Genomic DNA, 144179 nt, shown 5'->3' with positions numbered 1-144179 from the left:
TTCTTCAACAGACTCATCTGTGCTGCTGCTACGACGGCGATGTTCTCGTTCACAAATAAAATCTGGGTCTCTGTCCACATTGTCCATACCCTCCTCTTCCATCTCCTCAAACTCGTCATATGTCATTGTGGGGGGCCGCCGCCGTGGAGTAGAGCTCCCCAGAACAACCTCTGCGCAGCTCACTCCAACGTCGTCTTCCAGATCTTGTCGGCCGACCTCCTGCAATTGCAACCCCTCCTGCCCAACTTGCTCTGGGATTTGGGTTTCCGAGTCCTCCTCGGACTCGCCTTGTATTTCAGTGCGCGGTGCATTTCCCACAGTTAATGGTTGTGAATCCGGGCACAACATTTCTGGCTGTTCCTCCATTGACCTTTCATAGGTGGAAGTTTGTTGGGCTGGGAATAGCTCCTGCGAATACCCCATTGTGTCCTGAGGTAATTCATAGGACTGGTTATCTGGCAGTTGTGTGCGTGGTGTCGCTGCCGGTTGTGTCAGCTTTGTGCCCACTGGCTCCTTGTAACTGGCTGAGGACTCGGACCTCGTGCGTGATGTGCTGGTGCTGCTTAACCCACTGCTGGACGCTTGAGAGGTCATCCAAGTAATTATCTGGTCCTGTTCTTTTGGATTTGTGAGGGTTGTTGTCCTGGACAACATGGGCGGTATTGAGTGGGTTTTCTTGGGTGCTCCCCTGTGGCCTGTACGTGAACCGTCAGGGGAAACACCTCTTCCCTTGCCCCTTCCTCTTTCACCGGATTTCTTCCTCATTTCACTTATCCTTACAGTACACGCTGACTGGCAGCAGTACAGTGGCAGTACAGAAATGCTATACAGTACCACTATTCCCAGCAGCGACACAGAGCACAATGCTATACAGTGGCGGGTGAGCGGTGTACTACTGTTCCCAGGCCCAGCAGACACAGAGTGGAAGTAAACACAATGCTATATAGTCTGGCTGAGCGGTGTACACAGAGTGGCAGTACACACAATGCTATATAGTCTGGCTAAGCCGTGTACACAGAGTGTCAGAAAACACAATGCTATATATAGCGTGGCTGAGCGAGGTGCACAGTGGCAGTACACACAATGCTATATTAGTCAGGCTAAGCCGTGTACACAGAGTGTCAGTAAACAATGGTATATAGTCTGGCTGAGCGGTGTACACAGAGTGTCAGTAAACAACGGTATATAGTCTGGCTGAGCGGTGTACACAGAGTGGCAGTAAACACAATGCTATATATAGCGTGGCTGAGCGAGGTGCACAGTGGCAGTACACACAATGCTATATATAGCGTGGCTGAGCGAGGTGCACAGTGGCAGTACACACAATGCTATATATAGCGTGGCTGAGCGGTGTACACAGAGTGGCAGTAAACACAATGCTACATATAGCGTGGCTGAGCGAGGTGCACAGTGGCAGTACACACAATGCTATATATAGCGTGGCTGAGCGAGGTGCACAGTGGCAGTACACACAATGCTATATATAGCGTGGCTGAGCGGTGTACACAGAGTGGCAGTAAACACAATGCTACATATAGCGTGGCTGAGCGAGGTGCACAGTGGCAGTACACACAATGCTATATATAGCGTGGCTGAGCGAGGTGCACAGTGGCAGTACACACAATGCTATATATAGCGTGGCTGAGCGAGGTGCACAGTGGCAGTACACACAATGCTATATATAGCGTGGCTGAGCGAGGTGCACAGTGGCAGTACACACAATGCTATATTAGTCAGGCTAAGCCGTGTACACAGAGTGTCAGAAAACACAATGCTATATATATAGCGTGGCTGAGCGAGGTGCACAGTGGCAGTACACACAATGCTATATATAGCGTGGCTGAGCGAGGCGCACAGTGGCAGTACACACAATGCTATATATAGCGTGGCTGAGCGAGGTGCACAGTGGCAGTACACACAATGCTATATATAGCGTGGCTGAGCGAGGTGCACAGTGGCAGTACACACAATGCTATATTAGTCAGGCTAAGCCGTGTACACAGAGTGTCAGAAAACACAATGCTATATATATAGCGTGGCTGAGCGAGGTGCACAGTGGCAGTACACACAATGCTATATATAGCGTGGCTGAGCGAGGTGCACAGTGGCAGTACACACAATGCTATATATAGCGTGGCTGAGCGAGGTGCACAGTGGCAGTACACACAATGCTATATATAGCGTGGCTGAGCGAGGTGCACAGTGGCAGTACACACAATGCTATATTAGTCAGGCTAAGCCGTGTACACAGAGTGTCAGAAAACACAATGCTATATATATAGCGTGGCTGAGCGAGGTGCACAGTGGCAGTACACACAATGCTATATATAGCGTGGCTGAGCGAGGTGCACAGTGGCAGTACACACAATGCTATATATAGCGTGGCTGAGCGAGGTGCACAGTGGCAGTACACACAATGCTATATATAGCGTGGCTGAGCGAGGTGCACAGTGGCAGTACACACAATGCTATATTAGTCAGGCTAAGCCGTGTACACAGAATGTCAGAAAACACAATGCTATATATATAGCGTGGCTGAGCGAGGTGCACAGTGGCAGTACACACAATGCTATATATAGCGTGGCTGAGCGAGGTGCACAGTGGCAGTACACACAATGCTATATATAGCGTGGCTGAGCGAGGTGCACAGTGGCAGTACACACAATGCTATATATAGCGTGGCTGAGCGAGGTGCACAGTGGCAGTACACACAATGCTATATTAGTCAGGCTAAGCCGTGTACACAGAGTGTCAGAAAACACAATGCTATATATATAGCGTGGCTGAGCGAGGTGCACAGTGGCAGTACACACAATGCTATATATAGCGTGGCTGAGCGAGGTGCACAGTGGCAGTACACACAATGCTATATATAGCGTGGCTGAGCGAGGTGCACAGTGGCAGTACACACAATGCTATATATAGCGTGGCTGAGCGAGGTGCACAGTGGCAGTACACACAATGCTATATTAGTCAGGCTAAGCCGTGTACACAGAGTGTCAGAAAACACAATGCTATATATATAGCGTGGCTGAGCGAGGTGCACAGTGGCAGTACACACAATGCTATATATAGCGTGGCTGAGCGAGGTGCACAGTGGCAGTACACACAATGCTATATATAGCGTGGCTGAGCGAGGTGCACAGTGGCAGTACACACAATGCTATATTAGTCAGGCTAAGCCGTGTACACAGAGTGTCAGAAAACACAATGCTATATATATAGCGTGGCTGAGCGAGGTGCACAGTGGCAGTACACACAATGCTATATATAGCGTGGCTGAGCGAGGTGCACAGTGGCAGTACACACAATGCTATATATAGCGTGGCTGAGCGAGGTGCACAGTGGCAGTACACACAATGCTATATATAGCGTGGCTGAGCGAGGTGCACAGTGGCAGTACACACAATGCTATATTAGTCAGGCTAAGCCGTGTACACAGAGTGTCAGAAAACACAATGCTATATATATAGCGTGGCTGAGCGAGGTGCACAGTGGCAGTACACACAATGCTATATATAGCGTGGCTGAGCGAGGTGCACAGTGGCAGTACACACAATGCTATATATAGCGTGGCTGAGCGAGGTGCACAGTGGCAGTACACACAATGCTATATTAGTCAGGCTAAGCCGTGTACACAGAGTGTCAGAAAACACAATGCTATATATATAGCGTGGCTGAGCGAGGTACACAGTGGCAGTAAACAATGCTATATATAGTGTGGCTGAGCGAGCGGTGTACTACTGTTCCCAGCAGCGACACACAATGACTGGGGGGGACCCTGGCTAGCGTGGCTGGAGAGCGAACTACCCTGCCTGCCTACCCAAAGCTAAACCCACAGACAAATGGCGGAAATATGACGTGGTTCGGGTATTTATTTACCCGAACCACGTGACCGTTCGGCCAATCAGAGCGCGTTCGGGCCCGAACCACGTGACCCGTTCGGCCAATCACAGCGCTAGCCGAACGTTCGGGGAACGTTCGGCCATGCGCTCTTAGTTAGGACATGTGGCCGAACGGTTTGGCCGAGCACCGTCAGGTGTTCGGCCGAACTCGAACATCACCCGAACAGGGTGATGTTCTGCAGAACCCGAACAGTGGCGAACACTGTTCGCCCAACACTAATGGGCAGTACAGAGCGACCCGTCTTTTAGACCACTCAGCACTCAAGACTGCCAAAGCCTCGGGCAGCAGAAGAGAGAGCAGTCTCCGAGCCACCTAGCAGTGGAATGTGGTTTCCAGGCCGCACTCCCCCACAGCTTCCATGAGGTGCAAGGTCAGTCCTCCACCAGGCCGCACACAGCTTACATTTTTCACAAGGACCAGCACACTCAGATAATCTTCTGAAAATACAAACTTTCTGTATTAGAAAAACATTTCTTCAGAATCCAGTATGATAAAATCGTGACTAATCCAGGAAAAAATTCCAGCAACAAGATAACCATCATAGATGATCAAAGTTCCATCAAGTTACATGCTTAAAAACAAGAAGAGAATCGAGAGCCCAATATGGTGCAGTATTGTCAGGTAAAATGAAGAGTTCAATACAATTGTATGCGTTTATACTCACAAACACGGGTTACCCATAGGCAACCACTTTAAATGCAGGTGGGGAACATTAGAACCTGACCCCACTCAGGTTAAGAAGTCGCTCTCTGTAGATAGTAGATGGGGATGCACCCCTCCACCCAGGGTGGACTAGAAGATCAGCAAAAACTCAGTATACAGAGGCCACTGAGTTGTGCTCCAATTTTTGCCTGAAGAAGCGGGGTCACGCCCGCCAAACGCGTCGCATTTGTGGAGTTGAATAAATTATTTGTCAATTCTGACTCGAGACTCAAGTGAGTTTTCTTTTTTTGTAAGAGGGAGGTGAGTCTGCCTTAACATCCCCCTCTGCTTTTAAGCGGTTTTTAAAACGTTTTACTCTACTCTGGCGCCACAGTATACCGAGTTTTTGCTGACCATCAAGTTACATAGTTACATAGTTATTTTGGTTGAAAAAAGACATACGTCCATCGAGTTCAACCAGACAACAAAGTACAACACCAGCCTACTCCCTCACATATCCCTGTTTATCCACAGGATCAGAAAATGGCTATACAGTAGCAATGTGGAAGACACAGGTTCACACCACCAGATGTCCCCAAGTTGATGGACTTTGATCATCTATGCAGCCCTGGTCCGCCCATGAGGCGGAGTGAGGCAGGTTCCTCAGGTGGTGGAAGTCTGGGGACGGCACCAGGCAGGACCAGGACCCAGCTTACCGCCACCCGCCGTGAGGTGAACTGGAGGAGGGTAGCAGCCAGGAGAGCGGGGGGTGGGGGGGGGGGTGGGCACACCTGGGCTTCCCCTCTAGATAGCATGCCAGGCAGAGCCTTCTCCGATGCGGCGACAGTGGGTGGGGAAGTAACTCACCTCCTCTTCCGTGCGTCCCAGGCTTTGAAGCGCAGACGTCACGTCCCACAAGTCTCCTCAGTCTTTAATGCCGACCACTGTCCAACCCCCCTCCCTAACGCTGTGCTCACCCCTTTCCTTTTCTCCTCACGGCAGGCCCCCCAGTGGGCGGGGGGGGTTGAGGATGGGGGGGTGCCATTCCTCACAAGTTTGCCTCTGGCGGCAAGAAGTCTAGAACCAGCCCTGCATCTATGAGTACATATATGCGAGAATTGTCGTCCTTTCGGGGATCAGTAACGATCCCTTGGGGTTTGGGGAATGATGTTTTACAGGTACATGCTACCTGCGGAAGCAGGAGATTTGGGCGCATGAGACAAGTGGACAAGAAGGGCGCCCCATTCACTCCTATTATAAATATCGTTTAATGGGCGCCGAACAGGGATAAAACGTTTATAAAGATACTAAATCACTATTTCTAAAACATTTCTAAAACATTATTATCCACCCAAAAAAATTAATTACATTTTTTTATTTACATTTTTTATTTATTAATGTCTGTAAAACATTATTATCCATAGGGGGTCTTAGGTTTAGGCACCAACAGGGGGGTCTTAGGTTTAGGCACCAACAGGGGGGTCTTAGGTTTAGGCACCAACTGGGGGGTCTTAGGTTTAGGCACCAACAGGGGGGTCTTAGGTTTAGGCACCAACAGGGGGGTCTTAGGTTTAGGCACCAACTGGGGGGTCTTAGGTTTAGGCACCAACAGGGGGGTCTTAGGTTTAGGCACCAACAGGGGGGGTCTTAGGTTTAGGCACCAACTGGGGGGTCTTAGGTTTAGGCACCAACAGGGGGGTCTTAGGTTTAGGCACCAACAGGGGGGTCTTAGGTTTAGGCACCAACAGGGGATCTAGGGGTTAGGGATAGGTACAGGGAGGGTTTTTAACAAACGTAAATATAAGTTTCAGTTTACAAATAGGGAAGATTAACGTTTTAAGAATTGCCGATCTCATACACATTATTTAGTGATTTATAAATTCTTAAAACACTATTTGTAAACGAAATTCTACACAATATTTCAATAAACGATAATACTGTTTATCGTTTACACCACGCGCCCTTTTTTCCCGACGCCCTTTTTTGATGTACGCTACCCAGCGTACTCCTAATGCAGGAAGTGACCGTCGACATCACTTCCGCATTTGGAGTACATACACCGGGAGCAGGTAGCGTGTGCGCTCTTTCTTTCTCTGGTGTCACCGCGCTGATCTGAGGTCTGGTACTTGAACAGAGAGGCTCAGTCAGCCCTGGCAGAGGCAGCACCGAGAGGAAGAGGCAACCAGCGCAGCAGACAGCAGTGGCATGGGGACAGGCATGTAGCTCATGGTGCGGTGGCTCCCATGGCACGAGCCATTCCTGCACCCTTCTAGCCCTCCCATGACAGTGGCAGGCAGTTTCAAAAGTACCTCTTCCTCTGTGTACTCTTTACTCATACAACTTCGAATGTGGTAGGGATGGGGGTGGAAGATAATAGAGCACATTATAATAGGGGGTACAGAATAAAGAAGCACTAAATTAAAGACCAGTATAATAAGAAGCGCATTAATAAAAAAAAAATAGTATATATAGTATAAAAAGTGGCACTATAATAAGGCATAAAGTAATAAAGAGTACTGTTATAGGGGAGCAAGATAATTGTGGGGTCTGTAGCAAAAAACTAACATGCACTAGGGTAAAAGGAACACTGTAAGGAAGAAACATGGAATGGGGGCTAAACAACAAGGCTGCTACAATGAACAGTTTAAAAGACCATGCTTCCTGCAAAATAAGTTCCCACTCCCTACGCTAATGCAGGAGTTCCTTAAAGGGATACTGTAGGGGGGTCGGGGGGAAATGAGTTGAAGTCACCCGGGAGGACATGGCAACACAGGCGCAGTGGTTTTCAGACTTTAAAGTCTGAAATTCCAGACGTGAACCAGAGGCGGGGGCAGGAGCATTGGGGAGTGGCTGCGCAGGCACAGGATGTCTGTGGTGGACCATTAGAAGCCCCGGGTAACTTCAACTCATTTTCCCCCGACCCCCCTACAGTGTCCCTTTAAGATCCAAAAATCATTTGAAGCAGGGGTGTTGCTGGCCCCAAAGATCAGAGGCACGTGCCCTGGATCTATTCTGGGGTGCCCCAAAAGTTCCCCCATGCAGAGTCCGGCAGTGGGCAGTAGTACTCATCTCTGGCTTCTTGGTCTCCAGATTCTGCAGACATCTCTTCTGTTCTGGGCTTCTCTCCTTAGTGTCTGAGAAGGAATCATAAGCTAGAGCTCCTAGTGTCTGATTCTCGGATGCTAGGGGGAGAATTGCCAGCTAAAGAGGATCTCTCCAGACTTAGAGAGTGGATGGAGAAGATGAGTAGTTCCTCCTGCTGTGCTACTCTCCTGTGAAGGTAGGTTCTGGAGGAGGAACAGTGAGGACACACACAACAATGCATGCACCCTATAAATGCATTGTCGCTAATCTTCCGGGGGACTGCGTTCAACAACGGAGGACCACGGAGTAGCGAGCGAAGCTTAGGATCCTGAGGCTTTCCTTTCTTAAGGTAAGTATCTGATTTTGTGTACCCGAGCTTCAGGCTCTTGTGTACACTTTAAGTTCATGTAAATTTGGCTCCACCCGTGGCCACACTCACACTCTGGTCTGTGGCCACACCCATTTTTTGGTTGGAGCGCCCAAAAGTGCCCTGGATCCTAGGATCCTAGCAACGCCCCTGATTTGAAGGGTTCTCCCTGGGTAAAAATGTTGAGAAAGGCTGCTCTATGACATCCAGAGTCGCATATATGAAAAAATAGCCAAATGAGATTGCTGCTAGTAGAATATTGCTACAACTAGGGATATTCTACTGCTGGATTATGATAGTAAAATATCGGTAATGGTTACTAATATTTTGCTATGGCTAAACCTAACCCTATTCTCACACAGATCCCTCCCTCTAGACAAGACAAGACAAATAACATTTATATTGCGCTTTTCTCCTTGCGGACTCAAAGCGCCAGAGCAGAGCAGCAGCCACTAGGGCGCGCTCTATTGGCAGTAGCAGTGTATGGGAGACTTGCCAAAGGTCTCTACCAGTGCTTAATCCTAACCCCCTGTAGTGCCTAACCCTTAGACCCCTCTCCCAGTGCCTAACCATAAGACCCTCCCTGCTGGTGCCTAACCCAACCCCCCCCCCCCCCCCCCGTGCCTAACCCTAAACCTACCTCCCTCCTAAACCTTAACTTCCCCCTCTGCCGCAAAGCCGCCATATGCGACTTTGGAAGGTAAGTTATGCGGCTAAGGAAGGTAAATTTAGATGCCGGAGGCGCCTGATTAGCGGCAATCAAAGTAAATTTCAAAATTTACTTTGACTGCCACTAATCAGGTGCCTCCGATGGCAAAATGTACCTTCCTACCTGGATATCGAGGCCATTATAAAAATTGCGATCTGTGGCATGGAAGGTAAATTTCGCCACCGTACGCCTAAATTCCTGGCCTTTGCCACAAATCTTGGCTTTAAAAATTGGCACCATTTTTTCCGTAAGGCCTTATGTGCCCTTTTTTCCTGTTTCGTCCTGAGGCTTCCTTCTTCTTAGGTAAGTATGTCTATAATCCAAGGTGCATCTCAGTGCACATAATACACATTTTAAATGTATGTAGTGAAATGATCATAATTATGTCTGTGGCAAAAGGCAGTAAATCTATTGGCAAAACGGTTACACAGCCCACCTGACTAGTATGTGCCGGCCTGCAGGTCTCTGGTGGAAGCAGCACTCAGAGAAGATGGCTCAGATGAATGACCATATATCCATGGGTACATTCATTATGCATTGTTATCCTTTATCCAGGAAGCGGATCTTCACACTGCTCTCCAGCAGTCAGCACTTGGCCTGTTCTCTTGCAGAATGAATGAATATATGAGGATAAATGTATCCTTATTACTCACATCCTTACAGACATTTACATTGTCTCAGATGGGAACAATGATGTTTCTCGATTACTGAGCTTCCGTCTTCATTTTACAGCATTGGGAAGCCGATATAAGGATGGGATTTCTGGTGTTTTACTTTTCAGTTGTAAAGGTAACTATGAGCAAGAAATGGAAGATGACAAATCTGACAATGGGCAATAATCCTGTGTGGGTAAGTTCTCTTAAGGTGGCCACTAGCGATCCAATTTTTAGCGATAATTCTAATCGGAAGTGAAATATCGTAATACATCGTTCACTACACCATCAACGAACCAATCTTTGCTTCCTATCACAACTTACAAGGAAATCCAAATTTTGGTTCAACAAATATCCTATCGGATATAATAATTCATAATCGATTGTACCCATCAACGGAGATTATTTACAACCAGTCCCATCACATCCAATCAGAATTATCTAATTCCTCGAACGATTTTCCGCTACAATTTGGACCGTTAGCGGCCAACTTAAGGCCAGTTTTAAACCTGGCCAGTGCGTTTGCAATGCGATGCTCTGCCCCAATCACATCACACTGCAACACACAAGTCGTCATTCATGTGACCCTGCGGCAGAGCGCGCCAACAGCGTCATATGAAAAATCAAAAGAAAAAATGGTATTTAGTCGATTCACAACATTAAAGAATCCAAACTATTCCCATTACCAAAACCTGTTGTGATCATATCTCTGAAAAAAATTTGCCATGCCAATCCTTCAGTTTTTTAAGAAAACAATCGATAATGCGATTGTTCAGGATTGTTTAAACCCACCAGTTTCTCTGTTTTCATACAATATGATTTGAATAATCTGATTAAAATTACAATTCACTTAAAATTGTACTGCTAATGGGCACATTACAGCCCTGATTTCTGTGCTGGCAGCCATTGTCAGTCAGAACAGAATATTAATGTCCATAAGAAGTCTTGTTATTTATTAAAGCGGACCTCCAGCATAAAAATAAAACTCACTCTATCACTCAGCACAGACAGTAGAAACTATAACACCGTAGCAGGAAAAAACGTTTGAAAACTGACCCTCTTTCTGAAAAACTGCCATGGCAGTTTTCTGCCTTTGCAAAGAGATTGTGTCACCTGTGGGTGAGAGGAGCCTCATAGTGTGGCCTGAGAGGTACTGTGCTCCTACCTGTGCCACTGAGCCAGCCTATCACAGAAAGGTACTCTGCTTCTACCTGTGCCAGTGCCACTGAGCTAGCCTATCACAGAGATGAGAGGTGAAGAGGGTAGTGCAGTGCAAGACACAGCATGTTACATTCCGGAGCAGGCACAATGCTTCCCTGCTGCTTAACCTCCCTGGCGGTAAGCCCGAGCTCAGCTCGGGCTATGTCGCTCAGGAGGATTTCTCAGGCCCTGCTGGGCCGATTTGCATCATTTTTTTTAAAAACACGCAGCTAACACTTTGATAGCTGCGTGTTCTATACGATCGCTGCCGCTCGCCGCCGCTACCCGCCACGCTGCCACCCAGACCCCTTGCGCAGCCTGGCCAATCAGTGCCAGGCAGCGCTGAGGGGTGGATCAGGACCCCGTCTAATGTCACAACGCCGATGACGTCATCACGATCGTCGCCATATCGACAGGGGAAGCCCATACAGGAAATCCCATTCAGAACGGGATTTCCTGTTGGGATTATGTGCCGGAGGGGCTGGGCGGACGCCACAGGGAGGGGGGAAGCATGTAGCTAGCGCTAGTCTAGCTACATGCTAAAAAAAAAAAAATAAAAGGGAAAAAAAACCCTCCCGCGGCCGTGCGCCGCATGAAATCATACCGGCAGGGAGGTTAAAGAGGAACGTCAGCCTAAACAAAGATACTATCATTAAGTTACATTAGTTACGTTAATTAAAATAGATATAATCTCTTACCCAACCTGTTTTAAGGCTGCTTTCACAGTGGGACGTTACAGGCGCACGTTAGAGCAGCCTGTAGCACAGCCCAACTCACAGTAATGAAAAATCAATGGGCTGTTCACAGTGCCCACGGTGCGTTACATTGTAACGCTGCACGTTATTTAAAAGTGCAGCATGTTGTGCGTAGACTGTTTGCACATGCTCAGTATTGTGGTTTTTTTTTTTTGAGGAGAGGAGGAGGGGAGAGTCCTTGTTAGCCACATGGCTAATTAATATTCACTGCACTGCTGTGTAGTAATGGGAAGTTCGGCTCGATTCATTGAATCGATTCATTGAAAAGAGCCGGACTACCTATCTCTACTGTTCAGAATCGATTCATTGAAAAAAGCTGGACTTCCCATCACTTCTGCCGTGTTTTCTTCCTGGAGCGGCCGCTGATTGGCTGGCGGGACCACGTGATGCGGAGTGTTCCGATCACGTGGTCCCCGCAAGGTATGAGACGAAAAAGGCGCACCAACAGCCGCACAATGCGGCTCATTCTGGCGTCCACCTCCAACACCACCATGCGTTGCGTTAGGGGCACGTAATGCTACCTTAACGTCCCCTAAAACGCAACGTCTTGGTGTGAAAGAGGCCTAAAAGAACAGGCAAATGTTTGTGATTTCATGGGGGGCACCCATCTTTTTGGTTGAAAGGGAGCATGAGACACAGTTCCAACTGTCCTGATCACCCCTCCCAGCTGCACGCGCTAGGCTTCAAATCTCAAATTCAATATAAAGAAAAAAAGAATAGTAGCAGAACGAGAACAACATCAGAAATTCCATTATGCATTAGGGGAAAAATGCCCAGGCAGATTTATTTGATGGGGCAGAGCTTAGCTTCTGTGCAGCTAAAAATGAGGCTTGGGTAAGAAAAACAAAGTTCTGATGCTGTGAAACTGTTAAATAAACACCAAGCCTTTTCAGTGCTGCTGAGTAGATTTTTAGTCTGGGAGTTCACTTTAAGGTATACTTACCTGGTGCTTCTTCCAGCCCCATGAGGTTTCTTCTTAGTCCTCTCTGGCGACTCCGTTCTCTTGTAACACCTCAGGGTAAGCTGTCTGGCCTCGCTCTTCTGCACGTGTTGCCCGGCAAGCGTGTGCACCATCCGTCATGTCCTGCACCTGCGCGGTAGTACTGTGCAGTCGCAGAATGTTTCCATGCACGGGAGTGCAGTGGGGGCATGCGTGTGGCCTGGTGGTGCATGCTCGGAAGTGCATGACTGGCCACAACTTGTCGGATTACCGGGAGCTATTACAAGTGGATGGAGTGGCCGGAGACAATTGTGAGGGACCCCCCGGACCTCATGCAGCTTGAGGAAGTCCCAGGTAAGTATAAATACACCCTGTGATACCAGGTACCCTTTAATTAAGTAGTCAGCCATCGCTGCATTGGGTAAATAAAAAAAAAAGAGGGGAACAGTCAGACAGTGGCGTAACAAAGGAACTATGGGCCACAGTGCGGTCCCAACCTCTGTATCCCCTCCACTGGGAACAGTCATAGTTAATGTCATTCTAGCTCTTGTTCACTTTGGAGTTTGCAGCGGAGGTCCACTTTAAAGACTTTTTCATTCTACTGGTAATACATGACAACAGCTCAGAGAAGAACATTTAACGGATGTAAGAATCCTAACTTGTTCAGTCCAGACCAGTGCAGACCGGGGACAGTACGCATTGCCAGTGTGGAGCTGGTCACTGCAGGTTGAGCACTAAGTGTCAGCAAGCACGTTCTGTCAACACAATGTCATCCTTTCCCACGTTTCTTGCTTCCTTATCTTTTCCTCACCTTCATCCTTCCCTGTGTCCACTGTCACCTTCCTCTCATTTCCTTCTCCTTTCTTTCCCACTCCCACAAAGAGATGTTTTTGCATACCAGCTTCCTTAGTGACTCTTCCTATAGCCACAAGCTGTTTTCACCCACATGCTTTCTGTTCCTCTATACATTGCAGATATTGTATGGTAGTCCTCTGTGTGATCCTCTTATCGTCTATGTAAAGGCGGCCTTGAATGATTAAGGTCCATTCCCAAGGCAAGATTTTTCATCTGATTTTTTTCACGACAAACAATCATTTTTGAGATATTGCATAACATTGTTTAACAAAAAAAAAACGTTAAATGCTGTTTACAGGGAGCCTAAACTGAGAGGGATATGGATTTTCCTTTTAAAATAATACCAGTTGCCTGGCTCTCCTGCTGATCCTGTGTCTCTAATACTTTTAGTCACAGCCCCTGAACAAGCATGCAGATCAGGTGCTCTGACTGAGGTCAGACTGGATTAGCTGCATGCTTGTTTCAGGTGTGTGATCCAGCCACTACTGCAGCCAAAGAGATCAGCAGGACTGCCAGGCAACTGGTATTGTTTAAAAGGAAACATCTAAATCCCTCTCAGTAAGGCCTTGTTCACATTGCGTTCCGATCGCGTTTGCATTGGGCGTTTTTTTACACTTTTTTGTGAGTTTGGCGGTTTTGGTAAGCGTTTCTTGTAAACGCTTTTGCAGAGCAATTTCGTTTTTTCACTTCCTGACGTCAGCCTAGAAGTGAACTCTTTGATCCAGAAAAGAATAAATACAATGTATTTATTCTTAAAAAAAAACTCTCACGCAATTGCTGCACAAAGCGATTTTATGAGCGTTTTGCGTTTTTCCTATACCTTCCATTAAGGCAAATCGCCTCAAAAATGGTCCATGCAGCGCTTTTCTGAGCGGATCGGAAACTAACCGCTCAGATGTGAACTCTCTCATAGGGAATCATTGCACAAGCGCTTTCAGGGCGATTTGGAAAAATCGCCAACGCTTAAAAAACCCCAAAAGCGCCTCCAGTGAGAACGAGCCCTTAAGGTTCCCTTTCACAATGACACACCAGTCGTGGGACTATAGCGCAATTTAGCACGATGGTTTAAATTATTGTTTGCGTTTGCGTAAAAAGTATATGATTACTATATAAAACAGTTAAATATACATTTTATTAATGAATACAATGATATTAATTTGCGTTAATATATACCGATATCTTATTACGATAATTTACACTATTTACACTTTAAAAATAAAGAATATTGTTAGATATTAATTATAATTTTATTAACTTAAATGGGCACCCATTTTTCCTTGCACCCCTATAACATGCACGCAACCTACAGTTATAAGGCTGCAAACTTATAAACCATGCATAGAGTCAAAATAAAGGAAAAAGGACATTTAGTCAGTAAAACAGAAGAACAAGAATTCACCACCTGTCAGCTGTTCCCATCCACCGGCTGGGCACTTGCTAGTGCTCGGCGTGGGTGACAGACAGTCCTCTCCCCTTCATGAGAATTTTTTCTGCCACATGGTAACACTGCCATTCGGCTGCATTTTAATTGCACCTGATTGGCAGTCAGTGGCGTAGCTAAGGTGCTGTGGACCCCGATGCAAGTTTTACAATGGGGCCCCCTAAGCACTCTATACATAACAATTGATATGGCGCACCAAAACCTGCCAATGGCAACTACAGTGTCAGAGGTGCAAGAAGGGGATGGGGAGCAGTTTGTTAATGATTCCCACTATTCAAAGTATCTATAGAAGTTATTATTATGAGCACAGGACCAATAGAAAGCTAATACAGTGATTGAGGGAGGGCCCTTTGGGGCCCCTCTGGCCCAAGGGCCCCGATGCGGTCGCTACCTCTGCACCCCCTATTGCTTTGCCCCTGTTGGCAGTCGTGGGCAGCAGATAGGGCACTGAACTGTCTAACAAACGAACAGTTCAGACATCCATGGAAAAGAGGCCTCGGTTGCACATCAGTGTTTCTCCTATCCTTGAGAGATGTGTGGTCCTGATGCAGGGGATAGTTTAATTGCAGCTTTTACTCTGTATGTCCCAATGACTGCAGAGGACTGAGAGCTGTACCGTACACTGAGAGAATACTTTGAAGTCTGCTTTTGTTCTCGTTTGTTTTTATGTTTTCAAGTATTTATGGGAAAGGGAAGGATGAAGGATGAAAGGGAAATAGGAGACTGAAGGGCGGGTGTCCAGCAGTAACACCATTCCACACATGGTTATGTAACACGAGTTTTTTGTGTGGTTTCAAAATACCACTTGGGCCAGTTTTACACTTATTGTTTGTGTAGTGGTAAGTGGGGATATGGTTCTCCTGCTGCATCCCACCACAGCGCAAAAAGTGACATAATATGACCCTGCAGCAGAGTGACCCCGACAGGGTCATATGCATAGCACCACCCCCGCTCAGTGACGTGCTCCCTGCTGGGCAGTATGTCACTGGGATTCCCCGGGATTCATGTTGGTCCATGCATGCACTGCCAGTGGCATAGTTAAGGAGCTGCAGGCCCCGATGCAAGGTTTACAATGGGGCCCCCAAGCATAACATAACAATTGATACGGTGCACCAAAAGCTGCTAATGGCAACTACAGTATCAGAGGTGCAAAAAGGGGATGGGGAACAGTTTGTTAATGATTACCACTATAGAAGTGATTAGTCTGAGCACAGAACCAATAGAAAGCTAATACTGTAGTTGAGGGAGGGCCCTTTGGGGCCACTCTGGCCCAAGGGCCACGATACGGAAGCAGGAAATTTGGGCGCATGAGGCAGGTAAACAAAAAGGGCGCCGCCATTCACTCCTATAATAAATATCGTTTAATGGGCGCCCAACAGGAAAAAAGGGCGCCGAAGAAAAATAAGGTTTTACAAGCGGCACCCGGAGACTTTTAATGTATTATAACTGCTTCTCATGATTACACATTATTTAATGATTTATATTTTTTTAAACATTATTTTTAAACGAAAAACAGTACAATGTTTTTAAAACATTATTTTTAAACGAAAAACAGCACAATATTTTTTTAAAACGTTATTTTTAAATGAAAAACAGCACAATTTTTTTTTAAACTTTATTAATGCTTATCACAGGGGGGTCTTAGGTTTAGGCACCACCAGGGGGGTCTTAGGCTCAGGCACCACCAGGGGGGTCTTAGGTTTAGGCACCACCAGGGAGGCCTTAAGTTTAGGCACCACCAGGGGGGTCTTAGGTTTAGGCACCACCAGGGGGGTCTTAGGTTTAGGCACCACCAGGGGGGTCTTAGGTTTAGGCACCACCAGGGGGGTCTTAGGTTTAGGCACCACCAGGGAGGTCTTAGGTTTAGGCACCACAGGGGGGTCTAGGGGTTAGGGGTAGGTACAGGGAGGGTTCTGTGTGAGAGTAGGGTTAAGTATAGTTTTAGTAACATTCTTATTAATCTTTTATAAAACGTTATTATACATTTCACTTTTTAAACAGGGAAGAATAACAGCGTTTTTACAATTCCTGATTTCATACACATTATTTAATGATTTATAACTTTATAAAACATTATTTTTAAACGAAATATAGCACAATTTTTTTTAAACGTTATTCATGCTTATCGTTTAAAACCCTGCGCCTTTTTTTCCCGGCGCCCTTTTTTAACGTACGCCCCCGATGCGGTCGCTACCTCTGCAACCCCTATTGCTACGCCCCTGTGCACTGCACTCCTATCGATAAAATTCCTGCATCACCCATTGACTCAAATGACTTCTGCCGCCTCTGCATTGCCCCGGAAGATAGCCATGCTTGCCATGATCACAGGAGTCAAACAGACACTTCTGTGAATTGTCATGCCTCAGAGACAAGTGCAACAGTCACATGTGTAAGGGCCCAATCATGGCAACATACAGCATGCCCCTGGCCCCTGCATGTTCCATCTACGCTCCATTGTATCCCAACGCTATTGTTCACCATAATGGGTCATTTTGTGTTTGTGAATTTTTGGCTTCATTATGATTTTGATTATAGCTATGATTTCATGGGTAATCTTAAAAAGAACCTGAGAAGGCAGAAAATAAAAAAAATAGATACTTACCTAAAAAGAGGGAAGCCTATGGATCCTTCATGGCCTTGGGGCCCATCTCACAAGCGTCATAAAACAAGTGTGGCCATCATGATCTTCACCCATAACAAGTATAGCTACAAAAACATCTGATTTGATGTACAATCCCCTGTATCGGAGGAAGGGAAGATTAGTATTTGGGGCCCCCCACAGCTCTGGCCCCCAGGGACTGTTCCCCTCTAGTTACACCGTTGGCCTTGGGTACACTTTAATTGACTGTAATTTACTGTACTTTTCCAGGCATTTGTTTTAAAAACAAAAAGTTAACCAAGCCTTATCCTTGCGTGCGTTTGGCACTTAGTGGTTAACACATACACTTCTTAATTATCACAATCGCTGCTCAGATAACACTTTGGTTCCCATGGACTGCGCTCAGCAAATAACAGCTGTGATCCTACTGGTTGGCAGCACCTCAACTTTTCATTGCATTGCTGTCATAATTGCATGCACAATGCAGAGCGTATGATCACATGACTTTCCTTCAGGAAGAACTGAAATGAATAGATATGAACCACAGACAACAAGATGGGTGGAATTTTCGATGAATGAAGTCAGCGCAACAAGGGTTACCCTCATACCCCCCGCGATGTGTGTGAATAGCCTGATGCGTTAAGCCGATAAGGCTAAGCTTAGCCCTGGGGTCTCTCTCCCTCCTCCTCCTCCTGCCTGGTGGTGGCGTATTTCGTGTCACACAAAAGGTATCACGCATGTCACCCTCTCAGGACATCAAAAGCTTGAGCTGAAGGAAGGTGAATTTTCTCAAGGCTCTCTCCCCACCATGGAATTGTTAGCAGGACAATGGAGCTCTGTGTCCGTCTTGTTGGCACCAGATTTGTACAATACAGGAAACAGCGTTTCCTTTCTGGGCTAGAAATTAACTTGGATCGTGCTCTTCCCGTTTTATTACTAATACACACTGGGAAAGCGAGATTTAAAGACCTTCAGAAGTGACTATTGCCCGTGGCCCCACGGGGTAGTAAATGCAGCGATCAGCAGCCTCTAAAAATAAATGGCTACAGATAGTTAGGTGGGGCCCGACCCTGGGATATATATGTACATTTATTAGCTATTGTCCTGCTCCTGTGGCCACAAAGCAATGGATGGAAATTGGATGCTGACACTCAGTTCCTCAGTCATTAACCCCTATCCTGCATAGTGTCTTGGCAGGCACATGAGTCGATGCAGGGCACTGCTAGGCGAGGTCACCCAGGTCATTCATGCCTCATTGGCTTTGTATGACCCTAATGGCTATGGCTTCATTCCCTCCCTCACAGAGGCTGATGTGCATTTGAATTCTGAAACGAAGTATACGTACACACCATGTAGACACAGTGGTGATGCAATAAGGTATGAAGAGGTCGGGGCTGTACTGGGGCTCCTGGACCAGAGGGGCCCACCAGGAGCCCTGCTTCAGCTGCTGTATAAATTCTTCATTGGTGCTATGTGGTAATTATCACCTCTATATGGGCTTTTAATAATGGTAACCATTAAGAAATTGTTAAACCGAACTGTAGGACACGCCCAAAAATATATTCTAATCTAATAGATAAATCTTACCTCCAGAAAACAACAAACCACATGGGTAGATATAATGATTTAATGATGCACAATAAGAAAATGCGTTTCACGGGCACTAGCCCGCTTCCTCAGGTCAATAACAAGTACCTAAGTTTACAGCAGTCACGGGAGAGGCGCCCACACCTATGACTGCTGTAAACTTGTTATTGACCTGAGGAAGCGGGCTAGTATCCGTGAAACGTGTTGTCTTATTGTGCATCATTAAAATATCTACCCATGTGGTTTGTTCCTTTTCTGGAGGTCAGATTTATGTACTCATATACCGTATAATCCAGAGATTATCCTTGGCCATATATCCTTATGATACTACACATTTGGGCTCCTGGTCTCTCTCATTGCAGAATCTTGTGGTTGGAATCTCAACCACCAGGAGTCACCACAAACCATTAAGAAATTGCTCCCCTCCCCCTGCTCACACCTCTGACACTGCGTCTGTCCTTGGCAGGTTTTGGTGCCCCATAGAAATTGTTATGTAAACCAGAGGTGGCCCAATGTAAAATTTGCAGAGGGTCCCACAGCTATGCCACCTCTTGCAGCTCCTCTTTTCCACCTGCTGCACAAATGTTTTTTTAAACAATTTCCCCTTCAGCTAGGGCTGGAGCTACCATAGGAAAAAATGGGCAATTGCCCCAGGGCCCCAGAGCCTGTAGGGGCCCCCAAGTTGTCCCTCCCCATCTTAACTGTTGCTCCCCAGGGACTCTGCAGAGTCTGTTAAAGAGAATCTGAATTGTTAAAATCGCACAAAAGTAAACATACCAGTGCGTTAGGGGACATCTCCTATTACCCTCTGTCACAATTTCGCCGCTACTCGCCGCATTAAAAGTGGTTAAAAACAGTTTTAAAAAGTTTGTTTATAAACAAACAAAATGGCCACCAAAACAGGAAGTAGGTTGATGTACAGTATGTCTGTCCACACATAGAAAATACATTCATACACTAGCAGGCTGTATACACCCTTCCTTTTGAATCTCAAGAGATCATTTGTGTGTTTCTTTCCCCCTGCAGCTATCTTCCACTGAAGTGTCAGGCTGTTTCTTCCTGCAGAGTGCAGACAGCTCTGCCTGTATGTAATTCCTCAGTATGTGAAAGCCCAGCCAGCTCAGAGGAGGATTTATCCAGCTTGTAAAAGATAAGAGAGAAGAGAGAAGCTGCCCTAATCTAAATAATACACAGGCAGTGTGCAGAGAGGGGCCTGAAGGGGGGAGATGCATCACAGAACCACAACACTGAAGAACTTGGCAGCCTTCCAGACACAGGCCGACAAGTCTGACAAGAGAGAGATAAGTTGATTTATTACAGAGATGGTGATAGTAGAACGTGCTGCAGTAAGCCAGAACACATTAGAATAGCTTTTGGAACTTGTAGGATGATAAAAAACAGGATACAATTTTTGTTACGGAGTCTCTTTAAGTTAGGAGGTGATTGGGGGAGGGTCAGCAGCCAGCTCATGGGCCCAGGAGGGAAGTTTGGCTGCAACAAAGGGCCTCTAATGACGCTTTTTGGTCAGGGGTGTCTATTGGGGGGCCCCCAGGCTACGGTAATTTTGCCCTAGGGCCCAATTGTTACTTGAACCGGCCCTGTCTTCAGCATAGGTCTAATTTGCCCTAAAAGTAATTTGAAGATATAAATGATCTAGAATTCCTTTGCCTGAATTTATTAAAAACCCAAATTTAGACTACTGTTTTTCAATGCACATTGTGCAGAATATATCATCGTTTGCAATTTCCAACTTTTTCTGTATCACTCATAAACCATTTTTACATCAAGGTTTTTTTCATCATCAGCCACAGGAAGCAAACAGGAAGGAGCTGGATGGGAGAAGGGAGTAACTAACCTTTCCTTCTGAGCACAGAGTTGACCATACCCACCTCCTCTCTATGGTCCACAGGAGGTGGAGGTGGGAAGGTCCTGTGTAGTGATGGCTCTGCCTAAAAGAGCTCACGGAAAAGCATGTGATCAGTTTGATCAGTTGATAGATTTGTAAGGCTTTAATTTGCTGGACATGATCATGCATTAAACCAGGAAGAAATCAGGGCAAATCAGAACCTTACAAATCTATCAGCTGATCAAACTGATCACATGCTTTTCCATGAATTCTCCTAGGCAGGGCCATCTCTAGTCCTGTGTTGCTTCTCTGCAGAGGCAGAAATTCTCACAACGGGACCTGTGTTTTGTGCACAGATTTCTGGGTCATGTGACTTTGTCAAAGGGAAATTCTCTTCAACAGCTGCATCAAATATTGTGTGCGTAATAATGGCACAGTCCCCTATTCACCTTTACTATCTATGAAAAATCTGGGAGGATGAACTAGGGCTTTAAAGACCCACTACAAACACAGGATTTTTACAGAAAACCACACTTCAAGATTACATTTTACATTACAAAGCCCCTACTTTTGAAAAGTACAAGTAACAATATTACTGTATGATCTTCACCTATAGACAAACCCCACTTGAACTGTAGATTTAAAGGATACCTCTAGCCACATAAAAGAAAAGGTTACATACCTAAGAAGGGAAGGTTCTGGATCCCTTAGACCCTTCATGTTCCTCTCTGTGTCCCCGCGTTCCACCACCCCCCATTGTTGCGATCCAAAGTAATGTCAAAGAAGTCTTCAGGCTTTCTTCTGAAAGCTTTGGGAAAACTTGGGTCTTCGAGTATCTCTAAAGTCAAAGCGATTCTGTACTGTGCATTAGCGAGTGCAGACTCACATTTGCATAGTATGGAGCCACTCAGCTTCGGAAGTACTTGGCTCTTCAGAAGTACTTGGAGAGCCAAGTACTTCCGAAGCTTTCTGAGGAGACTCAACCGGCAGGAACGGAGGAAGGCAGAGCAATGAGAAGACTGAGAGAGGACAAGGAAGCCTCTATAGCATGCAAAGCCTTCTCTCTTCTTAGGCGAGTATGTAACTTTTTGGTTTTTATGTGGCTAGAGGTATCCTTTAAAATGTTTACTCGACTTCGGTTGCCCCAGGACTTAGTGCGCAAGATATAGAATCTGAGGCCGAAGAAGCCAATAAAACACCTGAAGGTCAAACAGAACTAGAGTCCAGGAACAAGGTCAAAGGTCAAACACGGAAAGGTGAGATGAATAGTAATCAAAGTCAGGAAACAGCCAGAGGTCATACACAGAGGTTAGGGAGGCCAGGTAGATAAACCAGTGATGAGACTTGAGCATGCCCACCAGGGGGCGCTCATGTTCCTGCACGTGCGCCCTTGCGGACTGGAAGAGGAAGACACCAACTGCCCAAGCTGACTCTTAGGAGAGCCAATTTGAAGGCATAAATGATCTGGAATGCCTTGCCGCTGGACTGCGGACTAGGCACTTTTTTATTATGTTATTTCTTTCCATTTTTCACATCAAAAGTGATTTTTTTCTGGTCTTTTAATGAACTTTACAAATTTCATCTTAAGTAAAGTTTTGTTCTTTAATGTATCCCACATGCATGTGTATTACACATCTTCTCTTACATTACTTCTCAAACCACAGCATGTTTGTCCGTCTGGAGGTTATTGAGGTTGTACAATGATTTGAAACAAAGAGGAAACAGAAGCTTTAAAGAGAATCTGAAGCATTTTTTTTTCTTTTTTACACTCTATACCTCATTAGCACTACAGTACCTTGCTAAGTGATCCGTGGCGTATCCGTGGCAGAAGGACCAATCCTCTGCCCAGAAATGTCCTTTACACTTTCTCCGACCCATTTGGTCGCAGAATATGCTACCACTGTAAAATGCCTTCTATCTCCACCCCCTTTTAATTAGTATGCCGCTCCTCATGCACCCCACATGCGCAAGGATGTACAGAATGAATGGCTATGACCCGGATGTTATTCCGGGGTTGCGTCCATCTTTATACAGGAGTACCGTTTTTCTGAATAGATCTGCGGACAAATAGGGGGGGCAGAGGAGCAGCAGTCTGAGGCATAATTGGGTTTGGAATATTAAGATCTTTCGACACATGTATTTTTTATTTCATTTAAAATTTGCTTCAGATTCTCTTTAAAGGAAATGTCAGCCAAAAACCCTCGAACCCCCCCCCCCCCCCCGCTCTACTGACCTGGAGCTTCCTATAGCCCCTTGCAGCTGTCATGTCCCACACCTCATCTCTGCTCTCAGCCGCCGGCCTGGGGTCCTCGCCGCTGCAGAGGCCGACCTCGAAGTTGTCCTCTACTACGCCTGCGTGAGCACCACTGTCAATCAAGTCCACGTTGTTCGGAGTGAACTGCCCAGGCACAGTACACTCTGGACAACATGGACTTGATTGGCAGCAGCACTCATTGACAGGTGCAGTAGAGGATGACCTAGAGGTCAGTCCCTGCACTGGCGGGGACCCCAGGTCGGTGGCTGAGAGCGGAGCTGCGGCGTGGGACATGTCGGCTGCGCAAGGGCCTGGAAGAAGCCCTGGGTAAGTAGAGCGGAAGGGGCGGGGGGGGAGAGGGTAGGATTTTTTGACTGACATTTCCTTTAAGAAAGTTAACAAGTACAGTATAACTGAACTCTCCACCTAGTATTTAGGTATAATATTATTATAACTGTGATTTATTGAAAGATATTTTTGAATTATAAGGTTTGGTCCACTGGTTGCTAAAAGGCTGGTTTTATGTCGTTTTAACTGGTGTTGTTTTGTGTTTAGTTTTTTCAAACACAGCATGTTGTATTCAGCTGTGTTCAGGCAAATGCGCAAAACCTCATGGCCTAAAAGCAGCCTAAGGGCCTGTACACACTGCTGCGCTTGCGTTGCGTTTTTAAAAACGCATGCGTTTTTAAAAACGCAAGGTCTTTTGAAAAAGAATGAAAATCGTGATGACTTGTACACACTGGTGCGATGCGTTTTTAAAAAAACGCAAACGCAGTGCCTGCTGCGCTTTTTTAAGCGCAACGCATGAAAAACGCATTAAAAACGCATGCGCTTGCGTTTTTGCCTGCGTTTTTCAGAAGTCAGTATCCCAGAAGACTCTGCAATGTCCTGATTCCTGTTGAAATGTAAACTAGAAAAAAAACAAAGGATTCTTTAGCCAATCAGCAATTACAAGAAAAACACAAACGCACAAAAAACGCAGGCAAAAGCGCATGCGGTTTTTAAAACTACAGGCACTTTAAAAACGCATGCGCTTGCGTTTTTGCCTGCGTTTTTCAGTGTGTACAGGCCCTAAGGGCTGGAACCCACTACAGCGATTTTGTGAGCGTTTAGGGAGAGATTCAAAACTCTAGCGATTTCCCTAAACGCTCAGCTAATGTTAATGGATGGGACAAATTCCACTGGAGCGGTTGCGATTACCAAAATGCAGGACATGCAGCATTTTTGAGCGTCAGGGATTAGTGTTAGCATTTCTGCAAAAGTACCGTATTTCGCGCCGTATAAGACGCACCGGAATATAAGACGCACCCAGGTTTAGAGGGCAAAAACCAGGGAAAAAAAAAAATACTAAACCTGGTGCATCCATATTCCAGGAGCGTCTTGTACATGTCCTTCTGTGTGTCCTCATGTGTGCTCCTGTGCCCCACATATCCCTGTGTCCTTCTGTGTGTCCCCCTGTGCCCCCATGTGTCCTCCTGTGCCCCCATGTGTCCCCATGTGTCCTCCTGTGCCCCCATGTGTCCTTCTGTGCCTCCCATGTGTCCTTCTGTGCCCCCCATGTGTTCTCCTGTGTGTCCTTCTGTGCCCCCCATGTGTCCTCCTGTGCCCCCCATGTGTCCTCCTGTGCCCCCCATGTGTTCTCCTGTGTGTCCTTCTGTGCCCCCATGTGTCCTCCTGTGCCCCCCATGTGTTCTCCTGTGTCCTCATGTGCCCTTATGTGCCCCCCATGGGTTCTCCTGTGTGTCCTCATCTGCCCCCATGTGTCCTGTGCCCCCCATGTGTCCTCCTGTGCCCCCATGTGTCCTCATGTGCCCCCCATGTGTGCTCCTGTGCCCCCCCATGTGTCCTCCTGTGCCCCCATGTGGTTTTCTGGTGCCTCCTCATGTGTGCTCCGGTGCCCCCATGTGCCCTCATTTGCCCCCCTGCCTTCCTCCCTCCCACCTGCCCAAGTCTCCTGGCCCCCGGATGGAGAGTTAATAGCGGCAACAACTTACCTTTGCCAGGCTCCCGCGCTGATCCTAGATCATTGCGCTGCCCCCCGCTAGCCTCCTCTGCCTCCCCCCTCTGTATCTGGCCCCCCCGGGCGCAGTTCAAAGCCGGCCACTAGAGCGAGAAGTGCCTGGAAGACGGACGTCTGCAGTCATCGCGGGCGCACTGCGGAGGTAAGCTGCCGATACTTATTCCTTCACCCGGGGGGGCCAGATACAGAGGGGGGAGGCAGAGGAGGCTAGCGGGGGGCAGCGCAATGATCTAGGATCAGCGCGGGAGCCTGGCAAAGGTAAGTTGCCGCCACTATTAACACTCCATCCGGGGGCCAGGAGACGCAGGCGGGCACAGAAAGGCAGGCACAGAAAGGCAGGGAATCCCCAACGTGGCGGCGGGTCGGCGGTTCGGATCGGCGGGCGTTATTAAGTTGGGGATTCCCTGCCTTTGCCGTATAAGACGCAGGGACTTTTTCTCCCCATTTTTGGGGGAGAAAAAGTGCGTCTTATACGGCGACAAATACGGTATATAAACGCTGGCATAATCGCTCGTCAAAACCTACACGGAGCAATTTTGCTAGTGTTTTTACATTACTGCACACTGTAAGAAATTTAAAATTAATTGAAAGGACCAATGAGAATTAAAAATGCTAATTGCTAATCTCTACACAACCGCTGGCAATTTGATTACACTTTTTAAAATCGCTACTGAAAAACGCTCATGAAATCGCTTACAAACCGCTCATACAAAACGCTAGCGATTGCGATTAGCGATAGCGTTTTGTAGTGGGTTCCAGCCCTAACTGCGGTACAAATGCACAATTACCAAATGCATACCGCCCACATTTTTGAGATGAGAAAGAGGGACACTTAAGCCACACCCCTGATCACGCCCCTAGTCTTGCATACCATAAAGATTTAATTAAAAAAAATGTTGTTTTATAATTCAAGCCACACTGGTCCTTTCTATCCTGGTTCATTTTCCTTCATGTTAACATTTTAAACATTTTTAAAAAAGATATATATATATATTTAAAGGGACCCTCAGCAGTGACTTAAATTAAAAGATTTCACTTACCTGGGGCTTCCTCCAGCCCACCGTAGGCGGCTAGGTCCCCCGGCGTCCTCCTGGCTCCTCTCCGTGTCCCTCCGGCGGCTCCGTTACCGGCAACACCCGGGCCGGCTCTTCCTGGATCCTGACGCTCTGTGTCATCACGCCGGCAACTATGCGTCATCACGGCGGCTGGTGTGACAGGTCTGCGCATGCGCGGTTTTCTACAGCTAAACCGCGGTCACCGGTAACGAGAGCCGCCAGAGGGACATGGAGAGAGGAGCCAGGAGGACGCTGGGGGACCTCGCGGCCTACGGTGGGCTGGAGGAAGCCCCAGGTAAGTGAGATCTTTTAATTTAAGTCACTGCTTAGGGTCCCTTTAAAGGATAGGAATAAAGTTTAGAGTCATTTAAACACATTTGTAGGTAGAAAAATACATATATTTACAAAGATCTGTACATGAGTCCTGAAAGAGGGACAGATGAGGAAGAAAGAGGGACAGAGGGACAGGGCTCCCAAACAGAGACTGTCCCTCCAAAAGAGGGACAGTTGGGAGCTATGACCGAATGGCCCTTAAAGAGAAACTGTAACCAAGAATTCAACTTCATCCCAATCAGTAGCTGATACCCCTTTTCCCATGAGAAATCTTTTCCTTTTCACAAACGGATCATCAGGGGGCTCTGTATGGCTGATATTGTGGTGAAACCCCTCCCACAGTGTGATGTCAGTTTCCTGTCTGTGAACCTTGTTGCATTGCGGGAAATAACAGCTTTTTCCAACTGCCAAAAAAACAAGCAGCGTCTCCTTCCACTGACATCACTTGCCAGCAGTAAAAATGTCACTATGTGATAAATACCAGAATGTGTATCAGGGAGAGAAAGATTTTACAATGGGCAAACATCGTCTAAATAATTTATAAATATTTATTGTAAAAATGAAGCAGTTTTTTTTTATTACATTATTATCACTGGAGTTCCTCTTTAAATTATGAAACTCCATGCAAAACACATTCAAAGTTGTCCTTTAATGGTCATCTAAGTAAACTTCCTTGACTGTTTCATACCAGAGTTGATTAGTTAAAGGGCAGCATGCAGCATTTCAGGAAGGGTTCTCATTCCCTGGACGAAAATCATAAATACAATTACAGCAAAATTCACTGCAATGATTTGCGCAGTGTAACAGCTCTTATGCTTATTTTGCTACAGGTACTCTTTAAACTGAATTATTGCCAATCTCTTCATGGTCCATAGGCTTCCTACATCCCTCCTGCACTGCGCTCGGACCTTCTAAAGCAAGGGTGTCAAAATCAATTATTTAAAGGGACTCCGAGCAGTGCAAAAACTATGGAAAGATGCATATCATTTTAAAGCTCTCTTTCTCCTCTTTCCAATGATATATAAATCGCCTCTTAGTTTTCGCTATTTTCGCGATTGAAATTGCCGCGAAAATAGAGAAAACTAAAAGGGGTAGGGCGACGATTTAGGGGTCGTCAGAAAGAGGAGAAAGAGAGCTTTAAAATTATATCCATTTTTCTATAGTTACATTGTATTATACAGGGCGACTTTTTCCTAAAGTCAGCAGCTTCATTCAGCAGAAAAAGTCGCCCTGTGTAATACAATGTAACTATGTAAAGATGGACATCATTTTAAAGCTCTATTTCTCCTCTTCCTGACGACACCTAAATCGTCACCCTACACCTTTTAGTTTTCTCTATTTTCGCGATCGAAATCGCAGCCGCGGAAACTTCAATTGCGAAAATAGCGAAAACTAAAAGGCGTAGGGCGGCGGTTTATATATCATTGGAAAGAGGAGAAAGAGAGCTTTAAAATGATATGCATCTTTCCAAAGTTTCTGCACTGCTCGGAGTCCCTTTAAGGGGCCAAAATCTACAACACAGTCTAAGTCATGGGCCAAATTATTTATTAAGATTTACCATTTTTTGAAGAATCTCTGTGAGAAAACACGGAAAGGCAGCCGCTTGCTCTCAGAGCAGAGCGGCTGCTTCCGCGTCCGGCATGGCGGCGCAGCATGGAGAAGCCGTCGCATGCCGCGAGAACTGCGGCGAACGCGGAGAAGCCGCCGCGTGCAGTGCGACGGCTCCCGCAGCTGGCAGAGACAGTGCTGGTGTGGCTGGGACTCATAGTCCCTCTAGGTGCGCGCGCACTGAGGCAGGGATTTTTTGACACCCAGAAATGAGTCAGCTGACCAGGCTGGTCAGCTGACTCTGGCTCCACTCCTGATTGGTCCAGCACTTAGGGAGGTGCTGGGATGATGCCTGTGTATATATACTGCCGGCTGTTCAGTTGCTGGTTGTCTGGCGTTGCGAACACAACGTGGTAGCACTCAGACCTTAGTCAGATCCTTAAGTGTGTCGGGACCAGCTGGAGCTGTAATCCTACACTTGGCTAGATTCTGTTGATAGCTTAAAGTACTAATTTGATTGTGATTATCTGTTATGACCTTCTGCCTGCCTCACCATTCTCCTGAACTCTGATCCTGTACTTTGTAATTCTGTTACTCTGTTGCCGAACCCCGGCTCGTCCATAGACTCTGCATCTGCCTTCTGATTTTGTACCCCGATATTTCTGATACCCTGTTGCCGAACCCTGCCTGTACTTTAGACTCCGCCTTAGCCTTCTGAATCTGTACATTGTCTGTCCATGTGGTTACGACCTGATCTGTCCGACCTCGAGAACCGACCTTACTGTTAGAGGCGGTTCCCAGTCCTGATAGTGACACTTCCTTTAGAGTGTCACTCTCGTTCTGTCACTCCTTCTCTCAGCCTGACTCCTCCCTCCGGGAGAGTCCAGAAGGAATTGGGCAGTACTCCTTACTGCTCTGAGGCCCAGTCCTCTCATTATTACTGTTTGCACCAAACACTCTACTCAGGTGTCCAGAGGTTAGCTTGTATATCTGATTATCGGTGATACTGCAGATCATCAATAATCAGGTATATATCTGTATTTCCAGTGATACTGCAGATCACCGGTAATCAGATCCTCTCTGTGTTACACTGATCGTTACAATCTCCAAGTAAGTGATGTAACTATATTGACTGTGAGTGGACTGCTCCTCCCCTTCTGCAGAGTAGCACAGTGGAGCAGTTTTATATTTACCTTCTCCAGTGCTGCTCCGAGTCTCCTCTGATCTTCCTGACAGCCAAACGGTCTATGCTGTCTGAGGCATGTCACGATCAGGAGAAGGAAGTATGGAAGTACAGAGCATGTGACTGCCAGGAAGTACCGAGTAGATAACATATCGCTGGAACAGGCAAACATCAAAATGCTCCACTGCGCTACTCTGCTAAGGGGGGGATTAGAGGGTGTGTAGTTGGCTGTGTATATCATTTACCAGTAACCAGGGGGCCCATGCTAATTTTGCGGGGGGGGGGAGGGACATGGACTATTGCTGTACCCTGGCTCAGTCTGCTAATGTTTCAGTCAGAGACACTGTCATAGTTGTGCTAATTTGGACTGGAAGGCAGTGTGCTGTCTTTTTTTTTTACCGCTGCTTACAATGGTGGACATTGGGAACTCTCGAGGGCCACATAAAATGCAATGGAGGGCTGCATTCGGCCCATGGGCCTTGTATTTGACACCTGAGTATTCTAAAGAATACTCGGCAATAACGTTAAATACAAAGCTCTGCACAAACTCATTCGCCTGTACATCTGCTCACTTGTTTCCAGATACCAACCCAAACGCAATCTCAGATCTGCACATGAGCTTCTTTTGTCTTCCTCTAGAATCACCTCCTCACATTCACGTATACAAGATTTCTCATGCGCTTCACTCGTCCTCTGGAATACTCTTCCCCAACACACCTGTCACTCTCCAACCTTTGATATCTTTAAACGCTCCCTCAAAACTCACTTTTTCCGTCAGGCATACAATCTGCCTTAGGCCATTCCTCTTTGACCTCTGGCCAAATTGTACTACTTGCTAGATAACCTAAAAACATATTACCTGTATGTATGAATATTCTATACTACCACACCTCTTGTTACCCCCATTCCTTAAAACTGTAAGCTCACAAGGGCAGGGCTCTCTCACCCTTTTGTGTCTTAGAATTTGTTATTCAGTTAATTCATCATGTTACTTTAGTCACTGTAATTACCAATTCTGTATTTTGCATATTGGTGTACACCATTTTCTGCATTATTATGTATCCCATATTTGTTTCTCACTTTGTACAGCGCCACAGAATATGTTGGTGCTTTATTATGCTGGGAATACACGGTTCGTTTTTGAGGTGATTAGATGGTTCGATAGATAATTTCCGACATGTCTGATCTCCCTTTCGATCCTTTTGCTGCTCGATTCCTGATAAGGTCCGTACACACGCCGGACTGGAGGCAACGACGGGTCCGTCGTCACCTCCCACTGGGTGGGCGTTCCAACGACAGTCCGGCGTGTGTACGCCCGGCGGATCGCTCAGAATCAGCCGTATCAGTCCGCCGACAGTGCGTACACACGCCGGACTGTCGTTGGAACGCCCACCCAGCAGGAGGTGACGACGGACCCGTCGTTGCCTCCAGTCCGGCGTGTGTACGGACCTATAGAAGTGAATGGAAAAAGATAAGAAAAACGAGCGGAAGATAAGAGAATCCAAAAACGATCGAAAGGAGAGTCGAGCGCCAGAAACGAACCGTGTATTCCCAGCATTAATCAATTATAATAATAAATATTGCTTATGGCTGATAATTTCAAACTTTTACTTTTTTCATAACTGAATTGTGTTCAACAGGTAAAAAAATGTATACATTTTGCATAGGTACAAACAAATCCTATCTGAGTGAGCCGACACAGAAGAGACTTTGAGGCCTCTTGCACACTGCAAGTGATTCCGATTCAGATTCCGCTTTTTAATCAGTTTTTACATCCGATTCAGATTCCGATTTGCAGTGTGCAGGGAGCAAACTGCAAATCTGAATCGGAATCGGAAGTAAAAACCGATTAAAAAGCGGAATCTGAATCTGAATCGCTTGCAATGTGCAAGAGGCCTAAGTCCTTGTTCACATTGCGTTCCGTCCGCGTGTCCCTCCGCGTGTCCGTCCGCGTTGGCCAGTTTTAGATGCGTTTTTTTTCGATGCCCGGCGATTACCTGCGTGCTGTATTTTTTTAAACCGCTTTTCTAAGCGGTTTTGCCGAGCGATTGCGTTTTTTTACTTCCTGACGTCAGTCAGGAAGTGAACTCTTTGATCCGCAAAAGAATAAATACAATGTATTTATTCTTAAAAACACGAACACAATCGCTGCACAAAGCAATTTTGTGAGCGTTTGCATTTTTCCTATACCTTTCATTGAGGCAAAATTGCCTCAAAAATGGCTCAGGCATCGCTTTTCTGACCGGAACGTGGACGGAAAGCTCCAATCTCAAATACACCATAGAGAAGCATGTGTTATGTATATGCGAACACGTTAAAAAAAACGCACGCAAAACACAAGAAAAACGCACATATGCGGAAAAAAATGCAAATGCACAAAAAACGCCCTAAAAACGCATTACAAATGCAAAAACGCACATGACAGGAAACATGACGTTTCATGCACTGACAAGTGTGCACCCAGCCTCTAACTTAGAATTTTAATTTTTCTAAAGTGAAAGGCATATGGAGGCTGCCATATTTATTTACTTTTAAACAATACCAGTTACCTGGCTGTCCTGCTGATCATTCCCGCATCAGTAGTGCCTGAAACAAGCATGCAGCTAATCTTGTCAGATTTTTGTCAGAAATATCTCATCTGTATGCTTGTTTAGGGCCTATGGCTAAAAGTATTAGAAACAGAGGATAAGCAAGACTTCCAGGCAACTGGTATTATTTAAAATTAAATAAACATGTCAGCCTCCATATGCCTTACACTTCAGGTTCCCTTTAAGCCTGGGTTTACATCTGGCCAGTGTGTTTGTGGTGCAATGCTCCGCCCCATCACATCGCACTGTAAAAAACCTACATTCATGTGACCCTGCCGCAAAGTGCATTTACAGGGTCATATGCAAAGCAACTCCCCAGCACGACCCTTTGTCGCAGTCACTCGCAGATCCTCCTGTCCCCCGCCGCCAGCTAGTTTCGTGTTTGCCGACAGGCTTAATGCGCCTGCGCAGGCCTGGCCACGTGTCTCCTTCTTTGCATTCCTGCCTGCGCAGGACGTTATTGTGGACGGGAACGCGAGGAAGGCTACAGGGCCGGCGCTACCATAGAGGCAAAGGGGGCAATTGCCCCAGGGCCCTAGAGCTTGTAGGGGCCCCCAGTAGCTACAAGAGGAAAAAATGTTTTTCAAATCGACCTTATAGTTTTTGAGAAAACTGATTTTAAAGTTTCAAAGGAAAAAAAATACACATTTAAAAAACTGCCGACTTTAATGGTTAATAGCAAATCCACCTTAAATGCTAGAAACCCTAAATTTGCAGGATATGTTAAGGGGATCATCGGGAATAAGAGGAAAACACAATTTTTCAAAAAGAGGTTATAGTTTTTGAGAAAATTGATTTTAAAGTTTCGAAGGAAAAAAGTATACTTTTAAATGCGGTAAATGTCACTTTTAGTAGCAAACGGTAGTGTAATTTTACATGTATCAAAAGAAAGAGCAATAAATTTCCTTGCGGAGTTTCCAGGGAGTCCATACGCAACCGCATCGCTTTGGCCAGGGATCGCTATACAGCCGCAATATGGCTGTATGAAAATCCCTGGCATTTTTTCCTATTTTCCCAATTTTTGTTTAGAGTGTGGGATTTTTTTTTAAAAAAAATTATGTGGGGTCCCCCCTCCTGAAACTTTTTAACCCCTTGTCCCCCATGCAGGCTGGGGTAGCCAGAATGTGGAGCTCCGACCGATTGGAGCTTCACACCCTGACTATACCAGCTGCAAAAAAGGTCCCTTAATGCCGATTTTTATTCCGGGGTACCTGTTGGGGGGGCCCCCCAGGTTTATTTTGCCCTGGGGCCCCATTGTTGCTTAAACCGTCCCTGGAAGGCTACACGTGGCCAGGTCTGTCGGCGAAATTAAACTAGCTGGTGGTGGAGGACTGGAGGATCTGTGAGTGACTGCGAGGGCACGGTATGGCTGCAGAGGGCTGGTAGAAGCCCCAGGTAAGTAAAACTGATTTTACACAGACTTAAGTATCCCTTTAAGGCAGGGCTGTTTCTTGGGCAGTGCGGGCAGGGTGGCCACAAGTAGAAGAAGAGTGGCACAGACATAAGGACATAAACGCTAGGGAGCTGGTGACGTGTGGTGCAGCCAAATGGAAGAAGAAAGAAGATTACCAGCGCAATCACTTGTCTTGACTCCGCCTGGGCTGCCTGCGTCCTATGTCAAGTCATCATCACGTCAGCACCACGTGATGACACCTGATGTCCTGTAGCGGTACTGAGGGCTATCAGTGTGCGGCGCCCGTGGAGGAGTCGGCTTTCTGAGCTGTCTTGGCCTGTGTGTTTTCCTGGTCCCTGCTTACTCCTGGATGAGCGGCTGGTCACTAGTAAGTAGGCAGATCTACTTGTGACCTGTGGCTGTGTGACAATTTTTAACACCCTCGCCCTGGGTGCAATTTAGCCTAGAAACTGTCCTGTTTTAAGCAATACCAATTGCCTGGCTATCCTGCTGGTCTGTTTGGCTAGTAGTGTTTGAATCACACCAGAAACAAGCATACAGCCAATCTTGTCAGATTTGACAAAAATGTCAGAAACAGCTGATCTGCTCTGTTGCATGCTTGTTCTGGGTCTATGGCTAAAAGTTTAAAGAGAACCTGTACTGAGCAAAAATATTTAAAATAAACACATGAGGTAACTTCAAATGAACGTTACAGAGTTACCTTGCCATCAGTTCCTCTCAGAAGCTCACCATTTTCTTCTGACAATAATCCCATCTAGTTCTGACAATATTTTGTCAGATCTGAAATATATCAGTTGCTGTCAGTAAAATATCAGTTGCTGTCAGTTATAGCTGAGAGGAAAACGGATGTACCAGGTAATGTCCATGTTTCCCTATGGCTGAAGTGGGCGATGTTACAGTTTAACTGTGTGCTGACCAGAAAGCTGTTATGGGTAATGGCTATTTTTTAAAATGGAGGACGGAAAATTCCCTTGATCATAGTGAACAAATAGGACGCGGGACAGGAGAAAGACACTGAGGAGTAGACTACATGGAAGGTAAGTATGACTTGTGTATGCTTATTTTGACTTTTATTTTCAGTACAGGTTTTCTTTAAGAGGCAGAGAATCAGCAGGACTGCCAGGCAACCGGTGTTGTTTAAAAGGAAATAAATATGGCAGCCTCCATATACCTTTCGCTTCAGCTGTCCTTTAAGCTTTTCTAATTACAATATCACTATGGGATTCCAGGAAACGTCCTATTTAGGATTAGGACTATATAGATAGATATAATTGTGTATCTCCTATTCAATATTCCCCATTTCATAAGCTATAGTAGCAGAGAATAGCAGTACAAATACAATATTGGTACAGTAATGTCACCAACAACATACCTCCCAACTTTTTGAGATGAGAAAGAGGAACACTTAAACCACGCCCCTGCCACACACCTGACCACGCCCCTGTCACACCCCTAGTCACGCATACCATAAAGATTACATAAGAAAAATATGTTGTTTTATAACTTCAACCACACTGGTTCTTTCTATTTTGGTTCTTTTTCTTTCATATTAACATTTTAAAATTAGCAATATATCAATTTAAAGGATGGGAATAACTGGGAATAAAGTTTAGAGTTAATCAAACACATTTTTAGTAGAGAAATATATATGTTTACATAGAAAGAGGGACAAAGTCCTGAAAGAGGGACAAATGAGGAGGAAAGAGGGACAGAGGGACAGGGCTCCCAAAGAGGGACTGTCCCTCCAAAGGAGGGACAGTTAAGAGCTATGCAACAGTGAAAATAGTACCAGTTAGAGCCCAGCTACCCTATGGGCTCATTCACACTACACAACGCATGCACGAACACGATTTTGTGCATGCGTTGCCATCGCACGGACGTCGGCAGCTGTACTCATCTAGTAGCATGTGGGTCGTGCGATAAAATGTCCCCAGATGCGTTACATCATAATGCATGGGAACGCACACCTATAGAGTGAATGGTAACATGAAAGTCTATGGACTTATATGTTGCCATATGCATCGTGCACAACGTGCTCTGCGTCAAAACTGACAGCGCAACACATAGGCCTCAATTCACTAAACTTTATCAAACATTTGATAATTCATCTCATGGGTAAAATCTAATTCTGATTTCACTAAGGTGTTATAGATTTATTGAACGTTTTATCAATAAAACATTCGATAAATATATAACATCTTAGTGAATTCAAAATTAGATTTTACCCATAAGGTAAATTATCAAATGTTTGATAAAGTGTTTGATAACGCTTAGTGAATTGAGGGCGAGGCCATAATGTGAATAAACCCTATGCTAGCTACATGAGTGCAGCCTGGAAGATGCTGGACCATCTGCAGCTGTGACCAGATAGGCACTGGATGTGCTGGGTGACACAGAGGGCGAGGTATACTGCTGATGTCACTGCCAGGGATGTGGCCACACATGCCATTAGTTACAACATGAGACTTTTGTACAATGAATGGACATATCCCAGTGGGGGTTTCAGCACTGTGTCCCTATCCTTCAGCTTATCCCGTCCCCCGCTGCAGCACAGGACACACTGCTGTGTGCACAGGCATTCAGCAGGAAGCTGGGGAAGAGACAGGACCGTACTCAGTGCTGCTGCTGGATAGTTTGCTCTAGTACAGGATACTCTTCCATCATTCCTGCCCAAGTCTGAGGACCACAAACTTCTGGAAAACTCACAAGCTGCTGGTTATTGTGGCTGCTGGTGCTGACAGTGGTGGGATCTGCTGTTGTACAGAGGGGGATTGCTCACATAGAGATGCTAAGCTGTGCCACTGTGGCAATGCTGTGCCTGCTGTTTGGATGCCTGATGCTCACAGGTAGGTGTCACTCCCACCTGGGCCTTCTCCTGCACTTTTGCTGGTCTTCAGCCCCTCCTCTTTACCTGTGGATGACTTTTGGACTTTTGGAAGCACTCAATATTCAGTCATTAGGTTGTACATGGCAGTCGGTTGTGCTCTAATGCCTAGTACACACCATACAATTTTCTGTTAGATTTTTCTGTTAGATTTTCTGTAAGATTTTCTGTAATTACATTATTTTATGTAAAGTACTGGTAGAGACTGGTCGTTATCTCTCTGGTGCATTGTCTTCTGGTTATCTCCTGCTGAGTAGAACAATGCCTAAATGCTAGACAGATAGATGGTTAGATAGACAATTTCCAACATGTTAGAAATGATCTATCTGGCAGGTAAATCTAACGGAGAATCTTACAGAGAATTGTATGGTGTGTACTAGGCACTATACATTGCATAGCTTGCACCTCTTGCGACATGTCTGATCTGTTTCTGATAGAGAAAGGTATGAAGTTTGCAAAGAAAATCGATCAGTTTATCGATCAGGAGCAGTTTGGACACGGACACACGATACAACTTACCGTCTGATCATGCATGGATCAGACAGGAAATTGGATCGTGGGTTCCCAGCATTACAGATCTATCCAACCCTTGTTCAAACCTATGGTAGCCATACACTTATAGATGGCCAATCGATGTGGCCAAAAGATTGATCCCCTCAGATCTGAATCTGATTGAATCCTCTACACACTAGAATCTTTATAGATTTCATCATTGCATAGCTCAATGCAGTGCAATGCTATGTGCTGCCAATCTGCCATCACTCCTGATCATTATCTCCTGTCCAGTATGATTAACCAATCTGATCAATTTTGACCGAACATCAATCTAATAGATGATCGTTCCGGTATGTTGGGGGCATCACTTTCTAGCAGATTCAATCAGAGTGGTCAAATCTGCCAGATATGGATGGGGAAACCCTTTAAGTGTATGGGCATCTTTACACTTTGTGAAACTGCTGGCTAAAATATACATTTATGGTTTTAAGGTATAACCAGTTTTGGTCAGGCGTAAAGACCAAGCCAAGTACCTCTGTAAATATCGGTTTCCCATATGTGGATCAAAACTGATTTGAATCTTATTTTTTTTTTCCTCGTTAAAAGACTACAAGGTGTAATATAGAGCCATATTTTTCAGTCCCGTCCCCAAATCCAGCCAGTAGCTATACTCACAGGTGGAGCTGTCTGTGCATCAGCAATGTGCTTCAACAATGCAGATACCGTATAGGCTAATTTCACACTGATGCGTTGTGCTGCATAACCTGTCAAACAGGATTGCAACAGAGGGGAAAAGTCGCATTATGTGTTAGACGTGTGATGCGACGTATACAGTGAAGCATACGGTACGTGAAAAGTATGCTTCATCCCAACTGTAAACGTGGAAATCGTCCAGTAACACGCAGCGTGTCTCACGTTATTCCATCGGATTCCGCAGCACCGCACTGCTAACACGCAGAGGTGAATGTGCCCTCCTACCTAATAATCCCCCTGTGTCGCTGCGCCCCCTGTCCCTGTGTCCGTGCGTTTGCGCTACTGCGCATGTGCAGCACGGACAGCCGATGGGACAGGAGGAGGATGGGGCCAGACGGACGTGTGCGCGCGCCTGCGCACTGACATGCGGCGGTCACAGCGGCGGGAGGGGGGTTGTGAGACCGACTTAGAAGCCGTTATAATAACAGGATTAGGTCTACTAGTTACAATATCATCGCATTTCATTTCCTATATCATTTTATGCAATGAAATGCTTCAGTGCGAAAGTAGCCTTAACTCATGTGGATACCCTAAAGGTGCCCATTAACGGTACAATTTTTCCTTCAGATTCGATCTTCTGACGCACTTTTTATGATCCAATTGTATAGAAAACTGTGCCGTTTGCGGTGCAAATCGATGTTATGCAATTGTTGGATTCGTCGATTGGCCGATTGAAAAAAGGAAAAATGATTAATCCGAAAGTTGGATTTTATGATCGAATCGGAATGTAAAACCTTCTTAAATCGTTTGAGAGCAATCGATAATTGCCTTCTGATTACCGGTAGATAGGATCATTCAAATCATGTCAAAATATTGCATCTGATGGAAAAATTGTACCGTTAACTGGCACCTTTATGCAGATTGTCAGGAATTGCGGATGGGACTTCTAGGAGACCTCTGTGAGAATTGCAGCCGTGGAATGGCATAGTCTTACATTTTCACACCATGACTTTTCAGCTTGGCTAATGTGGCTTTGTTATCAATCACCATGATACTCACCAGAGTTCCGGTGCCTTCATGCGGTAACAGTGTTTGTATGCAGTATGCAGCTTGCAGGTTCAACATTAGCAGGGTCGCTTTGTGCTTCTGCTGTCTGGTGTGGTTTATACTTGTGGTGTTATTACTGTGTGCTGAGTCCATGCTTCTGGCGGAATTGGTGCCATACACTTAGCTGTAGCAAGTGATGAATAGCCATAGTATTCATCCGGACAGCACAAGGTGTTTGTAATTGGCTGGAATTACTGTCTAGCCCGCTGCATAGAATAGTATGATATTATGATACAATCTTCTGCCTGAAAGACAGAAGATAAGTTTTCATTCATTTTCATGCAACGTAAAAACTTGCTAAGCCCCTTGTTATGGGGCCCTTGCACAATAGAGAGGGTCAATGATATGCTAATAGTTCCAGCTTTCATTCATATTTAATGTAGATTATATGCAAATTAGAATTTGGGCCAATCAAGTTCATTTCCTGTGGCTATTGATTGGGCAGATTCCAAACTGCATACACATTGCATTAAAATTGCATGCAATGCAAATATATTAGCATCTCATTGACCATCACCATTGCACAGTTTAAGATGAAATGACTCCTTCGCTATAAGGCTGGATTCACAGTAGCATTCGTAGACATCGGAACGGACACCCCGTTGACATTGCCATGGGTTGTTTCCTGGCTTTTGGTGTGGCAGTTGTGCACTGTCTGTTTTTCATGGTGATTTCTCATAGGGAAGTTTACATGAGATGTGAATAAGGTCGATCAAAAGTCACCACCAGCAGCCTCCACCGCACTTGATGCATCACGTCTAGTGCAAACACCACCATTGAACCCCCATGTCTGCATTTTGTCTGCCATCCTCCATTATTCACCCAGTGATAGGAATTATTATTCAATCTTTAGATAGCGCCAACCTCTTCTGCAGCACTGTACAGATATATTGTCTTGTCACTTGACTGTCCACCATCTAATCCCTACCATAGTCTTATGTCTATGTATGTATCATGTAATGTATGTATTGCAGTATAGGGCCAATTTAGGGGGAAGCTAATTAACTTATCTATATGCTTTTGGGATGTGGGAGGAAAACAAAATGCCCGGAGTAAACCCACGCAGACACGGGGAGAACATACAAACTCCTTGCAGATGTTGCTCTGGCTGGCAGTGAAACCAGGACCCAGCGTTGCAAGGCGAGAGTGCTAACCACTCCGCCAACATGCTGCAGGAACAACAAGAAGCAACCGGCATCTGAGCCAGCTTGAACCTCGCCATAAATCTAGCTGGAGATGACTTTCATGGTCACCAGTGGCGTAGCTAAGGAGCTATGGGCCCTGATGAAAGTTTTACATTGGGCCCCCCCAAGCACTCTATACATAACAATTGATGCGGCTCACCAAAACCTGCCAATGGCAACTACAGTGTCAGAGGTGCAAGAAGGGAATGGGGAACAGTGTGTTAAAGATTACCACTTTATAGAAGTGATTATTATGAGCACAGGACCAATAGAGAGCTAATACTGTAGTTGAGGGAGGGCCCCTCTGTCCCAAGGGCCCTGATGCGGTCACAACCTCGGCAACCCCTATTGCTACGCCCCTGATGGTCACTGATGATTTGTAACACTATAGAATAGTTTTCATATTGTACCACATAAAATATTATATGGAAAATGTTTTGCTTGAACATGTTACCATTTACTTGCACTGTTGTATATCAAACACAGAAAGAACTTGGTATCAGAGCTATTCTATCTTGGGATGTCAGGCAGTTGATTCCTATGAGTGTTGGGGGTGGGTTTGAGGAGTCTTGTATTGCCCATGAAGTCAAGCGCTGAAATAGCCGAGTTCCCGGGACACTTAACATTCCGTCACTCATATCCCCGCTGCATTCTAGGCTTCTTTTAAAGGGAACCTAAGGTGAGAGGGATATGGAGGCTGACACCAGAGCCGGGCCGAGGCAGAGGCGAGAGAGGCTCAAGCCTAGGGGCGCAGTGTAGGAGGGGGCGCACAACTCACTCAGCTATGATTCCCCTATTGTGTTTAAAGCAGAGAGAAATAAGAAAAGGGGATACATGGCAGTGACTGCAAGCCAGATAACTACAGATTAAGGTGTTGGAGGCTCTGGGCCGCCTCTTAGTCTAATAGCAATCAGTGTGTGACTGTCGGGGTGGGAGGGATGGAAGGGCGCACTTTGGTGTCTCAGCCTTGGGTGTTGGAGGACCTTGTCCCAGCTCTGGCTGACACTTATTTGCTTTTAAACAATGCACATTACCTGGCTGCCCTGCTGATTCTCTGCCTCTAATAATTCTAGCCATAGACCCTGAACAAGCATACAGATCAGTTTCTGACAAGAAAAATCTGAGAAGATTAGCTGCATGCTTGTTTCTAGTGTGATTCAAACGCTACTGCAGCCAAATAGATTAGCAGGGCTGCCAGGCAACTGGTATTGATTAAAAGGAAATAAATCTGGCAGCCTCCATATGTCTTTTTCCTCTGGCTCCTTTTAAATTATGAGTGTTGCTAAAATGTATCTGTCAGATTTGGGTGTTTGTGATACGAAGCATGGATGGGAGCCGTGGCAACTACAAATCATGTTAACCCCCCCCCCCCCCCCCCCCCCCGAAAAAATTGTATGGAGTCCCTCAATGTTTAAACATCCTCCCTTGCTTACCTCTGGTGACCCTCACAGCCTGGGGGCCCATCTTGCAAAGGTCATAAAACAAGTGTGGACATAGTAATCATCACACCGATAACAAGTGTAGCCATACAAACACCTGAGCAGAGTGAGTGAGGTAGTAGTCGGGGCTCCCTTACAGCTCCGCCCCCCCCCTGCAGTCACGGAGACTACTCCCCTCTAGTTACACCCGTGAATGGGAGCAGAGGTGTCACTAGCAGAAATCGGTTTGTGATTCCCTCACAATGAAATGAGTCATGTTCAGATATCCAGCTGTGTACATAAGTTTTTTTCCCTTCATAATTCCCCTCCATATCATTGGTTGTGAGATGTGAGCTCCGATTATCCTCACTGCTGGTCACTCGATGTCTCTTTTTAGTAATCGGCTACCATGACTTTGAAGTCTGGGGCAAGTAGGACAGAACGGGAAGATATGAAGTCAGAGACAGTGTCAAATATGCAGCAGATGATATGTTCCTGCATCAGTTGCTCATACAACGTCTTGTAGAATGGAAGAATTCATTTACAGTGCATCCCAGTGCTTGGTCAGTAGCTGTAAAGCTGATTACATCCCATGTGGCACTGGCACTATGGCCCTTATTCCTTATTCAATTCATTTTTTCTCCTGGGGGATATTTTCACACCTTATCAATAAAATGCCTTTTAAAGCAAATGTGAAGTGAGACTAAAATAAAAAGTCAGATGCTTACCTATGGAGAGGGAAGGCTCTGGATCTTATAGAGCCATCCCGTTCCCTGTTCCAATGTTGTCACCCCCGATCACATCTGCTGCCACAGGAGGCTTCGGAAGTCTTTTGGAAGACGGGCACCTCCATACTGCGCATGCACGAGTGCGGGACACAGTACGGTGACGCATGCGCAGGGTATGGAACAACCCGTCTTCAGGAGCACTCGGGCTCCTGAAGCATCAAGAGGATACGCAGAGCTGTATTCGACCAAGTGTTCGAAAAGCTCTTGGGGGGAGGGGGTGTGTGGGCGGACACAGCGCTGGAACGCGGGGACTATGAGAGAAATGGGAAGGCTATAGGACCCAGAGCCTTGGAAAGTTATTTTAAAACTAAGATGAAAAATGATCTCCTAGTAGTAAAGTTGAGAGACAAAGTGAAATGAATAAGGGTTATATACTGCAGGTTGTAGATCTCTGATAAGGAGTGGAAAATGTGTGCGCACTGCAGAATTGCGGAGAACTGTCAATATGTAAGCTAATATTGATGGTCTTACTAGTCATGCAGAATCTTATAGAACCCTATAGATCGGTGGCTGGCTTTGCAATGAGTAAAATTACCAATCAGAACCATGTAAATAAAGGAAACTGTGCTATTTTGTTTTATAGGTGTGTTTGCATGGCCACCAGTTCTGATTTATTGGGAATGTATCCATGTGCTGCAGTGATGGGAAAATACATTACTGGCAGATACAGTTTACAGTATGGAGTTTACATCTGAGTTCTGTACTGGTTTGCTTAACTGATGGAGAGTATTCCATTGCTTCTGGTTAGCTGGTCACATGTATGAGGAGGGCCTAAATCTAGAAATGGCATTGTATTAGTATTCTACCATAAAGTATGATGTTAGGTACTGTAGGTCTGTATTTGTCATATCTCACAATACTTTCTTTTTGGATGTTGTTTAATGGATTATTGTTGAAACTCATAGAAGGCAGCTCACCCAGTTCATAGAAAGTAAGGTCAGATGGCTCTTCCCTTTACTGATGAATAAACCCCTAATACTGTTAATTAACACCTGTGTGGAATGACATGTAAACACGGAGGGGACTTTGATCAGTGATCCCTTGCTGCATTCAGAGAATGGAATGTTTCCGATTCTGAGTTTGAATGATCACATGTCCAAAGAACCTTTCATTTACCAAATACTCAGCAGTTATTGTTTCATTGGGTATGAAGACAAGTTAAAGCCTATACCCACTACACAAATTTTACAGTGATTTTTTCGGCAATTTTTATGACCCCTGGCAATTTATTTGCGCAATGAGAGATTGTATCCACAATCTTGTGACGTGGGCAAGGCACGCGATTACATGAATTACATTTGGCTACACGTTGCAATAGTGACCGTCACAACGGATCGGATCTTTCAGATCCTTGACGACTCCCGCACAAAGTTCTGCGATCTTTGAACTCCCGTTTGCCCTCATCATGTGCCATTGCGTGACGTTGCATGTTCCTGCGAGTGGGAAGATGGATTGGAGAACCTCGTTCATCGGTAGACGTCAATGTGAGGTTCCCCGATCCATCTTGAGGTGACTGTTCAGCTTTAGACGTACAGTATTTGATAAATGATCACAGATCCATATACTCGTGACTTGTACTGATATTGATACAGAGGATTAGTGAGATGCAGTCTATACACTCAAGCTAGAATCTTATCATTTTGGCCAAAAACCTAGATTTTCATGCAATCTTCTTAAAATAGCTATTGTAAAATAACGATGAAAAAATGTAAGGTAATTGTTTGGTTGTTTTAAAAAGATTGATCTCAATGTGGTTAGGTCTATGTTTTCCAGCTCCACCGTTTAATAAAATATTTGCGTTTGATCATAAATTCTTGCAATTAATCAATTGTTCTTATTTGGTCAGTTTGTATTTGCAAAGATACGATTGTTTATTGGATCTGAGGTGCCTTTTGAAGAGTCGCCATTAAAACGTGTGTGGCTGGCATAAGACCCATGGTCATAGGAATGTGTTAGAGAACTCTGCATATATTGTTCTCCTGTTTTGCGAGTGAAATCACACTTAGCTGTATCCATACTTCTCACTGGTTGAACTTATTATTGTATTGTCTGTGGTGCATGTGGCTGTCAAATCCACTACTTGTTGTTAATTTGGGGATTAGCTTACTAATGTGCAGACGTTTGCAACCCTCGCCCTACCAGAAAACCAGTGGCATAGTAACAGAACCAAAGGCTCCAGTGCAAGATTCATGCTGAGCCCCCTTAGCTTAGTATGTCAAATAGCCACATAATAACACCCACAACTTTTTTTTCCTTCAGTATGAGAGAGTTGTAAGCATTGGGGTGGGGGCATTGTGCTGATGCAAAGCAGGGGCATAACTACAAATCATAGGGGCTCTCAGTAAAACCCTTGATGGGGCCCACCAATGTTCACGCCCCTGCCTTGCCTCCCCTTGGTGACCCTCACAGCCTGTGGCCCACCTTTCAAGGGTGTTAAAACCAGTGTGGCCATCATGATCTGCACATCCTTAACAAGTCTAGCCACAAAAACATCTGATCTGGAGGATGGACCATTGTATCAGTTGGAGGAGACAGTTGGAGGAGAGCAGGGCTGTGGAGTTGGTACAAAAATCATCCGACTCCAACTCCGACTTTGACTCTTCCGTTTATGAAAGCTCCAACTTCAGGTACCCAAAATTGCTCTTACTCCTCGACTCCTTAGTCTGATTCTTACCAGGGCTGTGGAGTTGGTACAAAAATTATCCGCCTCCAACTACTCTGTATTGAAACCACTGACTCCGACTCCAGGCACCCAAAATTGCTCTGACTCCTCAATTCCACAGCCCTGGAAGGAGGGCTAGTTGTTGGAGGCCCCCACAGCTCTGTTGGACTCCTGATCCGAAGCACAAATAGAAGTAATGATTTCCACTACAGCACCAATAAAGTGCTACTGAAGGAGAGCCCTAAGGTGGGCCATTGCATTGAGTCCTTCTAGTCCACAGGTCCAGGTGCAGTTGCAACATCGGCATCCCCGTTTGTTGAGCAGAAAATAGTGAGGATGCAGCAGTTATGAAATGCACAGTGAGCGTGTGGTTGATCGCCATCCAACCACTGTCGAACCCAGTTGCCCACGGGGAACCCCACATTCAGTTGCATGCACAGAAAAAAGGTGAGAGGTTGATCACCGGTTGCTGAGAAGCTGGTCCATGCAGTTACCACTGTACTCAAGTACCCATCAGAACTAGTTCTAAAGTTGTTTGAAAATAAGAACCAGAAGGGATGATAGGGTTAGACATCAAAAAGGAGTTAACATAAAGGGGGAGGTTAGGATTAGGTGTTGGGAAGGAGTTAAATGAAGGTGGAATTAGGGTCTGGGGTGCCCCTACTGACCAGGTGCTTTGTTGGTGGTCCTCCCCCTGCTTCAGAAGCTTTGGCCAGACTGCTTCCATTTAGCTTCCACAGTCATGGAGGTTAGTTTGCTTCCAGACCCATGGGTTGCATACTTGCATTATTTTGGAAGAAAGCCTCACTCCTTACCAAGCAGAAGAACTTTGTGCTAATGCAGTTTTGTAACGCAGCCAAGTCCTCATTGCTAAAGAATGGAGGTCCCCCCACTCTGTGCAACCATCCTGACTCATAAGCTGAATGAAGTCTATCATTTTGAGATAATCACCTTTTCACTTGCTAATCGGGAAGCTCAATTCAATAAGATCTGGTCCCCTTATTGAGATGATGTGTGTGTGTGTGTTACCTCCCTCTTTCCCCTATTCTTGCTATGAAGGTGCATCATGCTATGTATTTTTGGTGGCTTGCATGTATATATCATAAACGGCCCTTTGCATCCATAATACTTTCATCTGTTGGATTCTGTATGCATTGAATACTGGCAAATTTGTGTTTTTTCTTACACTTTATTTGTTCAATAAATGCCTTGTTAAAAAAATTAAGGTGAGAAGTGGAGGTCAGGAATTTGGAAGATTTGCCAATAAGGGAATCAGATAGGGTCATTTGGCCTGCAAGGGAAAAGCACCAAAATCATCAACCAAAATAGCACCACAAAGTTGATATAGTAGAGTATCTACTGGCTTTTTCATGCACTGAATCCAACAGGCACTGGAAATATTGCAGGTTGGGGCTGTCTGCTGTGGACACATGTGCTTTACCAGATCAGGTGATTTAAAGAGGAACTTTAACCAAGGATTGAACTTCAACCCAATCAGTAGCCTAAGCCTATACCCCCTTTCTCACAAGAAATCTTTACCTTTTCTCGAATAGATCATAGGGTGGGTCTGTATGGCTGATATTGTGGTGAAACCGCAATCCACAGTGTGGTGTCATGACCATGGTCCTGAGAGAAAAGATTTTAAAATGGGCAAACACTGACTAAATCATTTATAATATTTATGAATATTGTAAAAAAAAATAAGCATTTTTATTCATTATGTAATTTTCACTACCGTTCCTCCTTAACATTTCGTGTTTCTGGTACTGGGTACATGAAGAACGATTATAACTCAGTTGCAGAGTGTAATTGGGGCACCTGCTGGCTCGCTGTGGTTGGTGTGTTCCTGCAGAAAGCTGTAGGAAACGTTCTTGAGGAACGCAGGCTGCCCAGAGCTTACCGCTCCTGATTTCTGAGAGAGATGCCAGCCTCAGCCTCACTGGGACGTGTTACAGTCTGCTTAGTCGCAAGGAACACTGTGGCTCATTCCAATGCATTAGTTCATACAGTTCATTGAGCTGAAAGATGCCTGTTTGTCCAGGTCATTAGAACATCCCCATTGGTGGTTTATTCCCTCCTTCCGAAGAAGATAGCGAGCTTCTCAGTGGTGTCATGTTGATTGTGATTCTGAGGTGATATAATTTATTTACTGGCTTTGTGTTATACGAAGGTCATTTAAAGTATTGGGAAATCCTATATTTGCTTTCAGACAATTAAAGGATACACGTGTTTGTTTTTTAAAGCCTAAACTTGCCTTGATCAATAAAGCAAAATAAATAATTGATAATTTTGCACCCCATCCCCCAGAAGACCTGAGCTCAGGGGCGTAACTAAAGGGGAGCAGGGGGACCCAGAGCTGTAAGTGGGCCCCAAATACTACTTCACTTCCTCTGATAAAGGGGTCCATCCTTAAGATCATGTATTTTTGTGGCTACACTTGTGGATATGAAGATTATGATGGCCACCAGTGTCGGACTGGGAGCTGGAAAAGCTGAGGAAATATTGGGGGGCTACATCAAAGTTTCGTTGGTTTTACCTATTTTCAAAGCTTCTCCCTCCACCTCCCTACCTTATATTTGACAGCATACTTACAGTACATATCTGTGTCCTGTTATACTGTATGCACATCTTGTCTGGGTACTTTTCTCTGTAATTAATTCCCTCCCTGGTCTGTTCTCTCAGACCTAACAAGCAGAACTGCAGATACTACGGTAGATCACAGATATGGGATTTATGTTGCGGATGTGCTAGAAATTACATTACAGGCAGCATCAGCAGCATGAGCAGGTTAGGGAAACTGTTAGACCCAGGGGCTCAGCACGGCTATTGATAGGGGAAATCTTGAGATGATTTGACAGATGCAAGGGAACCTGAAGTCAGAGGGATATGGAGGCTGACATATTGATTGAATTTTAAACAATACCAGTTGCCCGGTTATCCTGCTGATCTTTCTGTCATCAGTAGTTTCTGAGTCACAAACCTCAAACAGGCATGCAGCTAATCCAGTCAGATTTCAGTCAGAAGCACCTGATCTGCTTGCGGAACAGCAGTACAGCCAGTCAATGGTCAATGTTTAAAAGGCAATAGAGATGTCAGCCTCCGTATCCCTCTCGCTTTAGGTGTACTTTAAGCTATAAATGTAATTACCCTCAAAGATTATGTATCTATGGCATTATGAGTTAAGCACATTAGGTTTATACTTTATGTTTTGTTTGGCATAAAAATTCCCGTCCTATAATGTTGTGGGCCAAAATTTAGAGGAAAAAAAGGTAATGTTGTAAACTTTTTGTTGGATTGTTGCATATTGTGATTGCACTGGCAATACTGGAATTGTATCCACTTTTTATGCCTCGAGTCACAGAAAGAAGCAGTTGGTTATGTGTGTGGACTGAATATTCTGTCAGTAATGGAATGGTTTCTGAATGATTGTCCATGGAATTTGTACGCACAGACGGACGGCATTGCTACCTTTTGTGCTGGTGCATTTGTAGACACAGAGGGCCCTTTGCAATAAACTCTTTCTCCTGAGTTTTCTCCTTGGTGATATTTTGCCACCTTGTCAATAAAATACTGTTTACACTAGCAGCAAGCAAGAAAATACTCAAAATAATTTTGATAGTACTTTTTCATCTCCTTTTTGGTACTTTTTCAATTGCAAAGTGCCGAAAAGTGATTTTAAAGAGAAATTGAAACATTATCTCTTAGGAGAAAACTAAGGAGAAAAAGTTAATGGATTAAGGATCAGAGAGCCTGATGTGATAAGAATCTCCAGGACTGGGGAGCACTAGAGGACACGGGAGAAATACAGTCATATCTCAGAAGACTTATAATATGGTTGTGACTGTTTTGGCCACACCTCTGATATTCCTCTCATGTCACAGTCTGTCCTGCCCGTAACTCTGTTCCTGTCTCTACTACGTAAATGGACATCCCTGTTTTTTGTAATGACCTTAAATAGACTTTTTCCGGATATCAAAGGAAATGACTTTCCCATATCCTTGGCTGTGTTCTTCCCAGTTCTCACCTATAAATAGCCCCATCGACTTCCTCTTACCTGAGTGCGTGGCTCCATGTCCTCTGTGTACTTCCCCTTTAATTTCCTCTAACACTCCATGGTGCCCATTACTGTCTTCTTTTTATCTAAGTGACTAAAGACTCACCTTCCTCGGAGTGAGGCAGCCAGGAAGTCAGACTTCCCAACAACTCGTCATCCCAACATGTCATTAATCTGTGCTCTGCCTCTTGTACGCAATGCAAGCGGATTATGTGCTCTCTGAACTGTTACACAGAAGCCTAGACAGTGATCAGTGGTGTTTTTAAGGCACTATGTGCCCAGTGTGAGTTTTACAGTTGGCTCCTTCAACCACTCTATATATAAAAATCAACATGAAGCACCAAAACCTGCCAAAAGCACGACCACAATATCAGAGAGGTGTGAGCAGGGGAGAGAACAGCTTATTAATGGTTACCACTATGCCAAACACATAGAAAGGTGATCATTTCTGCATTGTTAGGCCCCGTTCACACTTGCGGTTCGAGTCCGCAAGTGTCCGGGGGTCCGGGGGCCGCAAAGAGACCGTACGGGTCTCTGCGGTGGCCACAAGTTGCCACCAGTTGCGGATCCGGAATGTATCAGTTCTGGCTACAATAAAGTAGCCGGAACTAGATACATTGCAGTGCCAGAAAGGCACCGCAAGCACGGGGGATACCGGCGTGTAGTCCGGGCCCCCCAAGTGGCATAGGACCGGTGCTGGAAGCATCCGGTCCTATTGCCAGTGTGATGAGAAACATCCGTTTCTCATTGCACAGCATGGCCGCATGTTCGGGTCAGGATCCGGCCCGGGTGCGTGGGCCGGAGATCCGGACCCAAAAAATAGCGCATGTTGGAAAAGTGTACGGAGTCCGGATCCGATCCGGCTCCGTTCTGTACGGAACGGACGCGTGTGAACGTCCGCATAGACTTTACATTGCTATGCGGAACGTACGTTCCGTTTGTACAGTATACGGTCCGGATCCAATCAGGCGAATCCGGACAGTGAACGCTAATGTGAACCGGGCCTTAGTGTTATTGATTTATAAAGAGTACGAAACAAACATAGGGTGCATAATACAGGCAATGGCATACACAATATATGGTACATAATACAGGAGTGTTAGACACAATTACACGATGATCAAAATATATACAAAATTCCAAGACACAAAAGGGTGAAAGAGACCTTCCTATGCGAGTTTACAATGAATCTAACAATCTTACAGTAATAGGGAGAAAACAAGAGATGGGGTAATATACAATATGCTGACCTAGAAGAAGTGTGTAGGATATTACCGATAGTCTACTAGATAATTCCAGCAGTAAAATATCAGTAATCTTTACCAATATTTTAATATATCCTAACCTTATCCAAACATAAGCCCAATGGATCCCCCTTGTTTGTGTCTAACCTTAACCCCCCCCCCCCCCCAGGTGGTGCCTAACGCAGAGCCCTCCTGGCACTGCCTTACCTTAAAAGCACCTGCTGGCACCTAACCTTACCCCCCTCCCATGCCTAACACTTATGAACCCCCAGGTGGGCGTACGTTAAAAAGGGGCGCTGGGAAAAAAGGGTGCGGGGTTTTAAACGATAAACATGGATAACGTTTAAAAATATAATGTACTATATTTCGTTTAAAAATAATGTTTTATAAAGTTATAAATCATTAAATAATGTGCATGAAATTGGCAATTGTGAAAACGTTAATCTTCCGTTTAAAAAGTGAAACGTATAATAACGTTTAAAAAAAAAATAGTAAGTAACCCTCCCTGTACCTACCCCTAACCCCTAGACCCCCGTGTTGGTGCCTAAACCTAAGACCCCCCTGGTGGTGCCTAAACCTAAGCCTCCCCTGATGGTGCCTAAACCTAAGACTCCCCTGGTGGTGCCTAAACCTAAGACCCCCCTGTTGGTGCCTAAACCTAAGACCCCCCTGGTGGTGCCTAAACCTAAGACTCCCCTGATGGTGCCTAAACCTAAGACTCCTCTGGTGGTGCCTAAACCTAAGACCCCCCTGTTGGTGCCTAAACCTAAGACCCCCCTGGTGGTGCCTAAACCTAAGACCCCCCTGTTGGTGCCGAAACCTAAGACCCCCCTGGTGGTGCCTAAACCTAAGACCCCCCTGTGATAAGCATTAATAACGTGTGAAAAAAATATTGTACTGTTTTTCGTTTAAAAATAATGTTTTAAAAAAGATTGTACTGTTTTTCGTTTAAAAATAATGTTTAAAAAATTATAAATCATAAAATAATGTGTAATCATGAGAAGCAGTTATAAAACAGTAAAAGTCTCCGGGCGCCGCTTATAAAACGTTATTTTTCTCCGGCGCCCTTTTTTCCTGTCGGGCGCCCATTAAACGATATTTACTATGGGAGTGAATGGCGGCGCCCGATTTGTCCACTTGCCTCAGGCGCCCGAATTTACTGTTACCCCCAGGTGGTTCCTAACCTTTAAGACCCCCCTAACCTCAGCAGCCTAACCCTATCCACCAATATTTTCGGCACCATAGGCGGTAATGTTAAAAGCCATTATAATTGAGCCACAATCTGCATAGCGGGTGGCCTCCAGTGCCCAAATTGCCATTTATAGTTGTGGCTTTTATCATTGCTGTCTATGGCAGCACTGTTTTTAACAGCTTTAGAGCAGAGAGGACTCATATACAGCAATCACGAGGTTCAGATTTTCAGAATATAATGAACATATTTTTGAATGATACTAGGCTATTGGATTTCAGCTTGGCCACAGGCAAGGAAATTTTGTAATATTTATGTGCCTGGAGATACACTCATAAAATAATCCATGTGTGCGTTGTGACACATCAACAGATAGCTGGGTGGTCAGCGGCGGATGTCCCAGTATGGGCAAAGGCTACGTGCATCCATTCACGCCTTCTTGGAAAATTGAGAACGGCTGAAAATGACACATTGCTATAAACCCCACATGCTTGTGTAGGAGGACATGACACCACCAATACCTAGAACTGTGGCCAGATATGGAAAGCAAAAGCAGAAGAATGGATTGCAAAACCTCGTTAAAGTTCATCAGAACTGTTTATCGCCCAAATATATGTAATTATGGGGATATGCTTCAGGGTCAGTTCTCTGGTAAACCGGTATGAAAAACAATCTCCAAATCCAATCCAAAGATAATGCTCTGAGGTACGTTCACACACAAAATTACTGTCGCCTTAAGGGATCAGGACTCAACGTGTTCTATTGCTGTAGGGGGGGGGGGGGGGGACTGATGGCTCTGCGCACAATGAAGCAGGTCAGAGTGGATGGGTTGAGCTGGAGAACAATAGGGTCAGCCTCACCAGTTCAGGTACATCTGAGAGTTGGGGGCTACCATACGCATGCTAGGTTCTATCATGCCTGGCAGACTGAGGCTTGGATGGTGTCCTACAATCTGATAAGCTGTTTATTCATCTGGGTCCCTGTTGCAAGGGCCCTTATGTGAGTGGATGTTTTAAAATTTCTTAACTTTCAAGGCATTCTAATAAATGTGAGATCGCTATTGGTACACTTAGAAGCGATTTTTTAAGTTTTGTTTGCAAATGTTGAATCTGCTGCTTAGAGTGGCTGTGGACTTTGCACAATAGAAGAGGGATCATGCAGGAGAAGAGCCCGCTGCTGGTCCATATAAAGCCCGGATAGACCCTGTAATTTAGGTCTATAGCATCTGGTAAGCGTGTCCTACTTTACTTTCGGTGTGGTGGTGGATATGTAAGGTCAGCGCTGAAGATTGACGGATTTTACTTGGAAATGTTGTACTGAAGCACTGGACTTTAGCAGCGACCTAAATAGTGTTTGAATTCTGTCTGGAAGCGCAAATGACTTGTACACTTGTTCAAATGACTTGTATACACGCAACCAACTGCACGATATCATCCCAACAGTCGTGGGAGTAGATCCAATGGTTGGATCTGGCAAACTACCTATTATCAGTCACTAGTCTGGTCCTTTGTGTGCGTATACATGCCTGATTATCGTCCAACAGACTAAAGTCAGACGATAATCAGGCAGCAGGTTGATCTCTGTGTACGAGGCTTTAGAGTCAGTGAACCCCTAAATCAATTTCTACTGACTATTGATCCATTTGTGGCTGAATAGTGTACTGGTTAAAGAGAACTAGAGATGAAATGAAGTAAAGCTTTTATACATACCTGGGGCTTCCTCTAGCCCCATACGCTCTGATCGATCCCACGCCGCCGTCCTCCGCTGCCTGTATCCGCCGGTACCGGGTCCCGTAGTTTCGGCCAGTTGGCGGCAGCACGCGGCCAATTGTCCGCATCACAGGGGCTCCCTCCATACCCGTACGCGTGCGACTCCATACTGCTCAGCCGCATGCGTAAGGGTATGGAGGGAGCCCCTGTGCATGCGGACAATTGGCCGCGTCCGCCGGAAGTGACGGGAACCGGTACCGCCGATAGTGGAAGCGGAGGATGGTGGCGTGGGAGCGATCCAGGTTTATGGGGCTGGAAGAAGCCCCAGGTATGTATAAAAGCTTTTTTCATTTTCCCTCTCTCTCCGTCTCTGGTTCCCTTTAAGTGCTTTGCCTCTGTCACAGGAGACCTGGGTTCAAATCTCAGCTCTTCCTGTTCAGCAAGCCAGCACCTATACAGTGAGGAGACCTTGGGCGAGGCTCCCTAACACTGCTAATGCCTATAGAGAATGCCCTAGTCAGGCCTGGATTTACCTCACAGGAGCCTATAGGCACAGATATCCTGGTACATTAGACTTCACCCTCCATGAACCTACAAACCCCCGCCGAATCGCACTACAACTGTGGTGGCTGGCCCAGCTGTCACTTTTCCCTTACTTCCCTTGCCAATCATAGCTAGTGCTTCTCCTTAGCATTAGGTAGCCAGAGGTACACTCAGTATTAGGTAGCTAGAGGTGCCCCCGGCTGAAGGAAGGTCTCCTCAGTGGAATGCAGAGAGCAGGCTGAGTAACATCTCATTTATGCTCTGCTTGGGACTCTGCATCGGGAAGTAGAGAGGGAAACACTCGGGGAGGGGAGTGAGTGAGCCGACTTTTCCATCATCAGGCGCCTGTAGGCACGTGCCTATAGTGCCTTATGATAAATCGGGCCCTTGCCCTAGTGGCTGCCGCTCTGGCGCTTTGAGTCCCCCAGGAGAAAAGCGCAATATAAATGTTCTGTGTCTTGCGTTTGAAGCACAGTTTACCCTTCCCATCCCTCCCTGTATTATGCTAAGGACATTGCACATCGCTTGAGTATTGTATATTGTTCAATATTTTCTGTTCAGCTCTGTGAAGTTTGTGTTAAAGCTATATAGGTAATAGCAATCAATTCTTCCAGCTCATGTCAATCACAGAGAACTAGGAGTCCCTCCCTAATGGTTTATGGATAATTATTATTATTATTATTATTATGCAGTAAATAGCAAAAAGCCACGTGACCTGTGTAATGAGATGATCAGGCCCAGCAAGCATTCTTGATAAACATACATAAAACAATCCTTTAATAAATTGGACATTAAAGTGGACCCAAACTAAAAATACAAGATTTCAGAAATAAAATCTATTTTCTAAATTATAATAATAAATAGCAGCCTTTTTTCAGCTGCGTGATGACAAATATAAAATATTTTACATTTATTGAAGGAACCCCTCCCTTCCTTTCATATTGCCGGGACAGAATCCGGCAGACTGATGGCGTAGATGGGGTCCAGCAATGGAGGAATTGCTAATGGCTGCCACCTGTATAACCCTAGTTATGAAAAGAGAAGAGTGAAAAGCATGCACTGAAATGCTCATAGGTTTGAAGGAGTGGTGCAACTAAATATTTTAAATAAAAAAAAATGTTTGGTTTGGGTCCGCTTTAACTGCATATTTAAAGGATACCAGACGAGCGCTGTAATAACAGTGCAGAAGATTCGGGCGCAGCTGGCGCCGCCATGCACCGTAATAGGAATTACGGCTATAGCGGCGCACAGTGAGTAACTTAGCTGAGCTGAAGTTACTTTTAAAACACTGTAATTCGTCCGCCAACAATAGCTGGAAGCCGAATGATATCATTCCCCACTATCCATGTGGACCTGGAGGGGGAATAATAATAAACGCTGCCCGGACTTGTGCAGGAGCAGGATAAGCCATATATCGGCTGTATCCTGCGCCCAAGTCTCCCGGCGGCGAGTTCTCTTGTACACATACCAGAAGGACTCTGGTGAAATGGCCATAAGTCATGTGTGGGGTGTTAGTAGTAGATACTTGCTGCGTCTTCTGTTCCCCTTCTGTTCCCCTCTGTCACTCGCCGTTGTCCAGTTATAATGCTTCCCTCTCTCATGTGCCACAGTGCGTCTGCCTGGCGACTTGATTGTGCGCGGCCACAAGGGTGCAGAACAGACATACTGCATCATAGGTTATGTGAGACGATGGTCGGCTTGTTAGAACGGGGCTTGAAGCTGGACAACAGCTAGTGACGGAGGGGAGCGGAAGGCGTGGTAAGTATCTACAACACCCCCCACGTGACGTATGGCCAATTGGCCATTTCACCAGAGTCCTTCTGGTATACTTTAAGCAGCAGACACGCTGATCACAGTATGTATTCTTCTTTCGCATAATTGATTTCTGTAGCCATCTCTGCATCTGCCTTATATTATTGATTGCTCCCATTAACAGGTTGGAATACAACATTCCAATCCACTAAATTCTGTGTTCTATACAACCATAGAATTGTTTCACGTCAATTTTTTTTCCCTACTGCATGGTTTTCTGTACAATTCGCTTGTAAAAATGAAGAACGCAGGCCTGGATTTACATCACAGGAGCCTATAGGCACAGATGTCCTGGCACCTTAGACCTCGCTCTCCATGAACCTACAAACCCCCGCCGAACCGCACCACAGGTGTGCTGGCTGGCCCAGCTGTCATTTCTCCCTTACAGGTCATAGGTAGCTAAAGGTGTCCCTTAGAATTAGGTAGCCAGAGGTGCCTCCAAGTATTAGGTAGGTGCTCCCGGCTGAAGGGAGATCTCGTCAGTGCAATGCCGAGAGTAGGGTGAGTAACCTCTCATTTATGCATTACTCGGGACTCTGCATAGGGAAGGAGGGAGGGAGGCACTAGAGGGGAGTGAGCCGCCTTTCCATCATCAGGCGCCTGTAGGCACGTGCCTAGAGCGTCTTATGGTAAATCCGGCCCTATAAAGAAGCCATACAACTAGCAATCACATGATTACAGTGCATTCATTTTACTGTTTTATCAGGTGCAAGTAAACAACAGGCATGTTTTAGGCTAAGGGAAGATACATGTCGTTTTGCAATGTTCTAGGACCTTTTTATCAAAATATGCCTTTTTTACATTTAAAAAAATCTATTGTTTTCTTGCTATCATACTTATACAGTATGCAGATTGGGGCTTCTGACTTGGCTGCATACATGTTTTGGGTAATAAATTCAAATTAATGTAGGCTTTATAACAAACTGTGGCCTCAATTCACGGAGCATTATCAAACGTTTACTAAACACTTTATCAAACGTTTGATAATTTACCTCATGGGTAAAATCTCATTTTAAATTCACTAAAGTGTTATATATTTATCGAATGTTTTACCGATAAAACGTTCAACAAATATATAACACCTTAGTGAATTCAAAATGAGATTTTTTTACAACGCTTGCAGGGGGAGAACCGCATGGCTAATGAAAGTGAATGGGATGGTGCACACCAGAGAGTTTCGTTTTCCCCACAAACGCAAACTCGGGGGCTGCAGCATTTTTTAGATTTCTGAGGCGTTTCTGCCTCAATGTTAAAGTATAGGAAAGTGGAAAAACGCTCTGAAAAACGCTAGATCAGAGCGGTTTTCCAGGCGTTTTTGTTACATTAGCTGTTCAGTAACAGCTTTACTGTAACAATATATGAAATCTGCTACACAAAAACGCTCCAAAAAACGCTAGGCATGTTTAGAAAATCTATCTGCTAGAGGTTTTTGGTGTGCACTGGCCCTAAGAAAGTACTAGACACCAGGGAATTGTATAGGGGAACGAGGCGGAACCAACACACACTAGGGTACTGAATAGGGGAGGTAGTGGGGCCACTAGACGCCAGCAAACTGTAGAGGGGAAGAAGGGAGATCACTAGACACCAGAGAACTGCTTAGGTGATGTGAAAGGGGGACCACTAGACAGCAGGGAACTGTATAGGGGATAGAGTGGTGCCACTAGACACTATGGTACTGTATAGGGGAGGGAGAGGGGTCACTAGACACCAGGGAACTTTACAGGGAAGGGAATGGTACGCTAGACATTAAGTTTGGCCTGCGACTTGGTCCCAGTATTCAATTTCGTCCCACTGTGTTTTTGAGTTTGACACTCCTGTGTTAACTGGTCTGATTTTGACAGTAAACAATGGTATAAATATTTATGAATGTGGTATTGATAAATAAAGACACTGGAATTCTGGCGCCTTTAAATCAGACCAAATATTCACACAGCCATAAGAATTCAGTAAATAGTAATGGGACATCCTTGACCCCATCATCGGTTTCATCACCCAGTTAGCTAGTTCTTTTTTCAGGCCCTGTCTGCATGACTCACTACTCCATAAATATAGCTACTAATATTATTCCTGTATTACCCTGAACTGTGTGAATCATCACCCAGTTATGGCACAATGACCGTAATGCACAAAACTTATCTCTTAAAGAGGCACTGTAGTGACATATAGTAGAATGCAGTAAATTATTCAGGATCCCCACTTTTATGGTAAGTTTCCTGGTTTCAGCATCAGAAATAATTCCGATATCTATAAACAGTATTGCTGTATGTCGAAAGTAGCCCCGCCCTCCCAGAGATGCTTAGCCTGGGCTGTTTAGGTATGCGGAATTCACCTTTCAGAGCATTGTGGGAGACCAGGTATATTTTGTACAGGCTTCAGAGCTCTCAATAATGAACCATTCCGCAGAGATTACCTGACATCACCTGTGATACATTTTAGTGTGTAAATCAGAGTGAGAATAGATTTTACAATTGGCAAACACTGACTAAATAATTTATAAAGGAAAGTTGTAAAAAAAATTAAACAATTTTAATAATGTTTCTCTTTTAACTACAGGTACTCTTTAGCTTAACTCACTTTATATAATAACTTCTCACTGCAAAGCCAGTAAAAAAAGTCAAAGAGTAAAAAATAGTTGTCCTTGATTGAAGTTTGATATAACTTTTTTTTGTTTTGCTTTGTTACTTTATCTACAATTTCTTTTACGTAAAAGGTATAGGAAAGGCGCTATACAGAGGTGAGAAAATTATTCAGTGATACCAACTCATTAGAACACTTTAGATAATTTGGCTTTAGAATCCATGGGGAATATTCGGTGAACTGCGGAAAAGCATAAACGCACAAGTGTCAGATACGTTAGGCCTGGTACACACCATGCAATTTCCCATCAGATAGATGGGTCGAATAGATCATTTCCAACTGATTTCCAATCGTTTTTCTGATTGATTTACATAGAAGTGATCAGAAAATCGATCAGAAATCAGATCAGATCTGTCGGAAATTATCTGTCGACTCATTTATCTGATGGGAAATTGAACGGTGTGTAGCAGGCATTATAGTACGCACGGAATTACCCTGTGTAAAACTATATCAGTCATAACTAATTAATGTTCATTACTAATTTCTGGTGATATGTTATGCATATAAGGAACGCACAAAAACCATGACTTTTATTACATCTCAGGTGTGTTTGCACCTGTTATGCTCAATTTACATATGCATTAATTGCAATTATTTATATAGTGCCGACATCTTCTGCAGCGCTGTACAGAGTATATATTGCCTTGTCACTTATCTGTCCCTCCCACAGAGGGGCTCACAATTTAATCCCACAGAGGGGCTCACAATCTAATCCCTACCATAGTTATATATTTAAGTATGTATTGTGTAGTGTATGTGTTGTAAAGTCTAGGGCCAATTTCAGGGGAAGCCAATCAACCTATCTGTATGTTTTTGGGATGTGGGAGGAAATCGGAATACCCAGAGGAAACCCACACAGACACGGGGAGAACATACAAACTCCATGCAGATAGTGACCTGGCTGGGATTCAAACAGGGGCCCCAGTGCTGCAAGTCGAGAGCGCTAACCACTACGCCATCGTGCTGTCCACAATAGTAACATTGTATGAGTTAAACTGTACTAATGTGTAAATGCGGTATTACTGTAGTGCATTACCTCTAATTATTCTGATTACTGCCGTTTAGTGAATATACCCTTGTGCAACTAACAAGACTTTTAAAATGAATTATTAATCCACTTGAAGTGGATCTTTGGCAACTAAATATATATACCCTGTGACCCCTGCCAGGAAGGGAGGGGGGGGGGGGTAAGGGGGACTAGTCCTATGGCAAGGAAAGCAGAGCATTACCTTTATCCAGCAGAGGGACAGGTCCTCTCTTCACTTGCCTCTTTACATGCTATCTCCCTGCAGCTCCCATCTCCCAAGTTATCCAATGCTTTGTGGAATTCTTTAATCCTATTTCATTCTACAGCCATTATATCTCATTATATCTCATGAGGCACTACTTTTTCTCTGACTTTCTTGTTCCTAGAAGTTCAATCATGTGAATGTAGAATAATTATAGAAACATGGCTATAAAAAGAAGTTCAGTTATTTTTGTCCAGAGCTGCAGATAAAGGGACAAATCCCAACGTTCTTCCCACTGTGGACAAAAGCAGTTTTTTCTTTGTAAGTTTAGTAAAAGATCTGGATACAAAAAGTAACATTTTTAATCCAAACTCTAGTCCTGTTGGGGTTCTTTCACAGTATTGTGGTGCACAATAATGCAACATGTTAATGTATATGATCAGATTGTGTTATCCTAACGCACTGTCCGAAGTGAGTAGGAATGTGAGCATTCTTTAACAACTCAGTAAGTCGCAAAGGGCTTTATGACATGCTGGATAAAATCTGGTGCCCATTGATTCTGCTGTCTTTGACAAAAGCTTTCCACAATAACCTGCAAGGTTCTGTAAGATTTGATGGTGAAACATCTCAACCCTTCAATGTAAATCGTAGCATTAGGCAAGGCTGTGTGCTAGCGCCCACGCTCTTTGGAATATTATTCTCGGGCACTGCTACCGGTGGAGTCCATCTGTACTCTAGAAAAGAAGGAAAGCTCTTCAACATCACGCTCCTGAAATCTCCTATTCGAAAAAAATTCTTAAAAGTAGGTGAAAACATGCTGTTTTCTTGCTTACTGGTGGGTCAGGTGGCTTAAAAAGGAATGTTATTGATAAGTAGTGATGACTATGTCTAGGAGAAGCATTTGACTTGACTGATCAGCTGATAGATTTACAAAGCTCTGATTTGCTGTGATCATGTCCTGCTTTAGCTCATGATTGACTAGCAAATAAGAGCCTTACATATCTATCACCTGACCAAACTCATCACACACTTCTCCATGAGTTCTCCTAGACATGAGCCATCACTATTGATAAGGTGTCACCTCGGAGAAAACTTAGAAGAAAAGGTGAATTGAATAAGGCCTTTTTGCCTTAGTTTTCCCCTAGGTGATATTTTCACAACTTTTAAATAAAATGCATTCTAAATTACCAGCAAGCAACAACATACTCACATTAATTTTGATAATTTTTCACCTACTCTTTGGTACTTTAAAATTGCAAAATGCTGTAAAGTTATTTTAAATACAAGATGAGAAATTATCTCCTAGGAGAAAACTTAGGAGAAAAAATTAATTGCATATGGCCCATTGGGCTTGATTCACTAAGCTGCAGGGCACCTTAAAGTGAGGAGCGGCCGGCCAGCCGCTAATGCATGCCTTCCATCGCAGCCCTTGCTGCTATGTAAGGAGCGTGCCTTCCTTAGGAGCGTGCCTTCCTTAGATAGGAGTGTGCCTTCCTATACATACTGTAGTTACTCCTTCACATTAACCTCCCTGGCGGTAAGCCCGAGCTGAGCTCGGGCTATGCCGCGCAGGGGGATTTCTCCGGCTCTATTGGGGCGATTCGCCCCATTCAAAGTGCTGTGCGCGCAGCCAGCACTTTGCTAGCCGCGCGCACAGCTTGATCGTCGCCGCTCTGCGGCGATCGCCCGCACGCTGCAGCGAAAGAGGGCCCCCCCCGCCAGAGCCCTGCGCTGCCCGGACCAATGAGGTCCGGGCAGCGCTATGGGCTGGATCGGGTGCGCCTGACGTCAGGACGTCGGCTGACGTCCATGACGTCATCCCGATCGTCGCCATGGCGACAGGAGAAGCCAAACAGGGGAACGCGTCATATACGCGCTCCCCTGTTTGCTATTAGTGCCGGCGACGATCACACTAGAGGGACACATGCGCCCTCTAGTGGTGTTTCATGTAGCTACCACTCTGGTAGCTTTACATGAAACAAAAAAAAAACATTTAAAAAAGAATTTTTGCCCATTTGGCAAAAAAAATTAACCACCAGGGAGGTTTTAAGGTGTGCTGCTTTAGCAGTGCAGTGCAGTGTAGTGAATCAAGCCCATTGTCCCCTATTCAATTTTCTTTTTCTCCAAGATGTTATTTTTACACCTTTGTAAATAAAATGCCTTTTAAACCACCAGCAAGCAAGAAAATACACAACAGAATTTTTATAGTACTGTTTCACCTCCTTTTTTGTACTTTATTAGTTGCAAGGTACTGAAAAGTTAATTTAAGTAGAAGATGAAAAATTATCTCCGAGGAGAAAATCCAAGAGAAAAAGTTAATTGAATAAGGGCCAAAATGTATTTCTCAAAGGGAAAAAACAGTCATTATCAAAGCATCACTATCTAAGTGCTTTAACAAACTGTATTAGGTATACATGTAATTAAGGCACCGGAACATTTGGGCGCAGGGTGAAGTTGAAAAACGACTCACCCTGCTCCTGCAAAAGTCCTGGCGGTGTTAATTACTATTCCACCTCCAGGCCGCCATGGACTCAGGAGTAAGACGTAATTAGCAGGTGGCCGAATTACACTGTTTTTAAAGTAATTTGGGCACCGTCTTTTGACGGCGCCCAAAGTACTGTCTGAGAGCCACCATAGCTGTAATTCACATTACTGCCTATGGCAGCGCCTGTTGTGCCCAAATTTCCTGCGCCGTTTTTGCCTATCTCACTGGATTAGGGCTTGTTTCCATTAGGGGCGATTTGCAGCATTTCCCTCTACTTGAATTGGGATGGATAGGAACCCTCCTCCTTGTGAAATGAATGTATTGTAATAAACCCAGTGGAGCAATCTTAGCAATTTCAAGTTGCTTTGGCAAGAGGGCTACAGCCAAACTCACCTAAAATCTCTTGTGCCACAAATCTAAATTAATTTCAAGATTTTTATTTATTCATTTTTTTGGGTCGACTAACCCCTGCAGGGCAATATTTTGCCTTGTAGTTAGTTTAAGACCCTGCATATCCTGACAACGAAAGCAAATACAAATTTTTACAAGCTGTGCCCTTAATTGTGCCGATCAGGTTATGTTTTACAGCCAGCCCAGATGAGTCAGGTTCATCTTCTTGTTGGTTCACTGGTGGGTACCTTATACTGGGGGCCCAACCTGGCTATCTATACCAGAGGGGAGGCTACCTAAAACTGGGTGGCACATCTGGCTACTTATACTAGGGGGTACCTTATATTGCGGGCAGATCTGGCTATCTAAACTGGGCAGGTGGTCTTCCTAATACTGAGGGCATATATGCTACCTGTACTGGGGTGGGCACAATATGGGGAGATGCACTTTGGAATCTCTACTTTTAGTGCAGGAGAAGCCTTGTTTGGGTGTTACACGGCGCTTTAGACAAAACAATATTAACTCTGATCTTCTGATTATGACAGAAAATAAATTTCCATGTATAAATAGTCACTTATATGGAGTGGAGCAGTAACTGGAAGCTGCATTTTGTCTCAGACATCGAGGAGCTATCAGAATTCAGAGTGCTTGGGCGAAGGTGAGTATCGATCTCTATTCTATCTCCATGGAAGGGTTTGGCTTTTGAATGGAGATACACTTTAATAATGGGGCTGATTTAAAAATATTAGTGCAAATAAAACTATAACAAAAGTGGAGCAGTTACTCAGAGCATCCAATCCCCTCATGATATTTTCATTGGTTGCTAGGGGCAACAGCTTCGACACATACATAGCGCATTTGTAATTTCTTAGGACAGTCTGTTTTTGGCCGTTCATTCTTCTCATTGCTTTTAGTTGATCTATTTTTGTGAACTTCCTGTGCTGTTTTTGGAAATTTTGCATTGTCAGTATTATGTGTAATCATTTACAGTATGTGGCTTTTATGTGCTTGTAAGCAGAGATTCCCAGCAACTTTCTCATTTTCTTAAAACAGAAAACATACTTCCAACAACTGGCTGGGAAGGTTTCCAGACATCAGAATGTACTGTTCCACATTGAGTGGATGTCTCCTGGGCTTATTCAGTGAGGCACTGCAGAGTGCACTTGGTAATGTTAAAAGTGCAGCAATCTGTACAACTCACAAATGATGTCTGTCTGTATGAATCTTAAAATGTAAGTTGCCGATATGGAGAAATAACCCTGGCACTGTTTCTATGCTGATGTCTGTGGGGCTCCATTTTGCCCTACAAATTTCAAGATCTTCGGAAACAACATAAAGTATGAACTACCTGTAGCGGAGTGCCTGCTGTCGCAGTAGCAAAATTTGGGCGTCCACTGCCACTTGGAATTTGTGTGTCGATATAGACTGCAATGTTATTTGCACCGGAGGCCCCAGATTTAGTTAAAGCATCAAAAAGCATTGGAGATAGTGGCAGAGGGACAGCTAGTGGCAGAGGGACAGATAGTGGCGGAAAAAGTGAATATTAACGGGGCAGATAGCACTGGAGGAACAGATAGCAGCAAGTGATAGGGTGCATGGGGTAAGTGATAGGGTGCATGGGGTTCGGTTCCCGCTGCACCTAAGTCTAATAGTTGAGCTCTTGCTGCACCTGCATCTTGAAGCTGATTTCCTGTTGCACCTGAGTCTCGTAGCTGTCTTCTTGCTGCACCTGTGTCCTGCAGCTGAGTTCCTGCTACACCTGAATCCTGCAGCCGAATTCCTGCTGCACTTGTGTCCTGCAGCTGAGTTCCTGCAACTCCTGAATCCTGCAGTCAAAATACTGCTGCACTTTTGTCCTGCAGCTGAGTTCCTGCTACACCTGAATCCTGCAGCTGAGTTCCTGCTACACCTAAATCCTGCAGCCGAATTCCTGCTGCACTTGTGTCCCGCAGCTGAGTTCTGCTGCACCTGTGTCCTGCAGCTGAGTACCTGCTACACCTGTGTCCTGCAGCGGAGTCCCTGCTGCACCTGAATCCTGCAGCGAATTCCTGCTGCAGTTGTGTTCTGCAACTGAGTTCCTGCTACACCTGAATCCTGCAGCGAAATTCCTGCTGCACTTGTGCTGAGTTCTTGCTGCAACGGAGTCTTGTAGCTGAGTTCTTGCTGCATCTGCATCCCACAGCCAACTTCCTGCTGCACCTGTGTCCTGCAGCTGAGTTCCTGCTGCAACTGAGTCTTGTAGCTGAGTTCTTGCTGCACCAGCATCCTGCATCTGAGTTCCTGCAGCACCTAAGCTCCTGTAGCTGAGTTCCTGCTGCACACGCATCCTGCAATTGAGTTCCTGGTGCACTTGCATCCTGCAGCTGAGTTTCTGCTGTACACGCGTCCTGCAGTTGAGTTCCTGCTGCACCTGAGTCTCGTAGCTGTCTTCTTGCTGCACCTGTGTCCTGCAGCTGAGTTCCTGTTACACCTGAATCTTGCAGCTGAGTTCCTGTTACACCTGAATCCTGCAGCTAAGTTCCTGCAGCACCTGTGTCCTGCAGCTGAGTTCCTACTGCACCTTAGTCCTACACAGAGGCGTAACAATAGACCCTGCAAGAGATGCCTCCGCAGGGGGCCCAGAAGCCACAGGGGACCCGTGGGGGGGAAAGTTTGAGAGACTGACAGCTAAGGGCATGGAGTGAAAAACTGTATTCTGCTCTCGCACCATTGTTATATTGACTTTATGTGTCCACCACACAGATAAGGACTCATACACACTTTGGAATTTGTACACTGTCCCTGCTCCCTAGGGTTCGTAAAAAACATCTTTCTCACACTGCAGCTAAGTTCTGATGACTTCATGTACAACCTAAAAAACAAAGGAGTCACATTTTGAAAAAAAAAGTTGTAGACTTTCCCTTTTCAGCAATCACTTCTAGGATTTCTAGGACTTCTAGGATTCCTAAATTCTTATCCCGCATGGGCTAATGATCTTATGGCCTCGAATTACTTTTACAACACAATGGAGTAAAGATTGATGTCTTACTGTTGCTGCTTCATTGAGAGCTTGTTGTCTCAATGAAGTCCAAGATCCCGTAATAACAGTATCAACCAGTGACATTCTGAATGTTTTGCCAAAGTTACAGTGAATGAATACTACCGGTATATCTTATGTTCAGCATGTCATTGTTGTTCCTCCATATAGCATGTGCTCTCATGTAGTAAAATAATACGGCTGTGTGTGTATGTATGTACTGGGAGCAGAGCTGTGATGAGGGACTTGTTAGCTGCAAGAGGCTGGAGGAAGCCCCGTGTAAGTAGATCTGGGGGTAGCATAGATTGCCTGACATTTCCTTTAAGTCTAGGTGTTTTTATCTGCATAGGGAAAATACATTGGTCCTCAGTTTTCCTGTGCAGAAAGCAAGGGGAGGGGTGCCAAAGTTTCGCGGGGGGGCCCATCCAAAGTTTCGCAGGGGGGCCCAGTGATGTCTAGTTACGCCCTTGGTCCTACAGCTGAGTTCCTGCTACTCCTGAGTCCTATAGTTTCTGCTACACGTGTTGCCAAAACTTTGTTATCAGGCGCTGAATTCAAACACAAGCTTTTAAACTTTCAGTTCATCTTTAACAAAACTTAGCAAAACTGTCATTCTTTTCCTTTTATAGCATTATCATTTCCCTGCTTCATATTGCTTGTGCTTGTGTGCAGCTGTGTGTAATAAAACAAAGGACGCCTTTTCTCTGGCAGACGCTTCTGAATATGTAACTGCACAATAAATTCAGCGTTCTGAGGTTCTGCTGTAGAACAAAATGCTTTTTTTCATGTGACTTAGCAGAATAGCGTGGTGTGCCGGCACCTTGTGACCGCTGCTGTGTTGTTGGTGTTCGCTGGCACGTGCTTCTAGCTCAGCGTACTCCCGCTTTCCAGATGTTCTCTGCACATTGCTGCCATGTGAGCATTGTTCCATGCCACTCAGCAAATCCACTCATGTTGTTTTCATTTAGCGAGTATTAGGCTCTGGGCGGCTTTGATCTTGACCAGCCTGCATAACAGGTTGAAAAATTTCCCCCACTAATCTCTATTATAATTAACAGCTATGTCCATGTGTAACTTCCTGAATCATTACACACTGCATGAAGCATCCTGGCTCATCAGCGGGATTATATCATTGGAGTTGTTGGTTACAGCGGACCTGAACTCAGAACTTCCTCTCTGCTCTAAAAAATAAGCAACCCCATAATAACCTTGAAAGAAAAATGTATTTGATACAGCTGATACAAGTCCTGCAATAAATCTGCAGTTTGTCAGGCATAGGATTAACATCCTGTGTTCCCAAATAAGCTGCTCTGCCGAGCAGAGCAGGGACAATGTCCTCCAGCACCCAAGGCTGAGACACCAAAGTGCGCCCCTCCATCCCTCCCACCCCAGCCGTCACACACTGATTGCTATTAGACTAAGATGCGCCACAGGGTCCACAACCTCCCCAACACCTTAATATCTAGTTGTCTGGCTTGCAGTCACTGCTATCTATCCCCTTTTCTTATTTCTTTCTGCTTCATACACAATTAGGAATGACAGCCGAATGAATTGTGCGCCCCTTCCTCCACTGCGCCCTGAGGCTGGAGCCTCTCCAGCCTATGCCTCGGCCCGGCCCTGCTGCCGAGGCAGCCAGCTGACACAGCTAAGAGATCAAATTACAGTGATTAGTCATAGATGAGGGGGAATTAGACAGGCTAAACTCTCTAAATACATACAGAGTGCATTTCTCTCTGCTTTCCTTCTTTCCTGTGCAAGAGTTCAGGTCCACTTTAAAAATGGAGGAAAGTCAACTATTCATAGCATCCATATTTGAAAAAAAAAAAATACTTTATATGCCCCATGTTCTGAATATGAAAGCCGTGAACCTCGGGGAAAGCTTCTCAGTAGTGATGGACGAACATGTGCATTGACAGAGTGGCTGGATAGTGTAGTGGTAGAGGGCTCTGCCTCCGACATAGGAGACCAGGGTTCAAATCTCGGCTCTGCCTGTTCAGTAGGCCAGCACCTATTCAGTAGGAGACCTTGGGCAAGTCTCCCTAACACTGCTACTGCCTATAGAGCACGTCCTAGTGGCTGCAGCTGTGGCGCTTTGAGTCCACCAGGAGAAAAGCACCATATAAATGTTCTGTGTTTGTTTATTGTTTTGTTTGACAGACAGTTCCTGGCGAACAAATTGTTTATTCGCCATTCATTTGTCTGGTCCATGGACAAAGGGCTCTTCCCACCTCTGGTGCTCAGGAAGAGGGGAGGTGTACTCGCTGGAGGGGGAGGGTTTCATGGAAGCCTTTGGGAGACCCCCAGATGCCCACCCCCTCCGCAGGTGAAATGAGGAAAGCGGTACTGATGTAGCCATTTCCACAAAAAGTTAAAATTAAATCAAAACACAACAACAAAAAGAGTCTTTCAATGTTTTTAATTAACCATAAATATGTTTGGTTGCTGTCTGCCACAACAGTATCCTCTGAAATGTCCCACGCTGCACGTGCTGATCCCTGTCGCGGGGGTCACCAGTATTGACAATTCTTTTAAAAACTATTTAAAAAGTTATTGCGTAAAATACGCAATTTTTGTCAAATATTTTGCCATTTATCCTCCTACCTGTCCGGGTTTTGCCACTGTCCAGGTTGGATACTGTGTACACCTTTTTTTAAAGAAATTGTGTCTGCAGAGGTGCCATTAAAGTCAATGGGACCATTTGCCATGTTTGTCCATCACTACTTCTTAGGGTCTACTTGTGCTTATAACAGAGTTATTTCTTTGTAACAAGTTTTGAGTTATATAAAATTATGACTTTTATGTAAACAAGACTTACCAAGTATTCCTAGAATACATATGTACACTGGTATTATCTGTATGTCATTACTATTATATCTACCTGACATTGGTAATACCTGTATGTCATTGTGATCTACCTGTTGTTTTTATCATCTGTATGCCATTGCTATTATCTACCTGACATTGATAATACCTCTTTGTCAATGTGGTCTGCTTGTTGTCGGTATTATCTGCGTGTCATTACTATTATATCTACCTGACATTGGTAATACATGTATGCCTTTCTGATCGTTCCTCTTGTTGGTGTTATCAAGCTTTTGTTGACATTGTCATTGCTATATACCCATCTTTGGTATTACCTAAATGTCATTGGTATTGTCTGCATTCCATAGCTCTTTGCTTGTAATTGGTATTACCTGTCTATCATTGGTATTGTTGGTGTTGTTGATGTTATCTGGCTGTTGTTGACATTATCTGCCTGTCATTGGTGTTATATTCATATCATTGGATTGCCTACTGTTGGTAAAATCTGCATGTCTTTAATATTTGCCTGGTATTGGGTATATCTGGATATTAATGTTGTCTGCATATCATTGGAATTTTCCTCACTATTGATGATAGTTACGCAACAAAGCTTGCTTAGCTCAATTCTAGTAGGATTTTCAAACAAATTACCTCATGTATGGCAATTTACCTCATGAGGTAATGACATTAAGCAATTCTGGTATGTTTTAGTCATGCTTTACCTCATGTGGTAAATTTTACTCATGAATTACTGCATGTGGTAAATTATGCGGTAATTCATGCAGTAATTTGCATTCATTTTACTGAAAATCTCTATTGTCATGGAAATTAAGGGACATGTTAACACATAATTTACTGATCACTTTAAGACCGGCCTGTTCCTGGCGGTAAAGTCAATTTGTCAGCATTTTGCAGTTTTTAGTGGCGTTCCTATTGCTTTTTTTAGTGGATTTCCTCAGGCTGTGTAATAGAAAAGAATAGTAGAAATAGAACTCCAAATATTTACTAGATACTTTTTTAATAGAGGATGCCTATAAATAGAATTACTAAAAAGACAGGAGAATACCTCATGAGGTATTTTACAGACAAAAAATTATTTACCTCACATCACATAGCTACCAGAATTGAGGCCAATGTCTATTTTCAAAAAAAGTTTTGCATTTGTTTGACACTCTGGCATATGAGAGCAATGGTGCTTGCTTGTGGCTCAGTAATATACGAGTTATGTGTGATATGGGTGCAGTAAGAGTTGCACATTAAACTGTAGCTACATCAAGGTCATGAAACATTGACTCACATACTTAAAAGTCACACACATTATATGACCTTGCCCACAATCTGTTTGACCATGCCCACTTTTTTACCATGACATGCTAATACTGCTTGGAAAATCAAGTAAAATGATCACTTCATATTTTCATTGCTGAGTAAGGTGTTATAGATAATCAGCAATTTGGCCCAATGTAACCTGATCCCTGTTGGAAGTAACAGGATTATTACCTTTAACTGCAGCATAGTAAAACAACCACAAGATGTCACTGTGTGTAAAACATGATGGTAATCTTGATTGGATTATTATTTCCTGTATTAATTGTGTATTCTCTTTGTTTTAAGCAAGCTGCTTTTCCTGATGCTTCTATATATTTCCGTATTTTCTTCAGTAAAGAGTTCTAACTTGTTACACTGGGTGTCTATCTGTGTTTACAAAACAAAAATCCCAGGTCACCCTATACCATCCCATAACCTGATCACATGGTCATGAAGAGTTGACTAAATGAATCAGAAGGGGTAGGAACCTGATTGCAGGCAAAACTATTCTCCTGGTCTGGTGGATGTACACAGGGAGAGCTCATATATTTGCCTGTGTATAATTTCCTTGGTTAGCTGATTTTTAAAGAACATATACCTTGTAAGGCCTTGTTCACACTATGAGCGTTTGCGGCGTTTTTTAAGCACTGCCAATTTCAGAAATCGCCCTAAAAGTGCATGGGCAATGATTCCCTATGCGAGTGTTTACATATGAGCGGTTCAATGGCGATCTGCTTACAAAAGCGCTGCCTGTACCATTTTCTGAGCACTTTGGCGCAATGGAAGGTATAGGGAAATCACAAAACGCTTGAAAAAGCACTGTGTATAGTGATTTCCCCAGGGCCGGCGCTACCATAGAGGCAAAGGAGGCAATTGCCCTAAAGCCCCAGAGCCTGTAGGGGCCCCCAGTGGCTACTAGAGGAAGAAACATTTTTCAAAAAGACCTTATAGTTTTTGAGAAAATTGATTTTAAAGTTTCAGAGGTAAAAAAATATACATTTAAAAACCCACAGACTTTAACGGTTAATAGCAAATCCACCTTAACCCTCCTGGCGGTATGAAAAATTCCGCCAGGAGGCAGCACAGCAGTTTTTTTTTGTTTTTTGTTTTTGTAAATCATGTAGCGAGCCCAGGGCTCGCTACATGATAGCCGCTGCTCAGCGGCATCCCCCTGCCCGCTTCGATCGCCTTCGGCGATCTCCAATCAGGAAATCCCGTTCAAAGAACGGGATTTCCTGGAGGGCTTCCCCGTTGCCATGACGACGGGGCGGGATGACGTCAACGGGGCGGCGGCGATCGGTGTGCTGGCGCAGCTAGCAAAGTGCTAGCTGCATCCAGCAAAAAAAAAAAAAGTGCTAGCTGCATCCAGCAAAAAAGAAAATCCGCTGAGCAGGGCCGGAGAAAACCTCCTGCGCGGCTTACCCCGAACTACGTTCGGGGTTACCGCCAGGAAGGTTAACTGCTAGAAACCCTAAATTTGCAGGATATGTTAAGGAGATCATTGGTAATAAGAGGAATTTTTTTTTCAAAAAGACGTTATAGTTTTGAGAAAATCGATTTTAAAATTTAGAAGGAAAAAAGTATACTTTTAAATGCGGTAAATGTCACTTTTAGTAGCAAACCTAACGGTAGTGTAACGGTAGTGTAATTTTAAATGTATCAAAAGAAAGAGCAATGAATTTCCTGACGGGGTTTCCAAGGGGTCCATACACAGTACGTATGGACCTCCTGGAAACCCCTTCGCAGCTGCAGCGCTTTGGCCAGGGATCGCTATACAGCTGCAATATGGCTGTATAAAGATCCCTGGCATTTTTTTCTTTTTTCCCAATTTTTTTTTTTTTTTAATGTTTAGATTGTGGGAAAAATTTTTTTTTAAATTATGTGGGGTCCCCCCTCCTGAAACGTTTTATCTCCTTGTCCCCCATGCAGGCTGGGATAGCCAGAATATGGAGCTCCGACCGATTGGGGCGTCACACCCTGACTATACCAGCTGCAAAAGGATGCTTAATGCCGATTTTCGTTCCGGGGTATCTGTTGGGGGCCCCCCCAGGTTTATTTTTCCCTGGGGCCCATTGTTGCTAAAACCGGCCCCGGATTTCCCAAGCACTTTCATGAATAAATACATTGTATTTATTAATTTCCGGGTGAAATAATTCACTTCCTGAAAAAAAGAATCGCTCCGCAAAGGCGCTTAGAAAAGCGCTTAAAAAAATCTCAATAAATCGCTCAGCGCTTGCTATAGCGCTGGCGATTTCTATTGTGAACATAGCCTTAAAGTACTTGGTCAGGAATCTGTCACCAGTCATTTCCTGTAGCACAGACCTCAGAGCCTCAGGCTGTGATCCTTTCCGAGAGCTTTGTCTGTTCCTCATCAACTTCGACTCTGCGGTTAATCCATCATGTGCAGACAGCGCATGTTACGTTTACTGGGTTTGCGCAATTTACATAGTGAGTTATGCAATTAACTTACCCCGCTTCATACATGCAGTCTGGTGTTGATTGTATAAAAGGCAACATAAGAGTTGCATGTATAAAGCGAATTACCCTATTTGCGTAGCTCACTACGTAAATTGCGTACGTCTCGGTAAATGTACACGACCTGCACACATTTTTTTGTGAATCTACCTCTAAGTCACATTAAGGTACAAATGGAATTTTGCACTAATCTATTTTTATGCCAATGTTAGCAAGCAATGTATAGCAAGTTTCATTAATCTTATAGCCACTGGCCAACTTACCAAGGACAAAATACAGGTGTAAAATAATTACAAAAATTTGTAGGCTGCTCCTCCACTTGCTGCGAAGTGCATCACTAGTGTTTTGCCGATCGTAACAGCACCACAATTAACATGTAAATCGCAGTACTCCTTTTCCATCAGCACGATTCCTTTTTACCCAATTTTTTCACAACCGCAATCGTATGCTTGCATGATTTTTGGTGCGATTGTGTTTCATTCCCGGCGGTTCGTGCCGCAATCGTGATGAGTGGAAAAAGCAGGTTGCGCAATTGCAAACTCTGAGCGATTCGGCTTGTAAGTGTAAAAGAAGCCTTATCTTCTCTGTGCAAAAAAAGGTAATTGCAGAAAAATATACATCTTACTGGGAGAAGAGGAATCCACAGTGACAATTACTACACACTATGTCACAACAAGGCACAGACTGAAGATGAGTCCACAGTGACAATCGCTGCACACTGCTACAGCATGCCACAAGCTGAGAGGAGCATAAATAGATCTCTAAACCTAAAAATGATCACAGACTGCTTAGCCATTATACCCCTATCCCACCCCCTTCCATGTCCCCCTTTTCCCATTGCTTTGGCAATGCTTGTATGAATTTTGGCCATGCCAATAAAGCTACAGTAGTTTTGATTTGATTCGATTTACATGTACATGCTAAACCACAATGTTTAGGCTCACTTTAAGATATGCAGGAAAACTCTTCTTCTTTTAGTACAGCAATTTTGGTGCATGGAGTTAGGTTTCAATACTTAATAAGGTATTGTTGGGCTTTAATGGCCAAATAGTAAATTGCTGTAGTGTAAAGTATTCATTAAATCTTGTTGCATAATGCTTGTTTGAGCTATGTATATATATCCATATAAATGAGATTTGTTGTTGGTTGCATTATGATGCCTCTATTAACAGTGCAATTTTTATGGAATGATCGTATTTTCAAAAAGATCATTTAAATCAAAAAAGTTTGTGTTTAATCCATCAACAGCACTATTGAATCCAAACTATTCCCTATATCAAAACCAGATGTGATTGTATATAGGAAAAGATCCACCACGCCAATCAACCAGTTCTTTAACCTTTTAAATGCCTTGCCCGAGTTATCTCATTTTAGATAACTTGGGGCAGCCGACTGAACTCGGGCCCACTATTGTGGAGCGGCAGGGTGCACTTCACATTTACCTGACTCAGACACAGGATTCACCCTCCCTTTACAGAATTGGCTCTTCTCTTCCACCACCAGGATTGGCTCTCCTCTCCATCATCCTCTTGGTCCCATCCTCCTCCTGGTCCCATAATTCTACGGGTACCAGAAACATGATGTCACATGTGATCGGGACACAACGGAGGATGTCAGCATTACAGGACTGCTCAGTGGTGGAAGAGGAGAGCCAATCCTGCAAGGGGAGAGCGAATCCTGCGCCCGTATCAAGCTGATAAAATAAGTGGCGCTGCAGAGCACATGAATAATCTGGTCAAAAAAATAAGAAAGTTCAGTTGAAAAATTGTTCCATTAATGGGTACCTTTAGGGAAAGAGGTGTAAGGTCACATATTTTGTATTTGTATTTTGGCTAATATGCTGATGCATGATACTGTGGAACGTTGACTAAAGTACATTTTTCTCACTGTCTATCTCGATTGAGGACTTTGCAGCACTGTAGGCAAGTATATCATGTCAGTTAGGCTTGGTGTAAGAATGCACCATAAGGCTATATGGGTAACCCCGCCCCCTTAAAGTGCAAAGAGTGCCGAGAACGTCTGACTTAATTAAATATGATTTTTTTTGTATTAATGCATGGTTGTCTTGGATTTATTATAAAACATTGTAACTGCAAGTGCACACATAACAACAATCACATAACTGCCAGTGTACTAAACAATTCATTGTTTAGCAGTTCTTTTTATGGTTATTAGTTAGTGATGAGAAGATCGTTATTATGGTTAGTTATATGGTAGAGTAAAGAGAAAGGCTGGCACTGCTGTGGAAGTAGATTTATTGTTGCATATAATGTCACAGTGCAATATACAAAGTTGCAAAGTCGAATGCAAGAGGTACACATACCATGGTGAGAGGAGGCACGTGGATGCCTAGGCATCCTACGCCCTGCACACACCACCATCCACGTGCCTCCTCTCACCATGGTATGTGTACCTCTTGCATTCGACTTTGCAAATTTGTATATTGCACTGTGATATTATATGCAACAATAAATCTACCTCCACAGCAATGCCAGCCTTAACTCTTCACTCTACCATATTGCTACTTAATACTGCTGGCTAGAGCACGCTAAGGAAGTATTCCTAGGAAGAGGCACCTTTAACCCAGATTGTGCACAGTACATGTATGTTTGCTGTAGTGCCAACCTCCTGTAACCCTTCAGTTATTATGTTTATGTATGACTTGTGTGAGGGTAGCAAGCTTTTGCAGCCTAATAGTATCAGTGTGTAATATGTGTAACCAGAGTTTATAGCATGTAATATTAATATATCTATTTAATGGCATGATGGCTGAGTAGTTCGATTTCTGGCCTTGCAGTGTTAGATTCTTGGGTTTGATACTCACCACGCTATCTGTCTCTCTGTTTCTGTGACTATCCACTGGTAACCCTGGTTTCCTCTCACATGCCTTACTCCCCTTCAGTACTAGTGCATTGCTGGTCACGTTTTCTGCAATACACCGTGGCCCATATGCCATTCACTTTTTCTCCTCAGTTTTCTCCTAAGTGATATTTTCACAATTTGTCGTAAAATGTTTTTTAAGCAAACAGCAAGCAAGAAAATACTGAAAATAAATTTGATAGTACTTTTTTCACCAACTTTTGGGTCCGTTTTCAATTGTAAAATGCTAAAAAGTTAGTTTAAAGAGAAGATGAAAATTATCTCCTAGGAGAAAACTCAGGTAAAAAAGTGAATTGCATATGGCTAATGTTTCATCTTCTCTTCAGAATAAGTTTTTAGCACTCTGTGGGCCCATATGCAATTCACCTTTTCACCTGAGTTTTCTCCTAGGAGATATTTTTCCAACTTGTCATAAAATTCTTTTCAAGCTACCAGCGAGCAAGAAAATGTAGTTTAAAGAGAATATGAAAATTATCTCCTAATACTCAGGTGAAAAAATTAATTGCATATGGGCCCATGTGTGCGACATGCACGTCATCAGAAGAGTATAGAGCAGAGTATGGAATCGCACACCACTAGTGAGGTGCTGGAACCAATATTGTTATCCACAAAAAATTCCAGAGAGTCCGCACACTCTTCAATACCAAGTCTTTTTTATTCAAAACGTGACACAACCATTCCAAGATCCAACAAATCGTTTCGGGGCCCCGGGGGGTCCCCTTTGTCAAGGCAGAAAGAAGAGCATAAACTGCACTGTCTGTTATTTCCAGCTATGCTTTGCATTTCATTGCATGCAATTTTGTACAAACAAATAGGCGATTCTATTCAATATAAATTAAAGGGATCTGCATCGTATCAGAGATCAATGCAAGTGCCGTGCGTTACTGCGGTCAACCGCGTTGCAAGCATTGCGCAAGATCGAAAGGGGCCTAATGAATAGCGGCAAATTAATGGACAAAGTAATAACAATTTCTGATACAAATATTCTAAAAAAGGTTTGCTTGAGAGAGTTGTTGAAAATATAAATAAGACTTAAATTGTAATATTTATCTCATTAAAAATAAATAGATAAAAGCATTACAAATAACTGCTCTTAATTGCTGCAAGAGTTCAGTTGGGGAAGAGATCAGAGGCTGCTATTGTAGTGACCGGGATCATGCTGTGAGAATTCTAGTCAATCACCTATTGTCTATTTTATATCACAAATAACATATAATCTTAACACCAGTAAAGGCAAATAACCTACACGGTTCCCCTCTATCTGGCCACACAGGCTGCTACTGTATTGGTACATTGATAATGATGTTAATATTTATTGACTCTAGTTTGTTGTGCACTGTCTTTTGTACAGCACCCCTGACGATGCCTCCTTTGGAGGTAAAACATGTCAGTTTTTGGTGTTTCAAAAGGTTATGTTTCAACAACTCTCCAGGACAGGAAAAGCGTAATAAATAAATCGACTTTACCTAGTATTGGCCATAGAAGGTCATTTAATTGTGGGTTCAGTGCAGTATAGAAAGTGATGTGATGGTTTCAAAATTCTCTGTAAAGTCCATAGGAAATGTGTCACTAGAATATAAGCAGGTAAGGGAAAGCAATGTCCTTATTGTCATTGTTTATTCTGTGTCATAGAAGCTGTAGTAGAAGAGGCATGATCAGCCATAGGGATGTCAGGGAAGTGGGACATATTGATCAGTGTTTTCTAGTGTTAATTATCTTATATGAAATTTATTTTGGAAGATTTGTAGTATGTTGTACATTCACGTGAATTGGTATCTAAGTAAAATTTCAATGTTAGACAAAGGGAGTGGTTCACAAAACTTGTCTTACCGAATCTCTGATTATTTATTTATTTCATGCATTATCTCTTCTTATAGTTGAGGTGAAAAATAAATAAGGTTAGGTAATTTTTGAGATAAGTCAAACCCTATGTTTTTTCTGGACAAAAATAATTCTCACCATGAAATGTTCGGTAATTATAGCAATACACATGGCACTGATAGAGGATTAGTCGAATAGTCGATGTTCCCCCTGGGGTTAAGATCAGTAAAATCGCTGTGCGCTGTCTGCACATGGCAAAACCCACCGGACTTCCATACATCAGGCCCATTGTCTTGTGTATGTTGCAGTACATTTTTTGTGTTTGTGGAATCTCCCCACCAGTGTCAATTAATTCACTACGAAACACGTGTTATGGATTAGGTACGCATAGTAGCCACACTGTTATGGATTGTGGATTCATGGTCGCCACATTGTTATGGAATGGGGACTTGTGGTGGCCACACTGTTATGGGTTGGGTAGTCATGGTGGCCATTCTGATATGGATTAGGGAGTCATGGTGGCCACACTTGTTATGGATTGTCGAGTAATGATGGCCACACTTGCTATTGATTGGGGACTCATGGTGACCATGTATGTCATGGACTGAAGAGTCATGGTGGCCACACCTAATATGGATTGGGGAGTCATGGTAGCCACACTTGTTATGGATTGGGAAGTCACAGTGGACACGTGTTATGGATTGGAGAGTCATGGTGGCAACACTTCTAATTGATTGGGGACTCATGGTGGCCTCCCGTATTATGGATTGGGGAGTCATGGTGACCAAACATGTTAAAGATTAGGGAGTCATGGTGGTCTAACGTGTTAAAGATTGGCGAGTCATGGTGGCCACACATGGGAGTTACAAAGGTGTGATTGGGAAAGGAGTTGGGGGGGGGGGGGGCTCAAAGCACAATAAATGGAACATCTAGTCTTTTTGCTCAATAACCTGATAGATGCAATGTTAGATGTAGGCCTGGTGTTGGACTTTAAGGTAAATGAGATGCTAAAATTAGGAGTAAAAATCTGTTTATTCCTCAAGAAAATGGCTGCTACTTTTGGGATGCTTGTGTTGCACAGTGCTGTGCACGATTTCTGCTATGGGTAATTGGTTGTTGTAGGTTACTGCAGCTTGTTTTTGCTGTCTGCTTTCTCTGGGATAAGTCCATATTTGTCATATTGTTGTTTATTTATATCTGTGTCATTTATGGTCCTCCAGTTTCCAGCAAACTTTATCAAGATGTGTGGCCTGGCCTTATTCTCTTATCTTTCCTCTAGGTCACAGCTCCGGTTCCAAGTTAAAAGCAACAGTATTGAATGTCAAAGGAAAAGAGTTAATTGTACAAGCAGGCCAGTCAATAAGCCTTACGTGCAGGTAAGGAATTTTATATCATGTCTACTGTGTGTCCAAAGTGGAGTATGTGCACATCTATATGGTCTCCTTTGATTTGAAAGACAAATATCAGAATGTGGGCAGGCTCAGAAGAAGCGGAGGGATAGCCCCGGTAACAGAATAATCCTGCATATAACAGAAAGGGAGGGGGTTAAAACAAATGTCACTCAGGATGTAGAGAGTTTACAGGAGTGGTAGAATGCAAGGAGCATGCAGAGCTTGGAGCAGTATGTTGTCGATGTCCTCAGCCCACCAGTCTGCTCCTTCTGCAGGGAGGGACAATGCTACAAGCATCACTGCTTTCCACTGTGCACTCTGCAAGCATGACCTTTATGGTGCCGGTTCTAGCTACAATAGGGCTCCGGGGCAAAAGTAACCCAGGGGTCCTCATGACAACCCCCCACAACAAATTAACCCCCAAGGGTCACCCTCAACTTTGTTGTGCTCTCCAGGGCCCCTAAATAGCAACTGGAAGCATAGCAACTGTCCTGGCTCTCATATTTCTTCATTAGTCCGTGCACTCCCATCTTCATCCTCACAGGGGCGCCTCTTCTCAGTGACTCAGCACATGTAATTATGTAATAACATGCACCGGGTCACTGAGAAGATGTAGCCAACGGGGATGAAGATGGGGAGCTCACGGACTAATGGAGCAGTGTGCATACTGGGAAAAGTGAGTTCCTATACTGCAAAAAACTTTGCAGGGGTCCCAGGGGAAGCACATGTTAGGGGGAGGCCTGAAGGGGTTCTGCAGCGCTCGCCTAGGTTGCCCTATGGTAATGCCTAGATTATGAAGCAGGTGGTGTCTCCATAGCTGTAATATTATACTGCATGGGTTGCGTAAGGGTATTTCTTAGTTCATCCCTGGACCCCAAATTACTCTTCCCTCCGAGTTGCTACAACTTGGAGGGGGGAATAGTATTTAATGCCACCAGGGATTTGAGTGGCAGCAGGGTGAACCGTTCTTCCTGTGTTGCCTTTCCAGAGATGTGTCCTTGAGGCCACTACTTGTTTAAAAACTTTGTGTATCCTATTCCTGGATGATTGCTGGATGTAACTAATGTGAATATTTGGCTTTGACATTTTTAACTTGCTAACCATTAGCTGTATTTGACTGTTTTTTTACAGAGGAGATCAAACGGTTTCCTGGAAATTCCCAGATGTCAAAAGTAGGGAAAGGTACCAAATTACAGACAATGCCTGTCAAGGAGGCCCCAGTCCTGTGTGCCTAAGGAGCGTAACACTTTACAAAGCTCAAATCAATGACACTGGATACTACAAATGTCAATACGAGCATTTTACCTCACCCAAGACCTTGTCTGCTGTCTATATATTTGTTACAGGTAAATCTGAACTGTTTTTTGTCTAGTTAATGTCATTATCAGGTGCTGCTATACCAACACTGAATTTGGCTTGTTTAAAGGACATCTGAGGTGAAAATAAACTGATGAGAAAACAATTGTATCTATCCCCCTTCTCCTAAAAATGACTATTTTAGATATCCCACAGTTTTATTGGGAAATCTGTTCCATGACTTACCAATCAACCAATTACTGGTCTGAGCCATGCTTACGCGCTTTGAGTCCTACGGGAGAAAAGCACTTTACAAATGTTATTTGTTGTTGTTGTTGTTATTTTATATTTAAATTTAGTTTTTAAGTTTTTACTGTTTCATTGTCTCTGCTTAATGACACCTTCATTGCAGTATGCTAGAGCTCAAATTTATGAATGATTGACCCTTTTTATGTCTTTTCTTCTCTCAGAAGCCATTTACTGACAGGAAAGTGTTTTATGGCTGTAATTACTTAACAGTGAGGGACCGGGTTATGCTATAGTCTGACCCAGTCCGACCCAGACAGAAACTGTCACTTGCATACCTGATGTTTAATCTCTTTCAGGCAGAGAAATAAAAAAAAAAGGAGCACAGCCTAGTTATTTGTGTGCTTTGCACTGTACATACACATGTCTATCTCATCATGTCACATTTTGTCACCTTTGTTGTGCTTTAACTATGTTCATTAAAAACATCTAGCTGGATACATATGCATATCAACCTTTCATTGCAGTTTAGCTGTCATTTTCACAGTTTAACTTCAATTCAGATCTTCCATAGTTTGAAATAATTAAATCATTTTTCTAGGTGTATTTTACATGAAGATGTGTTTCTTCAGTTTGAGCTCAGGGTGGAGTCAGAAAGCCAACTAAACTCAAACCTTTGTCCGCACTAGTCCTAAAAATGGAATCTTCCATGCAAAGGCCGATGCTCGAGGTGAATACTTAGAAACGTCACTGCTTTTCTATGTATGGGCACTAAAAGATTATGAAAGCAGCCATTGTGGACTTATGAAATTTGGAAGTGTACCTGAGAGCGGCATTCGAAAGATTTTATACTTACCCGGGGCTTGCTTCAGCCCCATGAGCACCACTGCATCCCTCGCTGTCCTCCCGGGTGGCTCCGTTCAGCCGCAATCAGCCCTGGCAACTCGCATCAGTTGGGCTCTTCTGCGCATGCGCGGCTGACAGCGCACCTGCAGAAGAGTGCAGCTGACGTGACTGAGCCAGTTACCGGGGCTGATTGCGGCAGAACGAAGCCACCTGGGAGGACAGCGAGGGACGCAACAGTGCTCATGGGGCTGGAGCAAGCCCCGGGTAAGTATAAAATCTTTCCGATTCCTGCTCACAGGTACACTTTAAAGTACACAATAGAAAAATATATGTGCGCTGCGTCCAGGCCCATGATGCCAAGTGAGGCGACTTCCTCAGGCGGCAGAAGGCTGGGGGCAGCACCAGGCAGAAACAGGAAGTGAAGAGAGTGCCTGGCCAACCTATACTGGGGGCAACTGTACCTCGCTACCAATACTGGGGACACCTATACCTGGCTACCTACCTATACTGAGGGTGTTTTTTGGGGGGCTTACCGCAGCTATAACGTGCTTTGCAAATTGTCAGGTGCTGTGCAATCATTCAAAAATGGGCGAGGGGAGGGACACATCCTCTCAAGTTTGCCTCTGGCAACAAAAAGTCTAGAACTGGCTCTGGCTGCGTGTTCCAACCAGGACTAAAGGATATTATGTCCAATGTGAATCAGGTCTCCAATGCCAGTGTCAGACAATGAAAGGAGGAAAGGTAGCATCCAGCGTAGCTCTCTCAGAGGCTGAGGCTCAGAGGACAGGGACAGGGACGGGGTATTAACGGTCTAGTGTGCATATAAGGCCTTTGCCCTGGTCCTCCTTGATGGATTATTTTTTGCCTTTAACAGCTGGTTATCGACCATGACCTAAAGTACAAACTTTAAGCAAAGGTAATTTTTTGCTCATTGTTAAGGCTAAGGCAACAAGGCTCCTTAAAAAACGTAACTTTTTTTAGATTTAGGATATCAACAACAGGAGTCCCAGCCAACAAATAGTACATATTTTTGTATGTTTAAACAAAGCATCCCTTTAATTCCCCCGCTATTGTTTCCTTGTTTGCCTACTGGTGCTACATTACAGTCCTTGGCTGAACTTTTGTACCCCTGTTTTATCCTTTGGAACTCCACATTTCCTGTGAGCCAGACATGCCCATTGACAGTCTCTCTGTATCAGGAAGTAGCAAGCTGGGGAGGATGAGTGTGTTAAATGTTATCCCAGTGGTCTGCGCCTTGCAATTCCATGCCCAAAGCGTGATGGGCCTGAAGTATAACTGGATACACATATATTCCTGGAAGAGGATAGTGGCTTTTGACAATTTGGCTGTTGGAGTGGAAGGATATAAAGTCTCCATTTCTTAATGCTGGATGGCGCCAATGGTTCCTGCATTCATGATGAAGTCCAAGGTCTTCTGGCTGCGTTTGCATGGAAAGGAAATGATAAATTTGTTAATTACATGGCGCATTGTAACTAAGTAGCGCTTACCGTGATGTGATTTCTGGTGATTCCACAATACAAGCTCAAGACTACTTTCATCTTTCTTATGATTACAAGAAATAGTAATGCCTCATTAAGTGGAGTTTGAGGGGGTTCATAGTGATTTATCACAGACCTCCACTGTTTCGGAAAGAGGACGCTTGAACAGATCGAAATTTAAAATAATAAAAATAAAACACCCTGTCCCCTCTCTGCTCCTCTTAGGCTACATCTCCACTGTAGGGTAGCATTTTCGTGTTTGGAAAGACTCATGGAATTGTTATGCGTTTTTATGCGAATTTCTCATGTGATTTTTTGCAAAGGCTCATGTTCTGCCCAGTGACAAAATGGCACGTTGAAAAGGGTCGTGCAAAAATCTGATTATATGTGATATATCCCATGCGGAATGTGAAAAAACGCAGCAGGTTGTCTGTTTTCCCTGGATACAATGGCATGTGCAAAATGGCATTACATGGAAACGCTCCTATTCACAATGGTTGGTTAGCATAGTAATGCAATTTTCCGTTACAAGATTCGAAAAAAAACCACACACGGAAACTTAGTCTTACCATAAGCCAAAAGCACACTTAACCTTAAAAGTAGCAAGCATTGGGCCTTATGCACTTCACTTTTTCTCCAAGTTGATATTTTCACACCTTATCAATAAAATGCTTTTTAAGCCACCAGCATGCAAGAAAATACTTAGAATAATTTTGACAGTACTTTATCACCTACTTTTGGTACTTTTTCATTTGCAGAAAAAGTTAGTTAAAACAGAAGATGAAAGCTATCTCATAGGAGAAAACATTGGAGATAAAGTGAATTGCATAAGGGCCATTATTTGTTAGTTGTGTGTGGTCTGGTGTTAGTCATGGAGATAATCAGAAGACATGACAACAAAAGTTGTTTAGATTATACCTTTAACCACTTGACCACTGAGGGTTTTTTTCCCCTTTAGGACGAGAGCAATTTTCACCTGTCAGCCCTCCTCCCTTTCTTTCGCCAATAACTTAATCACTACTAATCACAACAAAATGAGCTATAATTGGGTTTTTTTTTGCCACCAATTAGGCTTTCTTTGGGAGGTACAGTATGCTAATAATTATTTTATTCTGAATGCATTTTAATAAAAATAATAAGAACAGAAAATGAAAAAAAAATCATTTATCAGTTTTCGGCTATTATATTTTGACTTTTACTCATGGCTAACACGGTACAACACTCTACTGCTTCTAATATTTTGAAAATAAAACATTCTTTTTTTGTTATTAAAGAGCTTTATTGAGTAATAAGGACAAATAAAACTCGCTTAAAATAGCAATGAGCTTTCAGAAATACAAGGAAGCCAATATAAAAAGTCAAACATAAATGTACATCCAGCATACAGATAAACAGCAATCGAAGAGCAAGGTCAAACAAACCGGGCCATTCAACCTGGGAAATGGGGCACTAGTAGTGCTGCACTTCTACCAGCTGAGATCCCAGGGATCAGTCCATCCAATAGCTCTTCTTTACCTAAAAAAATACTTAAAACTAAGGCTAAAACTAAAAAAAAAAGGAAAATAATTTTTTTTCCACTGTACTACCTAAACGTAAGGGTGAAAATAAAACATTCTACTGCGGATAGAACCCACACATTTTATTTGCCCATTTGTCCTGGTTATTGCAACATTTAAAATATTTCCCTAGTAGAATGTATGGCGCCAATATTTTATTTGGAAATAAAGGTGCATTTTTTCAGTTTTGCATCCATTACTAATTACAAGCCCATAAATTAAAAAATAACAGTAATATACCCTCTTGACATACATATTAAAAAAAGTTCAGTCCCTAAGGTAACTATTTATGTATTTTTTGTTGTTGTTTTTACGCAAAAAAAAATCGGGGGTACTATGGGAGAGTGTTGGAAGGAAAGAGTTAATTTTAAATGTAAATGTAGGTATTTTTATTAAATAAAATGTATTTAGGTGTAATTTTGTTATTTGGCCACAAGATGTCCTTGCGCATTATTTACTATTCACGTATGTAAGTACATGAATAAGAAGTAATGCATGGCACTGTAACTCCGAAAGATACAATACAGTGTTCATTGACACTTAGATTAATGACTTACTTTTTGTTTAGATTAATAACTTTGTTTCATATGTTGCTGATGAAAAATATTCTTACTTTTTAATGCATTGGAGCTAATTGCAATAAGTAAATGAACAAGCTAAGAAAAAGACTCTATGTATTCCCTTTAAAGTACGCGAGAGCTTACACTGAGCGCGATCCCCGTTTTGGGGTGTGTGGAAGTTCTGGCAGCAGTGAATGGTGACACGATGTCTGCAGGGCAGCTTGTTGAGCACCTTCTAGTGTTATCTGAGGTGGAATACAGGAAATTGCTCTACAGCACTAGCAAAGTTTGGAATTGTTGTTTTAATCCCTTGACATGAATGAATACATCCCTCGGGGAGCCGCAGTAATCAGTTCTACAAATGATTAAAAGTATGAAACGAATGACCTTCTCACACATCCACCACTCCTGGAAAACAACAAGTCTGTTTTCGCAGCTTCGTTACACAAGTCCTTCAACTTCCCTAAAACAGGAGGAAATTGTCACTGGCACATGGATATACTCTGGACATATTATGAAAATATGGATGACATGGTAACCATTACTTGGATTTCATAACACGTTTTTAATCCTATCTGTGTGCAGGATTTCCTTCAGAGAACTCCTTCATAAATCTTTAGTTTGCAGCAGGAAATTCGAGAATAAGATGCGAGTCTCTCTGGGATATTATTTGGTGTCTTGCTGCCCTTCAGCTCTAGGATAAGTAGTCAAAACAAAAATAATAATCAGACATTCTAAAGGCATAGGTATTGTCTAGTCTTGTCCCACCTAGGTCAACCAAGCATGCACATGGACTGCAGCAAAATATCCTAATTGTAGAAGCAGGCTGTACTTCATAGTATTTTATGTTGGCCCTAACAAGTCCTTTTCTTTCTTCTCATGGTTTGTACTTGATTTTTAATGTGTTGGAGCTCAATAAAGAAAAGATGGTAACCATAATATTGCGTGCCTCTTATTTGTAGTCAGTTGCTCCTAGGATGCAGAGGTTGTGACCATAATAGGGCACTTGAACCTGAGGTGCCCACTCCTCCTGTTAGCTCTTCATTGGTGCTATGCTGGTAAAGATCACCTCTATATGTGCCTTTAATAGCGGTAATCATTAATGTGCCATTCCTTTTTCTCTGCTTACCGCTCTCTCACACAGCAACACATACCCACTTTGTATATTTCCCTTGTCCAGTATAATGGACCAGGGTTGTATCTTCACCTCATGCTAGGAGAGTTGAAAGTAACAACCTACAAGCATGTGGGGATAGGCCACAGGGTGGTTTATGGTGGATTCTGGGAGCCCTCTTTAATAACTAGTGGATCCCCAGATGTCTGCCTCTCTCAGATAGGTGGGCAAGGGAGTTACTTTTAACCCCTTATTATTTACAAAAATTACTCTTTCTTTTTTTCAAAATTAGACTCTTTTATTTCCATCTGCATGCTTCTTTCTTCTGTTGGTGTCTTGTGACATCATTTTGTTCTGTATACTTCCAACTTCTTATGTCATTTCCATCTGTAAATATCTTTCATCTTTTGTGTACTTCCCCCTTGTGACATCTTCTTCTTCTGTATACATCTATCTTCTGTCATTTTCATCTGTAAATGTCTCTCTTCTTTGACCTTCTATTATTCAAATCTCTTACTTGCAGCCCAATGTGCACTATCTGTCTCCACAACTACCCACCGCTGCAGTAATCAGGGACTTCCTTGGCAGGCAGGTCAATCTGCTACCATTGTGGGAACTGATAGGAAATTTACATTTGGAATGACAGGGCCTCTTGAAACATTAAACATCTGCATTACACATCTTCTTAAGTGGCCACTAATGGTCCAATTTCTAGTGAAAAATTGTTAGAGTGATCAGAAATTCTGATCGGAAGAAAAATCGTTCACTACACCATCAATGAACCAATCTTTGCTTCCTATCTATCACAACCTATCAAAAAAAAAAATCAAAATTTTGGTTTGACAAAAATCCAGTCGGACGATTTTTTTTATAATCATTCATAATCGATTGTGCCCATCAACTTTGATCGGAAGAAAAATCGTTAACTACACCATCAGCGAACCATTCTTTGCTTCCTATCTATCACAACCTATCAAGAAAATCCAAATTTTGGTTTGACAAAAATCCAGTCGTACAATTTTTTTTTATAATCGTTCATAAATGATTGTGCCCATCAACTGGGATTATTTTCAACCAATCCGATCAGAATTTGTGATCGCTCAAACAATTTTTTGATATTGGACCGTTAATGGCTACCTTTAGAAGGATTTTTTTTGGGGGGGGGGGGGGGGGGGAGTAGTATTAGAAAAAATCTTATGTTCAAATGTTTTATTTATTTTATAAGTAGGAATATATAAAATGCCACAAATGAAAACATTACATTAGACTCCCACCTGCTGGTTTATCTGGAAAGCTATGTACATTTTGCTTTAGTGCAGGTTACTACCGATGAAAAAGCTCTGCAGAGAACAACATGGCCTAGTTATTAGACACCAAGTCTGGGGACTTGGGCTTTTATGATGTTCAAGAATGCTTTAGTAAACTGGCATCCTCTTCTGCTAAGAAACTTTTAGCAGTGAAACTGGCATACAAACAAAAAAAAACATAACCTTAAAAACACATGCTTTTTTAAATGCTAATTTTTAGTTCTAATCACCATTAGAAAACACATTTTAAAAATGATTAAACTGCTTACATTCCTTTAAAGAAACCAAAAAAGTATGTCATTCATTTTAAAAAGTCACACGTCGCTAAACTAGAATAGCTTATGTTGGAGTTTCCTCTTTCTCGGTACAGGATAATTTCCTCTCTTTGTTTCAGGGTTTAGATGTGCTGATATCATCCACCAATCAGCTTTGATTGTGTGTGGGTGTGTGCGCCTCACACTTCTCTATTCTCCAATAAAAGCTATATTCTATCTCTCTTAGGAAATGCATAGAAAAAATGGCATGAGTCATGTCACTTGCGTGTCTAACAATACCACTGAAGCACAGAGTGAATCGTCATCCCACAGGGCAATTAACATTCCAGTTCATCAAACTTTTTTCTCCTGAATATTGAACAATACAATATATTAAATAGGTTTTTTTAAAAAGGAATCCAGGTGAACAAATAATAAAAAAAATAATGCTATATTAATCCTTGTTATGTCTGTTTACAAATTCAGGGGGGAAAAATCCACTTTTTCAAAAATGTTGCAGTTGGGAGGACCACTTATTGCAGCAGTGGTTTTCCATCGAAATTTTTAATTTCGCATCGTAATGCCAAATTTCAGGGAAAATCATAATTCATTTTGTAATTAAGTGTGCATAAATCCCCTTCTCAGGATTGATCAAGTGGCTATATACAATTAAATACTACTGTCTTATTCTGATTTTTGTTGTTGTTTATCTTTACCTCCTATTTTAGCATTGGCTGGAAATTATAATGGTTAAGGGCTCTGCCTCTGACAGAGTTAAAATCTTCCTGTTCAGTAAGTCTATTCTGTAGACCTTGGGCAAGACTCCCTAACACTGCTACTGCCTATAGAGCGTGTCCTAGTGCAGGGCTTTTCAACCCTGTCCTCAAGTACCACCAACAGTGCATGTTTTGTGGAAATCCACAAAGGCAGTTAATCAGCTCTGCTGAGACACCAATTACCTTACCTGTGAATGTTTGTGGTTTTCTGCAAAACATGCACTGTTGGTGGTACTTGAGGACAGAGTTGAAAAGTCCTGTCCTAGTGGCTGTAGCTCCGGTGCTTTGGGTCCACCAGAAGAAAGCACCATATAAATGGTATTTGCTTATTTTCATATTTTATGTTCATAATATTATTATTTTTATTTATTTCCCAGGTAAGAACAGTGCATTTGTAGATCCTGAAAACAAGGAACCAAAAGTAGTTACCATCACCGATGGAAAGAGGCTGATTGTCCCATGTCGGGTTACATCCCCTGATATTACCGTCACGTTAAGAAAGGTACTGTGAGAAGGCATTACCATAAAGCAGTGATAACGTGATGGAAGTATTTTTTAAATCTGTTTAATTGCATCATTTTCAAATATGTATCATTAAAACAACCTTGAAGTGCAGCTATAGTATAGTCCGGGGGGGGGGGGGGGTGTCCGGGTCCCGTACTGGCCGTACGGATCCCTCAGGATCCGGTCAGACTGCGGTCAAAAAGGATCAGTTCGGCATCCAGAAAGTAACACTTCCGGATTGCCGATACTGAACTTTTAAACAGGCGCAGCAGCACAGACAGGCATGGGGGGAGTCGGGGGGGGGGGGGGGGGGACAGCGCACACAGTACAGGACAACAGCCCACAATACAATAATAAACATACCTGGGCTGTTGTCCTGTCAGCGCTGCCGTCTCCTCCCCCCCATCTGTCCATGCCTGGACCCCCCATGTGGCAAAGGACGGGTGCCATAAGCACCCATTCCTATTGCCAGTGTGATGAGAAACTTTCGTTTCTCATCACTTCCTATGGTTCGGGGAAAATGGTCAGGTTCCGGGCCAGGTGCGGCGGCCGGAGCTGCGTTCCTGAAAAATGCTGCATGTTGGAAAAACCTGGCCCGGACCGCAGACCAGATCAGGGCTGAATAAGTTGTTGAATAACAATGTAACAATATTGTTGAATAACAATGTATCCATTCACATCCGGGTCCGTTTTTACATTATACGGTGCGTTCCGGGTCCGGGGAAACCGGACCTGGAACGCAAGTGTGAACCGGGCCTTCGCGGATCAGTCAAAACCATCCTTATCAGCCTGCCAACAGACTGTACACACGGGCAAACTGTCGGCAGAACGGCCGCCTTCTGACGACCCGTCGTTTGATGGAATCAGGCGCCTTTAAAGAAGCAATAGCCAGGGCCAGTTAAGGGGAAGATGAGATATGGGAGACTGCTGTAGGTTTTTGTTTACATTAATTTGCTTAGGTAAACTTTACCTGTAGAGATATATGTATAGTGGCTGTACATCATATGCAAATCATTCTTCTGGAGTCTGTGGTCTAAAGCTGGCCATACACTAATAGATTTCTAAGCAATGTTCCAAAATGATTGATTTTTTTTCCTGAAAATAACTGATTCAGAAGGATTTGATCTCTACATCAATTTCCAATAGATTTCAGCAGGGACTCTACTGAGAATCAACCAAACCACGGTGTTGCACCATTCAATGTAGCGCAAAGCTATGGGCCATCGATCTTCCATCCTGTCCGATTGATGCTTTTGATCAAAATTCAATCGATGTGACATTTTAGGGAATTGATTCCCAACAGATGAATCGGATCTGCAGGGAATTGAATGGGAAAACCGATGACTGTATGGGCACCTTTACAACCTTGGAGGAGACTCCAGACTCTTCTCATTTGGTTTATGATATGTACATGTTACTGCTTTGACATTTTGATTTCATTCTTTCTATATATTCAATATTTTGACTCTTTATGTTTTTGATGAATGATTGATCATTATTCTTTGTACCATACTATGATGCATCAAAAAAAAAGTAAAAAAAAAAAAAGAAGCAAATGCCAGGAATTAGCATTTTTAAAATTGTTATTTTTAAATTATTTTTGAGAATTATCATTTTGTAAATAATCATTTTAAAATGTATGATTTTTGTATTTTCGTTATTTGCAGTGGAGGAAAGGGGTTTTAAGGTTAGGCGTCAGGAAGTGGGGGATTTAGGGTTAGGTGTCAAGAAGGGGGGGGGGGTGGGGTTATGTGTCAGGAAGGAAGGTTTTAGGGTTAGGTGTCAAGAAGGGTGGGGGGGTTGGGTTTATGTGTCAGGAAGGAAGGTTTTAGGGTTAGGTGTCAGGGAGGGGGGTTTTGAGGTTAGGTGTCAGGGAGGGGGGGTTTAGGCCAAGGCATCAGGAAGGGGGTCTTAAGGGTTCTGTTTGAGAGCAGGATTAGGCTTAGTTGTAGTAAAATATTGGTAATACCAGTGTTTTTCTATCGTCAATTACCACTGTTAATAATTTTTTGTGTTCATTTGAGCCTAGAATGGTAATTATTGTTCACACTGTAAGTGTGAACAATAATTACCATTCTAGGCCCAAATGAACTTCACTTCACCCTACTCCCTTTTAATACCGTTATTTTACCATATTTATTAGTATAATGGAGATATTCATGAAAAAAACTGTAAAAAATCATTGTTATATACGACAGGTTGAAATGTTGGCTTCACCTTCTTTTTTTTTCTCCGCACCCTTATTTAATGTACGCGGGTTCATGTGAGAATAGGGTTAGGTTAAGTGATTATTGTTATTATTATTTATTGTATTTATAAGGCTCCAACATATTACGCAGCGCTGAACATTAATTTAGGTTACAGACAATATTTAGCGGTGACAAACAGCAATGACAATACAGGAATACATGCAGACCAGATCACACAGCACAGTATGAGTACAGGTAATGCTTAGTCAGTCACTGGAGGGGAGCATGGAGATTAGGCAAGTTAGGATCACTCACATGCATAGGATGGGTGCACAGTAATGGAGGTGCATGATCAGGTAGGACACAAAAGGAGGAGGACCCTGCCCAAAGGCTTACAATCTAGAGGGAGAGGTGGGGACACGAACGGTAGGTGACCAGAGTTCAGCTGCAGGTTTAGAGCAATTGTGAGGGGTGGTAGGCCAGAGTGATAGTAAAATATCAGTAATATACTTCATGATTATATATTACCCATTAACCAATAGTAGAATACTGGTAATTTTACTGATATTCTACCAGCGGCTATCCCTGTCTCCTTATTTACTGCAGTGATTTTTTGTATGTACGCCTCCTGAGTCCTGTTATACACCTGGCTGAAAATAATTACCTTCCTATTAAGTTCATTCTATAAGTGTGCTTTCTATTTATAGCTGGATAGAACGTCTAAACTTAGCAATTGTTGTTCCTCTGGTGGTAAACACGAGCTTGTTATGTGGAAAGACTAATGGCTGTAAAGTTTAGGCACACTGGGGCCACATTTGGTTCCCATACAACAACATGTGTATTTATAGGTATAGGAAGTCTAGACCTTTCAAGGTTTTCTATAGCTGAAGGAATATCTTTAGACTGGCCTGTCTGCTGAGCTGCTGCACTGCATGGGAATCTGTTTTAAGCTGAGAATAAAAGCACATCACTCTTCACCACTTCCTATGTTATAGGGAGATTCACAGCGGGAGTTCGTCTTCCCCATTCACAACACCGACAAGAGAGAGACAGTTCATGTTACACTGTGCTTTGTAACGGGGAGTAAGGATGACATTTGTACCGTCTTCATACCAATTTGGAAGTTGTAGTATGTTGTGTGTGTGGTTTTTTTAGTTGCTTGTTCCAGTTTTGGCTGATTCTGATTAGGCTGTTAGACTAGACTAGCTCTTTGTACTCTATTTCCAATATTAGCCAAAAGCAAAACCAGGCAACAAAACAGGTTATATTTAGCAAATCTGCATATAACCGTACTACAAATAGTCATACCATTGTCACTATGATGATGATGCTGCAAAATATACAGTATATCTATAGAGAGAGAAAGAGAATAGAGAGAGTTGTTCTGCTCTACTTGTCACTTTTCAAATGGGACTTACTGTGAAGTGGAATTATCATCATTTTTTTTTTCTCTGAAACATTTAAAGAGACTCTGTAACAATTTTTTCAGCCTTAGTTCTTCTATCCTATAAGTTCCTATGCCTGTTCTAATCTGCTCTGGCTTACTGCAGTCTTTCCTAACTGCACTGTCTCTGTAATAAATCAATGTATCTTTCCTCTGTCCTGTTTGTCGGGCTAAAGCTTGATTGTGTGGAATGTGCAGGGCTGCTTGTGATTGGTAGAAGCGTTACACACCCTCTGCAGGCCCCCTGCATACTCTGAATGACTCATACACTATGCTTAGCTGAGCCTATTAGAAGCTGGTTAGTTTGTTTGTAAACACTGCCTAAAACTGTTAATTACAAGCCAGGATTGCAGCAGAGAGTGGCAGAAACAGCACAGAGGGGCACAGGAGAAAATAATGAATAGAATGGTATGCTTTTTATTGTAAGAATATTAGAGTACAGATTCTCTTTAACACACTAAATAATGAAAATAAAACACTGTAAGACTGCTCTGATGCCTTTTGAATGCATACTGTATTTACACCTCACTGAAGCTGATTAATATAATTGCCGGCTGCTGGACAAATTATCAGATGTACTCCTAAAGAAATAATTAGTGAGCAAATAAAGGGGAGAAAGTTCTCTACAGGCCCATACACACGTCGGATATTTTCAAACGACGGGTCGTTTGGACGTCCCGTCGTTCAGTCCTTCGGACGCCAAATCAGGCATGTGTACAGTCCGTCGTTCAGGAGATAAGACTGGTCTTGAGCGCAGATCATTCAAGACCAGTCTTATCAGCTGAACGAGGGACTGTATACACGCCCGATTTGACGTCCGGACGACTAAACGACAGGACGTCCAAAACGACCCGTTGTTTGGAAATATCCGACGTGTGTATGGGCCTTACCTCTCTAACCATTTCTACCTTGTTGACACAGTGTATACATTTCCAGCTCAATCTAGGTCAGCAAAGGCAGGCTTATCAATTAGCATTCGTTACAAGACCGTGCATGCGTAGAACGCAGTGGGTTACTGCGGGGGACCGGAAGATCGGTTTGTCCAGGCGCAGGCACAGGGCGGCTGCAGGGGGGGGGGGGGGCGCTTTAGGTTTCCTTTAAAGTGAACCTGAAGAGAGAGGGATATGGAGGTTGCCATGTTTATTTCATTTTAAAGAATACCAGTAGACTGGCTGTCCTGCTCATCCTCTGCCTCTTATCCATTTAGCCATAGACCCTGATCAAGCATGTAGATCAGGTGTTTCTGACCAAAGTTTGACTGGATTAGCCACATGCTTGTTTCAGGGCTGTGATTCATACACTATTGTTGCCAGGATGGTCTACTGGACAGCCAGGCAACTGGTATTGTTTAAAAGGGAATAAATATGGCACCCTCTATATACTGCATCCCTCACTTCAGGTGTCCTTTAAAGTGAACCTTAAGTCAGGGGAAAGAAATGAGTTTCACTCACCTGGGGCTTCCTTCAGCCCCCTGCAGCTGATCGGTGCCCTCGCAGCCCAGCTCCGATGCTCTTGGACCCGCCGGCGGCGACTTCCGGTTTCGCCGGCACCGGCCGACAGGCTGGGAACGCGAGTGATTCTCCGCGTTCCCAGCCACAATAGCACTCCCTATGCTGCTATTGCGGCAAGGAAGGGTGCAATAGCAGTATAGGGGGTGCTATTGTGGCTGGGAACTCGAAGAATCACTCGCGTTCCCAGCCTGTCTGCCGGTGATTGCGAAACCGAAACTCGCCGCCGCCGGGTCCAGGAGCATCGGAGCGTGGCTGCGAGGGCACCGATCAGCTGCAGGGGACTGAGGGAAGCCCCAGGTGAGTTAAACTCATTTTTTCCCCCCTGACTTAAGGTTACCTTTAAGGTGCCCATCAATGATACAATGTTGTAAAATCGTTCCAAATCTATGTAGCAGAAGGGTAACGTGTAGTGAAAAAAAAGTGCCCCAAATGGGTACTTACCTAGGTAGAGGGAAGCTTCTGGATCTTTCAGAAGTTTCCACCGCCCACTCCACCTTCCCATTTCAGCACTGAGACCTTCCAAAGCTCTTAGCTCTTTTATAATCTGCAAAGTATTTATCTTTTTTGGTCTCAATTCTGGTAGCTATGTGAGGTAAATATATTTTTTTTAGGTAAAAAAAACCTCATGAGGTATTTTTTTCTTTTTTTTTATTACCAATTCTGAAAGATTTTTCTCCATTTCCACACATGAGGTAAAACATGAGGTAAATGCATAAAGTGAGGTAAAACATAGCTATTCTCATGGAAATGATGGGGCATGTTAGCACATAATTTACCGATCAGTTTAAGACCTGCCTGTACCTTGCGGTAAAGTCAATTTGTATGCATTTTGCAGTTTTTAGTGGTGTTCTTATTGCTGTTTTAGTGTCATTCCTCTTCAGGCAGTGTAATAGAAAAGAATAGTAGAAATAAAACTCCAAGTATTTACTGGATTTTTCTTTTTATAAGGGATGCCTTTAAATATACTTTTCATAGGTTGCTACAAAATCAAATGCACCTTTCCCCCCTCAAAAAAAAAAAGATCTTCCAAAAACTATCCTAACTTATGGAAGACAATTAAAGAGTATTATTATTTATTTACTGAATGCTTACCGCTGAAATACCTCATTTTCGGTAAAATTAATGCAAATTCAGAATCATTTTACGTCATGAATTACCTCATAATTTACCTTATGAGGTAAAACATGACTAAAACCTACCATAATTGCTAAATGTTTAAAAACATTTCTTTTGCTACAGCTGATAGAATCCTGCAATAAATCTGCAGTGTTTCTACTTCCTGCTTTCATGGAAGACAGACATAGGGTTAACTTCCTGTGTTTACAAATTAGCTGCTCTGCCGAGACAGCCATCTGACACAGCTGAGAGATCAAGTTACAATTTATGATTAATTACAGATAAGGGGGAATTAGACAGGCTAAACTCTCTAAATACATACTGGGTGCATTTCTATATGTTTTCCTTCTGTCCTGTGCAAGAGTTCAGGTCCACTTTAACACAATTTAACAGTGTTTTATAAGCTGTTTTACAGCAGCTTCTATATGATCTTCCCTATTTATTTATTAGCTCTTCGAAGGCGAACTCTCTAAGCCTGAAGACAAGAACATTATTTGGGACAACAAAAAAGGTTTCATCGTCCGAAAGCCAAGCTATGTTTTTATTGGCCTCCTCAGCTGTGAGGCGAGAGTGAACGGGACGCTCCAGAAAGTTACTTACATGACACACAGACAAAGTGAGTAGCTACAGAGGACGCCTCATTATTGAATTGTTGCCTTTGCGTATCATTCTGTGTGTTCACAGCAGTAACGTGATCATTGTTTACAGCCAGTACAATTCACAGTGTGGAGCTCGACGTGCCCAGTTCCATCAAAATCCTTCGTGGCAACTCTCTGACTATGAACTGCACTGCCATCACCGACCTGAATACTAGACCAGAGATAACGTGGATATACCCTGCTTCGGTAAGGCTCTCATTCTTACTCTGTGGCAAGCCTGGTAAGTGCCATGGGAGCCAAAACACAATGGCCCTGCTTCCTTCTCATACTAGAAAAGGAAGCAGAAGCTAAACATGATCACATGATTACGACTACCAAATCAGAGACTTACAATTCAGTCACCTGATCAAATTGGTCATATTTTGCCATGTATTTCGCTTAAGAACAATTTCTGTCATGAAAAAATGTTCATCTCTTAGTTGCTAATGTCCGTGTCCAGTCATGATGCATTCATTATTAAAAACAGCTCTTCGGGAATGTGTTGCCATTGCATAACCAAAACTACAGTATTTGAAGTAGGCAATAGGAAGAATATGTACACTATTTGTGCAATTTAAACAAAAAAAAAAAAACACTTTTTTTTAAATTAATTAAAGTCTCTTCTGGATTGATTACCATAATAAAAACGTAGAAAAATGTTGCAGTAGATGCAGTTTACAGCTGCAAACTCTCAACAACTATATCTCCTACTGCTTGTTAACCTTGACCACCCAGTCTTAAGTAAAATGTATTTGTATGTTGTCTTTTGAAATGTGGTTACCTGCATACCTTTATTTTACTGGGAGACATCACGGAGCTCAACCTGAATTATTGCAAATACTTTCTGAACTTTTGTTTTTATAGCATTTTAGTAAGGGGGCTTTTTGGTCCATTGTAGCCCCTTACACACTCCAATTAGTTCTGGTTCACCATGAGCTTGCTGGGCAATCTGTACCTTTATTTTGTCTCAGTGAGGTCCTAATCTTCAGATATACCCACAAACTGCCTGCGGACATATCTTCAGACTGCAGACAGGAAGTAGGAATATCTGAGGAATCAGACTTCACAGAGAAAAGGTAAAGGTAATGTTTCAGAGGAGAACTTACTGTGTCTCTGTGAAGTCCCAGTCCTGAGATAATTCCACTTCCTTCCATAGAAAGTCAGCTGTTCTACAAACACAGAACATTTATATCGCGCTTTTCTCCTGGCGGACTCAAAGCGCCAGAGCTGCAGCCACCAGGACGCACTCTATAGGCAGTAGCAGTGTTAGGGAAACTTGCCCACGGTCTCCTACTGAATAGGATCTGGCTTACTGAACAGGCAGAGCCGAGATTCGAACCCAGGTCGCCTGTATCAGAGGCAGAGCCCTTAACCATTACACTATCCAGCCACCCTACAGGAGGTAATAGGGAATGTCTGATGAATGGGACTTCTCAGGCACAAAGTAAAGGTATACAGTTAATCACGCTTCAGAGGAGACCATACAAATGCATTCTATTTTTTAAAAAGACATTTCGAGTTCAGGTACTCTTCAAAGTATACCTTGCATTACCACAGCAATGCCAGATGTAAGTGAACACTGTTATAGTAAAGGAAAGGCAAACGTGACAGTTCTCTGATAATTATAATTGCATGTTTAATCACAGCGGAATAAACCAGTGCATTTACAAGTAACTATATCACACATGGTTTAGTATACGTGAACGTGTAGTGTGTACTTATATCATGCCTAAATGCCATTATTTGTAATGTTGAAACACTTATTTTACAGAAATTTGGCAAAATTGTTGTCCCCATGAACAGAGTCTTCTTGACCAATGATAAAGCTGTAGTTCACAGCATGCTGCGTATTGCCAGAGTAGGCTACGTGGATCAGGGACAGTATATCTGCACCGCAAAGAATGGTCCATCTTCCAAATCTGACAACACTGCAGTCCGGGTTCACGGTACGTAATATCACATGACCCAGGTAAATTTGCTGTTAAAAATATAACAAAACTATTTTTTCGTGGTGGAGATGAACAATTTCTCTTATACCATTTTTTCTATTGGTGAAATAATGTAGGATAAAACAGGAAGCAGTAGTGATCACTTGAGTGACTGCTAAGTCTCTGATTGGCTGGTTTTGATGGCATGGTCACATGTTATCTCTGCTGCCTGTTATATGCTGCATGATTTCACCTGTTAGTCAAGCACATGTGCATGAAAGCCTATGGATCAAATGAGAATCTCATAAAGTGATACTGGATTGTGCGTTGAACAGAGCTGCTCATCCAGATTCTGGATATCCGGGTAACCCGGATATCCAACCTTTTTTCAGCTATACAACCGGATTCGGATTCTGGATACCTGGGCCCAAATTCGGATAGCTATCTGCGGATATTTAGTTGCATACCCGGTCCCGGATATCCGCAGATATCCGGCAGATATCCGGAACCGAATACTGTAACTAAGGAGATGACATCCTGGAGCCAGTCAGAGGGCTCCCAGCAGAAGCCCTAGCAACCAATCACAGAAGGAATTCCTGGCCAGCCCCACCTGACCTCATTGAGCCAATCAGAGGCCTCCCAGCCTAAGCCCTGGCACCCAATCACAGAAAGGAACCCTGGCCAGCCCCCCCCCCCCCCTCCAGTATAATAAGGAGGGCTGCCATGATGAGGCATATCGTCTCAGCTTGGGAATGCTCACTGCTCCAGTGCTGCAGCAAGGGCTGTACATAGTGATAAACCCAAAGCTGTTCAGTGATTAACCCCTTCACTATCACTACACTATTGTTAAATCATTAATTAGCTTGATGTCATTGTGTGACAGTCAGACTGTGTGCTGCAGGCAGCTGCTATGTGTCTCTGTGTGGCCAGCTATTAGCCTTAGCTAGCTACAGTATAGGTTAGGTTAGGGATTAGGGGATAGGATTACTGTGTTATTGTGTACTTAGTACTGTATTACTGCAGTCAGTGCTAGTAGTTGTTAGAGTAGTAGCACTACTGTGTTAGCTTTCTACAGAACTGCTGTGCTGTGAGCAGTGCCAGTGTGACAGTTATTGTGCACTAGTGTCTTCTCCTCTGCTGTCTGACTGTCACTCGGCACTTGACACTAGTGTTGGGCGAACACCTGGATGTTCGGGTTCGGGCCGAACAGGCCGAACATCGGCCAGATGTTCGGCATGTTCGGCCCGAACCCCGAACTCAATGGAAGTCAATGGGACCCCCGAACATGCCGCAATACGGCCCCCCTATGGGGTCGCAGGCATAAGGGGGGAGCATGCCCCGATTGCGGGGGGGGGGGTCGGAAATTCCCCCCACCCCCTCCGCTAGCGCTCCCCCCTCTGCCCGCTTCCCCATAAAAAAAGTTTTCTGAAAGTTAATAGTACCGATGGCTGGCTGCAGTGGCTGGCTGGCAGTGGTGTGAGTGAGGAGGAGGAGTCCGACTAGGACGCGTTGAGACCGGGCAGCGGGCGGTTCAGCGGTAGTACCCTTGTGGTACTTCCGCCCTTTCTCTGACCTCACGTCCTCTACGTGATGACGCATACGAGGGTACGCGTGACGCGTACCCTCGTATGCGTCATCACGTAGAGGACGCGAGGTCAGAGAAAGGGCGGAAGTACCACAAGGGTACTACCGCTGAACCGCCCGCTGCCCGGCCTCAACGCGTCCTAGTCGGACTCCTACTCCTCACTCACACCACTGCCAGCCAGCCACTGCAGCCAGCCACCGGTACTATCAACTTTCAGAAAACTTTTTTTATGGGGAAGCGGGCAGAGGGGGGAGCGCTAGCGGAGGGGGTGGGGGGAATTTCCGACCCCCCCCCGCGATCGGGGCATGCTCCCCCCTTATGCCTGCGACCCCATAGGGGGGCCATATTCGGGCGAACAGGGCCCTGTTCGGCGGGCATTGAGTAGTTTGGGCGAACCCGAACTAAAAAGGCCGAACACCATCAGGTGTTCGGCCGAACTCGAACATCACCCGAACAGGGTGATGTTCTGCAGAACCCGAACAGTGGCGAACACTGTTCGCCCAACACTACTTGACACGTGTCACGTGGCACTTGGCACGTGTCAGTTGGCATGTGCCAAGTGCGAACGTGACACATGCTACGTGACACATGCCAAGTGCCATGTGACACGTGCCAAGTGCCAATTGCCACGTGCCACGTCCGGCATGCTCCTGGCACACGTTACACCTGCTGCTGCGGCATTGCCCTGTGCAGCTCCCACTGCCAGGGTGCCACAGGCCACTGATACCACCTATATTTAACCCAAAACACAATTGCTGCGTAATTTGTTGGAGGTGTCTTGGCTGAAAACTGTCATGTCCCAGTTGTGCGGTTGGACTTTGGACACAATGTGAGCTGCACTACTGCTGTCTGGAACCTAGGCCTGATGTTAATTGACAGCCATTTTTTAAGGGGGGGGGGGGGATTTTAAAGAGTAACTGTTAGCCCCCAAATTGAAATTTAAATCTGTATTGCAATGTTTTATTTAGTATTTCAGTGAACCAAAAAGCCAATGCAGAACTTTAAAATCAATCTAATTTTTTTACAATGTAACCTTTTTCCCCGCTCTGGACGCAAAGCCGCATATCTGATACTGCTTAGCATGCAGAGCATGCCTATGTCTGCCCGACCCCCCTCTCCCCACCAGGACCAGGTGCCAATATATTCTCCCCAACAAACAGCTGACCGCTCTGACACGGAGACAGAGCGGCAGCACTTCCAGCGCCGTCACCGCAGAGCAGCCACCGCCGTGCATCTCTCACATGTGATTCTCTCACATGTGATTCTCTCACATGTGACTCGGCGGCGGCTGCTCTGCGGTGACGGTGCTGGAAGTGCTGCCGCTCTGTCTCCGTGTCAGAGCGGTCAGCTGTTTGTTGGGGAGAATATATTGGCACCTGGTCCTGGTGGGGAGAGGGGGGTCGGGCAGACATAGGCATGCTCTGCATGCTAAGCAGTATCAGATATGCGGCTTTGCGTCCGGAGCGGGGAAAAAGGTTACATTGTAAAAAAATTAGATTGATTTTAAAGTTATGCATTGGCTTTTTGGTTCACTGAAATACTAAATAAAACATTGCAATACAGATTTAAATTTCAATTTGGGGGCTAACAGTTACTCTTTAAGTCCCCACATCATCAATTAGTGTTTCCCTTTAAAAAGTTATGATGATACATGCTTCATTTACCCTAAAAACATTTTTAAATCAATTTAAAGGCAACTTCCGTTTTTTCTATCCAGATATCCGAATCCGGCCGGATACCCCAGATACTGAGGTCGGATATCCGATCCGGATCTGGATCAGAAAATTTTGAAATCGGATATCCGACCCGGATCGGATATCTGGGTATCCAGATCCGAATCGGATGCACATTTTGAAAAGGGGTATCCGAGCAGCACTAGCGTTGAATAGGATTATAATTAGTAATTTAGACGATTTTAATCATTTTTGTCCTTTAAAAGTTATCATCTGTAAAGATTTTCACATCCCACTCAAGCCAAAAGTTTAACTTATGATATCTAAATGAGCCTGAGAGACAAGCAGAGAGTTTAAAGACAGTAGAATGTCTGGGCTTTGCTGAAATAGTTTCTTAGGGTTCGTTTCCTCTAGGGGCGATTTGCTGGGTTTCCCTATATGGGATATTTTATTGGGCTAGTCCCTGGTCCAAATTTACACTGATAGCCGATCTTTCTATGGGCGCCTAGTGCCCTGTTGAGTCTCAAAGAGAACCTGAGGCAAAGTGTTCAGAAAGAGATAGTTGCCTAATGAGAGGGAAGCCAAAGTATCTTATTGAGACTTCCCTCAGCATCCTCTGCCCTCCCACTGCTGAGAGCGGACCCCCATAGACATCAGGGCCGTACTCCTCTTCTGTGACAAGCACGGCATGCAGTTCATGAGCAGCTCCAGTTTACTGCACATGCGGTGCTGAGCTTGCGTGGCTGTGCTGGGGCCAGAAGAGAAGAGCGACCCCAATTAGATTGTCGACTATACCCTGTCAGCAATCTTGGCAAGAGGGGACAGCAGAACTCCAAGGGAACCGTAATAGGATCCTGAGGCCTACCTCTCTTTAGGTAAGTATCTCTTTTTGTACCCCAGCTTCGGCTCAGGTCCACTTTAAGGGTTAGGCATGAGGGGAGGTTTAAGGGTTAGAGGTGGGTGGGGGTTTAAAGTTAGCCGCCCACTAGGGGAGTTTTTGTGTTAGGGAACACTGGGTCCCCAGCTCCCCCTGGCCCAAAATCTTCTGACTGAGAGCCAGTCCAACAGACTTTGAAATGCGCAAGCAAAGAAAAGCAGTGTTTGAAAATGAATTGCAGGGGTGGTCATTTACCGATTGTGGTGGTTGGTTATTTAGCGATTCACAGAATTTTTCATGAACAATACTTTGTCAATAGTTGAGATGGTCAACGAGATGCAAAATGTTCCACCTTGCATGCAAATGTAAAACCAATTGTATGGGCCGATCACAATGGGCAGGAAGTGCATTTGATTGGCTCATTTTCAGGTCGCATAAAGCCTGCATTCAATTTCCACGCAAACTGAAAAGACAAGCCTCTCTCTGGCCATCTCCAGCCAATAGCTGTGCTTCAATCTCTCTCCCTCTGTGTCTCTGAACAGCCGCACCATTCATTAATGTGAAGCCCAGACAGACGGGGGTATTAGAGGCTGTGGTGGGACAGAAATCTTATCATATCGCAGTCAAAGTGAGAGCGTTTCCTCCTCCAGAAATAACGTGGTGAGTTGAATATGCCAATATACTTTAACTGAAAGAATCGCATAAATCGTGACATAATACTGCGTCTTTACTTGTTCATATTCATATTATGGTGGCAGAATAAAATCTTCAATGTGCCTTGTGTAAAAATAAATGCTCAGAAATGACACTTTTTAAAGAGGGATAAAACTCTGACATAACATTCAATACAAATGTGTTTTCTTGCTTATTGTTACCCATACAGTTATGTATAGCATATTTGCTTTTGTACAAGTATTATTGTCTGTTTACAAATTACAAGGTCCCAAAGTACAGTTTATCTGCTCTGAAAGCTTCCATTACATTTTATTGCATAACTGATGTATTTATATATTAAAATCTATCAATTATATATCTAGTGATCACTTCTCAGCTCTTTGCTTCTACAGCAGAGAGGTTAGTTTTAGTACAGCTAGGAATGTAGCAGATAAAGGAATGTAAACAAAAGATAATGTTATTACCTGATTGGATGCCCCAGCAAGCTTTCCATTGAAAAAGAAACATGTGTTTTACTGTTCGAATGCTTTTCTGCTACAGTTGTTTTTTTTGGTAGTAGATTTTATGCGGTAAGGAATATTTTACACTAAAGAAGAAATGCTGAGTTTCATACATTTTTAACATTCAAAAGCCCCTCATCTATTAGCAGATGAGATCAGAGAATTGACTTAACTGGGAATAGAAATTGATCCCTCGATTGACAGTTTGGGGCCAACTTCTGTAAAGTAGTATAACTAGGCTAGAGACTAGTGGTTAGTCTGTTCTGTTGCGATGGAGTGTGGAGTAGGGACAACGCGTGGCGCACAGTGCAGTCCCAACATGCCTTTTGGCAATGTCGCAGGGCTCCTGTACACATGTTAGATTCTGGCCTGAGCGGTCCTGACTGAGTTTAACCCAGCATGTGTACAGCCAGTCAGCGTACTGTAATGGTACAAGCAGAGGCTTAGCAATAGGGGATGCAGAGGTTACAACTGCACCAGTGCCTCTGGAACTGAGGGGCCCTCCTCCAGTCACTGCATTAGCTCTATACTGGTACTGTAATGGTAATGGTCACCTCTAGATGAGATTTGAACAGTTATAATCCTTAACAACCCATCCCTTTTCCTCTGCTTACACCCAGGGCCGGTTCAAGTAACAATTGGGCCCTAGGGCAAAATTAGCCTGGGGGCCCAAGAACAGACGCCCTCCGAACCAAAAAGCGTCATTAGAGGCCCTTTGTTGCAGCCAAATTTCCCTCCTGGGCCCCTGAGCTGGCTGCTGACTCTCCCCCAATCACCTCCCAACTTAACAGACTCTGCAGAGTCCCTGAGGAGCAAAAGTTAAGATGGGGAGGGACAACTTGGGGGCCCCTACAGGCTCTGGGGCCCTGGGGCAACTGCCCATTTTTTCCTATGGTAGCTCCGGCCCTGCTTACACCTCTCTCACGCAGTGGCTGTCCTCAGAAAGACAGCTTTGGTGGTCAGGCTGGTCAGTATCACGCAACTGTCACACATAAACATCTGGGGGAGGAATGCAGAGTCAAATTTGCACTAGGACTCATCCACAATGGAAACATCCATCTGTGATCAGTGTCCTGAAAGACTATACTGTGTTGTATCTCATCAAGCAGGGTAGATTGTATTACTGGCAAATTAAGTGTTTTGGTTTATCCTTCTCCTCTTAATCACTTTTCTCTGCCATGGCAAAACTATGAACAAAAATTCAAATTCTAGCTCGAAGCAGGTGGTTTTGGTGCATGGCGCTCAGCGGCAAGCAACAAAACTAGGTGCTGTTGTAGCAGTAATGTTATACTGCGCGGGGCGCATAAGGCGAATGCCGGACCCCAAATTACTCCTCCATCAGAGTTGCTAAGGCTCAGGAGGGGGGATAGTATTTAGCACCGATGAGGATTTGAGCAGCAGCAGCTAGGCGAGCCGTCATTCTGCCCACCCTGTGCCCAGCTCACCAGTGCGTACATATATGTACGCTTCTAGCTGTGGGTGGCCATTGTTCAATAGTGATGGCACAACATTTTCTTAACAAGCAAATGTCTTCTAACTCAGGATGGGAAAGAAACTGGGCCTATTAAATCCAGCCCCTGCTGATCAATTAGTTGGCAGATGGTTAATTAAACAGTACCTCCAGTATAAAAGGAGAGCCTGTCAGGCTCAGTTTTACTAATGCAGGATCGTAGGACTCTCAGGTGTAGTTACTTACCTGATTGGGTGTAATTCATTACACAGGTGATGCTCCACCCCCCGCCTCAGCAATAAAGTCGTGGCAAGTCTTCCAAAGCTCTTTGGAAATCTTTGTCTGCATTGTCGCAGCCTACCCTCAGCTAAGCAACCACCAATAAGGCTGTGGCTGCTGAGCTGTGGTTGGGCCACGGCAACACAGATGGTGGTGGCCAGACCCTCAACAGAAACCTGCCTCTGCCACATTTCCAAGTGGTGGGTGGAGCATTCACCTGACTGAATGAGTTATGGACAATCAATTAAATAAGTAATTAACCCCAAATAAGACACCCCTCCCCCAATCCTGCATCTGACATGGCAGGCTCTATCTTTTATACTGGAGGTACTCTTTAAGCAAAGATGGACAGTTGAACAGTCCTAATCAAAGCAGCATTCTTGTCAAAGCTCACAAGATCTATAAGAATGTAACAGTGACCTCAGTCTGCCAGCATGGGTGGAGTGACCCTATAAAGTGAGATCTGTCACCGAGGTGCCTCCCTGTAACATCCAGTCAGCGACGTGTGCGGGTTATGAATGGACGTCACATCAGAGGCTTTCCTTCAATGAGTAATGAGTCATGTCCTTTCACACACACGGCCAGACTATATTTACAGTCTGCTATTTATTCTGTCTTTCTGTAGAACCTGCTGATTCAACTTTTTTTTTTTCTGCAGTCGTTTTGCCAAGATACTATTTCCGATTTCAAAAACAATGCCCATTTCTCGAGAAGTGTTTTTTTTTGTCCTCATTTAAACGTTAAGCTTTTACAACACGATACAACTATTCTCAAATACAGGACAGCACGCTGGGTCTGATAGAAGGGATGATAAATAAGGACATGTCAGTAAAAAAAAATGGGGATTTCCAACTATCTATTTGTATTTTCTTCTTGGGTGTAGAATTCGGCAGAAACGTTGAGGAACTGAGATGTGCCCAAAATAACATTGGCATTGGATTCGGTGTGTTTGGCAGATGTCCACCGGGTAGTCATGATCTGTGCAACCGGTTCAAAATAACAGGGATAAACCAATAAGCAGGGGTGTAACTAGAGCAGTCCTTGTGATCACAGGGGGACACAGAACAGTAGGGGTCCCCAACTACTAATCTTTCTTTCATCCCATACAGGGGACTATACTTCGGATCAGCTGTTTTTGTGGCTATACTTGTTATGGGTTTGAAGATCATGATGGCCACACTTGTTTTGTGACCCTTGTGAGATGGGGCCCCCCAGCCATGTAGGGGACCAAGCAAGGGTAGGGATGTGAACATTTTTTTTTTTTTGGGGGGGGGGGGGGGGGGGTGGGCAGCAAGGCAGCAAAGTTTCCCTGGAGGGCTCTGTGAGCTGTAGTTACACCACTACCAATAAGCTATATGAGTAGCATATTCAACTTATAGATTTTAGTTATGCATATGTCTTGATGCAATGATACAATTCCATTGCTGCAAAACAGAAACTAGCACTTTTTTTCTGAAATGCCGTCCTCTCTGTGTACCCGTCATAAGCTTCTAACCCTGTCATGTGTGATGTTGCTTCTCATCCAAGGGAGTGGGCTCACTCACAATTTTGCCAAAAAAACACAGCCATGAATATAGAATGGTACCAAAACACCCTCCAACAGCAACTTCTTCCTACAATTCAACAACAGTTTGGTGAAGAACAATGCATTTTCCAGAACGATGGAGCACCGTGTCATAAGGCAAAAGTGATAACTAAGTGTCTCGGGGACCAAAACATTTAAATTTTGGGTCCATGGCCTGGAAACTCCTCAGATCTTAATCCCATTTAGAACTTGTGGTCATTCCTCAAGAGGCGGGTGGACAAACCAAAACCAACTAATTCTGAGAAACTCAAAGAAGTGACTATGAAAGAATGGGTTGCTATCAGTCAGGATTTGACCCAGAAGTAAATTGAGAGCATGCCCAGTCGAATTGTAGAGGTCCTGAAAAAGAAGGGCCAACACTGCAAATACTGACTCTTTGCATAAATCTCATGTAATTGTCAATAAAAGCCTTTGAAACTTATGAAGTGCTTATAATTATATTTCAGTACATCACATAAACAACTGAAACAAAGATGTAAAAGCAGTTTAGCAGCAAACTTTTTGAAAACGAATATTTTTGACAGTCTCAAAACTTTTGGCCAGGACTGTATGCTTGTTTTAGGTGTGTGATTCAGACACTACTGAGGCCAGAATGATCAACAGCGTGCCAGGCAACTGGTATTGTTTAAAAGGAAAAGTAATATGCCAGCCTCCATATCCCTCTCACTTCATATCAGTAAATTACTGATATTCTACTATGAATCGGTGGGTAATCCTGATAGTAAAATATCGGTCATTTTTACCAATATTTTACTATGGCCTAACCTAAATTTACTCTCACACCTGCCTTATATCTACCGATGCCTAACCCTAACTGCCCCCCTTCCAGCCAATGCCTAACCATAACTGACCTCCCCCCCCCCCCACCCAATGCCTAACCCTAACTGACCCCCCAGCCAATGCCTAACCCTAACTGACCCCCCCAGCCAATGCCTAACCCTAAAGGACCACCCCAACCAATGCCTAACCCTAACTGACCCCCCCCCCCCCCCCAGCCAATGCCTAACCCTAAAGGACCCCCTCCAGCCAATGACTAACCCTAACTGACCCCCCTAGCCAATGCCTAACCCTAACTGACCCCCCCAGCCAATGCCTAACCCTAACTGACCCCTCCGGCCAATGCCTAACCCTAACTGACCCCCTCCAGCCAATGCCTAACCCTAAGTGACCCCTCCTACAGATGCCGATAACTCACCATAACTGATCCCTTCACTGATGCGCTAACTGCCCCCCCCCTCCCTCCCCAGCCAAGGTGTAACCCTAACTGCTCCAGCTGCAATCCCGCTGATTCGCACTACATCGGTGGCAGGGAAGTTCTGGTGTCACCATAGGTGTACATGTTAATAGTTGCAATTAGTGTCTATAAGTGGAATTTAATGGCCTGATTCGCTACCCAGAATAAACCATGTGGTGCGGTTTGAAGTAATGCATTTAATTTGCCATGTCAGCTCTACACTATGCTCTGTAATAGCTAGGTATTTTCTTAAAACAGGGTCTAATGTCTCTTGAAGATTTTAGTAAATAAACTGCTGATCAGGATATACTTTGCCTGCCGACATTCCTGGCCTTTGGCACTCTGCAGGGTCTCCCTGCGCTTCACCTAAATGAACCATTGTAGTCCATTCTTGGCAGCAAAGCTCAATATTCTAAAATTGTAAAAATAAGACGCAAATCTCCTCCGATAAACAATGGTATCTGTGAAGCTGATCTACAGTTTAGCGTCCTTCATGGCTGCCTTCATGTATTAAAACCTTCAAACAAAGGTTTGCGTGAGAGTTCTAATTAAAAAAACAAATCTAGTAAGTGGGAATAGCCTCTATACACTAGTTCCTGAAATAGTAAGGGAAGACAATTAATTGTTAATTTGGCCCTAAGGTCATGGACTCAGTTTCCCATAAGGTTCTGTAGCGGAGAAGTTATTCCAGTTCACATGATGCTATTTGTTCTAAACAATTAATGGTGTTTTTCCTGTCTTTTACATAATTGAAATACAAGGGATGCTGGTGGCCTATTACCAAGGCCTCTCCACTTCCCAACCCACATGGCTGCTGCAGATCATCCCCGCCAGTGTGACAAACAGGAAGCTTAGAAGGCAGTCATTGTAACCTATCGTAATTCCTTAGGTCTAAACTGACATTTTTAGTCTTCATTTTAAGAGGTTTTCCTCTTAGTGGATTGTTCCATTTTCATTGCAAAATTTTCATTAGTTGTACATGTCTTTTTGCCCTTTTGATGTTATTAAAGCAAACCTTTTGCTAAAAATGAATTGTATGTGTAGTACAGCTAAGAAACAGAGCATTAGCAGCAAAGTCTCATATTGTTTTCTAGTACAGGAAGAGTATATGCAAAAGAGCTTCTCTGAGCTATTTGACCCACTGGGTCAAATACAGTCCTGTTTACTAAAGCACTTAAACAGCCAAGAAACAGTGAGAAACAGCTTGAGATAAGGTTTCACTGCATGAAAGTTCAAAGGGTCATTATTTCTGCTGGGTGGGCGGGATGAAGGGGCAGTTCCAGCCAACTAGTCCATCCATTCCTCTATGCCTACTCCCAGTGAAAAGCCCGCCTCCCTGCATGTAGCATGGAGAGCTGAATGGGCAGGCTTGACTGGACTGTAGATCTCATCTAACCCATCAATCCAGCTCTCTGTGTTCCAAGAGTGGTAACATCAGTGTGGCCCCAAGATTGTGAGCAAAGCATGCAGGACAGGGGAAGCAGGAGAGGTCATAGCTGGGCTGGCCAGGGAGTGGGTTCAGCAAGCACACTTGTGGTCCTGTTTAGCAAGCAAACCTATCAACCAGCATTCTTGTTGGGATTTCTGGGTTTGGTGGAGAACAGATTTGTTCTGCCTGTGGGCTCCCGAGATGTAAATCCAGCCCTAGGTCTTACAATTGCTATTGTAAAGCAGGAGTTTTGGGAAATGTATTCTGAAATGTATTTCTCTTCCTACGTTGTGTGTCACATGAGCACACCTGTCTGACTGACCGAGCAGCTGAATACATTGAGGAGAGTAATCAATTTGAACTGCAGATGCAAGCACTTTTGGCACCTGAAGCCAGTGTTCTGTCCACCACCTTGCTTCTATGAGTTGTTTATATTGACTTATCATCCTGATTGCCATCTAACTTTGCCTTATTTAATTCTCATTTTAATTGGGCTTTAATCTCCTGAAAGTCAGTTGACTAGCCACTGTGGGTTCCTCCACTTCATTGTGATTGCTAAATAAAGGACATATTTTCAGAAAGCATTTACCCTTTAATATCAGATCAGTAAATAAACATTTTCTTTTGCTCCCCAAGGGACACAATATGTTGCATCTGGCTATATATAGAGTCCGCAAAAGGAAATAGACTTGTAAACTCGAATTCCCATATTCATCGCCATGAGTTATTTTCCCATGCTGGGAATGCAGGGATCATATTAATAAGGGTCAGAGAGAGAATTTGAAGAAAGAAAAAAAAGAGATTTATTTTCCACAAATGTTTTGAATTCTTGTTCTAAAAATGTCCCAAGATATTTTTATGTACACGAAGCGACAGCAAGATGGAAGATCTCTTCGTAGCTGAACCCTGTTATAAATAGAGATGTCCCAAACTTCCGATTTTCGGTTCGCGGGAACTTTCGCGAACCGCAATAGACTTCAATGGGGAGGCGAACTTTGAAAACTAGAAACACTTATGTTGGCCACAAAAGTGATGGAAAAGATGTTTCAAGGGGTCTAACATCTGAGTTTTTGCATGGATGAGTGGGCTAGACACCAAAAGTCCCCGGGGAAATATCTGGATTTGACACAAAGCAGCGTTTTAAGTGCAGAAATCACATTGAATGCTAAATTGCAGGTCTAAAGTGCTTGCATGTGTATACATCAATCAGGGAGTGTAATTAGAGTATTGCTTCACACTGACACACCAAACTCACTGTGTAACGCACCGCAAACAGCTGTTTGTGTAGTGACGGCCGTGCGGGACTGGTGCGCACCATGGCGAGATTGCTCTTCCTCATTGATATCAGGTAATGTCCGACTGCCTTTTGATGGTTCTTTCTCTACCATTGTTAAACCTTACATCTATTTTTTTAAATTACATTTTCTACTTGCGGTTCAGTACCTGCAACGAGAATCTGTTATGGAGGGCAAGTCTGCCATTGTGACTTCGGGTAATGGCCGGGGAATCAGGGTTCGATTCCGTTCCAGAGTGAGAGCCTGAGACCCATGCTGTATAAGTAATGTACCTGCCCTGACCGTGCTTTGCAGACCAGGCATCTGTGGTCAGATGGATCCATGACCCAGCGCAAGACGAACTAAATCGAAAGCATTTGCCAAGAATGTGTTATGGAGGGCAAGTCTGCCATTCATTCAACTGTGTGAAACTTTCAATGGTACTTTCTCAGTACCATGGTGACCACGGGTAATGGCCCGGGGAATCCTGGTTCGATTCCGGTCCGTAGTGAGAGCCTAAGAAACGGCTACCACCACCCATCCAAGGAAGGCAGCAGGCACGCTGTGGGCAAAGGAGCAGGAATGGCTACCACCACACATCCAACGAAAGCAGCAGGCATGGCATGAATGTCCCGAGGTAGTGACCAAAAATAACAATGCAGTGATGAGGTGGGTGCACTGAACACAACAGGTAGGTATATGCAGTGATGAGGTGGGTGCACTGAACACAACAGGTAGGTATATGCAGTGATGACGAGTATTACAATGTGCACCTGTCACACACAGACAGATACCAGACAGGCAGAGTGACTGCGTGCACTCATGTAGGTAGGTGGGTGCACTGTGAACAACCGGTAGGTAGGTATATGCAGTGATGAGTACTACAATGTGCACCTGTCACACACAGACAGATACCGGACAGGCAGAGTGGCTCTGCGTGCACTCACATAGGTAGGTGGGTGCACTATGAACAACAGGTAGGTAGGTATATGCAGTGATGAGTATTACAATGTGCACCTGTCACACACAGACAGATACCGGACAGGCAGAGTGGCTCTGCGTGCACTCACATAGGTAGGTGGGTGCACAGTAGGTATATGCAGCCATGGGTATTACAATGTGCACCTGTCACACACACAGGTAGTCACTGAATGTGCTGGGCCTGGTAGTGGCACACACACAGTATGAATTATCAAGGCTGTCTATGCAACACAAGTGTCAGTGGGACACACAGAAAAAAAGATCACAAGAAAAAGATTAGCTCTCAAAAGAGCTGTTGTAGGGTGCTATTTTAGCAATAAGAATCAGCAAGGAGCAAGCTAACAAGCCTACAAGAGCCTAACTAATCTTTCCCTATGAGAGAGTCTGCAGCAGCTTTCCCTTCTCTCACTATTGCAGGCACACGAGTGAGTATAATGGCCGGCGCTGCCTGCCTTTTATAAGGGGGGGAGTGGCTCCAGGAGGGAGTGTAGCCTGATTGGCTACAATCTGCCTGCTGACTGTGATGTAGAGGGTCAAAGTTGACCTTAATAGTGCACTATGGGGGCGAACCGAACTTCCGGAAAAGTTTGCGGTTCTCTGCGAAGTACGCCGGGAACCGTCCGGGCCATTTCTAGTTATAAATAGCAGTAGAGTATGCGTGGATGTACTAAAATATTAGTTTTGAAACGTAAAATCCCAAAAAACCACTTGTTAAACCTTCAAACCCCACTTAGTGCACTGTCAAATGTAAATACTCTGTTACCAATGGCTAATGGTGGACCTTCTATAAAGGAACACCTGGTCTTCTTCAACAGATCAGATAACAATGTGAATTACAAGTTTGAATTGACTGATAAATAATGGCTAGAGAAGGTTGTGCACCAACACAGATGTACAGACAAATATCAGGGCAATTTCTGGTACACACCATGCAATCTCCCATCAAATAGATGGTAAAATAGATCATTTCCAACAGGTCCGATCTGATTTACAATTGTTTTTCTGATTGATTTTCTAAGCTCTTCTATACAAAATCAATCAGAAAAATGATCGGAAATCAGATTGGACTTGTCGGAAATTATCTATTCGACCAGCTATCTGATGGGAAATTGCATGGTGTGTGCCAGGCATACAGTAACAATCAGGCCAGGAGACACTAGAACTTCCTAATAAAAAAATGTTGATGGAACTTTTATGTCTGTTTTCTATGGGCAGCTGAAGGTATTGAATAACCGTCTGTCATCTGCTCCTGTTCACCGGGCAGGCATTTGCCATACACTAAATTGTATCTTTGTCTGAAAAGTGGAGCTTTGAAGGTGTGCTTAAGGGTTTCAAGGGTTTTAGTGGCAGTGGTGTTTCGGAGGGAATTCCAGAGAAAGGAAGAAGCTTGTGAGAAGTCCTGTATATGCAAGTAAGAAGAGGTCATTCAACTGGAGGACAGAACAAGGTTGTATATAGAGTATAGGATGTGGTTGGTGAGTTTCTAGAAACGGAGATATTGCATGGAGGAGAAAAGTTTTGTAGGACTTTGGAAAGCAATGTTATAATTGTACAATTAAATTATAATACCATTTTGGAAACCCAGCTGTGTCCACCCCAGAATGTAGTGTGTATGTGAACCGAGAGCTGTTCTGTGTTTACAATTAACTCCTAACAATAACCAGAATAGAGAAAAGAGTTTCTCCTAGCTTAGTAATAATGTTGTTATATTACCTGATAAAGAGAGTGCAAATGCAAATACAGGATCTTCTCAAAAAATTAGCATATTGTGATAAAGTTCATTATTTTCTGTAATGTACTGATAAACATTAGACTTTCATATATTTTAGATTCATTACACACAACTGAAGTAGTTCAAGCCTTTTATTGTTTTTCTTATTGATGATTTTGGCATACAGCTCATGAAAACCCAAATTTCCTATCTCAAAAAATTAGCATATTTCATCCGACCAATAAAAAAAAAAGTCTTTTTAAAACAAAAAAAAAGTCAACCTTCAAATAATTATGTTCAGTTATGCACTCAATACTTGGTCGGGAATCCTTTTGCAGAAATGACTGCTTCAATGCGGCGTGGCATGGAGGCAATCTGCCTGTGGCACTGCTCAGGTGTTATGGAGGCCCAGGATGCTTCGATAGCGGCCTTAAGCTCATCCAGAGTGTTGGGTCTTGTGTCTCTCAACTTTCTCTTCACAATATCCCACAGATTCTCTATGGGGTTCAGGTCAGGAGAGTTGGCAGGCCAATTGAGCACAGTAATACCATGGTCAGTAAACCATTTACCAGTGGTTTTGGCACTGTGAGCAGGTGCCAGGTTGTGCTGAAAAATGAAATCTTCATCTCCATAAAGCTTTGCAGCAGATGGAAGCATGAACCCACTTTTGAACCAGAAACAGCGGCAGAAGCGCCTGACCTGGGCTACAGAGAAGCAGCACTGGACTGTTGCTCAGTGGTCCAAAGTACTTTTTTCGGATGAAAGCAACTTTTACATGTCATTTGGAAATCAAGGTGCCAGAGTCTGGAGGAAGACTGGGGAGAGGGAAATGCCAAAATGCCTGAAGTCCAGTGTCAAGTACCCACAGTCAGTGATGGTCTGGGGTGCCATGTCAGCTGCTGGTGTTGGTCCACTGTGTTTTATCAAGGGCAGGGTCAATGCAGCTAGCTATCAGGAGATTTTGAAGCATTTCATGCTTCCATCTGCTGAAAAGCTTTATGGAGATGAAGATTTCATTTTTCAGCATGACCTGACACCTGCTCACAGCGCCAAAACCACTGGTAAATGGTTTACTGACCATGGTATTACTGTGCTCATTTGGCCTGCCAACTCTCCTGACCTGAACCCCATAGAGAATCTGTGGGATATTGTGAAGAGAACGTTGAGAGACGCAAGACCCAACACTCTGGATGAGCTTAAGGCCGCTATCGAAGCATCCTGGACCTCCATAACACCTGAGCAGTGCCACAGGCTGATTGCCTCCATGCCACGCCGCATTGAAGCAGTCATTTCTGCAAAAGGATTCCCGACCAAGTATTGAGTGCATAGCTGAACATAATTATTTGAATGTTGACTTTTTTTGTTTTAAAAACACTTTTCTTTTATTGGTTGGATGAAATATGCTAATTTTTTGAGATAGGAAATTTGGGTTTTCATGAGCTGTATGCCAAAATCATCAATAAGAAAAACGATAAAAGGCTTGAACTACTTCAGTTGTGTGTACTGAATCTAAAATATATGAAAGTCTAATGTTTATAAGTACATTACAGAAAATAATGAACTTTATCACAATATGCTAATTTTTTGAGAAGATCCTGTAGAATATGATTCACAAATAAAGTGTATCTAATACATTTCATTTTCTTCTTCGTTATAGGACGAAGAATAAGTTACCAGCAGCAGAGTTCTCACGATACATAACCAAAGGAAGCACTCTAATTATTAGGGATGTGGCGGAGGAAGATGCTGGGGAATACACAGTGGTGCTGCGGCTAAAGCAGTGGAACCTTATCAAGAACTTAACCATGACACTTAAAGTGAATGGTACATTGATTTACTGTTTATACCCATTTTACCAATTGAGTGAGCAGAAAAGTTCAGTAAAATGCAAGTTCTTGTTCAACAGGAACAGGAATTTTTGGAGGCAGAACCTGACCTTTTCAGGGCTGATCAGATCCAGGAGTTGCTGCACCAGCAGCTTGAGTTGGTCTTGCGAAGTTTCGTTTCTGTTTTCTGGTTCCTGTTAAACCAAAATTCTTATTTTGGTTGAATCTTGTGCTCATTGCTAATCTATCTGTGTACTTGCATCTAAAGGGAACTTTACTTGTACAAAAAAAAAGAGTTGATTTTTACTTACCTAGGGCCTCATCCTGCCCCCCGCAATCTATCTGGTCCCTCACTGTTATTTAGGGCTGATTTTCACTAAAACGCTGCAACTGCTTTTCTTCTGTTTTCCACGACTGCGATTCCCCCGCCTTCCGCCTGGTGTACACTGCGATTGCGGTGCATTACCCTTTGCGATTTCCCACAGGAGCCAAAAAGCGGCCAGGAAAATATTTTAAATTGCTGAAAAATTGCATAGTAGTGCTATGCGATATTCCTATGCGCCTATACTTTGTATAGGAGGCCAGATGCACAAAAGATGCAGCAGGCACAATGACTGCAATCAGAAAAAATTGCAGCACAAATACAGTGCCCTAATGGAAACATCCTTGCATGGTTTCCATCAATAAAGTGTACCTAGTGTTTTGCGATCATAATGCAATTAGTTCGCAAAATGGAAAATAGGCCTTATTTGCCTGAATGAAAATTTTCCAGACGTTCTACACCATTTTATTTGCTACAAAAATCAAACAGGTTTCCATCTGAGTTTTCAAGCAAACAGAGTTTGTGCACGTTAGGTGTGCTGCCAGATCATTTTCTGAAGCTAGTGGCAACAGACATGTAGAACAGACCCATGCTTTCCTATGGGCCCATTCATACAGTCCATTCCTGACCACATGATAATTAGTGGGTGTGGTGCCAGTGCAAAGGAAATGATGCACCTCCCCTCTGCAGGAATGGAAGCACCTTCAGCAGACCACCAGAGCAGTACAGCCCATCAGGTACACTACCTGCTCCGGCTGCTGCATCATGGTGTGGACCAAACCATGTAAAATATACAAATGTGCAAAAAGGTGATTAAATTGGCATAAAACCCATACAATTACCATATTTACTTTTGTGCACAAGTAATAGTGTCTGTTTACAAATTACAAGTTCCCAAAGTACAGTCTAGATGCCCTGAAAGCTGCTATTAATAGCTTCTGTATTTATATATTAAAAACTTCTATTGATCGTTTCTCAACTGTGTGCATATTAGAAGCAGCGAGAGCTCATTTTCAGCACAGTTAGGAATGTAGCAACAGAGGAATGTAAACAAAAGATGTCATCACTTCTAGTGCTGTGTTTAACTGTTTGAATGCTGTTCTGCTACAAGTTTTTGTGGCAGTAGGTTTAAGGCTGTAAGTAATTTTTTAGAGCAAAGAAGAAATGCTAAGTTTCAGACCACTTTAAATTGGTTCGATTATCACGTGGTACAGAGTTGTATTGTATTTTCCTTTTTTTTCTGCAGTAAAGCCTCACATTTATGAAAAGTCACTATCGGTTCAGGAACCATATCCATATACACTGGGCAGCAGACAGTCTCTAACATGCACTGTGTTTGGTGTTCCTCCACCTACCATAACGTGGACGTGGCATCCGTGTCCAAGAAACTACTCCAGGGGAAGGTGAGTGATATAAACACAGCATCCAGTTACATGGTTTATTGTGATTCGTCAATAGGAACTTGTCAGTAGTGAGGGTCGTGTCCAGGAGAACTCATGGAAAAGCGTTTGATTTGTTTGATCAGCTGATAGACTTGCAAAGCTCTGATATGCTGCGATCACATCCTGCTTTAGCACATGATCATGACTAGCAAATTGGAGACTTACAGTACATATCTGTCACCTGACCAAACTGATCACATGCTTCTCCATGAGTTCTCCTAGACATGAACATCACTGCTTGTCAAGATGGCTTTCATTGAGAAGCATGTACAGTTGTGCTCATAAGGTTGCGTGCTCTGGCAGAATTTATAGTAATTTATTAACCATTTTTTTATGGAATATGTAAGATAACACGGCTTTCCGATGGGCTTCTGTGGAAATAGCCTACTGTGCTGGCGTGAGCTGTCTTGGCTTACAACCTTGGCTCTGTAATGTTGCCTGAGGGATCAAGTTCCAGTCCCTGACAGACAACCTGCCTCATACGTGTGTACAAGCCTTTCATTTCTCAACAGTGGGAGGAGATGGGCTGGGTCAGGCCATCAGCTTTGTGCTGGTATCTTGAGAACTCCCAATCTACAGGCAGTACGGAGCTACTGGATTCAGCCAGGTGGCATCTGTACAAAAATGGCACAGAAGAAAAAAGGTGCATGGTGAAGCTAAGATTAGTTTTTTTTTTTTTTTTTGGCTTCACTAGCTATAAATAATTCTATTCTCACACTAAACCCTCCCTCTACCAATGCCTAACCTTAACCCATCCACACCCTTGGCTAACCTCAACCACCCACCCCCATGGCTAATCTTACCCCCCAACCCCCCAGCCTCCACCCCCGCTTGCGCCTATCCCCTACAATTTGATATTTGAATTTGCCGCTGGTAGCAGACACCCGAATTTCCCATATTGGCTAGGTGGGTCCTTTCAACATATTTATTGCAAAAAGTACAGATGTGCTATTCACATTTTGTGACTTGCTAATTAATGCAGGTATACTACCATACACATTAAAAATGGAAGACTGAATAGGGCAATTACTATTAAAGCATAAGCTCATGACAATGAATGCGGTCTTAATTAGTGATGATCTATAAACAGGGCTCTCTATATTCCCTCTGTACAAACTCTAAATATTCAGCTGTGTTGAGTAAGGCCCAGTGCACACCAAAACCGCTAGCAGATCCTCAAAACGCTAGAGGTTTTTGGAGCAGATTTCAGAGCGATTCTAGAAATGTTTAGAGAGGTTTCTAAACATGCCTAGCGTTTTTGGGAGCTTTTTTGTGTAGCAGATTACAAATATTGTTACAGTAAAAGCTGTTACTGAACAGCTTCTGTAACAAAAACGCCTGGAAAACCGCTCTGATCTAGCGTTTTCCAGAGCGGTTTGAGCTTTTCCTATACTTTACTTTGAGGCAGAAACACTTCTGCAAACTTCAAAGTGCTGCAGGACCCATGTTTGCGGTTTGCTAAAAAACGCAAACCGCCGGTGTGCATCATCTCATTGAAATACATTAGCCAAGCGTTTTCCAAGGCGGAAGCGGTTTGCAGATCACTTCAAAAACCACTCGGTGTGCACCAGGCCTCTTTCCTTGGAAGCTCGCAGGCTGGAATTCATTAGGTGTCTTGCTTGAGTTTTGTTATTCTGTACTATAGAGAAGAACCCTCATAATGTAGCATTGAGCATTTAAGTCTGAGCAAGAATTGGACACTGAAATGTAAAATCCCTCTTACGTACTCGGACATCTGGTTCCAATGTGTTATGTACCAAGGAGAAAATAATTCCCTTACAAAAGCTCTGGCAATTACTTTATTAGCCATTCCTCAAATAGTTTGTGGATTTGAGAAATAAAAAAATAAGGGAAAAATAACAGGCAATTTTCTTTACTCATCATAATTTTTCTTTTCCTTGTAATCACTCTCTCATATTGTTTGGCTGATTGTTGTTTGAGATAAGCTGCACAGTCCCACTGAAAAATAGGAGCAAAACTGGTGCAGATTTGGAGCAGATGCCCAAAATGGATCAACGATTCTGACAAGAATTCTGACAAATCAAGGATTTTAAGTAACTGCAACATAAGCTCAGCATCAGCATTGCTCCGATTTTCCTGGTATGGCTTTTGATGAATCTCTCCCATGAATTTATATTCTTTCTTTGCTCTGTTGTGCACATACACTGTACATTGCAGAAAATAATTACCATATTTTCAGACTATTAGATGCACCTTGGTTTAGAGGACAAAAACCAAAGGAAAAAATATACTAAACTATACTATATAATCAGGGCTGGATTTGTACGCTTTACCGCCCAAGGCCACTATCACCAGCCGCCCCCCTTCTGTATAGGTAGCGAGATGACCCCTCCCCCCTTCCCCCCAGTATAGGTAGCCTGATTACCCTTTCCCCCCTTCCCCCCAGTATAGGTAGCCAGATTACCCTTTCCCCCCTTCCCCCCAGTATAGGTAGCCTGATTACCCTTTCCCCCCTTCCCCCCAGTATAGGTAGCCTGATTACCCTTTCCCCCCTTCCCCCCAGTATAGGTAGCCAGATGACCCTTTCCCCCCTTCCCCCCCAGTATAGGTAGCCTGATTACCCTTTCCCCCCTTCCCCCCAGTATAGGTAGCCAGATTACCCTTTCCCCCCTTCCCCCCCAGTATAGGTAGCCTGAATACCCTTTCCCCCCTTCCCCCCAGTATAGGTAGCCTGATTACCCTTTCCCCCCTTCCCCCCAGTATAGGTAGCCAGATGACCCCCTCCCCCCTTTCCCTCCAGTATAGGTAGCCTGATTACCCTTTTCCCCCTTCCCCCCAGTATAGGTAGCCAGATGACCCCCTCCCCCCTTTCCCCCCAGTATAGGTAGCCTGATTACCCTTTCCCCCCTTCCCCCCAGTATAGGTAGCCAGATTACCCTTTCCCCCCTTCCCCCCCAGTATAGGTAGCCTGATTACCCTTCCCCCCCTTCCCCCCAGTATAGGTAGCCTGATTACCCTTTCCCCCCTTCCCCCCAGTATAGGTAGCCAGATGACCCTTTCCCCCCTTCCCCCCAGTATAGGTAGCCAGATGACCCCCTCCCCCCTTTCCCTCCAGTATAGGTAGCCAGATGACTCGCTTAATCCCTCCTTTTCCCACCCCCCCCCTCCTTTCAGTATAGGTAGCCAGTTCACCTTCACACCACAGCAGCCATCAGTGTCACTCATTTCTCCACTCGGCTCCAGTGCAGAAGTTTCCACTTCCTTTCTGTCTCCAATGTAGCCCAAGTCCATTGCCACCAGCCACAATGCAAACGTGCACAGAGAGCAAGGGTATAACGGTCAGGCGCTCACCTGATCTCCCTGCATTGCAGCATTTGCAAGCTTGCAAATGCTGCACCAGTTTAGCCTGCTGCTTTGGTGCCCTTGCTCCTGTGGTGCCCTAGGCCATGGCCTAGGATGCCTTGACCTAAATCCATCCCTGTATATAATATATTAATATACTATACTATACTATACTCCATGGTGCATGAGCCTCTCCCCCCCCCCCCCCCAATTATTATGTCTGTCTTGTACCTTCCATGTACCTCTTGCTCCTCTGTCCACCTGTGTCATCTGTACCCGTTTCCTCTGTCCTCCAGTGTCCCCTGTCCCTCTGTGTCTTCTTTCCCCGTTTGACCCCTGTCTCTCGGGGTTCTCTGATCCCCTGGTGTCCTCTGTCCCCCTGTGTCTTCTGTCCCTTGTGTCATCTGTCCCCTTCCTCTGTCCCCGTGTTCTCTGTCCCCGTGTCCTCTGTCCCCGTGTCCTCTGTCCCCCTGCCTCCTGCAGTCACACTGCTCAGAACAAAAGGAATTAGCTGCACAACTTTTGGAAGCCATCTATCCATTTGGCGGGTGGCGTTATCCCTGACTCGCCAAACACGGCTGCCCACAGCTTCCTTTCTTAATGAAGTCAATGCTCCCAAGGGCAACACCACGGCTCCATCATTGTGGCCAATCACTGCACTCACTCCTACTGAAGGAGTGCGGTGATTGGCCCAAATGACAATGCTGCAGTGCCGCCCGCGAGACCATTGGCTTCAATTAAAAAAGGGAGCAGTAGTAACCTCCATATCAATCTCACCTCCGGTTCACATTAAATGATAATTACAAAACTGGTGTTTTTTCTGCCTTGCTTTGCAGTCCCAGAATTGGTACCTGTCCTAATAATCAGAGTATATGAATTTGTCAGCATTGGAGTCAGCATTGCCTGTTCAGCTGAGAATAATGAATCACTCTTGTAACTTGCATGTGAGGAACGCTTACATCGCCCATCAAATGGCAGCTATGGTATTTGTGCAGTAAAACTGTTTCTTCCTTGTAGCATTGGCTGTAGTAAGGCAGAGAATCCAGGTGGCTGTCTAAGGTGCTGAAATGTTACACTGAGGATTTTTACTATGTATAATGCACATACTAATTCTCACCATAACTGACTAAGCAATAGAAGCAGCAATGGAGAATAATCATTAAAAGAAACCCGAGGTGAGAGGGATATGGAAGCTGACATGTTTGTTTCCTTTTAAATAATGCAGATTGCTTGGCCTTCCTGCTGATTATCTGCCTCTTTGAGCCAGAGACCCTGAACAAGCATGCAGATCAGATGTCTATGACAAACCTGGCAAGATTAGCTTCAGGTGTGCGATTTAGACCCTATTGAACAGGAAGATCAGCAGGACTGCCAGGCAACTGGTATTGTTTAAAAGGAAATAAATATGGCAGCTTCCAAAAGTCTCACACCTCGGGCTCCTTTTAATGTGTGCTACCTGCACAAGTTAAAGAACATCTGTTGCTAAAAATTGTAAAATATATAGATATATACTGATGTGTAAATATGCATTTCTCCTGAGTAAAATGCACTTTACATTTATTTTTTCCTGTATTGCTGCCACAGTAGTGAAAATCTGACAGATCTGTCAGGTTTTAGGGCTTGTTTCCACTGTTGCGACGCGATTTCGGCCGCATTCCGACGCTTGTAAAAACGCATGCGGATGCGTTTCCACATGCGTTTTTACCCGCGATTTCGCATGCGATTTCGCATGGCAGGGTGCCATGCGAAATTAACCATGACACTGCCAGGGCTAAATAAAATTGAAAAAGGTGCGAAATCGCACGCGAAATCGCGGGTAAAAACGCATGTAACAAACGCATGCGTTTTTACTATTAAATACATTAGCGGCGATTCGCACGGATTCCCGACGCAGGCGAAATCGTTGGCTCTTTTGTGCGTTTTTTTCACGCTGAAAAAAACGCACCTCAACAACGCTACAGTGGAAACAGGCCCATCCACTTGTATTACATGTGCGGATCTGCATGCGTTGGACGCATGCAGATTCGCGATAGTGGAAACGAGCCCTGAGAGTAGTCCCTCTCCTCATGGGTGATTCTTAATTATTTCTTTATTTACAAAAGCACTTACTGAACTGCAATTGCTCTGTCCAAATGCCAGAATAGTGTGTAAAGGAGAAGGGAAGCTAACATATTTGTATAGATCCTTTCCAGGGATTGCTTTTGTGAAGAATAAAGCTAATACTGAGAACACCCATGAGGAGAAAATCTGTCAGATCTGTTAGCTTTCTACTACTTACTGTAAGTGATAGCAGCCTAGGAGAAAAGTAATTTCTAGTGCATTTTACTCATATAAAATGTACATTTTATTTGTAAGTATTTACAATTTTACAATTTATCGCTATAGTCGTCATTTAAAGCAAACTTGAAAAAAAACCTTATGATAAAATGAATTGTATATGTAGTACAGATAATTAATATAACATTAGTAATAAAGAAAATAGTCTCATATTTTTATTTTTAGTCATATAGTTTTTTTTATAACATTGCATCATTCTGTCATGCTTGCAGTTTAAAAACCACACTCTGTATTTTAAGCTGTAAAACACAGCATAGCTAATAACCTTTTGAACTTTACTGCAATAATACCTTATCTCAAGCTGTCTCTCACTGTTTCTTGGCTATGTAAGTGCTTCAGAAAACAGGACTGTATTAGACCCAAGTTGTGTCCATTAGCTCAGAGAAGCTCTAACTTAAGTTTTGGGGGTTTTTTTTAACTCTTCCTGTAATGAAAACAATATGAGACTATTTTCTTTGCTACTAATGTTCTATTTCTTAGCTGTACTACGGTATCGGTTGAAAAAGGCGCCCGAGCTGCCTGTATGAAAAGGGCGCCGCCATAGACATCAATGTTATTTCTGGAAATATGGGTTACAAGGTGTAGAAAAGGGCGCCCGAGTTTTGATATAGGCTACAAGCGGGCACTCCTTTGTAGACCATATTTTTTCAGCTACAAGGTTTTCGGCTACAGTAGGGCGCCCCTTTGTAGCCCATATTTTTTATTCGGCCGAGTTTTGATATAGGCGCTGGAAGCCGAATTATTTCATTCCCCCACTATCCATGGCGGCCTGGAGGGGGAATAGTAATTAACACAGCCCAGAGTTTTTTTGTAGCCGAAGATTTTATATGGGCTACACCAGGCGCCTTTTTTGTAGCCGAAGTTTTTCTGTAGCTGAAGTTTTTATATGGGCTACACCAGGTGCCTTTTTTTGTAGCCAAAGTTTTTATATGGGCTCCACCAGGCGCCCTTTTTTACAGGCGCCCTTTTCATATAAAGCCTGTACTACACATACAAATCATTATCAAATAAGTTTCTTTTTGCTTCAGGTTTGTTTTAAGTTTAATGGAGTTTAGTGAATCCCTTTATCCAGTGAGGAGAAAGGATAGGAATGTGAAAGTTTCCTCATTCTTTATGTAATTCGGTGTCTGGTCTATCGAGCAGAGTTTGAGTAATGGAGAGTGACAGGGTGATTATACACAAGTCTATACAGTGACAGCGGCCGTTCCATAGGAGGAAAAGGGGGGAGTGCGATCAGTACCACGCTGCTGTTTACTATTCGCCACGGCCTGATCAGGAGGCTCATTTATAACGGCGCACGAGTACTGTATACAAATGTCATGAAGTACACGCTTGCCCCGGAAACGTATTTCATTTAGTGGTTATAATTACACCATTCTATTGTGCTTGGCATGCCGTCTGGAAATGGCAGCAGAAGCTTTTTAAAAATGGCTAAGAAGGCAGGGAGTGAACAGAGAGAGGAGATGGAGGACAGTCTAGCAGCGAAAGGTTGATAACAGTGGCCTGGTCCAGAATAGGCCATGGGAGCCGTCTTATCTCCCTTTGGCAGGAGGTGTTCCTTGTTTCCTGTGCGAAATCAGGAGCGTACGCCGCTTTCCTCTTCTTGTTTGGCTTCCTCCCCTATACAAGACTGTTCCCAGCACTGCTGTTATCTTTGCATCTTCAAACATGGCACAATTTACTTCCTTAAGAGCTTTATGTATTCTTAAGGGTCAAGCTATACCCCCTCCCCCATCCCCCCATCTCCCGCTGCGCTGCATTAACCCCTGTTGGAGCAAAGGAATTGCAAATTCTGGCCATACCTTAAAGGGAACCTGAGACGAGAAGTGTCTCAGGTTCCATACTTACCTTATAGGGGTTCTGTGGAGGGTTAAAAAGCAAAGAAACGGACACTTACCTGGAGCTTCTATCGGCTCCCTGCAGCTGTCATGTCCCGCGCCCTCCTCCTAAAATCTTCCATTCCCTGCCTAACTAGACTGCAGCTCCGCGGCCGTGGCCGCACACATGTATGCTCCCACTCGCATCTCCGGGAGCTTACTGAGCAGGAACCCCTTTAAGCCCCTAGCCGTCTCCACGAGAGACGAGAAGCATCTCAGGTACCATACTTACCTGGGGCTTCCTTAAGCCCCTTTAAAGGGAACTTTAACTGATGGTTAATATGGATGTTTACTTTTAAACAATACAAGTTGCCTGGCAGTCCTGCTGATCTATTTGGCTGCAGTATTGGCTGAATCACAGACCTGAAACAAGCATGCAGCTAATCCAGTCTGACTTCAGTCAGAGCACCTGATCTGCATGCTTGTTGCGGGGCTGTGGCTAAAAGTATTAGAGACACAGCATGCAGCTAATCCAGTCTGACTTCAGTCAGAGCACCTGATCTGCATGCTTGTTGCGGGGCTGTGGCTAAAAGTATTAGAGACACAGGATCAGCAGGAGTCAGGCAAATGGTATTATTTTAAAAGGAAAAATCCATATACTTCTCAGTTTAGGTTCCCTTTAAGGCTGCTTGTCCTTCTCTGTCTCCCAGTGTTGCCAACCTTTCACGTTATTTCTTACTGACAAATACCTAAAAATTTACTGACAAAAGATTGGTTTTACTGACAAAATCCCCTGCGCCGGAGCGCTGACAAAAATGGGCGTGGCATGCCGAAAAATGGGCGTGGTCACACAACAGAATGTGGGCGTGGGTGGGGCCAAATATATATGATTTTAATAGTACTGTAAAAGGTCTGCCGGGGAAGTTTGAGCTCTGCCATAGTGTTTCCCCCCCCTTCCCCCAAAATACATGTAGAGCGCGATTCCACTTGAGCGGCGTGCGTCTGCGAGACGCGCGCCGGATCTTCTGGGTCTGCAGGGAAAGCAGACGAATCCCATCAGCCTTGCCATGCACGGCTATGGGATCCGCAGCCTCCCACGCGGATTCAGATGGAAAAGCCAGCCGAATCGCTAGCGGTAGCGATTCGGCCGGCATTACCATTGTACCCTATGGCAGAGTTTCCCTGCACTATTCGCCTGCGGGGAAACTCTGCGGATTTACGGCAGTTTCCGCTCAAGTGGAAACGCGCCCGTAAGCTTACAGCATTTCACCAAAAATCCACATAATCTGGCAGAGGTTCTTCCAAAATACAGATAATATGGCAGTGGTTCCCAAAAAATAGATGTAATCTGGCAGCAGTGATTCCCCCAACATACACATAATCTGGCAGCAGTTCCCCAAAATACACTTAATCTGACAGCAGTGGTTCCCCAAAAATAGGTAGCCCCAGGTCTATAGGTGTCCCCAGAATAGGTGGCCAGCGGTATAGATGTCCCCAGAACAGGTAGCCAGGGGTAGAGATGTCCCCAGAACAGGTAGCCAGGTGTATATGTCCCCAGTATATGTAGGCAGGTGTATATGTCCCCAGTATATGTAGGCAGGTGTATATGTCCCCAGTATATGTAGGCAGGGGTATATGTCCCCAGTATATGTAGGCAGGGGTATATGTCCCCAGTATATGTAGGCAGGTGTATATGTCCCCAGTATATGTAGGCAGGGGTATATGTCCCCAGTATATGTAGGCAGGGGTATATGTGCCCAGTATATGTAGGCAGGTATATATGTCCCCAGTATATGTAGGCAGGTGTATATGTCCCCAGTATATGTAGGCAGGGGTATATGTCCCCAAAATAAGTAGTCAGGTGTGCCCCCAGCAGGAGGGGAGCAGTGCAGAGAAGGAGAGCTGTGGGCACAGCGGGGAAGGGGGCCATCTACCCCCTCCTTCCCTCACCTTGGGGCTCCCCCTCACTCGCTCTCCCCTGCAGAACTAAGTGTTGTGCGGTGGCTAGCAGCGGATGGAACTTACCTCCGTCTCGTTGCAGGCGCGGGATGGTCTCCTGGATTTGCCACTAGTCTGGTCTGATCCAGATCAGAGCAGCTTCACCAGAACTTCCGGCGCTTGGAATGAGACGGAGGTAAGTTCTGCCCGCTGCCAAACGCCGCACAACACTTAGTTCTGGAGGCGAGAGCGAGGGGGGGAGAGTCTGAAGGTGAGGGAAGGAGGGGAGACGTCCCCCCTTCCCCACTGTGCCCACAGCTTTCCCTCTTCTTTGCGCTGCTCTCTTCCTGATCACAGGGCGGCCGCCCTTACGGTCACTGCTGGATTCCTTACGGAATTAACGGGCAGCTAAATTTCTAACAAAATTTACGGTATCCCCTAAATTTAAGGGCAGTTGGCAACACTGCTGTCTCCCTGGGTGGCTCTGGTCCCCCGTAATTAAGCCTAAAAGCCTGGCCAAGTCTCGCTTCATTTCGCATGTGCGACTCAACCATGCGTACTCCCCGGGCCGCACATGCGCAATGAAGCGCGACTAAGCCGGGCTTTAGGGCTGAATTACGGGGGACCAGAGCTACCCAGGGAGACGGCAGAGGAGGAGCAGCCTTAAAGGGGCCCAGGTAAGTATGGTACCTGAGATGCGTATCGTCTCAGGTACGTTTTAAAGTGAACCCAAGGTGAGAGTGTTATGTAGTCGGCCATATTTAATACCTCTCAAACTATACTAGTTGCCTGGCAGTCGTGCTGGTCTATTTGGCTGCAGTAGTGTCTGAACAACACCAGAAACAAGCATGCAGCTAATCTTGTCAGATCTGACAATAATATCAGACACATCTGATCTGCTGCATGCTTGTTCAGGGTCTATGGCTGAAAGTATTAGAGGTAGAGAATCAGCAGGACTGCCAGGCAACTGGTATTGCTTATAAGGAAATAAATATGGCAGCTTCCATATCACTCTCACCGTGGGTTCACTTTAAAGGACATCTGAACTGAAAGGGATAAGGAGGCTTCCATATATATTTCCTTTTAAACAATAGCAGTTGACTGGCAGTCCTGTTGATCTCTTTGGCTGCAGTAGTGTCTGGATCACTTCAGACAGAAACATCTGATCTGCATGCTTGTTTAGGGTCTATGGCTACAAGTATTAGAGGCAGAGGATCAGCAGGACTACCAGGCAATGCAGATTGCCTAAGAGGAAACAAATTTGGCAATCTCCTCAACCCTCTGGCTTCAGGTGTCCTTTCACGCCATGGCATGTTGGATTCCAGCATTGCATGTGGATATCAGTGCATAAGTCTTTTAGTGAAGTGTAGAAATTTCTCAGCATGCTGGCACATGTCTATATTGTCTGCAGGGTTAACAGCAGGGTTGCCAGGCAACTAGTATTGTTTAAAAGAAAATAAATATGGCAGCGTCCATTGGTCTCACGTTGGGTTCACTTTAAGGAGCATATTGTGGGTAATGGGAATATGATATTTAAGGTGACACTTAAAGAGACTCTGTAACAAAATGTTGAGCCTTATTTCTTCTATACTATAAGTTCCTATACCTGTTCTAATGTGCTCTGGCATACTGCAGCCTTTTCTAGTTGCACTGTCTCTGTAATAAATCTTATCTTCTTTCCTCTGTCGGCTCTGTCGGGTTCAGGCTGGAATGTGTGGAATGTGCAGCACTGCTTGTGATAGGCAGAAGCTTTACACACCCTCTCCAAGCTCTCCTCTCAGCCTATCACACTCTGGTTAGCAGCCAAGTCTTTTGTTTGTAAACACTGCCTTAAACTGGCAATTACAAGCCAGGATTGCAGCAGGGAGTTGCAGAAACAGCACTGAGGTACCCAGGAGAACATAATGAATAGAATCGTACGCTTTTTATTGTAAGAATTTTAGAGTACAGATTCTCTTTAAGTAAAAAAATAAAATGATTTTAACTTACCTGGGGCTTCTTGCCCCCTGGAGTCCTCCTGTACCCATGACGCCGGTCCAAGTCCCTCCGGCCAGCATCGGCAACCCCCGCAAAGCTGGCCTGTCGCCATCAGTCAGTGGCTACTGCGTATGTGTGGCCCCAAGCCATGCACACCCTGATCGCGCTCCGTGGCCGGGAGCACTCTACGCATGCGCAGTAGCGAGTTCTATGTGCCGAGCACGCGTAGATCGCTCCTGGGAGCACGATGAAGAGCCGTGTGGCCAGCTTATCCGGGTCGTCGCTGCTTGCTGGTGGGACTTGGACTGGCGTCGTGGGCACAGGAGGACTCCAGGGGGCTGCAAGAAGCCCCAGGTATGTTAAAATTATTTTTTAAAGTTAGCTTTAAAGATTCCCTTTAAGACGTCCCTGACCTGAACGAGTTAACGCTGGAATTCCGGGTGGAAGTGTGGAATTGCTGTAAGATCTTTGAAAAAATAATTGCAGGGGCTCTCAGCTTCCTGCTACTGTGCGCTGCCAGATTTATGACCGTCTTCCTCCTCCTCACCTCCTTTTTGGTTTATAAAATTAAAATAGAAATGATGACCGCTCTTGAAGTCTGCTCGTCCTTATTCATAGCAAACAGAAAGGAAAACACCGAGCTATGGTCAAGGACGGGGCTGTCGGAAAGGCAAGAATAAATAATCCCAAATCCCCAGCCTCTTCCCTCCCTCCTTCAAAGTACTCCGAACCTTCTTCAGGGACAGATTCCAAGCGCTGGGGAGTCCCTGCTGGATTTACTGAAGTTAATCTTTAATGAAAAATGATTCAGAAATGAATTGCCTGGCTGTGCTGCAAATACTCTGGCTGTTATACTATCTAAGTCACATGACTGGAACAAAGAAACGGATTGGATGTTGGGATTTTCCTTGTGCCAGGTGGGGTATTAGGGACATATTATATGGCAGCTAGAAGATCAGCACTACAGCCAGGCAACTAGCATTTTTAGAAGGTGGTTAATAATGGCAGCCTTCACACATTACGATTATCATTATTGATTTACAGGGGCATAGCTAGAAATCATAGGGCCCCATAGCAAAGTTTTGGTTGCTCCCTGCAAAAAACGTTATAAGGCAACTTTGTGCCACTCCCCCACGCACACCAATTTAAGGTAGCCAGAGGGTCCCCCCCAGCATTAAGTAGCCCTTCAGTAACAGTAGCCGGAGATACCCCCAAGTAGACACCAGTATAGGTAGCCAAAGGCTCCCCCACAGTACAGGTAGCCAGAAGTAGTATCCCTAGTATTGGTAACCAGAGATGACCCCCGTATAGGTAGCCGGAAGTAGTCCCCTTAGTATAGGTAGCCTAAGGGTACCCAGTATAACATCGATCGCACTAGAGGGACACATGCAAACCCCATTTCCACAAACACAGTTCCCCCTGTGGCTATGGTGATCCCTATGCCACTGTAAAGCGGCAACATATTCTGTGGCACTGTACAGTGTAAGAAACAAACGTGGGGCTCATTATAAGACGCGTACGTTAAAAAGGGGCGATGGGAAAAAAGGGCGCCGGGATTTTAACGATAAACATGGATTACGTTTAAAAATGTATTTCGTTTAAAAGTAATGTTTTTAAACGTTATAAATCATTAAATAATGTGTATTAAATCGGCAATTGTAAAAACGTTAATCTTTCGCTTAAATAATGAACCGCATAATAACGTTTAAAATTTTTTTTACTAAGTAACCCTCCCTGTACCTACCCCTAACCCCTAGACCCCCCTGTTGATGCCTAAACCTAAGACCCCCCCTGTTGGTGCCTAAGTAACCCTCCCTGTACCTACCCCTAACCCCTAGACTCCCCTGTTAGTGCCTAAACCTAAGACCCCCCTGTTAGTGCCTAAACCTAAGACCCCCCTGTTGGTGCCTAAACCTAAGACCCCCCTGTTGGTGCCTAAACCTAAGACCCCCCTGTTGGTGCCTAAACCTAAGACCCCCCTGTTGGTGCCTAAACCTAAGACCCCCCTTTTGGTGCCTAAACCTAAGACCCCCTGTTGGTGCCTAAATCTAAGACCCCCCTGTTGGTGCCTAAACCTAAGACCCCCCCCTGTTGGTGCCTAAACCTAAGACCCCCCTGTTATTTTTTTCGTTTAAAAATAATGTAAAAAAAAAAAAAAAAAAAAAGTAATGTTTTTCGTTTAAAAATAATGTTTGGGAAAAATATTGTACTGGTTTTCGTTTAAAAATAATATTTAAACATGTATAAATCATTAAATAATGTGTAATCATGAGAAACAGTAATAAAACATTAAGTCTCCGGGCGCCGCTTTTAAAACGTTAGTTTTCTCCGGCGCCCTTTTTTCCTACCGGGCGCCCATTAAACGATATTTATTATAGAAGTGAATGGCGGCGCCCGATTTGTCCACTAGCCTCAGGCGCCCGAATTTACTGTTTCCTTATAAGACTGTCCGGCTATGCAAACACACACTCAGGTAGGTGTGTGTGGGGGGGGGGGGGGTTGTGTTTCATCCTCACAATGTATTGCTTCAGGCGAAAAGTCTAGAACTGGCCCTGGAGAATGGAAATTATAAAACAAGATATCTACTAAAGAAACACCCAGGCATTTGAGCACTCACATCTGCACAAGCTAGTGACGGTCAACTGCAACAGGTGCCCACAGTGTTTTTTTTCTGAGTTTTTTTGTGAATTAATTTAATAATTCATAAAATAATCAGGCTGTCAATGATGAACCCTGAACTATGGATATGAGTGCTGTGATAAGGACGGGATGTATACTCCTATTGCCGGCACTCTCCTGGATTTTGTGACACAGAGATAGACTACGCTCAGACGATGCTGACTAATGATGTGATGTGCCAGTGCTGCACAGGACAGCTTGTTCCATTCATGCGTGAATCCAGACGCAGTCCAGCCCTTCCTGATCTCTGCACTGCATTTCCACCTCGCTCCCAGTGGGGTCATTGTGGGAATTTCCATACTGTTTCCACTTCCACGAATTTCATGGCTTCCTCGTGCAAATTCTGTGTATTTATCAGCATGATACCTTCCCTTCCAAAAGCCCAAAGTGTGGAAAAACAAAAGAATTCAATAAAACGGGAGAATTGATGATTAGCAACTGATTTATTATTATATTATCATTAATATTAGATCGAAAGGATCTAATAACTTGGTCACCCCCGGAGTCCACCTCAAAACCTTTGGAGACAGAGCCTTCTGTCATGCTGCCCCTACACTTCGGAACTCCCTGCCACACCCAATCAGGACATCTCCATGCCTGGGACCATTTATGCCCAAACTAAGGAAAGCCCCCTGTTTAGTCTGGCATTTATGAACAACTGACTATTTCCTCTGTAACACAGTCCAGCCTGAAACCCTGTATTGATCTGAGACGTATCTAAGTGCTTTGAGTCCTATGGGTGAAAAGCGCTTTACAAATGCTATTGTATGCCATTGGATTGAATTGTTGGATTCATGTGTAGTTTGGAAAACATTTTTGTAATTTTTTTTATTTATTTTTGTAAAAATATTACTTTTTTGAGGGACTAGTTTGGAAATGCACCGTGTGATTATTACAATTATAGCAAGTTTGAACTGACCTATTTTACAAGACGTGTGCTTTTTCTTATGTCCCTTTCACAGGTGTGATTTCCACTCAGAAAATGCTGTTCCTGTAATTTTAGGGGAGCAAAGCAACAGTCCCAGCAGCAATAAGGTCCAAGTCAGAGAGCGGACGGGCATGATTGAAGGAAGAAACAAGGTAACTTGTACATTATTAATGGGTACCTGAAGTGACACGTGACAGGATGAGATAAAGGTGAATGTACAGTCTCAGACCTACCTAAAACTAGGCTAGGCTGTTTTTCCTTTTCCTCATTTTAAAGGGAATATAATTAAGCAAAAAATGTAATTTACCTTCTTCTAGCCCTAGGTAGTTGTTCCGGTCCTTTCGTTGTCCCTCATTGTCATTCCGCTCTCCGCCCTTCAAAGGGCTGTAGCCCTCGGAAAGCTGGCCGTGGCCGATTGTGCCAGTTGACATGCACAGCCCGGCCACTCGCCTCTTTTATCGCGATTCCATCACCGGTAGTGTCTGACGCATGCGCTTCAGGGGTGGTTTTAGGCATGTGCTATCTGTGCACGTGCACAGGGCCACCATTCCCAGGCTGACTACCACATGCGCTCACTGAGGGGTGACCTGGTCACTATGGCTGCACAGGCACTGGCTTTGACAGCCAGTGCCTCTTGTCACAGTGACACTGTGTAGTGCCCAGAGGAAACCATAGTGCCCAGAGGAAACCCACACAGACACAGGGAGAACATACAAACTCCGTGCAGGTAGTGCTCTGGTTGGGATTTGAACCGGGGACCGAGCATTGCAAGACAATAGAGCACTAACCACTACACCTCTGCGCTGCCCAATGACATTGTTTTGTAAGTGGTCGGCGTATTTTAACAGTGAACCACAGAAGAAACTTTGTGAAATGACACTTCAAACATTGACATAAAGTATTGCTTAAGTGTAATACCCTTTGTTCTGAAGTGTTATTGCGATGAATGTTACACACAGCTACTTTGCGTATCGATGCGCTTTTGAATACATGACCTTTTTAGTGTTTACCAGATGAACGCCCAAAAAAACCTCTCGAAGTGATGTTAGGTTGAAGTACCGGAAGTGTTTTCTATTATAACTAAGTCATTGAGCCTACGGCAGCTATAGTGTTCCAGCGAGATATCCGCCAGGCACGCCACAAACGCACACTGAGAAATCCGTGTCTGTGATTGACTCAAGTGCTTGTACACATTTACAAAATATTAACTTCCACTTTTCTTTAATGACTCACTTCCCAAATACAAAACATTTTTATTCTCACGTCTCAGGTTAGGATTAATCTTCTCACTTTTAGCTCAGGCTAATTTTAGCAAGGGCTGGATACGTGACCAGAAGTGTATTGTCTGTGCTTCACAGAACAAACATAGGCGATTGGCTCTCAAAGGTTACAATGCGGTCTCAGCATTGTGGAGTGTCACAAACATAAATTATACATATATACGTGCCGTACTTATGTGAAGCTATGAAAAAATAACAAAAACATGAGGTGTTTTATTATTTCACATTTTTTTTATGAACAGTCAGGCCCCTTTTACACTTGTATTGCAATTGTGCTTTGTGTTACCGTTTTACAGTAGGGTAACACAATAGCAATGCAAGGCAATGGGGCCTAGCACACTGACCGCGCCACGCCGGAAGTGCCCAAGCCGCCGCAAAGTCAGCATCGCGTTACCGCCAGACTTCCATGGCGGCCAATGTAATGTCAGTAAATGGGTAACGCATTCCTTTAAAGCATACCCGAACTGACATGTGACATGATGAGATAGACATGTGTATGTACAGTGCCAAGCACACAAATAACTAGGCTGTGTTCCTTTTTTTCTGTCTCTGCCTGAAAGAGTTAAATATCAGGTATGTAAGTGGCTGACTCAGTCCTGACTCAGACAGGAAGTGACTACAGTGTGACCCCCACTGATAAGAAATTCCGACTATAAAACGCTTTCCTGGCAGAAAATGGATTCTGAGAGCAAGAAAGAGATAAAAAGAGGAATTTCTTATCAGTGAGGGTCACACTGTAGTCACTTCCTGTCTGAGTCAGGACTGAGTCAGCCATTTACATACCTGATATTTAACTCTTTCAGGCAGAGAAAGAAAAAAAGGAACACAGCATAGTTATTTGTGTGCTAGGCACTGTACATACACATGTCTATTTCATCATGTCACATGTCAGTTCGGATATCCTTTAAAAAAGCTTGGCGGTGGTGTTGCAACACGCATGCACGGAATGATGGGAATCCCAGTGACGTTCTTCCTGTCCAGCAGGGAGTATGTCTCTGGTCGAGGGGCGGGGCGCACTATGTATATGATACTGTTGGCGCACTCTGCCGCAGGGTCATATGTTTGTGATTTTGTGTGTTGCTGTGCAATGCGGAAGGGTTGGGGCATCACACTGCAAACGCACACCTCAAGCAGGTGATTTATTTGATCAGCTGACAGATTTGCAAAGCTCTGATTTCCTGTGATCACATCCTGCTTTAACACATGATCATGACTAGAAAATCAGAGACTTACATATCTGTCACCTGACCAAACTGATCACATGTTTCTCTATGAGTTCTCCAAGATATGAACATCACTAACTCTGATGATACAAAATGGAAATTTACAGGCAGTCAAGATGATTGGTCAACAGATCTAAATATTTTGACTTTGATAAAATTTCAAAGCCTTAATTGTTTCCTGAAGAGACATTCACTTTCCACATTATTTAAGCATATTGTATTATTTTTTCCAGACTGCAAGCACTCTTGTTATAGATGAGGCCGTGATAACTGGTGTTTACAGCTGCATTGCATCCAATAAACTGGGAGCTGAAAGAAGAAATATACGTTTTTTTGTTACAGGTAATGGTATCAGAACAAAATCGTTCATTTCACGGTGATGCATAGAGCTAGTGTTTGTCTAATGCACAGTGTTTCTCCATGCCAATGTTTAGGATGGACTGAGAAATGGAGAAATGTGCTCTATTTGATGATGGACCACACCTTTCCTGATTCAGTCCAATCAATCAATTTGAGCTGTGCCAGAAATGTGTGAGGACCTCGGGTCTTGTGTTGGACATCCCTGGTCTAATGTGACTAGTTAAATGTGACAGACCTGATGCTAGGGGATCACTTCCTTGGACTACATTTGGTACTAACCACAGCTTACTGGTAACAATTCAAAAGTCCTGCTGTTTAAAGGCTCATACCCACGGCACAATTTTATGGTGATTTTTTGCAACATCGTTTAACAAAGCCTTGTTAAGCAATGTTGCTTGATGCAGCCAACCGTGGTGATTGCTAGTCTTTAAACGACTATCACAGCAGATCCAATCAGGAACAATGATTTAGATCACCCTAGACTTCAGTGCAAAAGTACCGCAATTGCATCCCACTCGTCGTGTGCAGTTGATTGTACCCACTGCAGAAGATGGATCAGGGAATGAGCGTGAGCATTTGTCGGATCTCGGGTCGTCGAAAGTTCCCCTAATCCATCCTCTGCAGTCTTCACCTGGGCACCTAGATTTAGAGATGCTCTGGCTCGGCCATTGCAATTTGTCCCTTGTTGAAATTGCGTATGCTTGCCAAATTTTTGTGTGCCTAACTCATCACCTTCACAAATGACTGTTTATTTGTGGTCTAATATATCCCACCCCTTGACAGGTACAGCTAGGATGAGATCAAGAGGTTTATTCATGTCCCCTATCAACGGTTTTATTTTTGTGGCTGATTTATAATAATAATATTATTAATAATAGTAATAAAAATAGTATTAATGACAATAATAAATTATGCTCATTTTCCCTATTTTCCTGCCACGGGCCACTACTTCTTTATGAACTTAGTTGTTTTATATGAGACATCTCAGATTCACAGTAGTAACACAACACAGACCACAGATGAATTATGTCTTTACTGCGCAGACCTCCTACAGTACTTGATTTCTTGGTCTGGCTATTTTCTGCTTTACTGTAGCGTCTTTATATTTAAAAAGGGATATAATGAATCAGGGGTCACGTCTCGCACATTGTCATGTTTTTTTATAGCGTGCACTAAATAGTTGAAGGTCTCTCCTTTGAGTCAAAATTGCTGCTTTCCGCTGGATATTGATGTTTTGTCTGCCGCAGGCTACCCCTGTGTGTGCTCCAGGACGTAGCGTTGTAGGTGGCCATGCGACTGCCTGTTTACAAGAAATGTCAGACTGTAGTAAAAGGCGATCCTCACAATGGGAGAGGTATTTCAAACATGCCTGAATTGTTCACCGTCTCCGCATCTGAGATGGGGTGACCATCCCGTCCATGAGACCGAAGTAACCCGGGATCTGTCCATTCTTGTGTGTTTGCTGGCACCCAGCATGATGGAGGGTGTGTTTGTAATTACCTAGGGTGAAACAGGAACAGTATAGGCTTATCTCCCTGGCTTCCCAATGTCACTAAGCGGCATTTTATTTTGAGATTCCTGGTGGTGCTTGGCAAAGATAAACAGCATCTTCCATCAGGAAACCTGGGAGCTATTTCCACAGGAAGTCTCAAATCACTTAAGTAAATAAAACTATGTTACATGATGGAGGCCGTGCAGCTAAGCATCACATTGATCTCTGGGTTTAGGTGTAATAAGCCAGAGCAATTTTTTTTTCAGCTTTCTTTGACTCAAATCCAAAAATGATCTCGGATTCTGCAAGTGTTCAGAACGAAGCGTGATTTGTTGATGATATGAGGGAACTGTTAGTAAAAGAAGTTCATGTACGTCCATGTTAAATATTTCCTGCATTCTCACACTAGTTTAGAAGCACAACTCCAGGGAAAAAATAGTTTTGGATAGAGCAGAACGTTTTAGAAGCTATTTTAGGGGTTCTACAGCTGTTCCCACCTGAGAATTTTTTTTCCTCACTTCCTGTGTTTTGGACGAAGCAGATTGTTTGGGGTATGGCAGTATTGGTGACTACTTGACACTTACATAGACCGCAATGCAAATTTGCAGCTAATGGTGTTTGGTTTGGGCTTGGGCATATGGCTATGATGTACCTAAGTGCATGGATCAGTTGAGTTCAGCTGCACTGTAGCCGAACTCACACGTTGGCAGCGACAGGATTTTAGTGTAAGTGATAAGGTAGCGGCGAGGGAGATTAGTGTTAGGCATAGAAAGGGAGGTTAGTGTTTTAGTGTTAGGCATGGTTAAGGAGGTTAGTGTTAGGCTTGGTAAGGGAGGTTAGTGTTAGGCTTGGACAGACAGATTAATGTTGGGCTTGGACAGGGAGGTTAGTGTTAGGCATGGACAGGGATGTTTGTGGTAGGCCTAGACAGGGAAGTTAGTGGTAGGCATGGAGAGGAAGGTTATTGTTAGGCATGGACAGGGCGGTCTATAGCAGCCCAAGGAGATTTCTCTACAATTCAGGTGCCGGCAATAGCTGGACCCCGAATTGCTTGTTGCCCCTGAATTGCTACAGATCGGAGGGGGAATAGTATTTAACATCAGCCCCGAGTTTCAGTGAGAGCAGCCTGCACCCAAGTGAACGCAGACAGAATAATATGTATGTAACTAGGTATTCAACTCTTTCTCTCACCAAAAATACAAAATACTTATTTGCCATTGTCTATGTTGGAGAGAGTCCCCATGTTCCTACCAGTACAGGGAGTTAAAGAAGATCTTCTAGACAGCAATAAAAAAAATCTGATGTGGTTGTAAAACCTTTCCATGAAGTCCAGTGCTGAAATATATATTTTTCCCCCTCGGGTTGGACTTAAAGTTGTTTGCTGAGTATCAAACGACTTCCTGTTGAGTCACGTTGTTAATTATATGTCAGAGGATGCATTAATTGAACTCCATACTTTGTGTAGTTTGTAACTTCCTGAATCTCACACATTTTAACAAAATGGCCAGTTAACACATTGAGGTGACATCTAGCCTTGATGTCACTGAACTGAGAATTTGTACTAAGTACATTCCTTTATGTCTTTACTTCCGTCTTCAGTTTTACAAATATGATTAGATCTCCATTCCAAGAGGTTTATTTGTTTTTTACATCCTAGCTATACACTTTACAGAATAAATCTGAATAAATAACTATAGATTGTGTCCAGGAGTCAGTGACTTGACAGGTCTAAATAATTCAAAAGGGATGTAGAAGGAAAGAACAGAAGATGAAAGGAGGATGATAGCTAGAAGGGGGGCTACGAAAAGTCCATAAACAAGCATTCATAGTGTAACCTTTCTAAAACATCACCAAGAATTGATGTGAACTAGATGTATAAAAACTGACTAACCTTCGACATCTTTCATTCTTGCAGATGTACCTAATGGATTCCACATAAGTTTGGACAAGGTCCCCAAGGAAGGTGAAAACATGACATTAACCTGCTCTGTCAATAAATATCTGTACAACAGCATCAGCTGGGTTCTGCGCAGGAAGGTTGGCAATCGTACAATTAACCACAGCATCAGCAAACAAAGAAGTTCCATCACAACAGAGTACTCTACTGTACTCACAGCAACTGTCCATAACACCACTCGAGCAGACTCAGGAGTGTATGAGTGCAGAGCCACCAACACATACACTGGAGACATCTTCTCCCAAAGCAAACAGGTTATAATCAGAGGAGAACACTGTGGCAGAAAAATACTTAATTCACGGACCTCAAAACAGAGAAGAAAAAATTGTACAACAGAAAACAGCGAAGCCCATTGAGATGACTCTGATGAGCATTATTTAAGATTGTGATCAAAGCATAAAGGTACTGAATATGCTTCCAGGAAGGATTGGAGATGTGGCATCTAATAACTGTGGAAAGTACTTTCCCATGTCTTACTGGAAGCTAAGAATCTTTCCAAGATAGACCAACCCGAAGATGGAGGATAATGCATCCAAAGAATAATCTTCAAATTGTTCCAGCTTTAATGTACACAGGTCTATTTGAATAAATCAGCCTGTTGATGAAACTACTGCATGTGAATATAGGAACAATAGCATTGTTGATCGAGATTTAGGAAAACCATGTTGGTTGGACATGAATACGACCTTACAAGCATACATGATCTATGCAAGAAAATGATAGACTTAGAAGGTGCATAAAGTACGTGCTTTAATCAGTCTACTGAGAATGAGAAATGTGCTGGAATAATTAGGAAAAATCAAAACAGCGAAAACAGTTGGGGGTCTTGATAATTCCCATTCGCTATTGAACTGATAGCTATAACGCACCTTATTATTGACTGAGCTGCTATATACACGTCAGCACAAACAGGGCTTATTCTTTACCGCAGTGTCTCTGGCGGTGACAGAGATTACTTTGAGTTAAAACAAAAGAGGAAAATTGCAACAAGATAGAATGGCCAACAAACTTCCTAGACCATCCTTCTGGGCAAATTCAAAAGTTTACCTGTTAGAAAAAAGCCCCTCCAGGAAGTCTCTCATTGGTACCTGTTCCTTTTTCCTTCTGTCCTTCACCCCTTTGCTACTGTGAAATCTTCATTGAGCATCCACTGTATTCAGAGAAATTCCTTCTGCCACTTTTGGTCACCGGAACTGCTGTGGACCAGTTCATTAAGCCACTTCCTGTAACTCCCCACAGCACCCATTATAGGAGTAGGACTGGACAAGGTGTCCATATCAAAAGATGCAGCTGGAGGATCTTTATCTATGTCACAGTGGTGGTAGGGGAGAAGACACCTATGGAGGAAATATGAAAAGGACCGGGTACCAGTTGGATACTTCTTGGGGGAGGAAAGTGTACATGTTTTTTTCTCATCAGGTGAATTCTAACTTATGTCCAGAATTCTCAAAATATGTTTGTGTTAGTACAGGTGTAAACATTTTGTGACGCTTCATATGACTGCCTAAACAATAGGTGAACAACAGATAAGAATAAAACTAAATAAATTGCAGTGCTGTTGTGCTAAGTGAATTTTCACTTGGTTTTAAAGGAAATTTAAAGTGTTAGCAATGTAGAAGGTGCCACTGCTGATTTTCTTAAAATAATTAAAAAAAAAATTCTGAGGTAATTTTTTTCATCTTCACTTTAAAACAACTTTTTTTGTAGCACATTCCAATAAAAAAAACAAAACTAAAAAGTAGACTAAACATACTATAAAAATTATTTAGTATATTTTCTCACTCCCTGGTGGCTTAAAAGTCATTCTATTGACAAGGTAATATTTCACCTAGGAAAAAAACTCAGGATAAAAAGTTACCATAATTGAATAGGGGCCATTCTCTCTCAAATGGCTCAATTCTTATTGTTGGTGCATGAGTCTTACATTACAATAAATGAAAAAAAAAAAAACCCTAATGCCAGACAAGAGAAATGTTTATATTATAATAACAGTGTGGCAGCCTCTGCATTTCTTCCACTTCAGGTCCCCTTTAAAAAATGACATAGCAAGTCCAGTAGCAATTTATTACAGGACTGAAATTGTTTTCATAGGGTCTCTATTGTGGTTGCATTGCCAAGTCTACTTGGCATAAAGTGTTGCTATTCTATTAGTGCCTTATGAATATCTACTGTATTATTTGGAGTCCTCTTATTGAAAACATCAGCAGTACCTTTATCTTGTTGCTTTATGATTACAATTAAAGGCCTTTTTCTCTTTCTTTGGGTTTCAGTAAAGATAGCACAGATATATATATTTTTTTTATTTTAACACATTTTTAGGTGCTGTGATTTCTGTTGAGAAGATCAGGCACTCCAGCCTGATTATCTTTCCTGAAATGTTTTACCCTGTGTTTATAATTCCCATCTTCCCAAAACTTTGCTTTTCCATAGTATTTTTTTTTTTTTAGAACAAAGACTTTTAGAATTTTATTGCAAAGGTATATAATCATTACTTCGTCTACTGAAATGCCATCACACTTTTGTTTCTGTTGTCTTCTGTACAGCTGTATACTTATTTAAGCTTTATTCAAGTCGTGTATTTATATTGTCGTAAACATGTGGTAACTTTTTTAGTAATAATTTTTCATACGCACATCAGTTGGAAAGATTTATGAGTTATTTAAAATCAGGTTGATGATAGACGGGTACCTGAAGCCTGAACACAGAATAGACAACAATACAGTGGCCTGATTTGCTAAAGCTCTCCAGAATTGGAGTTCATTGGAGAACATAAATAATTTTGCAAACCTGCCCTGGGTTGATGAAGTAAAAAACAGTTCTCACTGACAACAATGGCAGTAGAATAACCTCTGATTCACTATCCCCTAAAGGAACAAATCCTGTATTTGTATGGGCGCCTATTGCAGTATATTTACCCTTTTGACGGGAGTGCAGGGAGAGTGGGTAAGGTTAGGCATCAGGAAGGAGGTTTTCATGGGGTGGGGTCTTGGTTAAGGTTAGGTGTCAGAAAGGGGGTTTGTATGGGGGCGGGATCTTGGTTAAGGTTATGCATCAGGAATGGGGTTTGCATGGGGTGGGGTCTTGGTTAACGTTAGGCGTCAGTAAGGGGGTTTGTATGGGGGTGGGGTCTTGGTTAAGGTTATGCATCAGGAATGGGGTTTGCATGGGGTGGGGTCTTGGTTAAGGTTAGGTGTCAGGAAGGGGGTTTGCGCGAAGGGGGGGCGGTTAAGGTTAGGCATCAGGAAGGGGGCTTGGTTGGGACAGTAAGGTTAGGCGTCAGGAAGGGGATTTTTAAGGTTAGGCATCGGGAGAAGGGGGGAGGGTGGTTAGGGTTAGGCAGTGGAGGAGGTGAGGGTTCTGTGTGAGAGTAGGGTTAGGTTTAGTTGTAGTAAAATATCTGTAACATTCACTAATATTTTACTGTTGAAAATGATCACTTTAAAGTAGTAGAATACTGGTAAATGTAACGATATTCTACTATCGGCTGTTTCGTGGCCCCCAAATTTTCCCGGCGCCCTTTTTACATATGTGCGAAAAAATGTTTGCCACATAATAGGGGACAATTTTTACTACATTTAGTCCAGTATTGTTGCATTACTTATGCTCTCAAATGTTCCCCTGCTGTAGTAGTAAATCAGGCACGATGAGTTGTATCAATATTTTAGCTATTTTATTAGTTTGGTTAGAAACCTCGCTATATGTCTGCCTGCGTTTTGTGTTCTCTACAGGTACACGTAAAAGCCAAAACTACCCACGACTGACATTTTTCTTGTATCTGGATTTCAGAAGGTTTAGTCATCCACCAGCTTCTTATCTGTCAGATTTGTGGGATTGATTTATCAAAAAGATAAGTTTCCATTTTAAACGGGTAAATGGAAATGTCTATTTTCCTGATTTCCCAAAGACTTGATTTTTTTTAAGGGGATGAAAACAAGAGCCTATAGCAGCTAAATCTTCTTGACAAAGCTTCTGTCCAGGATTCTTCATGAAGGCCTTCAGGAAGCTAAGTTACTGATAGCCTATAGTAGCTTCTCAGGTGGAGGAGATAAAAGATGGGTATTCTGGGTTCCTATAAGATATAAGTGTGAGTCTTGGATGGATTTAGACTTTACACTGAATACTAAGCAGTAGGTTACCTTTTCAGCATAAACATTAGCACCGCAAATATACACCATGCCCGGTAGAATTACAGTATTACCAATAACAGAATTGAATATTTCCTCAACCATTCAAGTTACAAGGATTGTTTTTGTATCCTCTGTTACAGAATCTCTCCAAGTCTAAGCAACGATTAAATAATTACTATATTTCTATGTGTGTGCCTGTTGTGCTTGTGGCTTCCACCACAACTGACCCCTTTAGACTTCCGATTTCCCCCCTTGCCAATCGTCGAGAACTAGAATATTTCATTGACATTTGTTTGGCTACCAACGGAGCTCTAGTAGAAATCTACTGACTCATAAACATGGTAAGTTGCTCCAGTAGTAAACAAAAATGCCCCAATTTTATCTTTTACAATGAAATAAAAATGTTCATGAGTTATTGGTAGTAATTCTAATGGACATGCTGTATTATGGTTTACTGCATTTTGTAGATCAGTGTTTAAAACTGTGTGGCCGGCTACAAGACATGAGCTGATATTATCCTTGTCGTAACCAACTCCATCTTGCCACAGATATAGGAAAAGCTGTAAAAAAAAGTTTAGCTTATCCCAAAAACAAAAGAAAAAAACGATGGGTGATTGCCACTGACAATCAGTGAGATATCACTTTGTATTTTAATGCACTGAAAATAAATCATTACTGAGACCTCATTGGATCATATGAGCAAAAAAAAGAGTTGGGTTTTTTTTGCCTTGTGTTTGCAATAGTAACCTCTTTTTAGGAGTTAATCTCTCCATAGCCAGATGTTCAAATCCTGATAGAGCCATGCTTCTCATCTACTCATAAGTACACAATTTGGGCTCGATCCAGTTCCCCTATTCTACTACGTTTGCACCTAGGAGATAATTTTTCATCTTCTGTTTAAAATAACTTTTTCATTTGCACTCTACAATTGAAAAGGTACCAAAAAGTAGGTGGAAAATTACTGTCAAAATTATTCTAAGTATTTTCTTTCTTGATGGTGGCGTGAAAGGCATTTTATTGATAAGATATGAAAAAATCACTTAGGAGAAAAGTTAGCAGAAAAAGTGAATTGGATCGGGCCCAGTGGGTTTTAGAATATCAGATGAAACTCATGCCTATAGCTATAGCTTCTTAGGCAAGATTGTCTATAATGTATATAAATTGGTTTTGTGTAGTGTTCATTGAAGCACTGCATGAATATAATTATAATTATTATTATTGTACTGTAAAAAAGCCAGCAAATATTTAATAAAAATAACCTATAATTTTGTACTTTCTGTAAATAGTTTTTATTTTAATGTTAATATAAAATGAACTAAAGTATAAATACATGGAAGGAGTGCACTGAAGTACTGTATATGATTAAGACAGAGTGTGATCTTTGCTGTTTCCTGTCTAATAAGAGGACTGTAACTACAATTACGTGTGATTTAGTGATATTAAGTTTTACTGAAGTATAAATATTGAGAACCGCTTTTGAATTTGTTTTTCTACTGAACGTCAAGTAAAACCGTCTGAAAATAAGAGGTTATATATAACAAGTTGAGTACCCCCTAGCAGATATTTAGATTGGCCTTTCAATAGCTTGGAATGATGAGTATGACGTATGATCAGAGCCGGGACAAGGTCCTCCAGCACCCAAGCCTGTGACATCAAAGTGCGCCCCCCATCCCCCCCAGCTATCACATACTGATTGCTATTAGACTAATGCTGGGGATACACGGTACGTTTTTGTACCGTGTATCGACCAGCTGATCCGGCCAGCTGATAATATTCAGCTGGCCCGATCATGCCGCTCGACCCGCGCCCGCTCGATTCCCTGCTATTGTCCGCCGGCGGGAATCGAGCGGGCGCGGGTCGAGAGGTGATAAGGAAGCGCCGCGGAGACGAGCGGCAATCGATCCGCGCGCACGAGCGGGGATGCGCCGGCATCGAGCCGCTGACTCGATTCGGTGCATTAAACGAGCCATGTATGCCCGGCATAAGATGCACCCCAGGGCCCCCAACACCTTAATCTCTAGTTATCTGGCTTGCAGTCACTGCCATGTATCCCCTTTTCTTATTTCTTTCTGCTTCAAACACAATAGTGGAATGATAGCTGAGTGAGTTGTGCGCCCCTCCTACACTGCGCCCCTAGGCTGGAGCCTTTCTCGCCTCTGCCTCAGCCTGGCCCTGTGTATGATCAATATTTCAGAAGATTTTAAAAAATAAATAATACATTCAGTTTCTGCATTTACTACCTGATTTTCCTAGTCCTTCCGACCAGATATATATATATATATATATATATATATATATTTTTTTTTTTTTTTTTTTTTTTTTTTTACACTTTCCCAATCAGTAGTCCCACCATATTAGAAGAATATTTAACATCTAAGTGAGCCATTTAACTTTAGAATATTCCGAATCATTTTCAGCTAGCCCCCCCCCTCCCCCTTTTATTTATGCTTTCATCATGTTCCTTGGTTGTAAGAGGGTGTATGTTTAATGCAAGCAGCTGATCTAAGGGCCCATCCACACGTGTGCGCTTTACAATCGATTTCAGCATCGCTGAAAATCGCTAGCATTTTGAAAAGTGCTTGTACAATGAAAAGTATATGGAAGTGTTCTCATCTAAGCGCTTTGCAATTTGCTGAAACGCAAACGCATTGCCTGCAGCTTTTTCTGAGCGATTAGCTCTTCAATGTTGAGTATACTGGTAAATTGCTCTGGAAGCGTAGGCCTGTTCACAATCAACAGAGTTTTTCCAGCGATTTTCCAGCGATTTTACCCATCAAACCTTGCAGTTTACCCACAAAACACCTCTTTTTCCTGTGCAGATGTCATTTCCTGTTTATGGAAGACAGGCACAGCTTATTAGAAATCGCAAAACTCTAATCACTGAAAAAACGCTTTCTGTACAGTGAAAAATCGCTGGAGAATCTCTCTCTTTCCAGATAAAGTTCTGTGGCTTTTAGTCTTCTTTAGTTAGAAATTCTTGAGAACCTATAAATATCTCATACGTAGCTTGTTTTTAGATTGATTTAGTTAAGGCAGTTTTCCAAAACAAACAAGTCCTTAAATAGAATATTTGTGGAAAGTGGACAGGAAGAGAGGGATTGACGAAAAGCAGAAACAGCATAGACTCACAAGATGGAATTCAACAGAAATCCGCAGACTTGGGGCATGACTTAATGTTTTCCCAGTTTAATAAAATAAACTCATTTGTCATCCAGATCTGAGGGAACACAGCATAGGCTGAAATATGACTTCCAAGCACGTATGACATTGTGTGTGCTCACATACATGGAGACCCAGTACCGTAGCTGTGAAGGTACTCATTTGCGGGGTAATTGACTGTTTAAGAATTATTCAAATGTTTATACAGTTTCTCTTGCAGCAGTATTCCAGTATGCTGAAGAAAGGCAGCTGGCCATTATTTTTTCAGTCATGAGTCAGTCATATACAGTATATAGTAACATATTGTTGTATCTGTTATGTTCATTTACCAGAGCATATAGATTTTGATTAACATTTCTAAAGCCTTGTACAAACATCAGAATGTCATCACCCACAGCAATCACTTTGCACCTGTGTTGGGTTACCTTATAAAGTGACACTGAAGGCAAAAAAACCCTTATAATATAATGAATTGTATGTGTAGTACTGATATTTAATGATAATAATTACTGATAATTAATTAGACATTAGTAGTAGAAAAGAGTCTCATTTTTATTTTCAATTATATACCTTTTTAATAACATTGCATCATTATTTTCAATATTTGCTGTTTGCAAACTACGCTCTGTATTTTAAACTATGAAACAGAGCAGAACTAATGGCCCTTTGAACCTCCCTGCAGTAAAATCTTATCTGAAGTTGTCTTTCTGAAGCACTTTGGTGTATAAGTGCTTCAGAAATTAGCACTGTAGACTAAAGTTGGGTCAGGGAGCTCAGAGA

The 144179-nt window shown here is 43.7% G+C and overlaps 1 protein-coding gene across 2 annotated transcripts; it reads left to right on the top strand.

Annotated features, from left to right (window-relative positions):
- Positions 1-33968: 33968 nt before the first annotated feature.
- FLT1 (fms related receptor tyrosine kinase 1) lies at positions 33969-139120 on the top strand. Of its 2 annotated transcripts, none has more exons than XM_068267009.1 (13): positions 33969-34016; positions 77084-77180; positions 78327-78541; positions 87027-87151; positions 93864-94029; positions 94122-94258; positions 95823-95997; positions 100657-100774; positions 112890-113056; positions 114627-114783; positions 129836-129953; positions 132538-132646; positions 136072-139120. In XM_068267009.1, the coding sequence occupies exons 1-13, from the start codon at positions 34010-34012 to the stop codon at positions 136467-136469; spliced, it is 1989 nt and encodes a 662-aa protein (XP_068123110.1). In that variant the 5' UTR covers positions 33969-34009; the 3' UTR covers positions 136470-139120. The 2 variants fall into 2 exon arrangements, with proteins under 2 accessions (XP_068123110.1, XP_068123109.1); XM_068267008.1 differs by lacking the exon at positions 33969-34016 and adding an exon at positions 35475-35825.
- Positions 139121-144179: the final 5059 nt, after the last annotated feature.

Source organism: Hyperolius riggenbachi, chromosome 2, assembly GCF_040937935.1.
Source record: "Hyperolius riggenbachi isolate aHypRig1 chromosome 2, aHypRig1.pri, whole genome shotgun sequence".
Classification (NCBI taxonomy): domain Eukaryota; kingdom Metazoa; phylum Chordata; class Amphibia; order Anura; family Hyperoliidae; genus Hyperolius; species Hyperolius riggenbachi.
This window is presented reverse-complemented; position numbering and strand designations above follow the sequence as displayed.

Bases quoted from the DNA above. Each gene is read 5' to 3' on its own strand.
- FLT1 (XM_068267008.1), top strand. From the start codon at position 35,765: ATGCTAAGCTGTGCCACTGTGGCAATGCTGTGCCTGCTGTTTGGATGC. The intron at 35,826-77,083 runs GTAGGTGTCACT...TCTTTCCTCTAG, and splicing joins TGGATGCCTGATGCTCACAG to GTCACAGCTCCGGTTCCAAG. The intron at 113,057-114,626 runs GTACATTGATTT...TTTTTTCTGCAG, and splicing joins CATGACACTTAAAGTGAATG to TAAAGCCTCACATTTATGAA.